This window comes from Panthera pardus, unplaced genomic scaffold (genome assembly GCF_024362965.1).
Source record: "Panthera pardus isolate Hobbes unplaced genomic scaffold, ASM2436296v1 HiC_scaffold_17, whole genome shotgun sequence".
Classification (NCBI taxonomy): domain Eukaryota; kingdom Metazoa; phylum Chordata; class Mammalia; order Carnivora; family Felidae; genus Panthera; species Panthera pardus.
The window spans coordinates 2,261,533-2,402,050 of record NW_026526732.1 but is presented as its reverse complement, the minus strand read 5'-3'; the positions used below and the strand labels follow the sequence as shown (position 1 = coordinate 2,402,050).

General features: G+C 54.7%; 2 protein-coding genes and 4 long non-coding RNA genes across 8 annotated transcripts in view; all 6 read right to left on the bottom strand.

The window, feature by feature from the left end:
* Window positions 1–27,209: 27,209 nt before the first annotated feature.
* Window positions 27,210–36,210, bottom strand: LOC109245426 (uncharacterized). The gene is made up of 3 exons (XR_002070877.2): window positions 35,732–36,210; window positions 28,867–29,130; window positions 27,210–27,695 (listed from the first exon to the last, which is right to left on the bottom strand). It is a non-coding gene; the product is annotated as an uncharacterized LOC109245426 (long non-coding RNA).
* LOC128777611 (uncharacterized) lies at window positions 30,381–32,428 on the bottom strand. The gene is made up of 3 exons (XR_008422815.1): window positions 31,906–32,428; window positions 31,481–31,518; window positions 30,381–31,423 (listed from the first exon to the last, which is right to left on the bottom strand). It is a non-coding gene; the product is annotated as an uncharacterized LOC128777611 (long non-coding RNA).
* Window positions 36,211–37,755: 1,545 nt separating the features above from the next.
* Window positions 37,756–40,436, bottom strand: TTLL2 (tubulin tyrosine ligase like 2). Its single transcript, XM_019412779.2, is given in 7 exon segments — window positions 37,756–38,735; window positions 38,738–38,814; window positions 38,816–39,002; window positions 39,005–39,084; window positions 39,086–39,731; window positions 39,734–39,788; window positions 39,790–40,436. Coding segments are annotated over 7 exon segments (1,575 nt in total). The 5' UTR covers window positions 40,069–40,436; the 3' UTR covers window positions 37,756–38,484.
* Window positions 40,437–46,889: 6,453 nt separating this feature from the next.
* On the bottom strand, window positions 46,890–52,575 carry LOC128777610 (uncharacterized). Its single transcript, XR_008422814.1, has 3 exons — window positions 50,281–52,575; window positions 48,373–49,162; window positions 46,890–47,122 (listed from the first exon to the last, which is right to left on the bottom strand). It is a non-coding gene; the product is annotated as an uncharacterized LOC128777610 (long non-coding RNA).
* A 7,172-nt stretch (window positions 52,576–59,747) lies between these two features.
* UNC93A (unc-93 homolog A) lies at window positions 59,748–96,726 on the bottom strand. Of its 2 annotated transcripts, none has more exons than XM_053904284.1 (9): window positions 96,592–96,726; window positions 85,271–85,408; window positions 79,093–79,274; window positions 77,859–78,088; window positions 76,238–76,363; window positions 71,903–72,114; window positions 69,968–70,103; window positions 68,839–68,970; window positions 59,748–60,525 (listed from the first exon to the last, which is right to left on the bottom strand). In XM_053904284.1, the coding sequence occupies exons 2-9, from the start codon at window positions 85,358–85,360 to the stop codon at window positions 60,260–60,262; spliced, it is 1,374 nt and encodes a 457-aa protein (XP_053760259.1). In that variant the 5' UTR covers window positions 85,361–85,408; window positions 96,592–96,726; the 3' UTR covers window positions 59,748–60,259. The 2 variants fall into 2 exon arrangements, with proteins under 2 accessions (XP_053760259.1, XP_019268325.2); XM_019412780.2 differs by lacking the exon at window positions 96,592–96,726 and adding an exon at window positions 92,380–92,607.
* A 41,243-nt stretch (window positions 96,727–137,969) lies between these two features.
* The window catches only part of LOC109245429 (uncharacterized), a 7,932-nt gene continuing 5,383 nt past the window's right edge, over window positions 137,970–140,518 (bottom strand). For both annotated transcript variants that reach the window (XR_008422813.1, XR_002070879.2), the window contains exon 3: window positions 137,970–138,678. This is a non-coding gene — a long non-coding RNA (uncharacterized LOC109245429). The remainder of the gene's footprint in view (window positions 138,679–140,518) is intronic.

Here is a 140,518-nt window from a genome sequence, read left to right as displayed (position 1 = left end):
GGCGCTCGTTTTCCTGCCTCTCAGGCTCGTGGTCATGAAGCCTGACAGGTCCCCCAGCCACGCTGCCAGACCGGCCGTCCTCCTGTGATGAGTGCTCGTGCCCACAGGGCTTGGGGCGAGGGAGTCCGTAAGGGATCACGTTTCATCAGCCAAGTGCTCTTCTGCATTTAGCTACGGTCAACCAGAAACTGAAACCGTATTCCCATTTGAGTTCTTGCAGTTTGGGGGAACCTAGGGAGAAACGGGGCCTTTTGACCTGACCCTCAGCAGGCAGCGAGGGGACTTCCAGCGGAGGCAGGATCAACCCACAAAAAGGAGAGAAGAGCGGCTCATGTTCACAGAGGACCCCATTCAAGACGGGCTGGCCTCCTCTACCGGAGGCGTTTGTGGAACGGGGGAGGCAAGGGAGCATTTAAAATTATGCCCAAAACCAAGACATCTTGGTCACAGTTCAGCAGACATCACCCCCGCAGTGTCTGAGGACCGTTGTTCTCTCCCAGGGGTGACCTTAGCACAGTCACGGGTCTATTTTCAAACTGTTTTCTCAGTGGGCATCACCAGCTACATATCATCTTTCTACTCAATCAAAGAATCACAGAACTTTTTGGAGCAAGTGAGATCTTCACGATTAACCCAGCTTTTCATTTTGCAGACGGGGAAACTGAACCCCTGGAGGCCTGCTGCCTCAACGTGGGCCGAGTTCCCCCAATTAATGTCTTTTTCCTGCGTGCGCCAGAAATCCCAGCCACAGCCGACACCGCTGATGACACACGTCCCACAGGGCTTGGGCCTGGGAGTCTGTGCCCCTCTGGTTCTCTTGTCCCCGCGCTGTCTTCTCGGCCCGCCCGTCTCTCTCCTCTTGTCCCTGGTCTGCGGTCCGGGGAGCAGGGCCCTGCCCCCGCCCTGCCTCTTCTCTCCTCGAGCCTCCAACAACCTGATCTGGTGTCTCCCCGGGGACCCTCCGTTTTGCACAGTCGCTCGTGGTCTGCGAGTGCGGCGACCCTCCGAGTCTCAGCTGGGGACCCACAGTCCTCAAGGCCTCCTGCCTCCGGGCATCTGGTCGACCACATTGCAGCCACACGTGAGACGTGACTCTTGCCTTCCGGCGGCACCTGCCCCGTTCCCTTCCCCGCGTCTGCAGGAAGACACTCTCGCTCCTTCCTCCGGCTGGGACGCAGAGCATGGCCTCCCTCCTCCCTTCTCAGAGCCTCATGATCTCCGTGACCCGTGCTCTACCCCGCGCGGGGCCATAGACTTGATCGTCTTCGTTTCGATCGCTTTCTAACAGCCACGTTTGCCCTAAGTGCCGGTCTTGGAACACGCTCGCGGTAGGTCGGGGCACCCGTCAGAGGCTCAAATGTCCAGGAAGAACCAAATCAGAGCTTCCGTGGGCAGGGCCGAGGCATGCACATTTTACACCGTGTCCTCTGGATTTTTCCATTTGTTTCCTGTGGCTGCTGGGACAGGTCACACGGACTTGGCGGCTTAAACCAACGCCCGTGAGTCTCACGGAGTCGGAGGCCAGAAGTCCACCCTGCGTCTCTCAGGACTGAGACCAGGGTGCTGGCAGGCCCGCACTTCTCCGGGGGCTCCGGGAGAACCCGCTGTCTTGTCTTGTCCGCCTTCCATATGTCCCCATGTCCCTTGGCAGCCACGAGTTTTGTCGGGCAAACTTGGACGGTTCCTCCTGCTCATCACGTCAGGTCCAACCAAGGCTGAGTGAATGTCGCCGGGGCTGGGGCTGAGTCCACCCCGTACATTCAGCCTCGTCCCGCACGCTCCGGGAGGCACGGCCCATCCCGTGGGGGCGGTCTGCACAGCTCCCCTGCTTGGCCGTCCCGCAGGACACGTCCCCTGTCCCTCATCCTGCGGGAGCGCCCTTCGGCGGTCTCCCCGCAGAGGAACACTCTGTCGGCCCCGTGCGGTCCACTCATTGTCCCTTTGTGGCTGAGACTCTCGCGGCCCAGCTGTGCCCGAGGGTCCCAGGGACCAGGGACATGTCTCGGTCTGCCCTCGGCCCTCAGTGACCTGCTCAGCACCGGGCCCGTGACATTGCTGATCCGTTCATGTGCAAGGAGTTAGAACATAAAGGACATAAGAGAAACATACTGTGTTTTTCTTTCATTGATCACTCAGAGGAACCATGGTTTTCAGTATCTTAAGACCAACGTTAGGTCTTTTTTTGTGTTTTTTTGCAACTAGTTAGAAAGTTCTGGTTAACAGAGCTCAGATTAGGTCATCACCAGGTGATGGAATGTTTGCTGTGACTTCACACAATGCAACAAGCCTCTGTGTCTTACATGAAGATTTTTAGCTAACGCAACGATCAGATTTTGCTGGAAAGTATCGTAAAATGCACTTTTAGCTACTTGTCCTTAATGGGATATTTGGTATTGGATTCTGCCTGGGGGGTCCCCTGGCGCTGGTCAGCGGGTGAGTCCTGGGACCACGGCCGGCTGATGCGTCGAAGTATAACGGGTGTTGGACTATGTCTCGCCACGGACCCCACCATTGTGTCACAGATTGGTGCCACGTCTGAGGATTTCGTCCTTAAAAGGGGCGATAAAAACGGAGTTCAAATCCTACATCATGTGACTCGCTCCAGGTCAAATAATTCTTTGGTGGAGGAGGACATCTCTGCTAGGGATTTCTTTGTCTGGGCCACACTGTCTCCGCTGTGGCTGAATCCAGGCCACGTATCAAGGAGACAGGAACCAGAGAACACGAGTGCAGACACAAGGTCACCATCGATGACACGCCCCTGTTTTGCTATCGGGACAAGTATGACCCTTCTGTTCGTTGTAGGAATATTTTTGAAGGCATGTATTGCTTTTGCATGCACATGGTAGCAATGGTGAAGTAATTACACTTTATTTAAAAATGTTATGGTTCAAAACCTCGTAGGAAAAAACTGACATAATAGGCTATTTCGTAATAGGCTCCGTGCGGTCCAAGTGAACGTACAGATACCCTTCGTGCTGACGTTCTTCTAGTTCTTTCTTTCGGAGGTACACTGTCAAAACCGATTTTAAAAATAATTATTTTTTAACCATAATAAAGGAATCTGAAGTCTGATCTGCTGTAGTTTTTTAAAAGTTTTCTTTTTATCAAATTATAACTGCACGCAACCGTGGGATTCGTAATACAAATCAGCGGTGCTTTCCCCGTTGCCCTGTCCCGCCCACACGGAACCCTTTCCCTTTTTTAAAAGATCTTAGTTGTTGCTCTTTGGGTGTTTACAAAGCTGGTGTCGATGCTTTTTTCCCCTCCAACCTTTTATTTTGAAAAATTTCAAACCCACAGAGTAGATCAGGGATAAGAAAGCAGCCAGTGCCCACGGACCCTTGCCCGGATTCCAGCCCCGTTCGCGCCTGGGCTGCTTGCTGTCCGCACGCGTGTGCGCGCACAGGTCCGTGTGGCACGTGTGAGTCGCCATATGGAGGATTCCGGACGCCGTGGCGCCTCAGCCCCGGTGCCCGCTAAGGACCAGAACCTTCTCCCACGTGACCCACACGAGTCTTGCAGTCGCGAAGCTGAACAGACACACTTCAGTGGTTGAAGACGCAGAAGGTGTTCCTTGCCCAGGGTCCAGCAATGTCCTTTGCTGGTTTTCTTTCTCTCCCTCTTCCTTCACGTGTAATCGGGGACGGGGATCCATCAACTCCTGGCGCTTCTCTGCTGTCTCTCTTCCTTTCACTTTAGGAGTGCCCCTAAAGACGCCGGCTCCTCCCCTGTCCTGCCTCTCCTACACCCACCTGTCTGCGGGACTCAGGGCGTCGTTTTGCAGAAAGGTCCTCTCTTTCGGTTCGTCTTATCGTTTCCTCACGACAAACACAAAATTTTGGATCCTGTTTTCTACTAAGTTGGGAAATCCTGTCCCTGTCCCTAACCCCTGTGCCCGTCCCCATCCCCATCCCTGTCCCCTGTCCCTGTCCCCACCCCCTGTCCCTGTCCCTGTCCCCTGTCCCTGTCCCCATCCTCATCTCTGTCCCCTGTCCCTGTCCCCTGTCCCCACCCCCTGTCCCTGTCCCTGTCCCCTGTCCCTGTCCCCATCCCCATCCCTGTCCCCTGTCCCTGTCCCCTGTCCCCATCCCCTGTCCCCATCCCCATCCCCGTCCCCTGTCCCCCATCCCCATCCCTGTCCCCTGTTCCTGTCCCCTGTCCCTGTCCCCATCCTCATCTCTGTCCCCTGTCCCCCATCCCCATCCCTGTCCCCTGTCCCTGTCCCCATCTCCATCTCTGTCCCCTGTCCCTGTCCCCTGTCCCCGTCCCCATCCCCATCTCTGTCCCCTGTCCCTGTCCCTGTTCCCTGTCCACATCCCCATTCCCATCCCTGTCCCTTGTCCCTGTCCCTGTCCCCTGTCCCCATCCCCATCCCTGTCCCCTGTCCCCTGTCCCCATCCCCTATCCCTGTTCCTATCCTCATCTCTGTCCCCTGTCACCATCTCTGTCCCCTGTCCCCATCCCGTGTCCCCATCCCCATCTCTGTCCCCTGTCCCTGTCCCGTGTCCCCGTCCCCATCTCTGTCCCCTGTCCCTGTCCCCTGTCCCTGTCCCCTGTCCCCGTCCCCATCCCCATCCCTGTCCCCTGTCCTTGTCCCCATCCCCGTCCCCTGTCCTTGTCCCCATCCCCATTCCTGTCCCCTGTCCCTGTCCCCGTCCCCATCCCCTGTCCCTGTCCCCATCCTCATCTCTGTCCCCTGTCCCCATCCCCATCCCTGTCCCCATCCCCTGTCCCCATCTCCATCTCTGTCCCCTGTCCCTGTCCCTGTCCCCGTCCCCATCCCCATCTCTGTCCCCTGTCCCTGTCCCCTGTCCCCACCCCCTGTCCCTGTCCCTGTCCCCTGTCCCTGTCCCCATCCCCATCTCTGTCCCCTGTCCCCATCCCCTATCCCTGTCCCCATCCCCATCTCTGTCCCCTGTCCCCATCCCCAACCCTGTCCCCATCCCCTGTCCCCATCTCCATCTCTGTCCCCTGTCCCTGTCCCCTGTCCCCACCCCCTGTCCCTGTCCCCATCCCCATCCCTGTCCCCTGTCCCCATCCCCTATCCCTGTCCCCATCCCCATCTCTGTCCCCTGTCCCCATCCCCTGTCCCCATCTCCATCTCTGTCCCCTGTCCCTGTCCCCTGTCCCTGTCCCCATCCCCATCCCTGTCCCCTGTCCCTGTCCCCTGTCCCCATCCCCTGTCCCTGTCCCCATCCTCATCTCTGTCCCCTGTCCCTGTCCCCTGTCCCTGTCCCCATTCCCTGTCCCCATCTCCATCTCTGTCCCCTGTCCCTGTCCCCTGTCCCTGTCCCCATCCCCATCCCTGTCCCCTGTCCCCGTCCCCTGTCCCCATCCCCTGTCCTTGTCCCCATCCCCATCTCTGTCCCCTGTCCCTGTCCTCTGTCCCCATCCCCATCCCTGTCCCCTGTCCTCATCCCCTGTCCCCATCCTCATCTCTGTCCCCTGTCCCCATCCCTGTCCCCGTCCCCATTCCCTGTCCCCATCTCTGTCCCCTGTCCCTGTCCCCTGTCCCCACCCCCTGTCCCTGTCCCCTGTCCCTGTCCCCATTCCCATCCTTGTCCCCTGTCCCTGTCCCCTGTCCCCGTCCCCTGTCCCCATCCCCTGTCCCTGTCCCTATCCCCATCTCTGTCCCCTGTCCCCATCCCCTGTCCCTGTCCTCTGTTTCTGTCCCCGTCCCCTGTCCCCTGCCCTCTGCCCCTTGTCCCTCCCCGTGATGCCTCTGCTCCTCTACAGCATGTCTGCTCCACATCGGAACCCTCACTTCCCCACGGGCTGTGGGACTTGGAACCAGGAGGAACACTCCTGCTGACCATGGGCCATTTTGGACGTGAAAGACTGAGTTGTGCATTAAAAGGCTATGCGATTTCACAAACCAATAACAGTCCAACAAAAATAGGAATCCGTCACTGTGGTTTAGAGGTGGCAGAAACCCACAGGCGGCTGCATCTACAGGATGCGGGACTGAAAAGAAACAAGATTCCGCCTCAGAGTGGGGTGGCCTGCTCCCGAGCCCCCGCTCAGTCCTGGCCTCACGCTGTCCCCAGGGAGCTCGTGTTTCTCTCCATTCAGCAAGCTTCAGGTCTGAGGAGCCCCCTCTGGGCCCCTGTGGGAAGTCGCGGGGCTGCCGCTCACCTAAGCGGGGCATCTGGCCAAGTGCGGCCAGCCCCCACCCCCGCCCGGCCGCGCGCTCGGGACACGGAAGCACGCAGGCTTCCTCCGCATCCCACGGATCTTCTGCAAAAGCAGAGCCTCACAAACTAGGACAGAGCATTGCGGTGGCTAACGGTCATTGGACGCTTCTCTCTGGAAAAAACCAAAGCTGCCGAGAAAGGCGTATTTGTTCCCCCGGCTCCTCTCCGGCAACCGAATCTCTGCGGCACGGCGGACGCGCTCCCGACCGTGGGTCTGACCCGTGTTTCTGCGTCGTTGCCTCACCGCTGAGCCCGGAGGCCGTGCCTTCCCGAGCTCACCCTTCACAAAGCCCCGCGCAGAGGGCCTCTCAGGGCCTTGGTCTCTGCTCCTAAAACCAAAGGGCACCTGCGGTGTCGAGCGCACAAAAATGAGCCGTGTCAGTTCGACGCCACGGCCCGGTTGAGCGAACACCGGGAAAACTGGCGGAAGTGAGTGTTGGCCTTTTTGTGTTGTCGTGGCACGGCACAGGGATGGGAACCCTATTAAGAAATGGTTTAAAATCTGTCTGGGGCTCCATCCTGGGACTCGTATTCCCTAATCTGCACAAATCGCAACGTTTACACGACGGTTCTGGGGTGTTTCCGGAACTCAGGTGGTCGTAAGTATCTCACTGGAATCTCCCGGCATCTGTGGAAACGGAGGAGGAAAGCGGCCGACGGCCCAGCACAGGGGCCCGTGCCCTTCCTGGTGACGCTCTGACGGTCAAACGGTCGGCCCCTCGTTCTGGCTTAGCGACCTCGGGCAAGGTGTGTACGTAAACTGCGGTGGAGGGGAGCACAGTCTGGATTTCCCTTTGGTAATTCACACACCACGTTTCCCATCTGCGAGAGAAGGACCGGGGTCCTGACTCCCAGGAGGGCCGGCCTCGACCAGTGGCCTCAGCGGCGTTTGCCCCAGGACGCGAATCCAGGGCAGTTTCAGGGAAGACAGCGGCCTGGCCGGCCCGGAGAGAGCAGTAGAGACCCGCCCCCCCCGCCCCCCCCCCCCCCCCAGGAAGACACCTCTGCAGCTGAGCAGAGAATCGGCGGAGCTGGGGTACCACCACGAGGAGGGGTCCCAGGTCACCTTCCTGGGCGGATGGGTGGGTCCGAGCGCACACAGCCTCAGGATGTGAATAGAACCCGGGGCAGAGGAGAGCGTGACGCGGGGTCCTCTCCCACCCCAGCAGGTGCAGACAATGGGGGAAGAACCCCAAAGACCCTTAAAGTACAGGAAAACCTCAAGGTGGCTCACACGGCACCGGCTGAGGTCAGGCCCTCGTGGACGCGCAGAGGGTGGTCCTGTCTCCGGTGGGGTCAGGTGGACGGAAACAGCTCTCCTCGTGCAGAGAGTGGAGAGCTCAGCCCAGGCTCATCTCCCAAACAAATCACCACACCCCACCAAGAACCCTTCGGGGGGTACTCATCATCTCACTCAGCACCTCAGTGTATCTCGGGGAGACCTGGGGCATGGGGTCCAGTAGGAGAAACTTCACGAAACACTGACAACTGCCCGTTGTCTGACCCGTGCACCGAGGGGGGTCAGTGCTTACTGAGGGGGGTCAGTTGCAACACTTACAACAACCTGAGTTCCGGAACCACCCCTGAGGGGGTAAGTACATCCTGACCATCAGAAAAAGCCACAGAAGAGGAACAAGGCAGCTGCTGGGTGGGGCACGTGGTCTCCTGGCCCCAGGTCTGGGGGTTCCTGGCCAAGGAGGCTGGAGTTAACTTAACTCTGTAGTTAAGAGTCTGATTCCCCGGAAGTGAGCCAGGCTGACCCCGGCAGTGCGGACGAGAGGTGGGGAGGGGGCCCGGGTGCCCACTGGGGTGGTGGAGGCCGGCAGAGCCGCTGGTCAGCAGAGTCACCCCACAGAGGCAGCAGTGGGGCAAGGGTGACAGAGTGCCCCATCCCGTCAGCCGGGAACCCCGATCCCCATAAACGACACTGAGCAGGCCTGGAAGGGACAGGGACCCTCACGGAAAGCCCCTTAGTATCAGCCTGCCACCAACCCGGGGCTTCGCGACTGGGTCAGGTCCTGATTGGGCCCCCAGGAAACCCTTCTGAGCAGGAAAAGGAAACCTCTAGAATGTTCCATGAAGCCTCAGAAGGTGAAGTTTGACCTAAGAGATGCCCTTTGGATGGGGTCAGAGCAGGAGGTCAGAGGGTACTTAGAATGGAACAGTTTTATAAATGTCCCTTTAAGAAAAAGAGCATTGTCCTTTCTTTAAAAAAAAAAATCTATATTTTAAAAAATTATTTTATTTTAGTTTAATTTATTTCATCACAACTAGTCCCCTCCTTAGTCCCCACCCCCTATTTCCCTCTAGTAACCAGCACTGTGTTCTCTGTAGTTAAGAGTCTGATTCTTGGTTTCTCTCTCTCTCTCTCCCTTTTTCCCCCTTTGCTCATCTGTTTTGTCTCTTAAATTCCACACATGAGTAAAATCATACGATATCTGTCTTTCTCTGACTGACTTATTTCACTCAGCATAATACCCTCTGGCTCCATCCATGTTGCTGCAAATGGTGAGATCTCATCTTTTTTTTTTTTAACGTTCATGTATTATTTTTGAGACAGAGGGAAGCAGAGCGCGAGTGGGGAAGGGGCAGAGAGAGAGGGAGACACAGAATCGAAGCAGGCTCCAGGCTCCGAGCCGTCAGCACAGAGCCAGACGTGGGGCTCCAACCCACGAACCGTGAGATCATGACCTGAGCCGAAGTCAGACACTTAACCGACTGAGCCCCCCGGGCGCCCCAACGATTCTAATTTCAAAGCCACATATCCTTAAACTGAGATCAGAAAATAAAGACAGGCTGTCAGGGACTCTGCCTGTGACCTGGGGGAAATGTGAGGCGACCGCAGCCTCGAGGGCATCACGAAGTCGGGTTTCCGGCGGGAAGGGGCCTCCCACCGCCTCGTGTTCGCATAACGTGGAACCACCGGCAAGATTCGCTCCATTCCTTCAAGCTATCGGTGTTTCCCGCCTCTCACGTGCACGTCGTGGGCTGAGCTAGTCACCTGACCGGTGTCGCAGCAGATTCAGGCACTTCGGCACCAAATCGGACACCTCAAGGTACCGCAAAGGCCTCTGTGGGCGAGAAGGATGTGGATTCAGTTTGGACAGCGCACCGTCGGGTTCTGGGCTCTTCCAGTTTGGACAGAGCGCCCGCACGTACTGGGCCGTGGCCGCATCCAGAACACGGCGAGGAGCTCCTCTGCACGTGCAGCTTCACGTGGCCAGAGCTGTTCTGCAGGGGACACCTGGCCGGGCCGGGGTCCCAGCGACCACGGGGCTGCTCCACGGGCAGCGTGAATACTGAGCAGAGCCCCGGGCGCCCGGCCACCCCGGCCGACAAGGGCCGGGGCCAGGAGAACAGGGCTGGGCAGCAGGGGGCCCCGGGACACGTCTGTGGGGCACCTGCACGCTCTGGAAATGTGCGATCGCTCCGGACGCCGGGCCGTCGGTGAGAGAGGATGGTGAACATTTAACACCAAGCGTTGATTCTCCGGCTTCCTGGCCATCTGCACTGCCACTGAGTCACGCGGACAATTTAGATGCAGGGGCATTTTGTGAAGCGATGGCATTTTGAGTCCTTTGTCCTCCAGCGTGCACATGTTTTCTCCTCACGAATATCTCTTCCAGCAGATGCTCTGTTCTGACACCAGATGGCAGCTGATATGTCTTCCTGCATATGTGCTGAGAGAAGTGAGGTCTTACTGTATATTGTCTATAGAGAACTCGATATTAAATACGCTTTTCTGGGGGCTCCGGGGGCGCTCAGTCGACTGAGCGTCTGACTCTTGATTTCGGCTCAGGTCGTGATCTCACAGTTCATGGGATCAAGCCCCTCGTTGGGCTCTGTGCTGACAGCGTGGAGACTGCTTGGGATTCTCTCTCTCTCTCTCTCTCTCTCTCTCTCTCAAAATAAGTAAATAAACATCTGAAAAATAAATAAATACACTTTTTCTGGTCAGTTGGGAGGTCGACCTTTACCATTTCCAATTCCCACCAACCAAGAGCCTCCTATATTCAGATCACATATTTGTAAATATGGAATTACAACCTAGGCTTATGACGTGGGTTGGGGGCTGTGTGGGGCCCCTTTAAGACAGTGAGTCCGTTTAGAACCAGTCCATGGTTTCCTGGCTGCTCTGATGGGGCAGGGGGCCCAGGGGCAGCCGTGGGGGCCGCCCTGGAGGGACAGGATCATATCCTGGAACGCCATGCACTGGCGAGGTGACAAAGTTTAGTTGGGGCACTGAGGGGGTCTTCCTTAGACTGAGGGGCTGAAGGGTTTGGGGTCAAGGACCGTGCGAGTTTCCTCTTTCAAAGAGACGGGAAACCAGTGCCCCCTTCAGGGTCGCAGGAGATGGAAGGAATCAGGCCAGCTCCCTGGTGAGACCTCGGTCCAATCCACCTGGGGACAGAATGGCAGAGACATCTGTTGGTCCTTGGTCTGTGTGATTGTGTTTCATCCAGAGACGGGGGCTTTCAACCCGCGAGTCTTCTGTCGCCGTGGTTACGCCGTCCATCCTTGAGTTCATGCCGTTTGAAGACTGTGACCCAGTACATTTCTGCGCACGCACAGATGTGTCCCATTATAATCTGAGGTGTCTTTCTAAGAACCCCCCCCCACCCGACCCCCTGCCCAAGTTGTCTGTGTGCCAGAAAGGCTTTGACCTTCTCAAGTTATTCTGGGGGGCCTCCTCGTCTGCCACAGCGTGGCTGGCCCATGTTCTAGAATTAAAGTGGTTTCTATCAGCCAAGGAGAGGCCACCTGTGGCCCACTGGGCCCCTTTGTCTGTGGCCCTGACACTGAGCGGGTCCTTCCCGGAGGTAGTTTTGTAACTGTGGGGACAGAGGCCCGTGACCAACAGGTGTCTCCCAGCTCACCTCACAGTGGAGGGCGGGGCCCCGGGCCGGCTCCCGAAGCCTCCTTCTTCCCCAGCGGGATGCTGACGTCCCAGGAGCCCACGGAGCAGCTGGAGACCGGCCACCCCGAGGATGGCAGGGCCGGGCTCTCCGGGGAGGACGGCGGGGCCGAGGACGTGCTGGGCATGAATGGGGCTCTTCCTCGGTCTCACCTGCCTGTGTCCCCATCCTGCCCCTGACACCGGCACTCGGATTTCCCTGCCTCCTCTTGCAAGACCTTTCTGGTGATGCTTTAACCTGGAGGTTGACACGCGTCTTCCCTCTAGGAGGGGCGTATGGCTCTCCTTCCGCAGCCTGGTGTGTCCGTAGACGAGAGGTAGAATGGGGAGTTTAAGGAACTTCGGCGTCTCAGCTAAGTTCCTGAATCCCAGGGAAGGCACGAGGCTGTAAGAACTTGGTCAAACGGGCATGAGGAAGTTCCCGAGACTTAAATCTTCCCCCCAGAGTCGCAGACCTTCCGCTTGTCTATCCCCTGCTTCCTTCGAGCCCCTCCGGGTCCCCTCCCGTGCCCACCTGTCCAGCGGCTGTGACCACAGAGTGCAAGGCCGTGTCGTCCTCGGCAACCTCACTTATCTCCGAAACAGCCATCAAAGCAGGACTCCAAGGAGAAGCTGGTAGGCTGGCTTTAAAACGCCGTGGCTTCTGCGAATTTCTGCAGAGGTGACAGGATATCTGTTTGAATACGACACAGGGTTTTGCTGTGCTCCCCGGAATTCAGAGGTATTGGCCGCGGGAGCTGGGGTGACTGTATTTTGTGCGTGCCAGGCCGGTCCTGGGCACGTGAGACGCCCCACCGCCCTGGATCCTCATGGATTGGCGAGAGGTGTTAGCATCCCAAGTGAATAATAGAGACAAGGGGTGTCTTTGTTACGGCCCCCAAGCAGCACCGGGCGGGCACAGCCCCAAGTCTCGGGCTATCTGACTCCCCAGGTGTCAGATGGTGATGAACTGAGAGGCCCGTGGGGACACAGACACGTGGGGACGCAGTTACGGGAGCTAACACTCAACACAGTCTCAGCCGGGCCCCAGGAGGGGTGCCCCAGGCCACCACGTGGTGGGGGACAGAGGACGTCCTCGATTTAGCTGGAAACACTGGCTAAGAGGGTTAGGTGGTATTTCCAAGGTTCTCGTCAAGAAGGATCCAGATCGGGCCGTGCACCAGGGTAAAGCTCTTTCCAAGTCCCAGCCCCCGGCTGCCCACAAACGGAGGGGTTGGCAGGGGTCCCGTGACCACGGTGAGCAAAGCCGTCTCAGCCGGGGCTGGATGTGGTTCCCCGTGTGGTTCCCCACGGGCAATGATTGCAGTCTCTACCAGACCCCAGTGCCGGGCCCGAGGCGGAGCGAGATGTGCCGCTTTGCCCCCGAGCCGGCTCGCTTCTGTGCCCCTGGTGGGCTTCCAGCACCTTCTGTGAGGTCCCTTCTCTGGTTCCTCCCACCCCTCGCCCAAGGCCAGCCGTCCGTCTTCCCAGGTGCACTAACGCTGGGAGAACTGGCGGATACTCACTGACCCTTGCCGGGTGCCGGACGCTGTTGTAGGTTCCTGGGGGTCCCTCCCTGTTCTCGGGCACTTGTCCTGTCAAGGGCAGGCAGGGTGTGGGTGAACACAGTAAACAAGTAATTCACAGACCACATTAGAAAGTGATGCGTGCCTTGAAGGAAACGGGGAGGAATGCCCTCTCTGGACTCGACCTCTCCCTCTGAGTTCAGAGTCCCCGCTGTCAGTCTGTGACCTCGGGCTGGTGACTGGCCTGCGGGGCCTCGTCTGCGATTGCTGGGGTGGAGATGACCGCTTCCCTCCAAGGCTAATTTCGGGATTACACAAGACCACTTTGGGAGGCGGGTGATCATCAGGGAGCAGGTGCTAAGTAGGTGGGCAGTGTTTCCGAGGCAGAGGCGATGTGCCCGAGTAGGAGTTGGCAAGACGCCCCCGCTTCTCCCCTGGACAGCATCCGGGCGGAGCTCCTGGCCCCGAAGCCCCACCCCCAGGATGTCCCAGAGCAGGGGGTTGGCTCCCCATGACGCAGGGGGCGTGGGGGGGGGGCTTGTACACATGGTCTGGTCACCACACTTTCTTTCCTCCTCTTTGTGCTGGAGACCGCTCACCGCCCTCCCCCCCGCTGGCCTCTCCCCTGCGAAATTCTGAGTGCAGATTCCCTATGGGAAAGCCACTGGGCCTCCGACGACCCACACGAATCCCAGGTCCCTGGCTCCCTGCCAGCCCCACCCCTCTGCCCGGAGCCCTGCCGTGACAGTCTTCACAAACGTGGCATTATTAGGATAATTCCAGGGGGAGGGGGAATAATTTAATTTAAAATGGAAATGCAATTACTTTCCTACTGTTTCTAGAACAAACTGAGAGAACAATGCAATCACTAATTTCTTCCCAAATGGTGTTATTTTCTCTTTTAATCATTAATTTGCAGTGTGATTCTGATTACTTTTCAGGGATAATCTCTAGGAGAGGAAAATGCCTTTTTTTTTTTTTTAAATTACCTCATTTTCTTTATTCTAAGGTTCTCTGCTCAGTTGTGTCTAACTTGGGCAGATCGACACCTTCCTTCCTGAGCACACTTGGATCCTCACACACGAAGATTTCCTTGTTATGCCCAACAGACAGCATCTTTTCTGTCTGAAGTCTGTTTTGTAAGCCACAAAAACCTGTGTGATGTTACAGCGGACAGACTGAACCAAGTAGCTACAGAAGTATCAGCTGGCATTTGTTCTGTTTCCCATTCTCTGTTCCGGGGCCTCCAGTCCAGCACAGGCCTCACTTCTCAGAATAGCCATCTGAGGCCATTCTGTCATCATTTTGGAGAAGAGGAAACTGAGGCCCAGAGAGGTGAGGTGACTTGTCTGAGGTCACACAGCAAGGAAGCGGTGAAGCCAGGATTATAACCTTTTCTGAATCTTTTCAAAACACATGCTTTTTTAAAAAAATTTTTTTTAATTATGTTTATTTATTTTGAGAGAGAGACAGAGTGCGAGCTGGGAAGGGGCAGAGAGAGGGAGACACGCAGAATCGGAAGCAGGTTCCAGGCTCTGAGCTGTCAGCACAGAGCCCCACCCGGGGCTCGAATCCACGAACGTGAGATCGAGACCTGAACCGAGGTCGGATGCTCAACCGACTGAGCCACCCAGGAGCCCCCAGAGCACCAGCTCCTAACTCTTGCCTGCTGCCCCCTCAGGTGAGATTAAGAAAGAAACGAAAGCTTTATCCACCTCCTTCGGCAAACAAAGAACAGCAATTCGCTAACCACCTGTATCTGGTTATATTTTGTGGAATAAGTCACAACGGACACTGCTTAATCAGAAGGAAAAATTCATCTCCTAGCTGTCGGAGGCCCTGACCTCTTTTCTAGAAGGTCCAGGCTAACGCCCGAAAGGGCTGGAGGGTTTTGTAGGAGAGGCCCCCCCCCCCCCCCTGCACAAACACCACAGCGAAGCCTGAGCCCCGTTCCCTCCCCGGTCTCTCCCCCCGACGGCACAGCGGCTCCAGCAGTAGGTGGCCTGGCTTCACGAGGAGTTCAGGAGCCAGGAGTCGCGGTCACCGCCAGCCCAGAGCCAGATGGACGCCCTCAGGCGACAGAACCTGGAGCTTCGGGACGGCCTGAGGGTGTCGGGGCTGCGGGGACCGCCAGCCGGGGGGCCGTTCGCAGCCGCCGTCTGCACAAGAAGGAAGTCGGCCACTCTGGTACCAGAAGGTTTTTTGTTTTACTTAGAAGTGATGTCACGGGAAAGGTGGCCGCGTCGTCGTTGGCGCTGGCGGTAACGCTCACCCTCCGGGAGGCGAGGGGCTGGCTGGCTGTTAACTCACGTCCGTAAATGAATGACGGACACGGGAACCCGGCCCCTGTCTGGTCTCCAGAGGCATCTCATGGCACCTGGTAGGGCAGCAGCCCGCACTCCTGGGGACCGTGACCGGACAGTGAGCCTGTGAGATGCATCCCGGTGCTGATGCCCCCCGCGTCGCGTGGCTGCTGAGCCCCAGGGCCTGGGCGTACTTGCTTGTGAATGTTTAAGTCTACAGTTCACGGAGTCAGGATGTTTTAGCTCTGACACAGTAACACGCACTCTCTCTCCCTCTCTTATTTGGAGCTCACGTGCTGGGGGAATTTCCACCGTGCTCAGTGCCGCCCCCAGCATGGTGCTCTGCAAAGCACGCCTGCAAAGCGTGCTTTGCACGCCTGACTGAAAGAAAGCGGGACGGATGTGGGACCCTCACTCTGGGTCCGTGCAGGCACCTGCTCGGGCAGGCACGGTTGTGGGGCCAGCGCATCGAGCCGTCAGTGACACTCGTGAGCCCAGGACCGATCAGCTGCCCTGGAAACGGGACGGAAGGCTGTCCAGCCCCCTCCCGTCGGCGTCCTCCCGCCAGAGGGCCGAGCGGTGAATAAATGAAGTCCCGCGTCCCGCCGGAAGGGCCGCGCTTTTCCAGAGTTTGCTTCAGAGCAGGGAAGCTTGAGAGTCTGCGTTTCAAGTCCTCGATCAATTGTCAGCGGCGACGCTAACAACAGGGCCACGTTTTCTTCTTTGCTGAATACTTTCCCAGTGGAAGACGCACCATCCAAGGAGACAGACGTGGGTGGTGGTTATTTTGTTGCCTTTGGGCACCTGGGATACTTTGAAAGAGTGAACAACCGTGAGAGGCGACCCCAGTTTGTGATACGGCTGTGTTCTGCGAGAATCTGCAACACGCTGTGGGGAGAAACCAGCTTGAGGCCCCCACCTGCAGCCTTACTGTTCCCTAGCCCACCGCAATTGTTGTTGAACGGTCGGTTCCACGTGGAATTTACCTTCGAGTTGCTGTGCCTTCCAAGAGGTGAACACTTCCCCTGAATCTTCTTTGTGATGAATTGCCTTTTAGGTGTCGCGATCTGCTCTGGGGAAAATGTTGCCTCCGTCAGCTGATGAAGAAATAATAGTGAAGCGCGCAGGCCGCAGAAGTCACAGTGCTACTGTCATAGGACAAGGACAGTCCCCTAAACGTGGCCCTTCTTCCCAGGTGACCCTCAATGTTTATGACCTTTAGAAATAAGCAGAAAGAAAAAAGAAAGAAGCAGAGGCCCAGCACCCAAACCCATGTATCCCACCAGCATCTCACTGGGAAAACCTGCCTCCCTGAATGAGCAGTCCTTACTAACGTGGGGATCCTCTCCTTGCGAATGCAGGGATCCAGTCCTTGCAAACTCAGAGATCCAGTCCCTACACACTCGGATCCAGTCCTTGTAAACTCAGGGATCCAGTCTTTGGAAACTCAGGGATCCAGTCCTTGCAAACTCAGGGATCCAGTCTTTATGAACTCAGGGATTCAGTCCTTACGAACTCAAGGATCCAGTCCTTGCAAACTCAGAGATCCAGTCCCTACAAACTCAGGGATCCAGTCCTTGCAAACTCAGGATCCAGTCCTTGCAAACTCAGGATCCAGTCTTTACAAACTCAGGGAAGGGATCCAGTCCCTACAAACTCAAGGATCCAGTCCTTGCAAACTCGGGATTCAGTCCTTGCAAACTCAGGGATCCAGTCCCTGCAAACTCAGGGATCCAATCTCTGCAAACTGAGGGATCCGGTCCAGCAGGTGGTCTCCTCAGCACGGTCACCACAGACAGCCTGGCTGGGAGCTGAGCACAGGCATCCAGGGCCATGTGCTTTCTTTCCTTTCGTGCAGCCTGAGGCAGGGGTTTTAAGTAGCCGCACTTGTCGTGTCCTTTGGCTTTAAAGCCGTGGTGTTTCCTGGGGTCACTGCTATGGCTTGTCATGCTGCTTTCCACATGGGCTTTGTTTTGGGGCCTCAGTACAGGACGTTATTGGATCTCCGTTGCATTTTCTTTGTTCAGGTGAGCTCCTCCTTAGAATATTCTGGCGCCCAGAGTCTTGGCGACCACCCCAGCTTTGTGTCTTCCTCATGCTTGGGAAGCTCCTCTGCGTCCTCAGCCGGCATTGGGTAACAGGGCTCATTTGGACCTAGAAAAGCCCCAACTCAAGACGACCTAACGTCCCAACACTTTTTCCCAATGCGAGTGCTGAGCAGACAGTATCTCACTCCCGGAGGGAAGGTCTGGAGTCCCCGCTAACCCAGGCGCTCCCTGTAGGTAGGGAGAACCTCTTTTTGGGTCATGTGAGCAGACAGGATCTGAAGTCCCAGGTGACTCTCTGGTGTCCTTTGAGATGCAGCCTTGTCCTCTGTTCCCATGTTAGTGACATTCGTGTAATATAATTGCTTCCTAAAGGATTGTGTGAGCGAATGCGTTCTTGGCTGAGCCAATGTTTGAATAATGCAAAGGGTAGAAAAAATTATTATCCATTGTTCAATTCAGTTGTGAGCTATTTATTTTGCTGTGATGGCCAAGCTTTTCTGTAGGCTCAATCATAACTTTCTGGAATCCCACAAGACCGTGGGCTATGGAACAAGAAATGAGGCGCACGTATAGTTCTCCTTCGTAGGATGTAAGGACAGAGTTACAGCGAACCAGCTCCTGTGACAGTCGACGTGATGTATTGGTGGATGCTTCTGGGTGAAACGATTGTGATTAATGAGAAAGTACCCCCGCATTTATTTTCAGCCAGTAGGTATGAAGATGGAAGGAACCGAGTCAAGGAAAACAATGTCGTGTGAGACAAAACTCTTTCCAGAAGGTCTTCGAGATGGAAGTGCCTCGCCTCCTGCGACGGGGGTGCCCTCTGAGGAAAACCCAACCTCATTCGTGGGTGAAAAGGGGACACTTAGCAAACAGTGCGAATTTATACCGGTTAAATTTAAAATTTAGATTTCAGTAACATTCCACTTAGATCTAACGAGAATACTCCATTTATGTTCAAAATGGTTACATTTATTACTTTTTTAATTTTTTAACGTTTTATTTATTATTTAAAAAATTTTTTTTACATTTTATTTATTTTTGATACACAGAGAGAGACAGAGCACAAGTGGGGGATGGGCAGAGAGAGATGGAGACACAGACTCTGAAGCAGGCTCCAGGCTCTGAGCTGTCAGCACAGAGCCTGACGTGGGGCTCGAACTCACAAACTGTGAGATCATGACCTGAGCCGAAGTCGGAAGCTTAACTGACTGAGCCACCCAGTTGCCCCAACATTTTATGTATTTTTGAGAGAGAGAGAAAGAGAGAGCACGAGTGGGAGAGGGGCAGAGAGAGAGGGAGACACAGAATCCGAAGCAGGCTCCGGGATCTGAGCCATCAGCACAGAGCCCAAGGCGGGGCTTGAACCCATGAACTGTGAGACCACGACCTGAGACAAAGTCGGACACTCACCTGACTGAGCCACCCAGGTGCCCCTAAACAGTTACATTTATTTACAATCATTCTATTGCCATAGACTGGAAAATGGGATCTCTTCAGGTTGGTCTTAGTGCTAGAGAAGTAGCTGGTTGGATGGATGGTCACTGGCTCTGCCGTGCTAGGGATGTTTCTGCATTTTAAAAAATGACTTATCTCGCGGCGCTGAGGGCGGTGCTTATGGTCGAGTCTTGCGACGCTGCTGGGAAACACTGGGGGTTGAAAATGGCTTTCTGCAGCACGCAGCCTTTGATCTGAAGCGACAGGGTCGGGTTTTGTGACTGCCGTTGCACCCAGGCCACGCGGCGGTCCTCCCGAAGTCTGCAGAAACCGAGCGGACCGAGACCCCCCGTGGCAGCTGCGGATGTCGTCAGGCTCCAGGACCGCCCGGCCGCTGATGGAAACGGTGAGCGCGTCACGAGCGGTGGTCCGCCCTATTTTGCCGCTTGCCCTAAGATGAGGGCTTGTAGCAGGTGCGCCTGCGCGAACTCTCACACGGACGCGCGCATCCACGCACGGCCTCGCTCCTGAGCGCCTTTCCCGGTTCCCTCGCTGGGCCCTCCGCGTGTCTTGCCAACGCTCCCCAACCCCGACCACGACGCACACCTGGTCCCCTGGGGGCCGGCGTCAGCCTTTGCCTTTTCCCTCCGGGGGGCTCTCCTGCCGGCCGCTTCCCCGCCCACTTGGGTAGGCGCCCCCTGATCTCGCCTCCACCCCTCCTCCTGGACTTCAGGGCTGTCCACGCAGCCGGGCCCGCCAGCAGGAGCCCAGAGCGCCGTCGGGCCAGCTGGGAAGAAGCCCCCTTCCGCGAGTTGCCGTCGGAAGATTATCACGGCACCCTCCCCCTCCGTGGCACCTGCCGGAACCCGCTGTGGGAAGCGCCCCGTGCCCGTGAGGTGGGCGCGTCCACAAGGTGCCTTGTGCAGAGCACAGCCCTCGAGGCCACGGGCACCCCCACCCTCCACAGGCTGAGGCCTGACTTCTTACCTTCCTCAGGCCTGCACTCCTTACTGAGCTCCGTCCCCAGCACAGTCCTGTATCCCCCTGGGCCTGCGGCTCAGGGCCCATTCCAGGTCCGTGGGCCCCGCTCCCTCTGTCTGACTCAGGCGCTCCCCTCTCAGGCCCCCAGTTGGCCACGCACATCACGTCTTCACCACCTCGAGGGTCCCTCCGTGGGTGTGAGGCTGGTGCCTGTCACCCCGCGGCTCCAGACCCTCGGGAAATTCGCGTTCTCCGTGTGGCAGGCCAGACCGGTCCCCTGCAGCCACACCTGCCCGCCCGCGTGCTCTGCTCTCCCCCCCCCACCCTCCTCACTGAGTTTCCAGCCCCCTCCCTTTCTGCCTCCACCCTTTCTGCCGCCTTCGCGCAGAATAGAATCCCTCCTCCCGCCTCGGCCTCCACCTCCAAGGATTGTCTCAGCTGATGGCCGGTACCTTCTTGGGGACCCCGTCCCCGACTCCCGGACACGGCTGGGGCTCCCCCACAGCCTCCGCTGCCCAGCAAACCCCTTATCGCCAGATAACCGTCTCTTCTTGTGTTTGCTTCCCGTTCGTCGTCTCTGGGCCAGAGCGGCTTGAACGCAGAGACAGAGTCCTCTGGCCTTCACCTCCCGAACTGAACGCTTGAAGAAGACTGACGTCCTGCCAACATTTATGGGCTACATCCATGAAACAGTGCATGTTTCTTACAAGATCAAGCGTCACTTGTTGACTGACCCTCGATTTATAAAGTAATCTCATGAAAAAAAGAGAACATACTCCCCGTTGGCTTAAATGGGACCCAGAAACCGTGTTAGGATGATATTTTTAAGATGTGTATGCACTGTCCTTCAAAACCCAATTTCTTTGCTTTTTGAGCCTCACGCTGCTCACTGCCTTGCGAGGGTCCCGAGGACGGGTTTCTCACCCCAGAGCAGACTGGTGCACCCGCCTGTCCCCAGCCGAGCACTGCCGAGCCACAGGTGGGTGGGGGTGAGGCCAGCGCCTGGGCCCCCCGCCCCCCCCCCCCCCCCCCAGGGCTGAGGCTGTCACGCCTGCCCATCTCCTTGGGGAGAACAGAAAACTAACCTGGTTCCAAACGCCCCTACTTGCTAGGGACCATCAGCCTTTCCAATACAGAGAACATTCTTTTTCCCCCTAGATTTTGAAGGTGGTTGCGTTTAGCACATGGTCAGAACGAGGCTGGTATTTTTACATCACCTACGAACTCCCAAATCCAACTTTTGTACCATTTTTATTTATACTTTTTAATCAAAATTAGTAGACTCAAAGGAAAATAAATCAAAAATATTTTCAAGCCCTGGTTAGCGGCCTGCTTATTATTCAACAACACATGTCAATGAAATGGAACAATTTTCTCCACGGGAGGAAATTTGGGATGTGAACTTGTGATGTAACAGCAGGCGACCGGTGGGAAAATATGAAAACCCGGGTCCCCCTGACCTCCCGTCCTCCCCAGAAAAGTCCACATTCTGCTTCGCCCTTTCCAACATCATACGTGAGGTTCCTCTGGGTTTTGTTTTATTTTGAGTTGGGCTATTCTGGCTGCAAAGCACATCCTCTCACCTCCACACCTCAGGTCACACGTGCACAAGCTGAGGGCACCTTCCCTATCAGTGTGTTATTTCCTTACGTGCACTGCCGTCCCCTGAGCATCCGGGCCCAGATCACACAGACGAGGGGGCTGGAGATATAAACCTTCACAGAAGCACCCAACGCGGCCCAAGGTCCGTCCATCGCCCGGGTGCACGGAGCCCTCGTGTTCTCTTTCCACAGAATCTTCCCGTAGAACCAGGAGCTTCCCATGTGGACACCTGCCACCAAGCAGGAGGAAGAGGAGGAAGAAAGGCTGTACCCAGATGTTGAGGTAGGCCACTGCAGATGTCCCCTGTTCCCGAAGGTCCTGTGTGACCTGTACCCGTGCTTGCAGACCGCCCCAGGGGCTTGGACCTGGAGGCCAGGCAAGCCTCTCTCCGAGGGGACAATTCGAGCCTCCTTGGCTGCCAGTTTATTTCTAGGAAATAAAGCAACACACTTTCCAACAGGGAAAACATTTTTAATGTTTGTTTAAGCTTATTTACTTATTTTGAGGGAGAGCGAGAACAGGGGAGGGTCTGAGAGAGAGGGAGACAGTGTGTTAACTCTGGTCTATATGAAGGTGGAGTCGTGCTCTTATAGGCAGATAGAACGTTCCAGTAAATGAACAACAGGTAATGCAACTTGCAGGGACAACTTGAATTCACGTCAGTGTGTTTTTCTTACTGGAGTTGTTACCTGGGGCTTTCAGGGAGGAAAAAAACCCATGTCATTTAAATCCCTTATCTCCCCATCTCAGCAGGTAGGTGTATGAGAAGAATATTTTCTCGAGTAGGTATGTATGGATGCATCAGTCACTCAATCTTAGGACACCTCAAAGGCTGTGGGCACAAGACGAGGCAGCTGGCTTTCTCCTCCTCGAAGCCTCGTGCACCTGTTCGTCCCCAGGTGCCCCCAGGCACCCCGTTCTCCCAAGTAGCCACCACCCCCTTGTCCCTCTTGCCTTGGGTCTATCCCTTGGGTCTATCCCTTCATCAGTGGATGTGCTGAAGTCCTTTCCTTGCTTATTTGCTCTGGAGTGAAATTTTGAGAGAGTGGAGAGTAGGTCGGATTCCCAGCGTCCTCCCTGTCCGCTGTGGTCACCACCGCTGTTTCCGTCTTCCGGAGCTCCTGCCCTCTTGGTTGAAACAAACAGAGCCCTGATCCTGGGCTTCGGTGTCTTCCGGAAGACCGTGCACTTGGGACAGCCTACCGCAGTGAGCAGGCTGCCTCCTGATGACGGGGCTGGTGTCACCCCAAGCTGCTGTGGGCCGAGCCCAGGTGGACTCAACAAAGGCTGGGGGTTAGATCGGAAAATTGGACCTTTTCACGGGTGTCTCCCTGAGACGTGGCTGTGGGATGCCTCCAAACGTTACATTACATTACATTACACGGCCGCTCTTCTGTGGGTGTGATTAGTACCAAGAATGCTCGCCCTGCAGAAGCACATAAGTTTTTAAATTTTTTAAACATGCTGTGTTCAGCAAATGGAGTCATTTAGCTTAACTACACAGTGGTTATAGTCTCTATACAAGTCTTATTTCTAAAGTAGCCTGAATGTTCTAGAAAATGAGTATTTTTCCTCTGGATTCCATTCCTTGGTTTTCTTTTTCTATTTTTTAAAAATGTTTATTTATGTTGAGAGAGAGAGACGGAGAGAGAGAGAGCGAGCACATGAGTGGGAGACGGGAAGAGAGAGAGAATCCCAAACAGGCTCTGCCAGTGCAGAGCCTGACTCGGGGCTCTATCTCACCAACCGTGAGACCAGGACCTGAGCCGACATCAGGAGTTGGACGCTCAACTGACTGAGCCACCCGGGTGCCCCTTCTTCTGTTTTAAGGAGTCTAAGCAAAATTGTGAAATAAAACAAAATGGCAGAACATACACATGAGGGTGTTGCTGTTCTCTTTGTGGGAGTGACGTCGGTGGGGGGGGGGGGGGGCGTATAGTTAACCCAACAGGGGCACCGTTGGGTGGCGGGTCATTTCAGAGAGATGCCGACCAGGGGACCACGGTCAGCCCACCTTTGACTCCTCACTGAGTGGCCCTGGGCAGGCTGGCCTCCCTGTTGATGAGATAACATCGGTATCACGTGGGAGAGCGCCGACCCACGGACTGGTCAGGGAGCCGCGGGCCAGCGGGCGGCAAGTGCCAAGAATGGTGGCCGAACCACACTGGCTCGGGGTGCCCAGGGCGCCCTGGGCTTCGCCGCGGCTTGTGACGACCAGCCCTGTTGGAGCTCACAGTGCGGGGGGCGCTGCGTGTCTGGTTTCCTTCCCCCGCCCCCCAGATCTCGACCCTAGCCGCTGGGGGGGCTGGTGATCCGGCTCTGGAAACCACGAGATTTCCCAAACTGTTCTCGGAACGCTTGGCAACAACAGCGGAGTTCTGTGGGTCTGCAAGCAGATCTGGAACACGCCGGATTGTCTTTCGTATTCTGTCGCCCAGTGGGGCTCCTTGGAGGGGACTGGAGGCAAGCATGTTCACCGTGTCACCAATGTAGGTCACCACAGAATGCTTTTGTCGTGGAGTAAGCTTTGCCATGTTCCCTCTTTTTGGGAAAATACCTAGGATCTGAATAACCAGGCGGTTTTGTTGCTGGCTTTTTACTTGAGTCTTTAAAGACAAAGGGCTTCCATGGACGTCCATCGAGTCCCCGCGGTGGAATGTGATTTATACACACGTCACACTGTACTTGTATGAGTGCTGACTATGGGATTTGTGTGTGATACCAATTTCTGGGTCCTCCTCGGTGAGGGGTGGGTGACAACGCTTGGTGCTACTCGTGGCGAAGACTGGAAGTCTTTGGGTCACTCTGGTCCCCGAGTTAATCCCGAGCCACTTCCGGTGCCCCCCCCCCCCCCCCCCCCCCCCGCCTCCTGTCCTATGCTCGCTCCACAGAGCCCCTCCCTGACTAGGCCTTCACTCCAAATGCACCTTTTCTTCCAGTCTCTGCAGTGGCTGACGGTTTACATTTTAAATGAGTTATTTCTATATATGTGAATATTCATGTTTGTTTATTTTTGAGAGAGAGAGAGTGCAGGGGAGGGTCAGAGAGGGAGACACAGAATCCGAAGCAGGCTCCAAGCTCTGAGCTGTCGGCACAGACCCTGTCGCGGGGCTTGAACCCACGATCCGCAAGATCGTGACCTGAGCCAAAGTCAGATGCTCAACCCACTGAGCCGCCCAGGCGCCCCTAAATGAGTTGTTATATTAATTCTAACGCCAAGGAGATCTGCTAACTCCAACATGTGAGAATCCCTTGCAGCTAGTTTCCTGTGAACTTGGGGGCGGCCTTCTGCCTTTATGTCTCTGCAGCTTTGTCTCTAGTCTCAGCCTCTGACATTCTCTGCCTGGCCGTCTGCATTTGTGAACAACGTTCTGCCCTTTGGGTTTTGTACTTTTGTGTTGTTTCCTGCCTGGCCTCTAGCAGCAGGAATGGTTAAATCTGGCTTCTTAGCACAGGAAAAATACCACTTCCTGATGTGGGGCCAACTTGGAAATGGATCCCATGCTGGGCTGAACACTTGGCGACATTGCTAAATATCCTCCCTGACCCCTGCAAATAGTTTTGAAACTGCCTTCAGCCCGATTGGCAAGTCCGGAGAGGGGGTGAAATGCTAGAAAGGCCCTCAGCAGAGGCTGCGACAAGGGTCGAGTTTGTGAATAGCCACCAGCCGTCTCTGTTGAAAGATCAGGCTCCTTGTCCGATGTGCGAGACGTGGGTTATTTAATTCCAGAGGCTCAATACTTTGCTTTCGTGACTTTAAACCACACACGTGTTTCATCGGTTCCGATGCTTCAGTTTTATTGTTCTGTGAGAGCGGTTCTAGATGGGTTAGCTCTGTCCTCTGCTTTTCAAACCAACCACACTGAAATTTTACAAAAACCAAGACTTCCCCACGTGCTGTGTGGGGTGGTTCCATTTCTCGGAGTCTGTAATTCCCAGAATCAAAACCACCTGCAGGGTCAGCCCTCCTGTTAACCAAGTAGCACACGAATGACCTGAGTTCACACCCGAGTCTACTTTTCTCACATCCAGGCAGTTGCCCTTTCTCTCTGCAGGAAATGTGATGAATGCACCCAGGTTGGGCATGTCAGGTACAGTCTGTTGCTCGTGAGTCCCCAGCTGGGGCAGGGAAAGCTCCCGGGGCCAAAGGAGCACCGCGTTTCGTGGGGGAGATATGAGAAGGGGCCCCCAGGCACGCCAGAAACAACACATAGTTATGTCCTGCTTGAGTGACAGCAGAAATCAATCCCAGGGCGATCCTTTCCCCTTCTGCTTAAGTGGTGTTGACTTAATTTCCCCACATCACTGACAGGCGTCTGCATCACATTCGGAACAGGACACTCAACCGACACTCAACTTCTGTCACTACTTAATAACTTGAGCTGATTTGAAAACCAGGAAGAGAACAAAATATTTGAAATATTTGAAAACACTAGAAACCTTCATCTGAAGGCGTTTGTACATTTATGCACCATAAGCGGTGTTCTCAAGCACATATGGAACGTTGTAGGGGAGAAGGACTCCATCGCGGGCCATCAAGCAAGACAACAGATTTCAAAGAAAAGGTGGGGATACGAGCTATGGTTCGATAACAACTTCGCTAAATTAAAACGAATGGCGGTAAGAAAACGAAAACACACCATACATCTGGAAATTACTTCAAGGCACTTATTTTTCGCTTTAGTTTTAAAGATTATATTTTTCACTTCATTTAGGTATTTTTCAAGTTAGCCTAGTCTTTTTTGGCTAATATCACTTCTCTCCTGTTTTCAGCTTCTTCTTGTAATTCTTCAGCCACTGCGCACACGTCCACTTTATGGTCCGATTCTGGTAACGTCACGCTGGTGGCCTCGGAGCCCCCGTGATGCCGCTGTGCTGGCTCTAGCTCCCCACCGCGGCTCCCTGGCCGGTTCCATGGTCGTGGTTCCGCTTGCCTTGGGCGGCCATCCCCAGGCGGGGCCCGGCTTGGGGCTGCCGATCCAGAAAGCTCCGTGCCTGCTCCTGCCAGAGGTTCCAGGGGCTCCTCCAGGCTGGTGTCTGGTCTGGGGGCGATCTGGACTCAGATTCTTCGGGAAGCTCAGAAGAGGGCAGTTTTCCTGGTGTGCTCCCCTTGCCCGGGGTGGGTGTTTCCTAGTTCATCCTTGTGTCCGGGGAGCGACCTCCGTGTGTGTCGTCTGTAAGTAGGGATGAGCTCCGATCACCAGCAGAGCCACCAGGAGCCGAGCCCGGGATGCAGAGACCACGTGCTCAGGCTCCCCTTCCGTCTGCTTCTCGGCGGCCGCTGCTGTGCGTGCGTGGCCTTTGCCTGGAGTGTGGGAGCTCGTTTACGTGGGTTTCCGTGTTATTTTATTTAGCATTACTGGATACGTGGCAGTGGCCGTTTCCAGAGCGTCTGACCTGCCGGGTGCTGAGAGAGTCAAGGTTATCGTTAAACAGATCCTCACGGACGGTCCAGGGGCATTCATGTTCTCCTCGACGTGCTTTCCAGCGACGCTCTTTACTGTCACGACCTGTCCTTTAGGCTCTGACTCGACAAGTGAGCGGAGAGGCGGACCCCAGAGCAACTGCTGTCCTCAGGGACCTTCAGCAAGGTTTTGAGAAGGGAACATTACACCTGCTAGTTCACACGTGCCGCCTCAGGTGACTGATGGTTAATTCAGGTCTCCCAAAAGAGAAAGGTATTTTGACGATCCGTATTTCATTCTCTCTCCGTGGGAATTCTAGGCCCTATTATTGTCCTCGGAGGCACGTCTCGTACCTTCAAAACTGCTACCCATGATCGGCATTTCGGGAGCAGAGCCGAAGGCCTCGTTTTCCTGACATTTTATAGATGAGCTTGTGCGTTACGCACAGCGTTCTTGTAAATCCGTACAAATCAGCAGACTTGTCCATTGAGTAGTACCGGGAAGTCCGTGAATTCAGTGTTCAAAAGTCTTGTTCCAAAGAGCCCCCCAATTTCTTCTGGGCGGTCCATCAATTACCACACGGAAACAAGCTTTTATAGTTTTTTGCTAAAAACTATTTTAATGGTAGAATTTTTCTTCGGTTGTCAGATTTGTCACCACATTTATTTTTCTCACGTATATTTGGGCTGCCTCTTGTCTGCCAGCAACTGCCAACATTTAACAAAACAAAAAGAAGCAAATGAATATTTTAAGAACGCAAATAGAAATGGGTCAATTAAATTGGATTCAACATCTTTTCTTTTTTTTTTAAATGTTTATTTATTTTTGAGAGAGAGATAGAGCGTGAGTGGGGGAGGGGCAGAGCAAGAGGGAGACACAGAATCCGAAGCAGGCTCCAGGCTCCGAGCTGTCAGCATGGAGCCCGATGCGGGGCTCAAACTCATGAACCGTGAGATCGTGACCTGAGCCGAAGTCGGAAGCTTAACCGACTGAGCCACCCAGGCGCCCCTCTTTTTTGGCTTCACGCCCAAAGTGGGGCTTGAACTCATGACCCTGAGATCGAGAGTTGTGTGCTCTACGGACTGAGCCCACCAGATATCCCTAAGCGTTCTACCTCTTGCATCAGGTTGTAAGTCAGTGTTGTCCATGGAGGCCACTATGGAGGGAGTCAGGATCTTTACCACATTTCCCGGTCTGACACCCTGAGTCACTGTGGAAAACCAGAAGTGAAGGCTGACAACAGTTAAGGGTCAAAGGCGTTCAGAAGCCCAAGCTGCTCTGGGATCGATGACGACTTTCTACCTTGAAGGAGCCAGAGAACACATGGAAGGAAAGGAAAAATGTCGCTGGGGGGATAATCTGAGCAAAGCTGGGAGAGTACAGATTTCGTGTTCTAATGAGACCAAAGATGGTCAATCTGCCTGGAACAAGATATTCAAATAAAAATGATAGAGCAGGATACAAAATTGAGTCTTGAATACTAATCCTTTATGGGATGGGTCGCCGTAAAACATGTTCGAGCAGCTGAGAGACACAGCAGGGAGACTAGGGAGAGCCATTTTTAAAACATGTTTTCCACAGAAAAATACCACCCTGATGGCTCAAAGGAAGCCGTGTTTCCGGATGGGACAGTGAAACGTCTGAGTGACGGACGCGAAGAGACTGTGTTTCCTGACGGGACAGCTGTCAGTGTGGAAAGGCCAGTTTCACGACAGGTGTGTACGGTCAAGCATTTCTTCAGAGTAATTCAACTTTTTGTAGAAGTCTAAGTATTTGTGTAAGGGTAATAATCGAAAATAACATCACTGGCCCTGAGGTTTTGTCTATGACCTTGATCTGGTTCCCTCTATGGAGAACATGAATGAAAACACTGGTTTTTGTTCTCTTCCCTGACCTTGGTCATCTTGAGTTGCAACCAAAAAAATACTTCGAGTCTTCAGTGAATGCCCCCGTCTAGAAACCCGAGTCGATAGCAGGACAACTTCTCTGAGACACACTGAGAAAGTGCTCCGAGGGCACGCTCCTCCCTGACGCCCGATGTGCAGAGGGTAAAACCCGAGGCCATCAGTACCTGGCCGGCTCCCCGTGGCCCGATGTCATGATAGACTTTTCCCGGCTTCCTCACAGGGCAGTCTACATGGGCTCTGGGTCACTCTTCTTGAACGATTATCCATCATGGTCCCTTAGTCCCCTGCGACCCCGCCTCTCTCCTTCAAGGTAAAACTTCCAGCCCAGGACCTCAGACTGCGTGAGCAGGCCCACCACCCTGTCATTCCCCAGTGCACCTGCTCTCAGCCCGACCCAGTTTCTGTCAATACCCTGAACCCGCTGTGCGCCTCCCCTGCTCTGGCCGTTCACGCTCTCTGCCCTCGCTCACTAAGGTCTGGAATGAGGATTCCGGACCTCGCTCATGCCCACGCAGCCCCGGCGTGCTGCACAGGGGCAGCTCCGGCCGCCGAGTGGGCTGGCTTACCAGGCTACTCTTCCCCGTCAGGAGCGGTGACAGAACCATTGTGTTCAGCAACGGGCAGAGGGAGATTCAAACGTCCTGCTTCAAGAGGAGGGAATACCCCGATGGTACCATCAAGATTGTGTACTCCACGGGCTACCAGGAAACCCAGTGTGCGTCTGGGCGGCTGAAGCTCAGATATGAGGCTGGAAACATGGTCCTGGACAGAAGCGGGTCGTCCTTCAACACCCAATGCTCTGTGTGACTTCCCAATTATAGTTTTCTTTGCTAAAACAGACATAAAAAACTGATAGTATATTCACTGCCCGAGATGATGGGGAACAGATAAAACTTTAGGACAACCCAAGTCATCCAGAAATTGTCAAGGAAGAGACCCCCTTGTCCCCAGGCTTCCTGGTCGGGACAGGTGGTTAGATCAACACTGGTTGGAGAACAGGGGGCTCGTGAAAGCATGAGTTCCAGGACCCAAGCAAGACCACCCCTCTTCGCTCATCTCAAGAGCCAGCTCTACCCTATGACAGGCCCGGGAGGACAGAGATAAAGCCGGGTGCTCAGCAGGCAGCCCCCTCGGGCCCACTGATGAAGAGGTACCGGCTTCTTTTCGTCCGCAGGTGGTTTCAACTTGCGCCTACGCCAGGGTTCCCCTTCCTCCGGGATTACAGCGGCTCAGCCTGACCCTCCGTGACCTCTAACACCCATGACCTTGCCAGGTCAGATAGGAAGACGGTTCTAGTCACTACAAAGTGAACCCATGGGGAGCCCGACCCAAGGACAGCGAGCCACCTCCTGAGACTTACGATCGTTTAATCTCAAAGTCAAAACGATGACCCATTTCTTGTTTATTTTGCTGTCTCGTAGGCTGCCTTGAACATGAGCAGGACATTGGCAGTTAGCTGGTTTTTATACTAATGTGGAGAGTCTCCCTGTCACAGGGGAGAAATACCTTCTTGAAAAATCTGATCGCAAGATGTGGGTTTATGTACACGGTTTCAATATGTACTTGTGTTTTCATTTGATCGACATGAAAAATCATGTTTTGGTACCCGTAATTATTTCAGTCCTAAAGTCTATCGTGCACGCATTACTGAAGCCCTCAATATTTTGGTAATGCTGTTTAAAGTGACCTGGGGACAGTGCCTGAGTGGCTCAGTCGGTTAAGCATCTGACTTCAGCTTGGCTCATGATCTCATGGTTTGTAGGTTCAAGCCCCACGTTGGGCTCTGTGCTGACAGCTCAGAGCCTGGTTGGGATTTTCTCTCCCTCTCTCTCTGCCCCTCCTCTGCTCGTGTTCTCTCTCTCAAAATAAATAGATAAACATTAAAAAAAATAATAAAGTGACCCAGGGACAATGTGCTGTCTCAGCTCTGAAGGAAAATAAAAGCACTCTAGTTCAGCTATGTGGGACAGAGGACTTTTCCTTTCTGATCATGGTCACTTTCAGATTAACAGATAAAAGTAATCCGTTATGGAAAAGCTGCTTTAGGTTTGGCTAAAAAAAAAAAAAAAACGAACTTGCTGATTGTTTTATTTTGAATCAGCTTATCCTGAGAATTTTCACTAAAGCAGACAAAATGAAACACCGCTGTACCAAATAGAAAGAATGAAACTTCTGTTCCTGGTGAGCGAGGAGAAACGAATGAAATTTTTGTGGGTAAACTGTGTTCAGGAGCCAGAAGACTGGCCTGACTGGCGGTTTTCAGGACATGTACCTGCCAAACTCCTGGGTAGTCTCGTGTGTGAGGTCTGGAATCAGAACAGGATGGGGTGTGGGGCTGGTGTGTGTGCATCCGGGCACACTGGTCATCAGGACTCAGTGCAATGCATTTCATACTTTCTTCCAAAAAGGTGGAATTTACTCCAGTTGGGCTCGTAGGACCTCCTCAAGGTTCCTTAGCACCTCCTCAAGGCTCCTTAGCACCTCCCCAAGACTCCTTAGCACCTCCTCAAGGCTCCTTAGCGCCTCCTCAAGGCTCTTAGCACTCCCCCAAGACTTCTTAGCACCTCCTCAAGGCTCTTAGCACCTCTTCAAGACTCTTAGCACATCCTCAAGGCTCCTTAGCGCCTCCTCAAGGTTCCTTAGTGCCTCCTCAAGGCTCCTTAGTGCCTCCTCAAGGCTTTTAGCACCTCCTCAAAGCTCCTTTGCACCTCCTCAAGGCTCCTTAGCACCTCCTCAAGGCTCTTAGCACCTCCTCAAGGCTCCTTAGCGCCTCCTCAAGGCTCCTTAGTGCCTCCCCAAGGCTCCTTAGCACCTCCTCAAGGCTCTTAGCACCTCCTCAAGGCTCCTTAGCACCTCCTCAAGGCTCCTTAGCACCTCCTCACGGCTCCTTAGTACTTCCTCAAAGCTCCTTACCACTTCCTCAAGGCTCCTTAGCACCTCAAGGCTCCTTAGCACCTCCTCAAGGCTCCTTAGCGCCACCTCAAGGCTCTTAGCACTCTCCCAAGAGTTTCTTAGCACCTGCTCAAGGCTTTTAGCACCTGCTCAAGGCTCTTAGCACCTCCTCAAGGCTCTTAGCACCTCCTCAAGGCTCCTTAGCACTTCCTCAAAGCTCCTTACCACTTCCTCAAGGCTCCTTAGCACAAGGCTCCTTAGCACCTCCTCAAGGCTCCTTAGCGCCACCTCAAGGCTCTTAGCACTCCCCCAAGAGTTCTTAGCATCTGCTCAAGGCTTTTAGCACCCTGCTCAAGGCTCTTAGCACCTCCTCAAGGCTCTTAGCACCTCCTCAAGGCTCTTAGCACTTCCTCAAGGCTCCTTAGTACCTCCTCAAGGCTCCTTAGCACCTCCTCAAGGCTCTTAGCACTCCCCAAAGACTTCTTAGCACCTGCTCAAGGCTCTTAGCACCTCCCCAAGGCTCTTAGCACTTCCTCAAGGCTCCTTAGTACCTCCTCAAGGCTCCTTAGTGCCTCCTCAAGGCTCTTAGCACTCCCCCAAAGACTTCTTAGCACCTGCTCAAGGCTCTTAGCACCTCCTCAAGGCTCTTAACCCTCCTCAAGGCTCCTTAGCGCCACCTCAAGGCTACTTAGCACCTCAAGTCTCCCTAGCACCTCCTCAAGGCTACTTAGCACCTCCCCAAGACTCCTTAGCACCTCCTCAAGGCTTCTTAGCTCCTCCTCAAGTCTCTTAGCACTCCCCCAAGACTCCTTAGCACCTCCTCAAGGCTGTTAGTACTTCCTCAAAGCTCCTTAGCACTTCCTCAAGGCTCTTAGCACCTCTTCAAGGCTCCTTAGCACCTCCTCAAGGCTTCCTAGCACCTTCTCAAGTCTCTTATTGGTTGTGGAGTCTGGTGATTATGCAGTAACATTATTTTGTGAATATACACGCATTTGCAAGCAGCATATAAAAGGATGCAGTTGGTCACAAAGGCAGCATGAAAAACGCCTAGAAAAAGCACAGTGAGCGTTCAGGCTCGAGAAGGGGGCCAGCTTGGCTCGGGTTCTGAATGAGGACCCCAAGACCTCCAGGCAGATTGGAGGCTCCCTACTTCAGCCTGTCTGTGCGTTGTGACACATAGATTTCCGGGAATGCTGTGGGGGTGGGTGGGAGAAGATCCATGACGGAGTCATCCCCTTTTTCACCGGAGTCTTGCCTTGGAAGTGCTCTGTGTGTTCCCGAAGAAAAATATCTGTGTTTAGAGCATGGCATCCCAGCTCATCCCGCTCTGGCCCCACCTGCCCTGCCTGCCTCTCCCTCCCACTCTCCAGAGCCTTCTCCAAGCCCCCCTCCCTGGGACGAGCCCCCGCCCCATCTTATACGAGCCGCCACCGTTGTCCTCCCGAGGCTGGTGAGGCCACTATGCTTCTGGAAAGCCTTCCATGATCCACCCTCCTGGCAGGGGCAGGCCCTCCAGTCCGCTGGTCCCCTCCCCCCCTCAGCCTGTCCCAAACTGCGTTCCCACCACCTACTTACCTGTGTTCCCCAACCCCCCCCCCCCCCCACCCCCCCCCCCCCCCCCCCCGCCAGGGGCCCGGAGCAAATCGGGGCGGACCCCAGGCCTCCTGCATCTTTGCCCCGCCTCCCAACTGTGACAATAGTGCCCCGGACGTTTTGGGAATTAGTTCTGGCACAAGTGAGCAAGTCCATCACGTGACGGGGTCACCATAACCCTGATTATTGCTGGTTCTGCAAAATCAGAGGCTCTGTGAACACAGAAGGCTGTGGTCACAAACATGAGGACTTTGTTCAGTAACGCTCAGCCGAGTCAGTGTGACTTTGAAACCACTTTTTCTTGAGCATTTAAAGGTAGGTTGTAGGGGCGCCTGGGTGGCTCAGTTGGTTAAGCGTTACGATTTCAGCTTGGGGTCATGATCTCGCAGTTTGCAGGTTCGAGCCCCACGTCGGGCTCTGTGCTGACAGCTCGGAGCCTGGAGCCTGCTTCCGATTCTGTGTCTCCCTCTCTCTCTGCCTCTCCCCTACTGTTCTCTGTCTCTATCAAAAATAAATAAGTCTAAAAAAAAATTTTAAAACAATGAAGGTGGGTTCTAATTAGGTTAGATCTTCTCAAAGAAGTAAAAATTGATTCACAGATTCAGTATGTGATGCTCACTGGGAACAGCGTGTGGCGGACAGCCTGTCCCCGCTCCCTGTGGCTGCCGTAACAAACGTGACAAACCACAGCAGCCTGCTGCAGGAACACCGTGGCAGTCTGTCCCCCACGGTCCCCGAAGGCCAGGAGTCCCGACTGAGGTCGCAGCAGGGCCACACCCCCTCTGGAGGCCCCCGGGGAGGCTGTCCCTGGCCTCACCGCTTCTGGGGCTGCGGTGATTCCTGGCGCTCTCTGCCTGTGACAGCCCAGGGGCTGGGGCTCTGCGTCGTGTCCTCGTGGCCGTTCCGCTGTTTGTGTCTGTGCCCCGATTTCCCTCCTCTTCCAGGGACACCGGCCATCAGATTTAGGGCCTGTGCGACTCCACAATGACTTCATCCTAAGCCTCTGCAAAGACCACATGTGACCCTAAACAAGGTCACATTTGCGGGCCCCAGGTGGACGTGAACTCTGGGGGGACACTATTCGACCCAGTACACAGACCCCTCCTGACTTCTCCTGCCTCAAGGGATGGCATCAGCTACTGTCCAGGAACCTTGGTTCCTTTTAGGGCAGAAGGGTTTTGAGGAAAAAATCCTGAAGGTCAGCGGTGCACGGAGCGTTGAATCTGGGGGGGGAGGGCCCGTGCTGCTGGTTTTGCAGCTGTGTTCATCTTCACAGGTCCCGGGATGAGGATGCGACGTCCTGGGGCCCTTGCTGCCTCCTGGGGGGCTCCCGAAGGGATGCACTCAACAGGGCTCTCCCCGCAGCCCGCGTTCCCGCACAAGTTTCCGATGACGGGGTGGTGGACGTATGAGACCAGGAGGGTCCTTGGCTCCATCCCCACCTCCAGTCGCCTGCCTCTAGTGAGCAGCTCTGTGGCTTCTCTGTCCTCTAGTGGCCAGGTTTCTGCCTGATGGCGCCGTGCGCTCAGGGACAGGACTTACTGCCCTGGCCCCTGGACTTCCTGCCCAGATCCCCGAGTCTCTTCTCGAGAGACCCCCAGGCCAGCTGCAGCAGCCCTCAGCCCACCGTGGGATGTGTGCTCTTTCCCACGGCAGGAGCTAACCCTCCTCACCCCCGTCTGCCCTCGGAAAGCACCGGTGTCCCTCGTGGGTCCAGCATTGGTGCCCGTCTGGTGGTCCAGGCTTGTTTAGGTGGTTTCTGCGTTTCCGCGAGGAGGCAGTGCCGCAGAGCCAGAGGCCGGAAGATTCCCCCGCGGGGGTGCCCAGAGGCAGGTGCCCTGGGACCCTCACCGCCAGACTTCATCCCAGTTTTCCAGCTCAGAAGAGACAAGTGACGTGACTATGAGGGTCTCAGGGGATGCTCATCCGCCCCAGTTTAAGGCACTGATGTGGTCTGCACGGCCCCGCTGGATCGATGGGCACCCCCACCCCCTTCACAATATGCCAACGGCCAGGGAGGCCCAGCCCCGAGCTGAGCTCCTGAGTCTGCTGGGCTCCTCCTCCTCTGAGGGGCCCGTCCTCTGGGAGCAGCTGTGGGTGAAACATGGTGGGGGGGGGGGGCACATGAGGCGGAGGGTCCAGAAAGTTCCAGGAGGCCAGTGACCACTTTGGCAGCCCTCACTTGGTGCCGAGAGCCGCTGCTCGGCTGTGTTCTTTGTTCAGTCCTGGTCCTGACCGCGGAGGGATCCGAGTCCCCGTGGGTGTCTGGGACCCTTCCGTAACTTTCTCCTGAAGCAGATTCCACCCAACATCTGCTGTCCACCTGACTCAGGAGGCGTCGAGGGCTCAGGGGCCACTCCCGGCCTCAGTCTCCCTGCATCTCCCCATCTGACCGCCCTTCCGTTTTCACAGGCGATCTGCTCTGCAGGCAACCCCCGTGTCTGCCAGGTCCCCTTCTGAGCACCGCACCCCACGCTTGCCTCCAGCAAAGTCTCCCCCTGCTCCCCGGGGGCGCCCCTAACCCCCCTCACCCCCCGGGATGATGACATCCACGCCACCTAGGCCTGTCCTGTCATCGACGGTCAGGGTAGGCCAGGGTCTTCCTTGGGTTTTCCACACAGAGGGCGGAGAGAGAGAGAGAAGGAATTTCTTTCTGATGAAAGGAAGTGAGAGATTGAACCCGGGAGAGCCACACAGGGAGGCGAGGGCGGTTGGGGGAGGAGTGAGCCCAGCCGGGCGCGGGCCGAGTCCGGCAGGAACAACCCGGCAGCCCGTCCCCCCGGCCTGAGGCCATCTCCCCGCGGTGCAAGCCGGGAACCCTCCCTCACCCCTCGGCTACCCCGCCTGGTGTTCTACTGCAAGGCCGTGACCGCTCACGGGGAGGTCACGGGGTACCCCGCCTGGGGACGTGGGCATCTCACCGGGGGTCGTGGGGACACAGCTTACCTCGCACTGTCCCTTCCTCGTGGGGTCCGCCTGCAGGGCAGCCAAGAGGCCCCACACAAGCTCCTCCAGTCTGCACAGTGCTCACGGGCAAACAAGGGGAGTCTACACAGCAGACAAGAAGAGTCTGGAAGGTCACGTTTTGAAGAGACCGCCGCGGGGCTCTGCCCTCTGTCTGCCCGTGTCCGCAAGGCTCCCCGCATGCCCACGAGGGCAGCCGGCCCGAGCTGAGTCTGCACGGCCTGCCCCCGGGGTCTGCCTCGCCCTGCCGGCCACCATGCCTCTGCGACCCGTTCGCACGTTACCCAGCAGCTTCCGGCTCAGGGGCCACTCCGCACCGGGAGGGCTGAGCAGGTGGGGGCCGCACTCCAGCCCAGTGTGACCGCTGTGTCCCGGGAGCACACTTCTCTCCTACTTCCCCCTTCCTTCCGGGAGATTCTCATGACTTCCTGCGTCCCCTGCTGCTGGCTTCTTCTAACCTCGAGTCAAAGGGAGATGGGATCCAGTTTTGAAATGGAGTAAGAACCTTCACCTCCAACTGCAGGGCGTTTCTAGCTCCCTAGAGATTTCCTGGAGTCAAAGAGCCCAGCGTCCCGCAGGCTCCTTTAGTTAAATTCCCCTTCAGCTGCTCGTCTCCTGGTCCTTCGCTCGCAGTGACTCTTGGGTCTTTGTGTCCATTGGCATTGTCAGCTCCTATAGTGCCCAGTTTGGAGTATGAGGCACCCCCCCCCCCCAAGCCCCAAACTCAACACCCTGTTTGGCTTGGGGTCCCTAGTGGGACTGCCCTTCTTTCCCCTCCATGACTCCTGTGTTTGCCCCGGTGCCCTGGTGCGGTCCCAGCTCCTTCGATCGTACTTTGCGAAGGAATAAGGAAAGGTACACATATCCCATTTCCCCGGAGGTGGAAACCCAAGGATTCTTTTAAGGGACTACCTCCTATCTCCTGGAGACGTCTCTGGACTTTTGGGGCTTTGGCTCTTGTCCCCCAGAATACCGCGTCTCTGTTTTCCCTCCGTGTCCCTTACACAAGCGTGCACCTGATACAAACTCTGCACACATAGGCTTCCCGTCGCCTTTGCAAGTCTAACGTTAGCCCACTATTATTTCAGTTTAATTGGCCCGCATTTTGCCTTGACGAGCATACTGCCCGGATCGTGCGTGTTTTCCGGACAGCGGACCCGGGGCTGCAGAGGTTCACATGCTCAAATGAAATCATCGTTCCTTAACGTTATGTGCTGCGCACGTCTCTGGGACGTTCATCCTCACGTCTGAGTTGTTGCTCAAGATGAAAGGGGGTATGAGATCTAATCTCTGGCTTTCGGGTGATGGTAGCCACATGGCTTGGTCTCGTTAGAGTGCGTCTCCATATGTGCGGAAGAGGCCCTTTCCTTGGTTTGCCAAATGCTATAAAGTAGAAAGCTGAGATAGAAGACCAGGGCAATCTGGATGTGCTTACAGTCTTACGTGACTCCTTCAAATCTCTTCTGGAATAAGGCTGGGAGTAAATAAATGTGCTTATGCCTGAAACCAAGCAATGAGCAACATACACAGTCCAGCCTCCGGGCTAACTGCTGGAACTTTCTTCTCCCCCTTTTTTCTGAACCATTCAGTTGGAACAGTAGGATTCTGTTAGGTGTTCAGAGGCCGCTGCGAGTGCCAACACCATAAGGAATCGTATGTGGGCACTGAGAGCAGCCACTTCCTTCCTTTGTCCCTCGGTGGCTGTATCACCCACTCTGTGTCCCCAGCCCCAATAGTTAATCCTTGCATATCTTAAGTATGGTTTGCTGTAACTTCTCTTTTTTATTGCGGTGAAATAAACATAACATAAAATTGACCATCAGTGACATCTAGCACATGATGTTGTGCAACCACCACCAGAACATTCCAGGAGGAGCCCCGCTCCCACTCGCGGTCAGCGCCCCCGCGCCCCCACCCCGGCCCTGCAACCACCAATCACGTTGTGTGTCTGGACTTGCCAACTCGGGATGCTTCCTGTAAATCGTATCTTACTACGTGTGGCTCTTTGTGTCTGGCTTTTTTCTCACTCAGCATGATGTTTTCAAGTAAATGCTGCGGCTTTTGTGTCTTAGGACTCTTCAGTGCTTTCTGATGTGGCAGGAGTGACAAGGCTAGATCTGGAAGGTTCCGAGGTCGCATGCTGGGATGGTAATCTATCAGTGACGGGGCCAACCACGAGGGGACACTCTTCCGAATATGGCTGATGGATGACCCCAGTGGGGAGCAATGTGGTGCAGTGTCTGATTTAGGACCCAGGACCTATACATAACAGTCACGTGGGTACCCTGGGGGAAGGTTTCCTGTTAATTCGCCTCATACCGATGACTGATCAAGTTGACAAAAATAATTTTGAACATAAAATGGTGTATTCAGAAACAAAAAGTTAACCCTTAGCCTTTTTTGTACCGTTTTCACCTCAGAGTCCTTAAGAGATACGCTAATTATCTTTGGTTTTCGTGTTTCGGTAAATGCACAGTGTAATTGTGATAAAGCATTTCCAAGGACAGGGAAGAGGCTGTGTGGTATTTCCCCAAGAAATCGGAGCAAATACACCAGTTAGGTCATGTAATTCAATCATCATTTGCACATGTTCTACTTTGTCAGGGTTGCTATATTTCTATTTACGCCCACATCGGTGGCCCCGGCGACGTGGTCAACGTGCTGAATGCAGAGGGGCAGGGGCCGAGCCATTGCTGTCCCCAGGCAAGGGAATCCTTGGTTTTCCAAAAGCCGTGTCACCTTCTCTTTGTTTCTTTTTCTGCCACGTGGGAGTGTTGTTTGTTCGTTCATTTCTGGAACTCTTGGATTATTCTCCTGACATTTAATCTATTCCTGGAAGCTCCAAAAGTTGCTTCGTTGAAAGGAAAAATGAGAACAAAGTTCCCCTCTTGGAGACCTGGCACTTTGCTCTAGTTGGAGGCGACGCACGGGGCGATGCTTGTCCGGTGGGCGCACGCTTGGATGAGGGACACGATCGGAATGAGGCTTTGTGGGGCGTGTGTCTGCCCTTTAACTTTGGCTTGGTTTGGGGGGGTTCTCCTGTTGAAAGGAGAAGGTCTTTCTTCCTTTTCCCTAGGCTGGCAGGCACGTTTACTCTTGGGACATATCTTTACGGCTTTCTTCACTGCAGATTCCTCCTTAAACGGTGTGCCCGTGACCGGAAAGAGGGACTCACGAGGAAGGGTTCTGCCCACGCGGTTGAGCCCACCGGCATCCAGCTCCGCGAGGGGGACCCCGCCGCTCCCCCGGGACCGCCACTACCCTCTGCCCTCCCGTGCCTCAGACCCTGCAAGTAAATCGGCTCAGCAGTGTCGTGGATGAGTTTTCTCTTCAGACACGTCCGCCGAACAACCCACGGACAGGGCAGGGCTGAAGTTGACCTCTAGCGGCCACGGTTTCAAGTTGTCACCAATCAAAATATCAAACCCAAAGAGCTCGAAGCAGTTGGCCGTGAAGGGGACCGAGGGAGCGATGGCGAGCCCCGTGAGAATAGCCACGTGGTGGATTTTCTGCCACAGAAGCAGGCCGTCCACGTCCCAGCTGTGAAGGTAAGAGAAGGAGCGGCTGAGGGTCTACTTGTTGCCACGACCGATCACTTCTTTGATTTTCTCATACGAGGCCCCGGACTTGTTGATGCTGAGGTTGGTCAAGGGGGCATAACTGTTCTGCAGATTACTCAGGTCGAACTTCTCCGTGGCAAAGCGCGTTAACCCTTCCTGATACATGTAAATGGTCAAAGGCTTAAAGCCCGTGATACAGACGCAGATGCGGAGGTCAGGTTTACCTCTGCCCACGAGGAAAGGGTGGCAGGTATATTTCCGTACTATGTATGTATCATCAAAGTCTAAGTCTTTAATGTCACTGGAAATGATGATCCCCGTCCCGCGAGACGGCTCCACAGGCTTGCAGATCCGGGAGCTGTGCTTTGCGCCCGTCACGTGCTTCTCCCGCGAGTATTCAGCCATGAACTTGTTGTAGTCATGGGCATGACGAACGTCAGCGGGATGAACTCGTGCAGGGGGCCGCCGGACGTCCTCTTCCATGCGCTTCAGGTGCCTGGCCAGGCGGTCCTTCCGGTCCGCCTGGTGGTGCCCGGGTGGTGGTTCAGCCCTTGCCCCCGGCTTCACGCTGACGCGCTCAGTCATCCGGCAGGAGGAAGTCCCGCAATACAGGTTCCAGTCTTCGCTGTTCTGCCCTCCTTCGTCAAATTTGTCCCACCCTCGCTCCGGCAGGACGCTCTGCACCGCTTCCGGCATGGGGTCGTCCACAGGGAACCCCGGTGGCTTCGGGATGGCCCCCGAAGGTCTGCCTCCTGCCATCAAATAAGGTTTTCTTTTCTAAAAACCGGTGATCAGAAAAGCGTTAGAGGGTGGACAGGGAGGTCGTGTCCTAGAGGAGCTTTTACGTAAAGGAGCCCGCATCCCACGGTCAGCTGTCCTGTCTGCCTTCCCTGACATCATTCACCAGATAACCTGCCCCCTGCACAGGTCCGCCCATCTCTGCTGCCCCTGCAGAAGCTGACGGGCCCCTCCCTGTGCGTTCTGTCGCTCCAGAGTTACCTGCCTACTGCCTCCTCTTAGCGACACGTTAAAACGTTGGCAGTCACAACGGTGACCTGAGGGTTACTCTGCCGTAGGCCTGTACCTTCAGTGAATCCTGTTGACCTGAAACATGGGCATTCTTTAGAAAAAGCAAATGTCAGGTTCTCTCCAGTTAGATGAATCTGAACATGCCAAAGAAAGGTGATGCGTGGGTGTTACGGGATTAGCAAGGGTCTTATCAGCCCGAGAAGCTTCGGGAACTTAGGCCAGACCCCTGTGGTGGCCACCAGCACCTGCCTCATATGCCCAGGGGTCAGAGGCCGTGTTCCTTCAAGTTCATGGTAACTTGCAAGGAAAATAGATAGGAAAAAATTTGAGTTTTTAGAAATTCATTCTGCAAAAACAATGATTATGTGAAGATTGCGCCTCCCATTTTGCAAGACGCCCAGAAAGTGCATATTCGACATTTTCCTGAAATTTCAAAGACAGAAAATCAGATTGTTTTGGAGAAAATCAAAGCTGATGATGAGGCATGATGTTGTATTATGATCTAGGGTGGGTGGGGGGGGGGAGTAAAAAAGCCAAAGCCTCTTGGGGGAGATGTCGCTATTCCAAAATCCTAAAACAAGGATTTAGTGCTCATCAAAACTGCCACATTCAGGCAATTCTGACTTATTTCTTTGATGATGTTAGCATTGTTCGTGCATAACTTACCCTATAGCGTGACATAACTTATTTGGTGGAAATCCTGTGGCGTTTGAGAGGCTCTGATTGATGCCCAAGGAGTAACTCTGACAGGTGAAGCCAGTCTGGCCGGAGGGAAAGTGGGCGGGGAGGAGGGAGGAGGTCGAACTTGTCACCCACCTGCTTCTCCAGATTTGAAATTGGGAAGAGTCGGGGAGCGGCGAAGGAGTCTCCTTGTTTTCTGAGACCAGCAGCTGAGTATGGTAGGCTCTGATCGGAGGCTGCTGAGGGCTGGGACAGTGGCTCCGAAAGAGGGTCCAGAAGCGCTGTGAACACAAGCCGTGTCAACACATGACCTCGCGTTTGTCGGTGTTGTTACTGCTTTGGCGAGGAGGGGCCCCTGGGAGCTACAGCCCCAGCGTGGCTGTTAAGAAATTCAATCTTTGCAATTTACAGCACTGTTTTCAAGCTATGGTCAATGATATTAACATGTTATAGTAGTGTGTGTGTGTGTGTGTGTGTGTGTGTGTGTAAGGGGGAAGATCAAAAATAGTTATGGAAGCTGGATCAAACACAGTTAAAAACGTTCCTTCTCTTGGGGCACCTGGGTGGCTCAGTTAGTTGAGTGTCTGACTCTTGAATCAGCTCAGGTCATGATCCCAGGTCGGGGGATCGAGCCCCGTGCTGGTCTCTGTGCGGAGCGTGGAGCCTGCTTAAGATTCTGTCTTGGGGCCCCTGGGGGGCTCAGTCAGTTAAGCGTCCGACTTCGGCTCAGGTCGAGATCTCAGAGTTCATGAGATCGTGCCTTATGCCGTCAGCATGGAGCCCACTTGGACTCCCTCTCTCCCCCCCTACCCTGCCTGTGCCTGTGCTCTCCCCCTCTCCCTCTCTCTCAAAATAAATTTTAAAAAAAGTTTAGTCTCTTCCCAGCTCCAGGACACATGCCATCTTTCCCAAACTTAGTTGATCATGGAACCCTCCTAAAATTTGTGTCACATTAGTTACCATTTCACAAAAGCAGCGTGGGAAATATTGAGTCAGGCAAACGTGATGGGATGCGGTCCCATTCCTGGCAACCTCCACCTTCCCAGCCTGGGAAATAAACCTCTTGGGAAAGGACAGCGTGGCCTTCTGGGGGGCGCCTGGCTCCGTCGGGAACCAGCATGCGGTGGCTCGGGCCCGGCCTTCTCCGGCTCCACAGGTCAGCGGACGACAGACAACAGACCCAGGAAATGCCATCTTGAGGCCGGCCGGCAAACCTGGGCTTCCTGGAACCAAGAAAGCCGATCAATCATCCTCTGGAGACGTGAAGCGTATGGTCCGATGAGACTCTGGCTGTTCGCTGGGACGCTTGTGCGACACCCACTGGGCCCGTGTCAGCTGAGTGTCCACTTGCCTGTGAAAATTCGTTGAGAAACCAAATGCGTAATTAAGAGTTTTTGCTGCTCAATACAAGGTCTGGAGCCACCGAAGTGTCTTTCGTCCAGCCTCTTTCAGACGGACGGACAGGCGCTGCGGACAGCACACGGTTCCGTCTGACGAAGAAACGCACGTGGGAGGGGGCAGGCGTCGTGATTAAAAACTGGTTGGGGACAAATTCGGAAGCCCTCCGTAGGACGGGGGAGGCGACGCGGGCGGTGAGGACCGGGTGGGGGGAGCCTGCAGAGGTACGCCGTCCGGCCCGGGGGGCGTCATGGGGCACGTCCCCAGTCGCTCGGCTCTCGCCTCCCACGCCTGTAGAGGACGAAGTGCTCATCTTAAGGCGAGCGCGGCCGTTCCCGTGAGTGTAGGTGTGGGCCGCAGGCCACCTGCTGGAGGGGACCAGGACACAGCCTCTTTGCGTGCTCACGGGCGCTGGAGCCACATGCCCCCCCCCCCCCTTCTGGAGCAGGGTGGCCCAGCCATCGGTCACACCATCCTCTCATCTCAGAGGTGGTTTCCTTGCGGCTGAGAGTGAAGCTGTCCACGGAGATTTTCATAATAGCCTAGTTTCTCCCTTGGTCTGAGCCTCATCTCTAGGAGGGAGGACGGTGAGGAGGTCACACCGCTCATGGCCACGGCAGGATGAGCTACGGGTGGGCTCCAGCTCCAGGTGTGGCCATGTGGTCCGTGGACATAGGAAGAGAACCCGTGAAATGTACATGTGGTTCCCCTCTGTATGGTGTCCAAAGGTTGACCTCCTGCTGATGAAGGAGGAGGTGAGGGGGGAACAGAGAGGGGAGGTGGAGGGAGAGGTGAGGGAGGAGGGGAGGGAGGAGGGGAGGGAGGAAGGGAGGGAGGAGGGGAGGGAGGAGGGGGAGGGAGGAGTGGAGGGAGGAGGGGAGGGAGGAGGGGGAGGGAGGAGGGGAAGGGGGAGGGGAGGAGGAGGGGAAAGGAGGAGGGGAGGGAGGAGGGGAGGGAGGAGGGGAAGGGAGGAGGGGAGGGAAGAGGGGAGGGAGGAGGAGAGGGAGGAGGGGAAGGGAGGAGGGGACGGAGGAAGGGAGGGAGGAGGGGAGGGAAGAGAGAAGTGAGGAGACATGAGGGAAGAGGTGAAGGAGGACGTGAGGGAGGAGGGGAGGGAGGAAGGAGGGAGGAGGGGAAGGGAGAGGTGAGGGAGGAGGGGAGGGAGGAGGGGAAGAGAGGAGGGGAAGGGAGGAAGGGAAGGGAGGAGGGGAGGGAGGAAAAGAAGGGAGGAGGCGAAGGGAGGAGACATGAGGGAAGAGGTGAGGGAGGAGGTGAGGGAGGAGAGGAAGGGGGGAGGGAGGGAGGAGGGGAAGGGAGAGGTGAGGAAGGAGGGGAGGGAGGAGAGGAAGGGGGGAGGGGAGGGAGGAGGGGAAGGGAGGAGAGGAAAGGAGAGGGGAGGGAAGAGGTAAGGGAGGAAGGAGGAAGGAGGGGAAGGGAGAGGTGAGGGAGGAGGGGAAGGGAGGAAGGGAAGGGAGGAGGGGAGGGAGGAGGGGAGGAGACATGAGGGAAGAGGTGAAGGAGGAGGTGAGGGAGAAGGGGAGGGGAAGGGAGAGGGGAGGGGGGAGGGGAGGAAGGACGGGAAGGGAGGAGAGGAAAGGAGAGGGGAGGGAAGAGGTAAGGGAGGAAGGAGGGAGGAGGGGAAGGGAGAGGTGAGAGAGGAGGGGAAGGGAGGAAGGGAAGGGAGGAGGGGAGGGAGGAGGGGAGGAGACATGAGGGAAGAGGTGAAGGAGGAGGTGAGGGAGAAGGGGAGGGGAAGGGAGAGGGGAGGAAGGAGGGGAAGGGAGGAGAGAAAGGGAGGGGAGGGAGAGGTGAGGGAGGAGGGGAGGGAGGAGGGGAAAGGAGAGGTGAAGGAGGACAGGAGGGAGGAGGGGAAAGGAGGAGGGAAAGAGAGGAGGGGAGAGAGGAGGGGAAGGGAGGAGACATGAGGGAGGAGACATGAGGTGAAGGAGGAGGTGAGGGAGGAGGGGAGGGGAAGGGAGAGGGGAGGGAGGAGGGGAGGGAGCATCAAAGTCCTGCAGAGGGTTAGCGGTGCCCCCTCCTCGCCGTGATCTGTGTAAACTGGGTGGTGGGTCCCAGGTGTCGCTGTTCCTTCAGAGGTTTTTGAAAGATCACATATTCTGTGACCTTGTTAAGAGGAGGCTCGGATGGTCCGAGAGGGGTCAGGGCCCGGGAGGTTCTGGATGGAGGCGGAGAGGTCCTGCAGAGGAGAGGGGGAGCGAGGGCCCCTGGAGGGGGGCTGCGCGTCACGCGGGGGTCAGACTGTTTACCGCCGAGGCAGCCTCGCCTGCGTCCGCGTGGTGAGGAGACGATGCGGGTTATTTGACCACAGTCTGCGCGCTCCCGCTGCTGTCCTGGCCGTGAACACAGGGCGGGCTCACACCGCGAGCCGAGCCGGGACGACGCCCACTGTGCGCGGGGTCCCCCACCTGCGTTCTGCACCGGGAGCGGATCTGCTGGGGCTGCAGGCGACCCCGTCGGCTCCACTGCGTGTCGGCGCTCCGCGTCTGCGTCTGCCGCGGTGGCTGTCCCTGTCCCCGCCCCCGGGGTCCCTGCTGCCTGCACTTCCCGGGTGCTGCGGGCCAGCACGACTGTGGAAATGGCCATTCGCCCGCCTCACCCAGCGAAATAGGAGTTTTTGAGGTCAGGGCTGTCTTTTTAATCCCTGTTCCTGCATTGAGTGCCCTGTATGTTTGTGGAACAAATGAATGAACCAGCAGCCCAGTGTGGGGTCGGGACAGGGGAGAGCGGGGGGGGGGGGGGGGGGGGGGTATAGTTTTTCCTGTAATGAGGGGAATACACATTTCATACATTTTCGATCCATGTCAGCCATGATTCCTACTCCGTTGCTCATTTCCGCCCCAAATTTCCTCTCTCTTTTTATAAACTCCCATTTATCTGGGTCAGGATCCAAGAGATTTATGGCTAACTTCAGCTTCTCAGTCTTGAGCCCAAACTTTAGTGGCAAATTCTATTCACAATTCAAATAGACATCACCATACCTGACCTTTTACCAGATACACACTAGGCCTTTCTACCTTTACTACGAGTGCTCAAAGCAGCGACTGATTGGTTTAAATCATATAAAACATGTAATAAACTATATGTTTATTTGGACGTTTGCACTCGGAACGGTGACACGTAAGGGGTCCTCGTGGGAACTGGAACGATCGCAATTATAAGGAAATTAATGAAAGACACGAATAACTTCTGTGATCCGAGCAGCCCGCACAGGCAGCGAGCCCTGGCTATTTCCCGAAGGCATCACTTTATGTTCGCTGATGCTCATAATACATAATTGCGATATTAAGATGGGCTCACTGTACTAAGACTTAGGAGGCAAGCAAAGTATCGTGTAATGTGATAAAAACATCACACGCAAATACACATATACATTATAACGTGAAGCTATGACATGAAATTGTTAATTATTTAAGGGCTGTTAATTATTTAAGGGCATTTGCCATTCAGCCAGGGCAGGACCCGAGACACCGGTCAACTTAACCCTGGCAGTTCCGAACTGAGCAATAGCCTGGGCGAAGAGCTTTCAGGGCCCACGGGCTTTATTCTGAAAAGAAGGCGGTAAACATTCTCGCTGAACTTGAAAACACTTTATTGGGAACCACGGTTCTCAGCGTCCCTGGGCAGTCACGCTGATTGGCCCAGGAACGTATCAAGGTAGCAGTAATTACTAATGACGTGCGAACTCCACAAGGTCACTGCGGGGAAATGTTGACGTATATGTGTGTATTGACAGTCGCCATCTCCCGCTTGCATTTCCGCGTGCCCTGTCGCGTGGGAGGCTACGCTTTTCAGGTGCGGCCCGTGGGAGGGGCTCTGTGAGGCGGGCACGTCCCTGACAGGGGGACGGCCACAGACCTACAGACCCTGCAGGCGAGTGAGGCTTGGTGGATAGAGCCCTCTCTGGCCCTCCAAGAGGAAGGTCGGCCTCCACATAAAAACTTCCAGAAGGAAACTGGAGCACGCAGACCTACTCCCCAAGCCGCCCGGGAGAGGGGCACCCGGGAGAGGGGCACCCGCCCACAAGGTGAAGGCCACGTGCTTGTATCTCTGCTAGGAGAGCGCGAGTCCGTTACCGTGAACGTGGCTGGAACGCTCGTAGGGGCAGAGCGAGCCCGCGTGTGCACGGAAGACACCAACACGCATCAAAACATCATCACCGTTGAACCACCGCGTGTGGAGCGGGAACGAGCCAAGGCGGGGCCGACCTGGTCACGTGCAACCAGGGACACACATCGCAGAGCGGGCCCAGGTCTCGCGTCCTCCTCGGCAGAAACCCGGCCGATGTAATCAGGGCAGAGGCCGCGTCTGAGAAGCAGCAGCAACCTGAACTTCAGAAGCCGACTTCAAGCGTGTGATTAGGTCACTGTTATAATTACGGGGTTTTATGATCTCTTGGAGCCTGGTTCAGCCCTGGCCACACTCTCTCCTGGCTTGTGGAGGGAAAGGGCTTCTTTTCCCACACCTTGATGACATTCCTGGGCACACGGGGCCCGCTGGGAGGGAAGCGGGCCAAACACAACTGTTGCCCCCACTGTGGGAACAATGAACCCTCAGAATGGCCCCTGGGATCCCTGCTTCTCCCAGAAGACTCATTCCGGAGCCGGAATTTGTGGGAGGGGACGGCCCCCAGCCTCCGCAGCCCCTCAGACTGCTGAGTCCCACGTTGGTCCTTCCAAAACGGGACCTTGAAGAAGAATCAGGAGGGAGCCCATTGTGTCTATGCACACTGTGTTTGGAGCTCATTCACCGTGTGAGGGACAAACCACCCCCAGCTACCTTCCGTTTGAACCGGACCCGGCTGTAGTATGAAACCATGTGACTGAATGCCATGAATTTCTGTCGTCTTTGAACTGAGAGAGGAAATATTTGGGGGTCGAGGAGAGGGACCCTTCTTGGGTGACCCTGAAATCAGACGCTGCAAAAGCAAACACAGACCCCACCGAGGCAGAGAACCGGTTTCTGTCCACGTCCTTCGGTCTCGGCTTTCGGAACCTCAACGATTAATTTCGAAAGCCTCTGCCCCGCCTTCGTTTGGAATTACTGGAGATTTACCACGCGCAGCCTGTGTGCTCATGTGTCCTGGGTGAAAACAGGGTGTCATCAACTTTTTTTACTATCCACACGGCCTTGCCTCCGGCCATACTCGGAACAGTAAAAACACACCGCCCTGTCATGGATCAAAGAGTCGCGCACACGACAGAAACTTCACACTGCTTCGTGCAGCGATTTTCAGATTTAGAGGCGAGTTGTTCAGACATGCAAGGCACTCCGTTTTTATCAACTAGGAGCGAACGGCTACTGTAGACTCCTGTGTCATTCTACGTGGGCGAAGCCACTTGGTGGCTGACCGTCCCCCTCAACCACCCCCCCCCTTTTTTTTTTAAATAAGTTGTTATTAACTTAAAATCAGAACAGTTTTTAATTATTCTAAATCAGTGCCCGGGCACAACTTTTTATACTGGTGATAGGTTTTGTTTTATCATTAAAGCCTTCAGTTCCCCGGGGGTGAGGCCACACCCGACTCCGCCCGAGGCTTGCATCCAGTGGACAGGAACTGACTTGACGTGAAAATGTCCAGTGTCCCGGGACCGGGGAGCTACATTTGCCGCTTTGCAAACTGCGTATGGAAAGGCAGTAGGTTTTTTTTTTTCCCCCCACTGGAAAGCCTTTGAGATATCACATCTACGTCTGAAGGCCACACTTCTTAGCATGGCATTCAAGGCCTTCGTATGAGTCTTCAGCCGCTGTTCAGCCCGACGCCACTCCCCGCCCGGACTTCCCAACCCCGCCTGGCAGGGTCAGGAGCCGGGTATCCGACCCAAGCCCTAGCTGTGGCCTCAGGGCATCCCGACTTGGTGGCCCTGAGCCCCGCCTTCTCTCCTCACCTGCCCTCCCTTGCTCCCCTCCTCTGGGGCCCACACCCTCCACACCTACCTTGGGGAAAACTGCTCCCTCTGCATCCAGCCGTCTGTGTGCCAGGAGATCCGTGCTCTGCCCCGAGGCCTTGGCGTCCGTCCATCGGGTCTAGGAGAGCACGGGCTGCTCGGTGTGTTCCGGGGGAGCGCCCCCACTCACTATGGGGTGCCGTCGAGCTCTCTCTCTGCCCACGTGTCACAGGATGTTCTCCGGCCTCGAGCACAAAAGCGTGTCGTCAAGCGATACAACCCAGGTGGGCGGGATGCTCGTCCTCCTAAGTCCACCAGGTCTGAGCTGGTGGCCCCGCTGGTCCGAGAGCACACGGCCCCCTGAGCCGTCGGGGAGGGGTGCGTCCCGGGACAGAGGCTCGCGCTGTGGCCCCCTCGGGCTCCCGGGGTGACTTCCGTACGCTCGTCCCCGAGCCCGGCCCTGCTTGCAAGTGGGTGTGCGGTCAGCCTTCGGCAGCCACAGAGCCCAGTCGACGGGGCAGAACTGGAAGCTTCCTTGCTGGTCCCTCCGTGATGCGAGCCTGCTCGCCTCACAAAGAGGGGCACACATCGCCGCAGGGCCTGAGGGACCAGGCCCCATCCGGGTATGGACCTGGGGCTCCTCTGCACGTCCCCCCCCTCCTCCGGAGGACTGTCTTCTTTCTGTGGGGACCACACTCAGCTCAGAGCCCAGTGGCCCCATCAGCCACACACCTGAGGACACAGAGAGGCTCAGGGCAGCTGACAGACGGACGAGAAGAGGCAGGCAGGCTCCTCTGGGGGCCGTCCTGGGACCTTCTTGTACTTCACCCAGGTGGGACCTCAAAATAGACCATTTCCACATAAGAACAGTTGAGTTTCCAAAATGAATCGTTATTGTTTCTTTATATATATATATATATGGAGGTTTATTCATTGTGAGAGAGAAACAGAGACAGAGCATGAGCAGGGGAGGGGGAGAGAGAGAGGGAAACACAGAATTGGAAGCAGGCTCCGGGCTCCGAGCTGTCAGCCCAGAACCCGACGCGGGGCTTGAACTCACGAACCGTGAGATCATGACCTGAGCTGAAGTCGACGCCCAACGGACTGAGCCCCCCAGGCGCCCCTGAATCTTTATCGTTTCTATAAGTCAAGTTTACACCTGAGACCTCAGTTGGCCCCGTCCTTCCCTGGCTGTGTGCTGCCTCCACACCCTCGTTCTGTCCCCCAGGCCCCGAGCACCACACCTGTGGACTTTGGGACACACCCCGGGCAGAATCCGCCCTGCATTTGTATATGAGGTGCCTCCCCACAGGATCTTTGAACTCAGCTCACTCAGGCTTCAGCATCTTATTACTCTGTTGATGAATGTTTAATGTTTCGATGCCAGCTATTTAATTACAGACACTGTTATACCCTTTCAGGACCAATAAATTGCTTCACATGATATATAAAACTGCACAGCACAACAGAGCCCTGGCTAAGCTGTCCCAGGGGAAGGGAAACACTGCTGATTTCCTAATTAGCAAACCAAGAACAAAAGCAATTCATCGTACGTGGCCCAGAAGGCATTTTTCTTTCTGGGTTTGATGTGTTCATTCGTTGTTAATTATTTATCGTTACCCTGCAGCCGTACGTGCTGGGAAGTGGTGTAGAAACCAAGAGTCATTGAGTCTTTCCCCCGACCGTCTTCCCCAGCACCAGATTAAGGTGGGTTTGGTGACGATTTTGAGTCAGGGGCAGAGACAGGGCTGGCCATCCAGACACAAGGAAGGATATCTGGGCCGAAATCGTCTACGCATCCTGAATTTGTTGAATAGTGTACAATTTTCCCCTTCGATTAGAGACATTTGGGTGAGTTTCCCAGCTGTCTGTTCTCTGGGGAAGGTGGCATACAGTCACCTCTCACAAAAGAGACTCTAAGGGCACATGAGCAGAAGAAGGTGGGGTGCACACTTACCAGGTGAAACGTGTTGGCTTCGTCCAAAGTGAGCGCCGAGAGCGAGCGCATTTCCCCGAACTGCTTCTTCGCAGGTTCTTCTCCAGATTTCTCGGTGGGCTCAGTTCTCCCTTGACTTGTGCCATGGGATCCTGTCCTCCTCAGACACGGAAAGGCTTAAGGAAGCCTGGGGGCCTCCCAGGAGCTGACCACACGGACTTTGGATCTTGTGGCTAGAGAACTGGCCGGGAGGCAAACGGGCCACCGCTGCGTTGCTCAGGGACCACTAACACCGCTGCCCCAGGCTGACGCCAATGCCCTCGGGGGCTCGCTGGTCACAGCCCCGGGGCCTCCCTGGTCACAGCTCCGGGGCCTCCCCATGCGGGAGCCAACACCCTTGGGGCTCGCTGATCACAGCCCCGGGGCCTCCCTGGTCACAGCTCCGGGGCCTCCCCATGCGGGAGCCAACACCCTTGGGGCTCGCTGATCACAGCTCCGGGGCCTCCCCGGTGTGTGCTGTTCATGACAGTCTCGCCTCACCTTCAAGGGTGAGCGGTCTTCACACTGGGACACACTTACCTGCTCTGACAGGATCCAGAGGAAGTTAGGTTCATTATGATGCTTAAATCTAGAACTTTGGTGGAGTCCAAGGAAACAGGGAACCGATAAGTAGAATTTTCACTTTTTTTTTTATACCTCAATCCCACCTCCCTCAAGTGAGCATCAAACTCAAACCCCAGGTGGTTGATGGAAAGAGACTCTTCTCTACCACCTACCAGGCCCAAGGGAGAGACGTGTGAGAAACCGCATGGTCTCTGGGAGCCTAGAAATCTTTCCTGCCTTCGAAACATCTTCCCAACCAACAACCAAGCCCTTGACATTTGCCAGCTAACATTCACTGAAAACTCTACCTAGCACAGCACCCGGTTCATTGGAAGGATGGAGAATGGGCTTTTTCTGGTTACCATGACCTCCTCAGTACTTCTTGAAGGACGTTTACAAACATGAAACTTCTGCAACAAAAACTTAATCAAGAGAGAAATACATGTAATTAAGTACAAGAAAAGAATCCATGGTGTGACAATTGTTGCCCTGGAAGGAAGTGATAGAATGTTGCAGGTGTCTGTTTCCTGGTCTGGGTGTTGGCCGTATGGATGTTTTCAGGTCGTAGAATTTTATCAAGCTGTACTTGTGTAATTGTACATTTCCTGTATTTTACATTGTCTTTGTTTTACAAGTCAGTAAAACGTTCCAAAAAAAATTAAGGGCATATATCTCTGTTGACGAGTAGCATTTGGAGTTACCCTCCTCACTTACCCTTTTAGTGGAAAAACAGCCAAGAGTCAAGAAATCAAGTTCTATCCCATTTCTTCAATTAACCAACTCTTTGACCCAGGACAAGTCATTAGAGGCATTAACCTTGCTGATTATTCTTGCTTTTTTTCATCATTACCACACAAGGGATGCGAACTAGAATAATCTTAATGCCCTGTCCTTCCCAACCCCCCAATATTACAGTCCTGCAATGATCCTTCACCCCCTCCCATATCGGGCTCTAGCCACTGCCTCATTTCCCAAGAAACCTCCTGGGAAGGGCTGGGAATCCTTCCTGTCTCCACTTCTCTACTCTTTCTAAGCCACTTGGTTCAAGTCTTCATCCCCAAGACTCCCACTGAGTGGCTCTGCCTTCGCACAGGTGATGCCATTTTGCCAAATCAATGATCTGTCCTCTACTGTATCTGCCCAACACACCCCAGCAGTTGACAAGAGAGCTGAGCGTCTTTGGGACCTGTCACTAACTGGGCTCTGCCATGTCAGTCTCTTGGGGGCACTCATTTGTCCCCACGGTCACTTCCCTTCTGGTCCCTCCTCCGCACCCTGGCCTCTGAAGACGGAAGGTGCAGGGAGTGAGACCGTAGGGCTCTGCTCTGCTCCAGGACCGCTCACTCGGCTAGTCTCCTTCTGCACCATGGCTTTAACATCCTCTCTCTAGGCTGATGTCCCGGTCTCTCTGTCCCTAGGACACCCCCACATTCCAGCCCCAGACGTCTCACCGTTGCCCACCAGAGCCACGTGGATGTCTGAGAGCCTCACGTGTCACGTGCTCAACACCAGGCTCTTGATTTTCTCCTCTGCGAGGCTCCCCAAGTAAGCGGCCATTTGCTTCTCCCACTTATTGGATAAGCCAGGCTCCCGAGTTTTCCTTGGCTCTTTCTCTGCCTCAATACGTCTTGTAGCCTCTGCCCTTAAAGCACGTCCCCGGTCCCACCGGTTCACCTTCTTTCCATTCCCTGCCACCGTGACCGCCTGAGTCCCTCTTGCCAAGGCAATGGCCTGTGACTCTTTGTCTCACCTCTGCACTTACTGTGCCCTCCTACCAGCAGCCAGAGTGAGCCTTTTACAATTAAGTCATATGGCGTCGCTTCTATCTTGTGGGTTCTGTACGGGGGGGAAGAGTGTCCCCCCCACGTTCATGAGCTTCTCTGGAACCAGGGTCATTGAGCCGTGATTAGTTAGGATGAGGTCATGCTGGGGTAGGGTGGGCCCCGGTGTCCTTATCAGAAGAGGAGGAAAGACACAAAGACAGTCACAGGGAGGAGAATGTCCCGAGAGGACAGACTCATGGAAGTTGGCCACGTGAGGTCGGAGGCAGAGACCCGTGTGATGCATCTACGAGCCCGGGAATAACCTGAGACGACAGGAACACCAGGAGCTGGAAGAGGCAGGACGGATGTTCCACTACGGCCTTCGGAGGAACGTGGCCCTGCCCACACCTTGATTTTGGGCTTCCAGCCTGCAGACCGTGACAGGATGAATTCCCACTGTGTTCGCCACTCAAATGTATTTTCATGGACTTCATTACAGAAGCCACAGGAAACTCTTCAGGTTCCCATGTGGCTCACAGTAGAATCCAGTCGAACCTGGTCTGGGGGCCCTACGTGATCTGCTCTGCTATCCGGCCTCGTGCACATCCGGCCTTCCCTCCCTGTGCACCTGTCCCAGCCCCAGGCTGCAGTGGGAGGCTGGCTCCCCTTTACCTAACCGGGCTCCACTCTGCTGAGCGCCTCCCGATGTCCCTCATCACATCACCTCCCCCGGAAGCGGGCACTTCCACCCGAGAAAGAGCGACTTTGCCCCTCAGTTACACCAGCATCGGTCCTGACCCCGTCCTCGAGTGAGTGCATAGACACGTCTAATTTGCTGACCTGAGAATTTCCTGGTGTGACGAGAATTGTTCAGGGCCATTTTCCTGCTTGGGACCTGTTGGGGTCACCGATGGAAGCCTCATGGATCCGGTTCAGGGGCAGGAAATACTTGCTGGGACAGCAGAAATCGAGGTTGTCTTCTCTAAAACTGCCGTGGGACAGAGGTCATGGAGGGAGGTCGGCGAGGGACAGGTGGCGGGAAAGACCTTCAAATGCTGGCACCTGGGGCTCCTCACGTATTTGGAGCATTGAATCAGATCCGTGGCCCCTAGCGTGTTGGAAATGTTCCCAAATCTGCTTTTCTTCAAGGGCATCACCGCCCAGGATTTTGTGGATGGCCCCCAGGGCTCGCCGAGTGGGTGAGCAGATCCCAGCATGCGTGCTTGGCTGTCCAGAGATCCCCCATGGGCCTCACGGTCATAGCTTAATTCTCCACTTGGGTCTCTGAGCACCCGCGGGGGGATAGCTGGACAGAGAGTGGAAGGAGAGAATCCCTCTGTAATGAGGAATGGTTCGTACTATAGGAGACCATCCCGAGGGGAAACACAGATGCAGGTCTGTTCCACGCTTTGCCTTTGAACTCCCCGATAAAGCCTGGCCCTTCCAAAGCGGCTGGTAGGGAGGCCTTCCGTTGTTTTGTTCTGTTTCTGTGAGGAAGTTGGGGGAAAGGGCAAAGGAGCACCTCGCTGGGAGGCAGGGTTTTGTTCTACACCGAACGAGGCACGGGGCGTCGGGAAGGTGCCTGGCCACACTTACAGAGAGGGCCGGGGGGAGCCGCAGGGTGGCCTGGTGAGCACGTGTCAGCACCTTCCAGGGACAGGATGCTCCTCTGCCAGCGTGTGAGGGCGACGGTGGCCACCCTGCCCGCCAGGGGGCGCTGTGTAAGCGCTGTGGCCTGGGCTCCTGCCAGGGCTCCGCCAGCGGCAAAGCGGGGAGCACGCGGGGTCCCACCCACTTGGCTTTCTCGCTCACCGGGCAGTCTGTCCTCATCCGCGCCCTGCAGGCTGATAAGCCCCGTGGGAGGGAGGGACGGGATGGGAGGGATGGGAAATGGCCCGACCGCCAGATTACCTTCCAGCTGTGTGATCTGCCCACATTCTCACCCCCACATGGGAGGGGACAGATCGTTGCAGGTGCCAGCCGGCGTGAAGGAGAGGACAGAAGGCTCCGGGACGCATTGAAAGGGCACCTGACGCAGGCAGGTCGCTGCCTGCGGAGAGCAGGCCGGTTTTACAAGGAAGAAGTGACATCTAAGCTGAACTTTGAGCGCTGAGATAGTCAGCCAGGCAGAGGAGGAGGACGGGTATTTTCATAAAGCCAGCAATGACCACAAAGTCACAGAGATGTAAGAGACAGGGATGTTGATATGTTGATACTTGGGGTGGGGGGGGTGGTCAGGTGAGGTGGGACAAGTTATGGGGAGCCCCGCACCCCAGGTGGGGGCATTGGGGTTTTATCCTGAAGAGAACGGCCATTACTGGTGAAGGGACAGGGACAGTACCGTGTCAACCTTGCACTTCGAGGGACTGTTGATGGGGTCATCCGCCAACAGAGACCACAGGGAGAGAAGGGGTTTGGAAGAGTTCCAGAAAGCAAAATGGACAGGGCTGGTGACTGATGGGGGGTGACAGGTGGGGGTGACGGCAGTGTCGGGGAGGAGCCTGTGGCCGGTGACTCTGCGTGGGAGGGGGACCAGAGCACCAGGGTGGTCCCTGGCAGGGGCCGGACCTCGGGATGCCCGCCTGCCTGCGGGTGGCCGAGGAGGAGGGGGAGCCTCCGAGGGGCTCCAGGCCACCTGGGCGGGGGTTCAGGGCCACTGGAGGCTGGCGGGGGGGAGAGCAAGGGGTGCCGTTCACAGTGAGGGAGTGGCCGAGGCTGGAGGTACCAGTGGCCAAGGTGTGTGTGCTCCTGGGGCCTCAGTGCGCCACGGTGTGGAGTTTCCCTAGGCTGGTTGGCTAAATGTGGGTGGAACTATTATTATCTTTGTGTTGTTTTACGGCATCCCAGGGGCAACGGAATCCTGTGACATCAGATGACTCGAACCACGGTAATAACAGTATCTAATGAATATTTGCAATGAACGAATAAATAATGAGTGAATATTTAGTCCCAGAAATTCTTTAGAAGTCGTCTCCAACTTTAAAAAACGCACTTCACATGCCATGAACTAATTAAGTGAGCACGAAGCGTCAAGGACCCAGAAATAATCTGCTTTAGAAGCAATGCTTGGTTACGGGGCGCCTGGGGGCTCGGCCGGTTGAGCGTCTGGCTTTTGATTTCAGCTCAGGTCATGATCTTGGGGTCCTGGGATGGAACCCCCATCGGGCTCTGCACTGGGTGTGGAGCCTGCTTGGGATTCTCTCTCTCTCGCTGCCCCTTCCCCGCACACTCTCTCTCTCTCTAAAATAATATTAAATAAATAAATAAACAAAAATAAAAGCAATGCTCAGTTAGACTCATATATCAACCACAGAGTCAAACCACAAGGGAGATTTTATTTATTTAATTTTGTCTGTTTGTTTATTTTTGGGAGAGAGAGAGAGAGACAGAGCACGAGCAGGGGAGGGGCAGAGAGAGGGGGAGACACAGAATCGGAAGCAGGCTCCGGGCTCTGAGCTGTCAGCACAGAGACGGACGCGGGGCTCGAACCCAGGTACTGCGAGATCATGACCTGAGCCGAGGTCGGTGGCTTAGCCTACCGAGCCCCCCAAGCGCCCCGTTACAGGGGGAGCCTTTAAAACTGCTCGTACCCGGGCTCCACCCCGGACTGCCCGAAGTCAGGCCCCTGCGCTGGGCCCTGGGCACCTGAGAAGGACTTAGTGCCTTTGGGTCAGAGGTCAGGAAAGACCAAGCCGGATGCCCACGAGTCAGGAGGTCGCGAAATGAGGTCACGCACGTGGAAGGCTTGCGGGGGGTCAAGCGCTCGGTAGTGCTGATCCTGAGGCTGGGGGCCTGCCCTGCCACTCACGGGACACCCGTGCTGCATGGTGCTCTCCCACTGCGTTGGGTTCCGGGGGTCCCTGGTGGGGGTCTGGAGGCCAGCAGACTCGGGAGAGTGAGGCGCCTGCCTGGTCACCTCACCAGAGCACGCGTGCACGGAGACTCCTGGTTTAGCTGGGGTGAGGCGACTGGGACACACTCCGTGACGAGGCCCACATCGCATATATTTTATGCCGACGTTGGAAAGAGAAGGCCAGGCCTCGTGGGTCTGTGAGCTGGAGAGGAAGTGATTCAGCAAGGCAGCGGTGAGCGCCCAGGGACGCAGGGCTTGGGGACATTAGCACACTGTGGGCCAGGGTCGGGGGGGGGGGGGGGGGACAAACGGTCACGTGGTCGGGAAGGGGGCGCAGGGGCTTCTGGGAGGACTCGAGTTGGGGCCAGTGGCCAGAAGTGGGCCTGGAAAGAGGCCCCGGAGGAAGGAGGCTCTCTGGGTTTGATTTCGACGTGAGGCCAGAAGTGGTGAAGTCCGTCGGTATTTCTTCTCTGGCTCGGTCACTTGCTGACCAGCGAAATGGCTTGTGTGCTGTGAACTCCCTGAATAACCCAGGTTGGAGTGGACCCCGATCCAGCCCCCTTCGGGCGTAGGGTAGGATCTCCGAAGGCCCCGGGCCCTGGCTCTGGAGGAGAAGGCTCTAGGCTCCCGCAGCAGAAAGTGACCCAGCCGTCCCCGAAGCCCGCGCCCTGGGCGTGCTGGCTCCCCGAGCCACCTGTGCACAGGACCCCATTCGGACTGCAGGCCCTCTGCTCCGTCAAGGGTCGCGGCGATCAAACCGCCATAAAACACACGCGGAGGTCCGTCAGACCGGGTCTGCCGTGCCTGCCCCCGGTCTCCACTGGGGGACCCGCATGAACACCCACCCCTTTACATTTTAGGACCTGGAAAATGATTCTCTGTGAAAACACTGACAAGGCCCCTTTTATCAAGTAGTGATGATTATATAATGTCTTTTTTTTTTTTTTTTTTAATTGCCTTGGCTGCCAGGACGCTTGGGCTCATTTTTGTAAATCGCAGGAACTCCCTACCGGCTGCAAGCCTAGATTTTTTAAGACATTTACTTTCTCTTTATTAGGTGCTTTTAACTTTCCTATTTCTACCTTTGCCATTTTATTTTAGATTTATCTCCGGTTTCAGGAAGGTTTTTAATCATACATTGTGACATATATACATTCATACGTTCTATAGTTGTTGAACCTCACCCCCTTCAGTTACTCTGAGCGAGCAGTAAAATTAGGTATTTGTTGCTGAGCCCTGGGAGTCGGGCCAAGCGATTTATGGTTGTTGGATCAGATCAGTCGAGGTTTGTAATAACGCCACGGAGTCTAGGGTCGCACGGGCAGGGCTGTCTTTTAACCTCAGTCCGGGGAGGAGGCGGGGACACCCCGTTGTACACGGAGTTTCACAACAACACCTTGTCCGGATTCCGGGAAGCGGGGAGATCTTCACCGTACAAATGGAAGACTGAGAGCGAGACTCAATCACTTCCCTTCTGCTACAATCCAGGCTTCCCGCTGGCACGGGCGAGGCAGGAAGTGCTCGTCTGACCGAGGCCACTGGCCACCCATCCTTCACCCGCCGGCCAGGCCCCACAGCTGGGCGCAGGGTCAAGCTCACCAACTCTTCTCATCAGACTGTTCGGAGCGGGGAGAGAGAAGAGAAGGCGGTGATGGTGTAGGAGGCGATGTTCGGGGAGACCCGATGTCCAGCCAGGCGGCTCGTTTGGCGGATGGGAGAGAGCCGCTTGCCCAGAGCCTCCGGGAGCACCGGCCGGCCGCCCCGGACCACAGCCCGTGTCCGCGGCAGCGCTGACCTGTGGGCCTCTGTCACTGCATCAACAATGGCAAACGAGGTCAGGGCCCGTGGGACCCCTCAGCCTCTTTCAAGGCCAGCGAGAACCCTGCTGTGGGGGTGCCGGGGGACACCGTGCCCTCAGCCCTTACTGAGAGAGCCTTTGCTCCCCGCGTTGGGACCAGGCTGGCCTTGGGGCCCCAAGTTCCAGACCAGGCCCCTCAGCCCACGCTCCCCTCATCTTCGAGTGCCCAATGGATCAGGAAGGGGCTGGCACCCCGAGCGACAGAGCAGAGCATCCAGCCTTTGCTGTTTAAGCCAGACACTCGACAGCAAGCTGCCCAATGTCACCAATCACCAAGGGCACCTCCCCGGCCTTCGAAAATAATAATTAAAAAATAAGTAAAATAAAACGAGACAAAATAAGATAAAGTAACATAAAATATCAGGCTTGCCTGCATCCCCCCTGTGTCTGGGCTTTGCTGTGGGGTGCCAGTTTGGACAGGTGCCTCTCCAGGTCTCTCCAGGGCTTTGCACAAACTTCCGGCTCTGCTCTCAGCCTGGGGTGGGGGTGGGGGGTGCTTTCCTGTTGACCGTTGGCCCAGGGCACGCTTCTCAGTGTCATCTATGTCTCAGCAGACGCCCGGTGGGGTCAGGACGATGTGGCCCGTTTTTTTCCAGGATAATCTTCCAGGGCGCCTCTGGAAGGTAGGAGGGATTCCTAAGAGAGTTGGGGTGTCTCCCTCTCAGAGGCCCTGAGCCGAGAGAGAAACCGAAGATCAGTTCCACACCGGCCTGTCTTACCTGATTTGCATCCAGGAACGCCACAGGGTTTATTTACGGAAGCCCCAGCCTCCAAGGTGGAGGGGACCGTGCCTGTCATGAGCTGGGTGCGTTGGTGTGGAGGGGCCGGAAGATTCTCAAGGTCGCAGAGGCGTGTGAGCAAAGGTCTGGAACAAGATGTCCGGGAGAGGAGCCTGGCGGTCTCCTTGGGACAGGACTCAACTCGCCTCATTGAGATGGGGAGCCATGGAAGGGTTTTCAACAGAGGTTAGACCTGATGGGGCTCCGCTGAAGGTCTGGAAGAGTGCCAGGCTGCAACGGAGGCTGGGGCCTGGGTGGGGGGTGCCAGTTTGTGGGGAAGTGGGAGGGGCTTCACGGGAAGTGGAGGGAGAAGCCTGGGCAAAGAGCAGGTGCCTTGGGGTGAAGGGGGCAAGGGTGACAAACCCCAGGACACCGTCAGAGGGGCCAGAGGGCTCTGAGAGCCTGGAAAAGGGAGAGGCTCAGCTGGGGGCAGAGGCCAGCGTTAGCAGCTTGTTAAAGACGACGAGGGTGGGAATAGAGGGAATAGACCGTTGGTGGATGCGGGTTCTGATCGGAAGGTGCGTGTGTAACAGCTGTCTTACGCGTTCTAGTCTACGGCGGGCTCACTCACTTGGTGACTGGTGTGTGTGTGCTCTACTGAGTATTTAGAGTAAAAGTGTTTGCACAGAAGATAAGTCCATGATGTAGTTGCGTTTATTTAGAAACTCATCGTCTATAAGCTTCAAGAGACGTAAACTCTTGCCTGGCTTTGTCGCTCACTGACTCCGGGAGGGAGTCGGCGGGCTTGCCTGGACATCCCATTTGTAAAACGACGGTGTTGGACTCCCTACGTCCACATCCTTCCAATTCTCACGAACGACCACAACAGCGAGTACGACAGAAGCAAGTACAGTGGTTTGTTGTATCTAAGCAAGTTCCCGTTGGCTGATGATACACCGGACTTTCTTCCTTTGTGAGATGAATGGATCCCTTTACATTCCCTCTCGATCTCTGTGAGCGACAGGGTGGATGGAACACTTATTAGAATCGAAAAAAAATCACACAAAACCATGTGACGGTGTGATGTCTTCAGGACGGCTCGGTGTCGCTGTCGTAGTTGAGAAGAATCGATTATAAAGTCTGAGGCACTTCAGATGGAGCTCTCCTGGGGACGCGGGGCTCCCGGGCCTGGTGCGCGTCTCTTTCACATGGCTGTCTCCGTTTCCTCCCCCTCTGCTGGCTTTGCCTGCTCCGCAGCGGCTGGCCTGGCCACCTTCTTGGCCTCCAGATACTCCACGGTCCCGTAGGCCAGCATGGCCAGACTCAGGACCCCCAGCAGGATGTAGAGTTTGACGTTGACACACAAAAATGTGCTGTATCCAAAGGCGATGACGAAGCCTAGCGATTCCCATAGGCGGTAGTTCGCAAAGGCAGCCTCCTTGTTCTTCTCAAACAGAACGCCATAAAGAGCTGTGGGGGAGACACGGGCATGAACACGTTGCTTCAAAACCTCAAACGATTGCTTTCAGCTATTGCTGAAAACGGTGGCTTTCCTGCTGCCCAATTTTCTCAACAAAATCAGGAATTTTCTCTTCGTACCAAAACCGGAATTATTTCACGATGGGGACTTTGCCAAGTCAGGCGACACATCGTTGGCAGTGAGGAAGCATCGTATGTAAAGGAAACACAGAATTCATGCGACGTTAGCACTGGTGGGAACTCGGGTCAAGCCGTCACTCGGTGGGTGACTACGTGGGAAAGGAAAAGGTGAGCTTGGAGGCCTGACCTGTGTGCCACACGAGGCACGACCACTCCCTGGGGTCCCAAGCAAAGACGAACGCCGTGAGGCTCCTCTCCAGGATATCCAGAACCGTCTCGACGGTTCCCTGCCTTATCTCTCGTCAGCTCCAGACCTGTTTCCTCCTCTCTTGTCTTACCTGCTCCGTGTTACCCCACACTGCCGCTACGGCCATCTTTCTACAGTGTAAACGTGTCATATCCCTCCCACACCGGTGCCTTCAGTGGCCCCGCCTGGCTTTGGGGTAGAACAAATATCTCATCAGGGGGGCAGATGCTGCTGTCACCTGGCCTTGTCCCAGCCCAGCACCACCTGTCGCTGTGGAGCGTGCCCCTCACTCCGGCCCCACTGCCAGGCTTCTATGCCTCGTGCCCTTGCACGTGGCCGGCCAGCAGCGGCACGCCTCTGATTTTTCGGTCAAGTTCCCCACGAGGCCATCCTGCCCAGCGTCTCATCCTCATCACAGTAATTCCAGCGCTCTCAAAGTGTCAGTAAAAGTACTCGTGGAATGGCCAAGTGGACCCGTGGATGGACGGCGACTTCATGAAGCGAGTAGGGAACCAACAGGTAAAACACCGAGCCCACGTCCCGCGGGGTTGCTGCGCCATGTCAGAGACCCGATGCGCTCGCTGGGAGGATAAATAGTAACACAAGGAAACGGGGGCGGGGGCGGGGGCGATTCCAGGACAAGAGCTGCCTCTTCCTCTTCGTTCCTTCTGGTTATTGCCCAGAAGTCCCCCACCCCGGGTGGGAGTGGAGGTAACACAGGACGTGTAACCAGAGTAGAAAGCGTGAGACAATAAGTAGACCAACGTGTCAAGTGTAGTCCTGTAGCTCGGGTAGGATGAACGGACTGCCCTCTGCCCCCAGCCTCAGTGGGGCCAGACGTGATCTGCGCCTGTTATTCCTGGGGACAGCGGGAGTCTGGGAAGTCGTGGGGACTTTCCTGGGACCGTCCTTTCCTTCTTGCACGGCGGGCAGCTGTGCACGGTGGGAGAGAGAGCACACACGGAACTCTCACACAGCTCCCTTCCCCGGCTCCCCTCCTTCCCTTGCCCTTTGCCCTACATTCTGCAGGGGAGGGATGGAGGGAAGAGAGGCCCTCCAGCACCGCGGGGAAGGTCGGGGGCCAGCAGCAAGGTTTCCTGTGGCCCTGCCTGTGAACATCAACACCCAGAAGGTTTTTCTTGGCATCTGGTTACTCTGCTGTCCACCTATCACGGGAGGGACTCAGGAGGGCAAGGCCACCGGCACGATACAACGTGAGAGGCACATTATGAACAACATACGTGTGTTTGGGACAACAGGAGGCTGTTTGGAAGGCTCAGAGGAGGTGCCCTTGTGGTCCGGGTCTGCGAGGCGTCCATCTTAGTACAAGTTCACCCACAAAGAGAGTCTGATAACAAGACCTGGGAGTTAGCAGATCCTCAGAGTATTTTGAAGATTTCTCATCTTCCTATGGATGGTCAACAGATTCAGGAAATGTGCCCGTCACTCATCCTTAGGCAAATGCAAATCAAAACCGGGATGAGATATCATCTCACGCCTGTCGGAATGACTAAAACCAACAACACAAGAAAGCACAGGTGTTGGCGAGGATGTGGAGAGAAAGGGACCTTTGTGCGCTGTTGGTGGGAAAGCAAACTGGTGGGGCCACTATGGACAACAGTGTGAGGTTCCTCAGAAGTTAAAAATAGAACTACCTCAGGGCGCCTGAGTGGCTCAGCGGGTTAAATGTCCGACTCTTGGTTTCGGCTCAGGTTATGATCTCACGGTTCATGATATCAAGCCCCAACATCGGGCACAGAGCCTGCTGGATTCTCTCTCTCCCTCTCTCTCTGCCCCTTCCCCGCTCGCTCTCTCTCACTCCCTCTCTCAAAAGTAAGTAAACATTAAAAAAAGATAGAACTACCCTATGATTTAGCAATTGCACTGCTTGGTATTTACTCGAAGGGTATAAAAATACCGATTCAAAGGGATACAAGCACCCCGACGTTTATGGCAGGATCATGCACAAGAGCCAGATGACGGAAGCAGCCCAAATGTCCACTGACTGACAAATGGATAAGGAAGATGTGGCATGTATACAATGGAATATCAATCAGTCATAAAAGGACGAAGTCTTGCCATTTACCACGACACGGATGGAACTAGGGTGTATTACGCTAAGTGAAATAAGTCAGTCACAGGAAGACAAATACCATAGGACTTCGCTCGTAGGTGGAATTTGAGAGACAAAACACACAATCATAAGGAAAAAAGAGAGAGGAAAACCGAGAAACAGACTCTTACCTACAGAGAACACACTGATGGTCACCAGACGGGAGGTGGGGGGTGGGGGGAGTAGGAAGGAAATCCAAGTCTGAGACACCAGGGCTGTGAGTGGCAGGTGTTTCCATGTTCCATGGCCAACAGGTATGGTGGCCCCCTTACTAGGTACAGCGCCAGAGCAAACACACCCCAATTTCATGAATATTCTAGTGACACGGCCACTCTGACTTTAAGCTAATGTGTTTGTCTGGAGGTTGGCATCTTTAGATTTCAAGATTAAATTTGAGTCTGGCGGGTCCAGGCTGACCGCCTATCAAGGTTCTTCTCATCCTCAGTGACTGATGTGATGAGAAAAGCACTTTATTCTGGAGGCTTCCTCCCCCAGAGCCATAACTCCAGCCTAATCATGGGAAACATCTGATAACCCCAAATAAGAGATAGGCTACCAAATGCCTGACCGGTATTCTTCCGAATTGTCAAGGTCATGAACAACAAGGAACAATGAGAAACTTTCACAGATCAGACAAAGGAGATGTGGCAACTCAACGCGATAGGTGCCCTGGATGGGACCCTGGGTGGGGGCCTGGGTGGGGGCCCCGGGTGGGGGCCTGGGTCAGGCCACGGGAGGACCGTGGATGACTCTGGATGGGACCCTGGTTGGGGGCCCTGGGTGTGGCCTCTGGGTGGGACCCTGGAGCACACAAACTAGAGAAAACCAAATAAAGTCTAGAGTTTAGTTGACTCATGTACCAACATTACTTTCTTAGTTTTGACAAGTGTTACCACGATTTTGTAAGATTAGCGTTAGGGGAAACTAAGTCAACGGTATACGGGAACTCTCCAGACTGTCTTTGCAACTTCTCTGTGAGCTCAAATGATTCCAAAATAAAAAGGTTACTTAAAAAGAAAAGGAGCCTTTCTGCCAGCCCCATCCCGCCCCAGGAAGGCGCCGGTGGGTGGGCGCGGGCAGAGGCTGACTCCTGTCCTCGCATGAGGCGTGAACGGGTCCTCGGGCCGTCTTGTTTGCTTGGAAAAGACAGGTTAAGTGAACTGGGCACATAAGAGCTCACGTTTTCTGTGTTCATCAACCCAGAACAGCCCTTTGGGCGGCTAGCAGGGCGAGGGAGTATTTTTAGCCCAGACGTTCTGAATCTCAAATGCAGCGCACTGGTGTGTGAGGGTTGTTATAGCAACGGCACCTGTCTTTCCTGAACCGTCAGGGCGAATGAACAGACGGGAACAAGTGGCCCAGATCGAAGGTTCTGCGGGAGCCTCTGGAGCCCCGGGGGATGTCCAGCGTCGGGCTGCACAGCCCCGCTCCCGGAGGGAGGCCGGGTGGGCCAGGCATCTGGTTTATTCTGCGTCAGTGTTTGAATTGGGAAGCGACGGCGAGAACACAGAACCGCATGCTGCCTCACGGATCGGGAAAGGACGGGCTCGCCTCACGTATCGTCTCAAACGACAGACACACGTCCAGGGACAAGATGAGAAGTCCAACTCGCTCTTTCAAAACACAAGAGAGAGCTGCTCTTGGCGGGGGCCGTGGCGGCAAAAGCTGACCAAACTTCCAGCCTTCATACACACAAAGACCGCGGGGACGCTCCGTGCTGCCCGGCCATGAGTTCTAGGCCAGCCTGGTGGAGTCAGCCTGCAGGGGACTCGGGGAGTGAACCATCGCTCCCCGCTGAGGCCCCTGCGAGCTCAGACTCCAAAAGAAAGTCTTAAATCATGAAAAGAACAATTTTCCCCCGCAACCAGTCTCTCCTTGAAAAAAAAAATAAGTTTGTGCCTGTGCAAGAAGACGGAAATAGCTCATTTTAACTCAAGGCAGTCCTTCCTCCGGCCATCCACCCGGCCAGAACGTCCCGCTCACCCGCGAGACCTCGCCTGACGTGGTCTGAACAATCGGGACGAGGCTCGGCCTCAGTCTCCCGCGTCCGAGGCCGGGAAAGGAGGGCGAGAGCCGCGATTCCCGTGTCTCGGGGGGGAAAGAAAGCCAAGCATTTTTGCCCCAGTCGCCTGAAGCAGCTGGAGGCTTACCGTAAGGAGTGTCACGCGGCATGCGGCCCCTCCCCCGGTCCCTCGCCTGACCTTTAACGTGCAGACACGAAGAAAGTCCCGAGGGGTCAGAGACGCCCGCAAGCTGGCAGTAACACGCCCGCAGTCGCCCACCCCTGCGTGCGGGTTCGCTGGGTGACGTGACCTGTCCCTGGTTTACAACTCGGGACCGCCAAGAACGCTAACGCCAGTGTCTGTGCGTCCTTCCTTCACCGGCGCTATGGGGACAGTAGACAGGCCGTGAAGCCCGAAGCCCTTAAACGCAGCAGGGTCCGCTCTGTCCGAAGACGTTTTTCCGCTGCCCTGTGAGCTGACAAGCACACAGGTCGTAAGGAAGGGGCCACCGCGGGGTCCGGAGGCCGTGAGGGCCGAGGTCGTGGCCGCAGGGGCAGCAGCCGGCCTCCTGCCCTCGAGGAGTCAGAGGATGGGCCCGACTGAATTTCTAGCCCCCTGCTGTTTCCTAGGTCAAGGCTGGGTGGTCGCATCTCTAGGGGAAGCGGCTCTCTTCCTGGCCAGTCCTGGGCCCCTGACACCCCTCCCCATCCCAGGCTGTAGATGGGTCTGTGGGAAACTCGGCTGTCATTTTCACCCACTCCCCAAATCTAAGACCGCGGTCATGTGGCTTCCACCCCTGCCGCCCACGCCCCTGCTTCCCTCTCCCGTCCCGGCGGTGCCTCCCAGGCCCCTCGGCTCTGGCTCATCCCATCACCGCCGACAGCTGACACGGGAGCCCCCCTGACGCCCCAATCGCTCGGCTCCGGCTGACTCCCACATCAGGCCTCCCTGGGGGCTGGTCGAGCCCCCTGCTCAGATCTCCACGGGGCCTCCTTGGCCACCTGCTGGGCTCCAGCCACTCACTGTGCAGCCGGACCCGCCCCCGCTGCCCCTGTCACCTGCAAGGTGACCTTCGCTTCCCTCCCACGGGGGGTCCTCCTGCTCAGCGGGAGTGAGACCCTCCGTGCACAGCCTCCCGCCCGGAAGCCTTACGACCAACGGCCCAGCACGGCGCGCCCCTGAAGTCAGGGCCAGGCCCTTGGACCCCTGTGCCACGATGGTCCCCTCCTCTGCTGTGTGTCTCTCGCCACCCATCCCTGTGGGGCCTCGCATCCTACAGACACCCATCACCCTCAGCCCGACCTCTGGTGGCCTCTGTCTCAGGCTGCACCCTGTGTGACCTGGCAAGTGCCGTGTCACTGCCTCCTGGCTTGTGTGTGTGGGTGGCCAAGCCTCGGGGACACCAGCTGGCTCTGCACTCGCTCCCGGCCGACTCCAGAGATGGTCTAAAGGAACGGCCGGGGCTCTGGGTGGCAGCTCCAGGCCTGGGCCCCAGTCCTAACTCTGCCCTCGGGGCCCGGCCCTTGCATGTGACCTTGCCTTTCCGCTTTGCCCCCCCCCCCCCCGGCTCCCCGAGTGTGGGTGACAGTGAGCCTGCCCGTGGGCTCTGTCCCTGAGTGCCTTCCCAGCATCTAGCATGCAGTATAGCTCACTAAAGTGGCCTGTCCTGGCTGTCCCCGCTGTCCCTGCTGTCCCCTGCTGTCCCCGTTGTCCCTCACTGTCTCCCGTGGTCCCCGCTGTCCCCTGTTGTCTCTGCTGTCCCCTGCTGTCCCCCACTGTCCCCGCTGTCCCCGTTGTCCCCACTGTCCCCTGCTGTCCTCGCTGTCCCCCACTGTCCCTGTTGTCCCCCACTGTCCCCTGTTGTCTCTGCTGTCCCCTGCTGTCCTCGCTGCCCCCCACCGTCCCCTCTGTCCCCATTGTCCCTGCTGTTCCCGCTGTCCCTTGCTGTCCCCTGCTGTGCCCGCTGTCCCCCACTATCCCTGCTGTCCCCCACTATCCCCTGCTGTCCCCGCTGTCCCCCGCTGTCCCCGCTGTCCCCGTTGTCCCTGTTGTCCCCTGCTGTCCCCACTGTCCCTGGCCAGCTCTCTGTGAGAACTCTGCTAACTCCTCTCCTCGGGGTGACAAGTCCTCCTGTGGATCTTTATTCTGACTTCCTTCCTGTGGTTCCCAAAGGGCGGCTGTCCTCGGAGACAGGGGGACACCTCTGTGCTCCTGTCCCCCTGTTCCTCGTCCTCATGCCCTCATTCAGCCGCCTTCCCCTCTGCTGGCCCTTCCCTCACTCTTCCCCTGAGTCGGATCTAGACGCATCCTCGTGAGTGTGGACCTTACACAGAAGCACCTGTCAGTGCTGAGAGCCCCCACCCGCGTCCTCTCTGTGTCTGTGCCCCCCGCCGTGTGTCTGCCCTTCCCCCCCATCCTGGGACGCTGCTCCCGAGGCCACAGGCCCTGCCCACCCGCTGGCCCGGCGGCTCCCGCACGCTGTGCATTCTGTCCGGAAGCTTGGCCTCCTCACCTTCCCTCCCCTCCTGCTCTGCGCAGCCACGGCCGCCTCCTCCGTGCAGCTCTGTGCTGTCTTTCCCGAGTTAACGCCGCAGACGTCCGTCCCTCCGTAACCTGACGGGGCCGGCCTCGTCCTTCCCGGGGTGAGCGCTTTCTGCTGAGCGAAGCTGGACCCTCCCCGGGCAGCCTGGTCCCCGTCGGCCCCCAGCCTCTCCACTCCACCACCCGGCATCCTGGCCCAGCTGTCCCCTCAGCGTGTCCCATCCTCTGTGGCCACCACACCTGTGTCCCCCAAATTCATAGGTTGACCCCTAACCCCGAGGTGACGGTGTCAGGAGGTGGGGCCTCTGGGGGGCGATTCGGTCACGAGGCGACTCCTCGTGAGCTGGACCTGTGTCCTTATGAGGGGTCTCCAGAGAGCCCCCCTGTCTCTTCTGCCACGTGAGGACACAGCTCTCTGAACCAGGAAGCGGCCTCCGCTGTCTTGGTCTCAGACTGGCAGGCACAAGACTGCGAGGGGTGGACGTCTGCTGCTCACGAGCCCCCACTCTGCTCTGTGGCATCCCTCCCGAGCTGCTCTGGCCTCCCCCTGCCTCCCGAGCTCCCCTGGCCTCCCCCGGCCTCCCCCTGCCTCCCGAGCTCCCCTGGCCTCCCCCGGCCTCCCCCTGCCTCCCGAGCTCCCCTGTCCTCCCCCACCTCCGTGGTCTCCCCGGCCTCCCCCTGCCTCCTGAGCTCCCCTGGCCTCCCCCACTCCCCTCACCCCCCCGGCCTCCCCCTGCCTCCCAAGCTCCCCACCCCGCTGACACCGCAGCTCTATCTGGGGACAATCAGCCGGGGCCTGGCTCAGGCGTGACCTCCAGATGCAGCCCCCACTGACCGCCTCCCCACCCCCGACTCCGTTCTCCCAGAAAGCAGAACCCGCAGTCCCAGTGCCCTTGCTTGGAGGCTGTCACGGTAACCTGCCAGCTCGTCCACCGCGGGTATCACACAGCCATCTCCCCATCTGGACCGAGGCCGCCTTGAAGGCCTCTCCAGCCTCCTGGGCCCGGCACCGGGCACGCTCCTCAAGCAGAAAGCCGGGGAGGGACCACCACTCTTAGAAGGGAAGGGAGCTGTACCCTTGGGTGATTCTCGTCTTTTGCACCTCGGGTCTGAACCGACGCTCAGAGGAAGTCCCTCAAGTCCACGGAAAGAACCTGGAGCGGGCCTCCCACTACCCCCCCGCCGGGCACGTCATCTCCCCAGGTGGCCCCGGCCGCGGGGTCCTCTGCCACCGCCTGCCCCCCACGGCCGGGCCAGGCGGGAGACGCGGGGGCGCTCACCGTTGTTCTGCGTCTGCCAGACGGCGTCGGACACGCCCCAGAGGCCAGAAAACACGAAGAACACGGCCAGCTGGCGGGGGTGAGGCTCCCACAGCAGGAGGGCAATTATGCAGCACAGGTGGGTCACCGCCCCTGTGGATGCAGAGGGGAAACCGCCGGGAGTGAGGGCTCCGAGTGGTTCCGGAGTCTCCCTTTGCCGCACTGTGTAAACGTTTCCTGGGAATGCCCCAGACCCACGTCCTCGCGTGGATTCTGACACCGGCCGGGCCGGCTGGCCTGCGTGTGTGCCCTCCAGAGTCCAACTGCCACGTGCCCAGCAGGGTGACCCCTCTGCTCACCGCAGGCCTCCCCTGCGTCAGGCACCGTGCGGGGCGTGTGCCCTGCGCCTGGCAGGGGGGGCCTCTGTGCCCCGGCCGGGGAGACCCCGAAGTGAGGAAGGAGCCGCCCCCCGAGTGGTGGCGGCCTGGGGACGGCACCGCCCTCCCGAGCGGGCAGGGGTGAGAACGGAGGGGCGGCCGGAGCTCCCAGGCTCACTCCTCCTGGCTTTACCCCAGCGGGCCCTGAGTTCTGGGCCACGGTTTGTGCACACGCCCTGCGGCGTCTGTCTCGACGAGGCGGTGAGACATGCCTCGTGACAGTCCAGAACCTGCTGTCGCATTGGAGACGGGTGCATCCGCGCTGGCTGTGCGGCCCGGGGGGAGCCACCACACTTCTCTGTTCCTGCGTTTCCTCATCTGCAGAGCGGGCAGTGCCCCCCCACCCCCCACGGGGCGCTTGCCAGGATGACCTGGGAACCTATGCGGGTTACTCCCACCAGGGGCTGGCAAACATTTACCGTTTCCCCTTCTGGCTGTGTCCCCGCTGCCCCAGACGCCTCAGACCCTAAGTGGGTGGCCAGGTGACCGTTGACGCCCGTAGTTCTCGTTATTCGCGCCGGCCGCCGTGGGTTTCCTCTCTCCTCCCTTCCCAAGAGGGACAGAGGCGGACGCGTCTTTGTGCACCGCGTGAGGACAGGTCGCCTCCTTCAGGGAGCCTCCCCGTGGTGCCCCTGCACCATCGCTGAGCGGAACACGCCCTTCACCCCGCCGGCCACCATTCCCGCCCGCGTCTGGGAAGCGTGTCCACATACCTAGCGCGTAGAGGGCGGCTCTGCCCGTCTTCTGGGAGAGCCTTCCGTACAGCACAGAGCACAGCGAGTTGGTGGCCGAGAAGCAGATCATCACGTAACCAACAAACCGGATCCCCAGGGCGCAGGTGACGTAGGACTGCAGGACGAAGCACAGGGGACGAGAGCGGGCGGCTCGCGGGGGTTACAGCGTGACGGCCGCCAGGCGGGACCGGCCTGGAGCCTCGTGCTCGAGCCGGGTAGGAAGTAACAGGGACACACATCTGGACGGGGCTCCCCCCACGCAGCCTTTGCCTCACGTTGTGTGTTCTCACGGACCACGGAGGCGCCGCTTTGGGCCGATCCTCGCGGATTCGGTCGTTTCTGCACGACAGCTGGAGGAAGGCGTGGGGAGCCGTGAACGGGCAGAGCCCCCGGCATTCTTGGGGCGGCGAAGCCGCTCTGTGTGCTACCCTAGTGTCTTACCCCCGTGTCCTTGCGTGTCTGCCCCAACCCACGGCATCCAGCGCCGGGACGGCCCCCGACGGGGCGGTGACAGGATGTCATTGTTGGCTCTGGCGCAGGAGGTGGATGATGGGGAGGCTGCGTGGGGAGGGGGCAGGGGGACTCGGGAGCCTACACCGCCTGTGGTTTTGTGCGAACCTACGACAGCCCTGGAAGCAAACACCTGATGGAGAAGAAGTGAAGAGAACGCAGCGCATCTCAGCCGAGGCGAGAACAGGAGTGCTCCCGCACGAGGCCGTGAGGTCCCAGCGGCCGCGCCCCCGGCCCCGGTGCTGCCACCCCCGACGCCCTCACGCCCGCACCCACCACTCCGGTCCCCGCGCACAGCCGGGACAGACACACAGACACGGGCTGCTGCTTCGGACGGCACAGGCGGGGGAAGAAGGCCGGAGGTCAGTGGCAAGGCCCGTGGGAGGGGCCCTGACCAAAGGCCAAGGGACGGTTCCGTCATCTGTGTGGACTCTCTCGACCCCACCGTCCTCCGTCAGGGCCGTCCCGGGAGCAGGGTGCCAGAGGGGACCCGGGACGCACAAACCCCGCCCGGAACATACGCAGCCTAAAAGATACTGCGGTTTACCTGGAATTCGGATTTAACCTGGGAGGGGGCTTGTGGCGGGCACGAATTCGGAGAAAATTCCGGATTCCGGACAAGGAAGGGCAATCCTCGGGGAGCACCCTTGGGACTGGCTCCCCAGCCCCTCGGAGCCCCAGCTCCCACCCAACCCTTTCTGGAAGAGGGGGTCTCCAATGCCCACCGTCCCTGTTTGAGGCAGCCTTTCCGTGGCCCCGGGAGGCTCCTCAGGACCCGACACCACGTGGCAGGGAGCTAGAGAGACAGCAGCTTGGTGAGCGTGCCACGAGGGAGCGAGCTGGATGGGGGCCGAGCCTTCCCGCTGGGCCCGCCCCAGGGCACGGGCCTCCCTCTGCTGGCCTGCCCCACGGAGGCCTGCCCTGCGCACAGAAGGGGGCGGGCAGTGCGTGGGTCAGGCATCTAGGGCAGGACAGGGTGACAGGCCCGAGAGCCACATCCATCTCCGGATTGAGACGCATCATTTGAAAACTGGCCCGAGGGGGACTTCCAGGTGTTATTCGTGGATTTTGTTTTTCCCTACTTTTGACTCTAAACTACGGGCAGTGTCGGGTGCAAGCGAGCATCCCGCAGGTGTTCTGTGCGATGGCTCGTGCATGACCGGGGCCCCCTTCCCCCCCGAAGACACATCTCGAGGGACGCATGGTCCCCGGAGGTAAGGCCCAGTCCCGGGGAGGCGGGAGCGACCTAGACCACGAACACAGCTCTCCTCAGGCTGCGAAGGACCTGGCGTCCCCCCACCCTCGGGAGCCCCGGCCCCCGCCCGGCCCCGGGGCAGGCGGCCCTGAGACCCACGAGCGCAGGTGAGGCCGCACAGGGGCCCCGCGCGCCGCGCTGTCTCGTACCCGGGTGTAGTCGCCCGCGAGGAAGGCCTGCTCGAACCCGCTGTACATGGGCAGCAGCACCAGGAGACGCAGGCGCTTGTCTCCAAGGAGCCTGAAGGTCGACAGCAGGGTGGACCAGAAAGGCGGCCCCTCGTCTCCTTCGCGTTTCCTCTGTGCATCTTTGATGGGTTCCAGAAACACGGCCACGAGCAGGACGGCCAGGACGCCGCTCCCTGGAGGGAAGACAGAGGGCGCGAGGCCGAGGTCCGGGACCTGCCTGCTACTCACCCCCCATCTGCCCCCTCCTCTCCTTTGGGGCATCCATTCGGGGCCAGCAACACAAACTCCTCGGCGCCCTTCCCGAGCGACCACTCCCCTGTCCTGACCCTCAAGGAACTCCCACTGACGGCCAGTCTCCCTTCCCGGGATGGCGAGTCGCGGCGGTTCTGGTTTGCTGAGTTTCGTGTCTATTCCGGCATCTTTACCCGGAAGCCCTGGGGGGCGAGCTAGGTGCGTGAGTGTGGCGCCTCCTGAATGCGATGGGATAGCGCGTGTTTGTAGAGTCAGGTGGCAGTAAGGTGCCCTAAGGAGGCAGATCCCCCAAGGGGACCGGCCGAGGGGAAGGATGGAGCAGAGCTGCGCACCTGCGGGCTTTGGGTGAGGGAGGGCGCCGAGGGGCGCCGTTGCAGGAGGGGTGCTGTGCCCCGGGGCCGCGGAAGCCCGGGACCCGGGCGGAGGGACTGCGTGGGGGGCGCCCCCTTCGCGGTGGGTGCGAGTGCGCTAACTGTGCAAACAGGTTTTGTTCAAGACAACTCTTCATCCCCACCCCCCGCCGTGGGGGACACCATGCGCCTTCGTGATGCCCCAGTGGTGACCGGACCTCCGTCTGCACCACGAACCCACCTCGATACCCGGATCGAGGGCTACAGCTCTCTGACTCTTGTTCACACGGACACCTCTTTCCTTCCTGGTGGTGTGGGGTCCGCGCATACCCGGTTTTCTCCTCCCTGGCTCAGTGCTAAACTCGGTGCTCTGCGAGCCACAGAGGGACTCGGGAGCCGGGAGGCTTTTTCCGTTTCTCTGAGGGGCCGCCGGGGATTTGTAGCCCGATGGCTGAGGCCCGGCAGCCTTGAAGGGGACTCGAGTTATTTCTTTCTCTGTACTTGGTCTCAGCGTCCGCCTGCACGGTGCGCCGGCCCGGTGCTGGGGGAGCGCCCGGCTCACGACCCGCCCCCTTCCACGTTGTCGGCAGAGATGCCGAACCCGTCCCCACACGCCCCGCACACCCCGGAGGTGCCGATCTACTTCTAAGCCTGATTTCTGTCATTCAGCCGCTTTCCCCTGGGCCGAACACAATCCTCTCTCCCCAGGTCGGGGCAACTCCGCATTCTGACGACACTTTCCGACACACGGCGCACGGAAGTCTGCTGAACTGCCGTCCGAGGTCGTGGGCGGTCACTACCTGTCCCCTGGAGACCCGGTGAGTGCCACCAGTCAGAGCCACGTGCAGGGGGCCTCTGGGCATCTCAGCTGTGAAGCGGTTTCCAGAGCGGTCCACGCACAGGTAAGGCGGGTGTGCAGCCACGTGGAGGAGGCGTGCCATCAGCTCCCCACTGACTGGGGCCACGGCCTCCGCCGTGGGCAGGCGCGTGAAGCCATCGGGACACATGACTCCCAGGATGAGAGCCGCGGGGCAGCCCTGCGGCTGGGTCGTGGTATGGAAGCCACGTGTTTACTAGGAAAAATCACACACGGTCCAGGGCCGCCCGTGACCCAGAACCTTCTCAAGGGGCGTGAACGTGCGTGTGTCGCACGTCTAGTATACTGGAGGGAATGGCTCCGAAAGGAATTTCCTCGTGAGGACAGAGCTCAGGGATGGCGGGAAAACACTCTGGGGAGGCGGAGTTCTTTCCTTTGGTCCGTTCTTCTCCATCTCGGTTTGCTTTGTGTGTGCGCGTGTGTCTTTCTACGGTAACACGGCCTTGCTCACAGGAAGGAGACCCATGAAACCCTGCGTGAGGCCAGGGTACGAATAATCAGAGACGATTTCTTCATGGGACACGTGCACAGTGCCCGTTTGACACGACCGTCTGGACTGCCACTCCCTCGGGCCCCTGGATGCCGCGGGCACGAGTTCTGGGTAACGTCGGGCCTGGGGCAGCAGCCAGAGACCTGCGGGAGGGGACTGAGGGCCATGTGCTGAGCAGGGGAACCTCACGCGGGGGCTGAGGATGCAAAAAACGCATTTTCCACGGCCTGTGCTGTTCCTTGGGACCAGGGCAATGCAGGCCGCAGGCCAGTTCCTGCTCCTGGCTGCTTTTGTATGTAAAGTCTTATTAGAAAACAGCCTCGGGGCGCCTGGGTGGCTCAGTCGGTTAAGCGTCCGACTTCGGCTCAGGTCATGATCTCCTTCTTCATGGGTTCGAGCCCCATGTCGGGCTCTGTGCTGACGGCTCGGAGCCTGGAGCCTGCTTCGGATTCTGTGTCTCCCTCTCTCTCTGCCCCTTTCCTGCTCACACTCTGTCTCTCTCTCTCAAGAAATGAATAAACATTAAAAAAAAAAAAAGAAAAGAAAACAGCCTCGCTCTTCATTTACATGTTACCTGTGGCCTCTCTTCCCGCCAAAAACATCACTGAATAGTTGCAGTGGAAACCACTCGGTCCTCAAGCCTAGAATATTTAGTGTCCGGCCGGTGGGGGAAAAGCTGGAGCACTGCTGTTTTGCAGACGGGAGGACAAACACGCAGTTCGGGGTCCGCAGAAGCTTTAGTTTTTGTGGTTAAACGCTCGCTGCCCTTTACTCTTCATTCTTCCTGCGGATTGGGGCGGGGGTGGGGGGGTCTCACAAGGGCCGGCTTCTCTGCCCACGAGTTTTCTGTATTTCCAAAGGACGCTAATGCTGGAGTCTGTCCAGGAAAGGAGTCTACACCTGTCCAGACCGTCTAGCACAGCATCAAGGTTTTTCACGGTGGGTCACGGCTCGTCCCACAACTGTCTCCGGCTCCTCTGTCCCCTCCAGGGCCTCGTCCGCTGGCCACACCAGCGCCTCTGTGCTTCTCTGCCTGTAGTGCCCTCTCCCCTCTCCCTCTCTGCCTGGTAAGCCTCTCCTTGTCCTTCGACACCCACTCGGTACCACCGCCTCGTCAAAGTTGCCCTGGACCCCAATCCCCCAAGAAGACGTGACCACGTGTCAGCTGGAAACCTCGTTCAAAACACGTGCATCGAATTTCTGTTAGCTAAATACACATCTTCTCCTGCATTGGGCTCTGAGCTTATCGAAGGTCCTGAGTTACCAGTTTCAGGACCGGAGAAAGTCCACGTTATGGCGTGGCACTCGCTGGTGCTCGCTCCGCTTTGCCAACACAAAGTGGCTGTTTTACAAGTTCTCACTCAGTGACCTCTGATCTGGAGGTGACTTTGCTGGCAGCTGATGGTCTCAGCATAGGGACGGATTCTGACGGCACACGCAGCCTTGGTAACCTTTGATCCCATTAGGATCCTGGACTCAGTCCCACCAAATTCAACATATTTCAGACCCGTGATCTTTAAGAAGGACAAAGAATAGATTTAAATTCTCTTCAAATGGTAAAAACAAACAAACCGACCCAGCCAACACAAAAAACACTACTCTAAAAATACCCCCTTTAATTATAAATCTAGTGACTCTAACAGGGAAGTCATTTAGAAAATGATTCACATAAATATTTTGCGTTAACATGAGCTTCTAAGGATAAGAACCAGTAGAAGAATGAACTCCCTTTGGGCAGCCATCTTTCCATGAACTTCCAATGTGTGTGTCCTTCAGCTGCATTGTGACCAGTAGCTGAGAACCCTGGGGTCTTCCTGATTGGAGAATGGTCGCTGCAGGAAGGACCCCGGCCCCACACCAGCAGGAGCCATTCAAATATATTCCTCAGAAAAAGATGACAACTTATAAGGTTTTGGATTTCCAGGGTCACTTGGACATAGTTGACACACAAGTAACCAATCCATCAATACCGTGGTATACCCTGGTCCTATCCAATATGATAGCCATCGGCCCCACGTGGCCATCAAGCATTTGCAATGTGGCTGTTGTGACTTAGGAACAGTATTTTTAATTTAGGTAGTAAAAATATAAATAAACACATGGGGCTGACGGCTACAGAACTTTGCAGAAGAAAAATGACTCTGTCATCACAGGAAACTCTATTAGACAGCCCTGGTCTGTTGCAGTTGATTTCCTACGAAGAACACATCGGTGCAAAGCTGAGCACACTTTACAGGAATATTGGTACGTTGGGAAGATGCTCTTTCTCGACCCAGGGAAGAGTTAGGTTTGCTTCCCCTGGGACTCGGCCCGCCGTGAGCACATACCCGTGTAGATGCCCAGCAGGGTGTAGATCAGCGTCTGCGAGGGTCGCTGGGTGCTGTTGGTGGGCGCTGTGGCCATTAGACAGTCACTGGCCCCACAAGACAGGAGCTGCTCCTCTGGGATGGCCTCTGTGCAGGTGGAAGCAAAAAGATGACAGGAGAACGTGGAAAACTGATAGGACAAGGGGCATGAGGATTCGAGTGTGAGGCCAACGGGGGCCTGGACACCCCAGGGCCAAGAGTCACGATGGGTCAGAGGCACGAGACACGGGTCTGTTTGCCCAAGTGCCTCCAAATACACTTCCCCCGGGCACGTGTCCGTATACATGATTTTAAGACACACTGCACAACAGCTAGTCGTATTACTTTCCGGACATAATGAAAACATCCAACATTTCCGGACTAATCAAGAAGAAATAAGGTGCTTTAGGCTAGGTGTCAGGACCACTGCGTTCTCTTTCACACTCATCTGTAGTGGTTCCATGACCTTGGGCAGGTCGCTTTGGCCCTCTCCTGAATGCTGGTTTCCCAATCTGCTAAAAGAATAAAATGGGCACCACCAGGGGCTCCCAGACCGTGTCAGAGTCTCTGGAGGAGGCGGACGTCATGGAAGAAAGGACATTTGTCGTGATACAGATGTCATCACATGGAGTGCCGCGAGTGCCCCTTGGCTGGTGCGCTCGCCAGGCCCTTGGAATGCCTCGCTCCTCGGGGTCTGGGTCCCGGGGTCGCCTGGAGAATTAAGCTCTCTTGCCCGAATGGCTTTAAACCTGTCCACTCCATTTCCCACCGGTCATGCTGTAGAGACCGAACCTTAGTCCCAGTTTCTGTTGGATTATTGTTGACCTCGACAGCAATAATGAGTAAAAACGGGTGTCTATGACCTGCTGGTTTCCCTTCTCCATGCACTTAGCAAGTGATGGCATCACATGAGGAATAGGGGAAGGGGGATTTGGGAGTCCCCCAAAGGCAGGACTTCATAGGGGATGGCAGGATGCAGGTCCAGGACAAAGAGACAGAAATAATCCAGATAGCAGTCAGGAGTCAGGACCTCTGCCCACCCCCATCAATAAAGGTTTCCTGTAAGAATTGAAGAGATTTATTTCCCTCTGTCCTTGGTTTAAATCTTCAGACGTCAGAGGGCGCAGGCATAAAACAGACCCACACTTTACGTCCAGATGAAAACGTGGGTTAAGACATCAGCCGTCAAATGTTCAAATCGGTTACGGGACAACAGGTCGTTTGTGGAGCATTTAAGACATTGGATAGTGGATCAATTCAGTGGGACAATAAATCAGTCGAGGCTGTTCTTAGTCTAGAAGGATAGTGATGACTTCAGGAACCCAAGGTCCACTGGCAGTGGCCCTCTGTTCTCCCAGGACACTGCTCTGGGGGGCTCCCCCTGCCCACGGAGGGCAGGGTCAGAATGGCCAGGGCACTTGTGGACAAGACGGACACGCCCAGACTCCCCCAGGGAACAGATGGGGACCAGGGAAGGCTGGGCACAGGCAGTTGAGAACCACGTCTTTAGGTGATTCACCTGCTCTAGTTGTGGAATAAAGACACATGTAAATGGGATGGGGGGCCCTCTCGAGGGTCATCACGGAGCCCTGTTTCCTTTTACCTTGACTGGGTGTCTGGCCAAACACCAGAGATGAGATCAGGTTGCCCCACACCCCGGACGACTGGAAGATGAGAAAGAAGGTGCCGAAATACTGGTTCACCATGTCTCTGCCAACTTTCCCTGCCTTCTCTGCTTGTGTGTTTCCCATGATGGTGAGGTACGTGCCCTGAGCGGACCACAGCGGAGCTGCTCCCAGACCCAGCAGTATGGAGGTCGGAACTAAGGTGAACCTGTAAAATAAAACACAGACAGACAGTACCTTCCCCCTCCAATCTTCCCTACCTTTGCGGAGAAGGAAACTCCACGCCTAGCCTGTCGTAAGCCTTGTCATGTTTATGGATTGGCTAGACTGACGGCTTCACCACAAAACCCAGATAAAGGACCCAACTCGGTGCCTTTTCTGGCTCTGGTTAGTTTGCAAGAGACAAATTCATTGCCAGTGAGTTTTCTTTGTGTTTGCAAGCAACCACCAATGAGCTGGGATTACAAATAAGGCTGGGTGGTTTTTGAGTATTTCTAACAGCTTTACGTTTAAAACGATTTATTTATTTTTTGAAACGTTGATTGATCGATTGAGTGATTGGTTTACCTTCTTCATTGAGGACTCTGTGTGAAAACTCCATGGCAATAAGAAAAAGAAGAACGTGAAATCGCCATAATCATTATGTCCTAGATGACAACAGGTGTCCCTCCAAGGGATGTTTGATAGGTGTGTTCCCGGGAATAATATTGTGGGGCCGGTGTCCTTGGAGCTTGGTCCCAGAGGACACCTCTCCATCAGGGAGGAGGTAGGTCTCAGGCTGGGCCCCTGCACACTGACATGTCCACTCTCTGCGATGGGGTGAGGCCACGGTGTTGGGTCCTCGGGTCACCTTCTGCTAAGTCTCCTGAAATTCACCCTCGACGTGTTCGTCAAGGTCTAGCTCTCATCATTGGGGCCACAAAAGTGCCCCTGGTGCAGACAGGGAAACTCAAGGCCCGTGAAAGACGTGAGGGAAGGTCAGAGCTGGGAAGCAGGGGCGGAGATGGGCCCAGCAAAAGGGACAGAGACATCTTGGCGGGAAAAAAGGGGAAGAAAGCCTGTCCTGTCCCAGAAGCAGATAGGAATTTCTGGAAACGGCGCTCATTTTAAAGTGAAAGCAGCAGGGAGACCTCAAGCGGGCTCCAGCTCAGTGCTCCTGAGCAGGAACCTGCGTCCTGAGCCAGACCCGGGCGCGAGACGTGTGGGCTGTACCAGCTGGCGTAGAAGTTGCCCAGGGAGAAGGCCACGTAGCAGCACATGGAGATGACGATGGTCCACTTGCAGCCGAACCTCTTAATCAGGAGCGGTGGGAGGAACATGGAGGACAGGAGCATCCCGCCGTACAGCGTGCTGAGCGCCGTCACCCCCAGCCCTTCCTCGCCATACAGGCTGCTCTGTGGGGACAAACCCAGCCCTGGTCAGAGGGGCCAGTAGCCAAGGGGACAGAGCTCTGGGTCACCACTTGGTCCCTGAGGCCACGAGCAACAGGCTACTCTGAGGAGTGCCCTCTCCCAGAGGATAGGTGCTCCCCTCCTGCTGACAGGTGCTCCCCTCCCAGAGGATAGGTGCTCCCCTCCAGCTGACAGGTGCTCCCCTCCAGCTGACAGGTGCTCCCCTCGCAGGATAGGTGCTCCTCTCCCAGAGGATAGGTGCTCCTCTCCTGCTGACAGATGCTCCCTTCCCAGCTGACAGGTGATCCCCTCCAGCTGACAGTTTCTCCCCTCCCAGAGGATAGGTGCTCCCCTCCCAGCTGACGGGTGCTCCTTTCCCAGCTGACAGGTGCTCAGATGCTCCCCTCCTGCTGATAATGCTCCCCTCCCAGATGACAGGTGCTCCTCTCCAGCTGACAGATGCTCAGGTGCTCCCCTCCTGCTGGCAAGTGCTCCCCTCCCAGATGATAGGTGCTCCCCTCCTCCTGGCAAGTTCTCCCCTCCTGGTTGATAGGTGCTCCCCTCAAGCTGACAGGTGCTCCCCTTCCAGTTGACAGGAGCTCCCCTCCAACTGACAGGTTATCCCCTCCCAGATGATAGGTGCTCCCCTCCCAGCTGACAGATGCTCCCCTCTTGCTGATAATGCTCCCCTCCCAGATGACAGGTGCTCCCCTCCAGCTGACAGATGCTCAGATGCTCCACTCCTGCTGACGGTGCTCCCTTCCCAGATGATAGGTGCTCCTCTCCTGCTGGCAAGTGCTCCCCTCCCAGCTGACGGGTGCTCCTTTCCCAGCTGACAGGTGCTCCGGTGCTCCCCTCCTGCTGATGGTGCTCCCCTCCCAGATGACAGGTGCTCCCCTCCAGCTGACAGATGCTCAGGTGCTCCACTCCTGCTGGCGGTGCTCCCCTCCCAGATGATAGATGCTCCCCTCCTGCTGGCAAGTGCTCCCCTCCCAGTTGATAGGTGCTCCCCCCCAGCTGACAGGTGAGGCCTGGGAGGAAGCACAGTCCGAACCATGAGTCAGCTGCTGCTAGATCCTGGGGAGAGGGAAAGCCTGAGGCCCGGTGCTGGGGTCGCTCTGGGGCAGATGGCCACACGCCTTCTGTGAATCCGTTTTTATCTCTAGGAGAGCTTTGTATTTGTCCCCTTTAAGCTGAGGAAACAGAGTTACTGTCCTCATGGAAGAGATAAAGAAGGGGACACAGCTCGCAGACTGACACGCACAGTGGGGTGCCCAGGTGATCTGGAAGCTGGTACTCGAATGCCTGGTTTCTAAACATCCCTTCCTGCCTGGTCGCCCCTGCCAGACGTGTTGCGGCGAGGGACCCTGTACCACGCGGCCAGGTACTGCTCTCTGACATTCCCTCACTGCCGGTCTGCCCACCGGAATCCCAAACCCTCGGGCTGACTTCTTACTCTGCCTTGTGTCCACCGGTCCAGGATTCCCGCTTCCTTTGCTGCCCGGCCCCCCGACGTGCTCCCACCTTCCTTGTCCTCGCTTTCCAGAGGGTGCCCGTTGTTCCAGCACAGATCAGGGGTGTCTGAGGGCTCCTGGATAACGTCATCCACGGAGACCGGTGCTCTGAACTGCTGTTGGAATTTTGCCTGACCTCTGGCACACACCACATGCTGACCCACGATGTCACCCCAGCTGACAATGATACCTTCGAACGCAGGGAAATGTTCTGCGTTTTCCAAATCTCTCCCGATGCCTAGCCCAAAGCAGGTACTTAAACGGGTATTTGCGGATGAATTAAAACGGATGATAAACACGGCTAGTCCCAAGAGAATTCTGAAATCTGGTTGGAAGATGGAAATTGAGCACTCTGTTCTGCCGTGGGGGCTAGCTGGAAATTTCCATTTATGACTCTGGCTGCTAGGAGTGCCGAGCGAGAGAGCTGGATGAGCCTGAGGCTTTGTTTCCTTCATCCGTGCGCGTTAACCCCTCCTGTACGACTGGGCTCGCCTCCTTGGGTGTGAGTGAGAGGCGCGAGGCGTCTCTCTGCGTTGGGACTTCTTCCGCCCACAGCACTGCCGCGAGCCAGCGAAGTGCATAAGGCACTTGTAATCGGATTTGACTGCAAACCACCGAAAAGGAAGACGGATGCCAGAAGCCAAAGTGGGATTTTAAAAGCAAATTTCTTTTCTACGTGAATGGCCACGTTCAAACACCTGTGTTTGCATGTGTTAGGAGAGCCAGGCGGCAAATACACGTGTGAAGATAAGTACGTGTGCATGTGAGCTCGAATTGTGCAAGATCTGCCTGCATAAACAATTGGGACATTCACTCAGCTCATGCAACAAATAGAGTCTTAAACGCTTACCCGCAGAGGCTGTATGCACCTGCTCTAGTGGAAAAAAAGGAAATTTCAGCAGCCGCTGCCCTCCAGGAGTGCACAGTGGACAGGAGCCAAGAGGAATCATTAACAGCAGCAAACAGTCTATTGCAGTGGGGAGTGAGTCCTGCAAGGGAAACTCGGGCCAGCCCCGTGGGGTCAGGAAGACTTTCTAGAAGGAGTGAAGACCAAATGAGATCTGGAGGATGAGGGGGAACCTGGGGAAGCGTGGGAGGTGCCGAGGGCAGGAGATGTGGGGATGCGTTTCCACGGGCCTCACCCTGGGCGGAGAGGCAGCACGGAACATTGCACGATGGCCAGAGCCGTCAAGCTCTTCTGGGAGATGATGCTGGGCAGCCTGCCAAGATAGGTCCCAGCTCAGTACTGGGGAGTAGGGTTGGATCTTTAACCCCTTAGAGAGCCCGAGAAGAGAGTTCAGCTGGAGATTAGCACGCACCGATGACTCTCATTCACAGAACTATCCATAGTTTGCCCCCTGCGTGTCTGGCCCGTCTTGGTCAGGGGGACTCGGTCATGGAGCGGTGGCTGTGGTCCTGGCATCACGCGATCACAGGCGTCTGCCTCAGCACCTGTGAGCACCCCACCCAGACTTTAGCTCCAGGGAGCAAGGAAGGGAAAGAGGTGACATCCGAGTGGAGATGTGAAGGACTAGCCGATCAGTAGCCACAGGGGTGTGAAGGCTGCAGCTGCTGCAGGGGGAAGGCTGTGTAGACGCGTGCCTGGGTCCCGGGGTGAGTCCAGATCAAGGCTGGGACCCTGGGGATTGGGAATGAAGCCCGCCAGTTGAAAGCCAAAGGAAATGACAGGGACAGACACGTGCTTCCAGCATCGCGGAGATGCAGTCATGCCTCAGGTCACTTCTGTCCATGTCATTGAATTCTTTTGCTTAAGCCAGTCCTGACCAATGGAGACAGTTATCCCAGTTAAACCATGTTTACATGTTCTGGACCAGCAAAGGAGGAGATAAGGTGGTTCGGGCTGGGACAGAGGGTGGGGGAAGTGGGTGGCGGGATGGTGCACAGAGCTGGAGGTCTGGTCCTCCGACGTCTTCCAAGGAAGAGGGCACCTCAGCAACGATCGTGGGTGCTTCTACTCCCAAGACCCCAGGCAGACTGGGGTGGGCCTGGGTGTGCGGGGGGTGGGGGCCACCTGCTCTCTCTGGGTTGTGGCCCCTGTGTTAAGTACACTTCCAAACACAAGCAACTGGGCCTCTGGGTGGCTCAGCCAGTCGAGTGTCCAACTCTTGATCTCGGCTCAGGTCATGATCTCATGATTCATGGGACTGAGTCCACATCTAGCTCTGTGCTGATAGTACAGAGCCTGCTTGGGATTCTCTCTCTCTCCCTCTCGCTCCGCCCCTTCCCTGCTCCCTCTCTCTCTCTCTCTCTCTCTCTGTCCTTCTCTCTCTTAAAATAAAATAAAGAGAAGATATTTGCAAATGACGTATCGGATAAAGGGTTAATATGCAAAAATCTATAAAGAACGAGTCAAACTCAACATCCAGAAAACAAATAATCCAGTGAAGAAATGGGCAGAGAAGTGAAAAGACACTTCTCCAACGAAGACATCCAGTTGGCCGAGCGACACATGAAAAGATGCTCAACATCACTCATCGTCACGGAAATACAAATCAAAACCACGATGAGATACCACCTCACACCCGTCAGAGTGGCTAAAATTAACAACTCAGGAAACAACAGATGCTGGTGAGGATGCGGAGAAACGGGAACCCTCTTGCACTGCTGGTGGGAATGCACACTGGTGTGGCCGCTCTGGAAATCAGTGTGGAGGTTCCTCAAAACATTAAAAATAGAACTACCCTACGACCCAGCAACTGCACTACTAGGTATTTATCCAAAAGATACAGGAGTGCTGACTCGAAGGGACACATGCACCCCAGTGTTTATAGCAGCACTATCGACAATAGCCAAAGTATGGAAAGAACCCAAATGTCCATCAAGTGGTGAATGGATAAAGACAACATATACACAATGGAATATTACTCGGTAATCAAAAAGGATGAAATCTTGCCGTTTGCAACAACATGGATGGAACTAGAGTGTGTTATGCTAAGTAAAGTAAGTCAGTCAGAGAAAGACAAATACCATATGATTTCACTCATATGTAGGAATTTAAGAAACAAAACAAATGAACACAGGGGAAGGGAAGGAAAGACAAGATAAGAAAGAGAGGGAGGCAACCCATGAGAGACTCTTAAATACGGAGAACAAACTGAGGGTTGCTGGAGGGGAGGTGGGAGGGGCTGGGGGATGGGCATCGAGGAGGACACCTGCTGGGATGACACCTGCTGGGATGAGCACTGGGTGTTGTATGCAAGGCATGAATCGCTGGGTTCTACTCCCAAAACCAACCCTACACTGTGTATGTATGTTAACTAACTCGGATTTAAAACAAAAACGAAAACAGGTCTCCTACGTCAGAGCCAAAAAGTCATTATGGAGCAGAAGCTGGAAAAACAAGAGAAAGGAGCTAGTTACTGAGAGAAACAGACAACAGGAAATGAGGAAGAGAAGAGAGGAAAACCATCTGACAGGTTTCTACCTCTCATGAAACCTACACGTTCCTTCCAATAAACTTTAAAAAGGAAACAACAACAACAACAACAACAAAAAGTAACTACCGGGGGAAGATACAGCCCATCTACCTTTAGGCAAATGTGATTCTTGTTACAGCCTTTTAGAGGCTTGAGGAGGAGAGAGTGCCATGGGGGTTGGGGTCAAAGTTATGGAGACAACTTTGTCGAGTTCACTGTTTTGCTTAAAGAAGCTTGGAATCCAGGGCGCCTGGGTGGCTCAGTAGGTTAAGTGTCCGACTTCGGCTCAGGTCATGATCTTGCGGTTTGTGGGCTCACTCCCCGTGTCAGGCTGACAGGGGCTGGAGTCTGCTTTGGATTCTGTGTCTCCCTCTCTCTCTGCCCTTCCACTGCTCATGCTCATGCTCTGTCTCTCTCAAAAATAAATAAACATTAAAAAAATTTAAAAAAAGAAGCTTGGAATCTCTATGGTCTAGCAAAATATGATAAATTCATGTTACTACCCCAACCACAAAGCCAAAGGCATGAAGGCACAGAATCCGCAATGAGTCATCCTGTGACTCTCCCTCTTTTTTTTTTTTTTTTTTTGAGTGTTTTACTTATGTTTGAGAGAACGAGAACGAGCGGGGGAGGGGTAGAGAGAGAGGACAGAGGATCTGAAGCGGGGTCTGAGCTGTCAGCACGGAGCCCGATGCGGGGCTCGAACTCACGAACCGTGAGATCATGACCTGAACTGACGTTGGTTGCTCAACCGACTAAGCCACCCCGCTGCTCCCGTGTGCCTCTCTCTTTTTAACTGTGTCAAAGGCAAATCACATCACGAGCCCAAGACCCACAGTCCTTGTCCAAGGGTCAAACACACACTCACTGTTGTGCAATCCTGTTGGAGAGGGTGGGGCTGCACATTTGTAAGCACATAAAAACCACTGTTGGAGAGGATTTGGGAGTGAATCGGTTAACAAGAAATCCTACATTCCTTGTCTTCTGTGACCCTGCGAATTCTTAGAGGCCAAGAGATGGACGTTTGTTCAGAAGTGTCCTCACTTACCTGCAGACTCTGCAGACCTCCGTAGGCCGTAAAGAGAAGCAGAAATCCAAATGAAACCACAAGAACATTCTTCAGGCTGCTTTCCGTCATGCTGATTAAAGACGTCAACCATCAGTGGACACGTAGGTTCGTAGTTCCCTAAAAGAAACCATGGGAAAAGCGGTCTGGACCAAGAAGTCACATTCTCTCTCTCGTCGGAGTTAGAGGCACCTAGGCCATTAAGGCTGCTGGGAGTTCATGAGCTTGGTTATCACCGACACCGTGAAACACTAGGGGTGCTGCTATGTATTCACCTTTTCTGCAATCCACAGTAACGGGGCAAAAGATCGGACTTCTATCAGCTTGTACTTGAACTTTCCCCCTATGAACTTCTAGCAGATATAGTCCTTAAAGTAATGATTTTCACGTTATATATATTATATAACGTAATATATGTATAATATGATTACATTATATATAGATATATGTATATAATGGTACCTTTCACATTGAAAGAAATTGTCAATGGTGCAGAATATGGATGTACTTGTCTTTTTAAAAAATTTTTTTAATATTTGTTTATTTTTGAGACAGACAGAGCATGAACAGGGGAGGGTCAGAGAGAGAGAGACACAATCCGAAGCAGGTTCCAGGCTCTGAGCTGTCAGCACAGAGCCCGATGCGGGGCTCGAACTCACAGACCGTGAGATCATGACCTGAGCCGAAGTCGGACGCCCAACCGATTGAGCCACTGAGGCGCCCCTGGATGTACTTGTCTTAAAGAACAGAGTATAAATGTGAGTTTCAAGATACATAGCTCAACTTCTGAAAAATAGTTAACATGATTGTAAGATCCAAGGGCCAAAGTATTAAAAAAATTTTTTTTAGTGTTTATTTATTTTTGAAAGAGAGAGAGAGAGTGAGCAGGGGGAGGGGCAGAGAGAGGGAGACACAGAATCCAAAGCAGGCTCCAGACTCTGAGCTGTCAGCACAGAGCCTGACATGGGTCTTGAACACACAGACTGTGAGATCATGACCTGAGTCAAAGTCAGACGCTTAACCAACTGAGCCACCCAGGTGCCCCAATTCTATTTTTAATTTTTGAGGAACCTCCATACTGTTTTTCAGAGCAGCTACACCAGTCTGCATTCCCACCAACGCATGAGGGTTCCCCTTTCTCTGAATCCTCGCCAACCCTTGTTTCCAGTGTTGTTAATTTTAACTATCCTAACGGGTGTCAGGTGATATCTCATTGCGGTTTTGATTCACATTTTCTAATGATTCAAGACGTATTTATTCACGTACCTGTTGTCTTTTTGTATATCTTATTTGGAGAAGTGGCTATCAGGTCCTTTGCCCATTTTTTAATTGGGTCGTTTATTTGTCTTTTGTCCTTTCTTGCTATTGAGTTTTGTGCATTCTTTATATATTTTGGATGTTAGCCCCTTATCAGATACATGGGTTGCAAATACTTTTCCCATTCCATAGGTCGTCTTTTCACTTTGTTGGTGGTTTCTTCAGCTGAGCGGAAGCTTTTTGTTTGATGAAGTCCCACTTGTTTATTTTTCGTTTTGTTGCCTGTGCTGTAGGTGTCCCATCCAGACATTACCACCTAGAGTCATGTCGAGGAGATTTATTGCTAAGTTGTCTTCTAGGTGTTTCATGACAGCAGGTCTTATATTTAAGTCTTTAACCATGTTGAGTTAATTCTGGGTGGAGTAAGATATGGGCCCAGTTTCATTCTTTTCCATGTGAATATCCAATTATTCCAGCACCATTTATTGAGAAGACTGTCTTCTTTCCTCTGTTGAGTATTCTTGGCTCCCTTGTCAAACATTGGTTAACTGTACAATGCTTGGGTTTATTTCTGGGCTTCCGTTTCTGTTCCATTGGTGTATTCACCTGTTTTTATGCCAGTACCTTACTCTTTTGATGACTAGTGCTTTATAGTACAGCTTCCAGTCAGGGAGTGATGTTTTCTGCATTGTTCTTAGGATTTATTTGGCTATTTGGGGTCTTTTGTGGTTCCATATAAATTTTAGGAGGTTTTTTCCACCTCTGTAAAAAATGCCATTGGAATCTTCATAGGGATTGCCTTAAATCTATAGAAGGCTTATGGTAGTATTAGCATTTTAACAATATTAATTCTTCTAATCCATGAACATGGGATACTTTTCCATTTATTTGTGTCTTCTTTAATGTCTTTCATCAATGTCTTATAGTTTTCAGAGTACAGATCTTTCACCTCCTTAAATTTATTCTTAAGTATTTTGTTTTTTATGCTATCCCACTTACAAGTGGGATAAATTTCAATTATTTCCTTTTGTGAACATTTGTTCTTGGTGTATAGAAACACTACTGATTTTCATATGCTGATTTTGTATCCTGCAACTTTACTGAATTCATTGATTAGATCTAACCGTTTTTTGGTTGAATCTTTAGGATTTTCTCTATATAAAATAATATCATTTGCAAATAGAGACAATTTTACTTCTTCCCTTTTAATTATGATCCCCTTTATTTCTTTTTCTTGCCTGATTGCTCTAGCTAGGACTTCTATATTATGTTGAATAGAAGTGGTGAGAGCGGGCACTGTTGTCTTCTTGATCTTAGAGGAAAAGTTTTCAAACTTTCACCATTGAGCATGATGTTAGCTATGGGCTTGTTATATATGGTCTTTATGATGTTAAGATATGTTCTTTCTATACCTAGTTTGTTAAGAGTTTTTACTGAGAAAAAAATGTTGAATTTTGCCAAATGCTTTTTCTGCCTCTATTAAAATGATTATATGATTTTTTAAAAAATTTTTTTAATGTTTTTTTAAAATTTATTTTTGAAGGAGAGAGAGAGACAGAGCACGAGTGGGGGGAGGGGCAGAGAGACGGAGACACAGAATCTGAAACAGGCTCCGGGCCCCGAGCTGTCAGCACAGAGCCCGACGCGGGGCTTGAACTCACAAACTGCGAAATCATGACCTGAGCCGAAGTCGGACGCTCAACCTACCGAGCCACCAAGGTGCCCCAAAATGATATGATTCTTTTCTTTCATTCTATTAATGTGATGTATCACAATGATTGATTTTTGTATGTCGAATTATCCTCACATTTCAAGAGGTAAACCCCTTTTGATCATGGTGGACAGTCCTTTTAGTGTGCTGCTGAATTTGGCTTGCTAGTATTTTATTGAGAATTTTGCATCAATATTCATCAGGGATATTGACCTGTAGGCCTTTTGTTTGTTTCTTTGTTTTCTGGTAGCATCCTTTTTGGATTTGGTATCAGGATAATGCTGACGTCATAAAATGAGTTTAGGAACATCCTCCCCTCTTCAATTTTTTGGAAGAGCTTGAGAAGAATTAGTGTTAATTCTTCTTTAAATGTTTGGTAAAATTCACTGATAAAGCCAGTGGTCCTGGGCTTTTCTTCATTGGGAGATTTTTTATTACTTTGTCAATCTCCTTCCTAGAAATTTGTCTATTCATATTTTTAATTTCTTCCTTATTTAGTCTTGGTAGTTACATGTTTCTAAAAATTTTTCCATTTTTTTCTAGGTTGTCCAGTTTGTTGGCATATAGTTTCTCCTCATAGCCTCTTATGGTCCTTTGAATCTATGTGGTATCCACTCTAAAGTTTCCTTTTTCATTTATAATTTAGTGGATTTGGGTCCTTTCTCTTTTGTTTTTGGTTAGGTAAGGATTTGTAAATTTTATCATCTCAAAGAACCAAGTCTTACTTTAGCCAATCTTTTCTATTGTTTTTCTTTCTTTATTTCATTTATTTCTGCTTTAATCTTTATTATTTCCTTTCTTCTTCTAACTTTGTGTTCACTTTTTCCTTAAGGCACAAAGTTCAGTTGTTTATTTGGGATATTTTTTCCTTCTTAATATAGGAATTTATTGCGATAAACTTCCCTCTTAGAACTGTTTTTCCTGCACCCCACAAGTTCTGATACATTATGTTTCCATTTTTGTTTTTCTCAAAAACTTTTTTTATTTCTCCTTTAATTTCTTTTTTGATCCATTAGTTGTTCAGGGGAGTGTTGTTTAATTTTCATGTGTTTATAAATTTTCCAGTTTTCCTTCTGTTATTGATTTCTGGGTTCATGACATTGTGGTCAGAGAAGATACTTGATATAATTTCAATCATTTAGAATTTGCTAAGACTTGTTTCATGGTCTAACATATAGTTTATTCTAAAAATGGCCCACGTGTACCTGAAATGAATGTGTATTACAATGCTCTGTACATGTCTATTAGGGCCATTTGGTCTACAGTGTTGTTCAAATCTGTTGTTTCCATATTGATTCTCTGCATGATCTCTCCACTGTTGAGAATGGGGTAGTAAAGTCCTTAACTATTATTGTATTCTTACTGATTTATTCTTTTACCTCTGCCAGCTTTTCCTGTATATATTTAGGGATCCAATGTTGAGTACAGAAATATTTACAATTGTTATATCTTTTTGATGTATTGGCCCTTTTATCATCATTTAATAATCTTCTTTGTCTCTTTGTTACCGTTTTTAGTTTAAAGTCTGTTTCGTACAGCGTAGATATATCTACCCCTGCTTTGTTGTTGTTACCATTTGCTTGAAATGTCTTTTCCATTCCTTCACCCTCAGTCTGTGAGTGTCTTTAAGGCTAACATGAGCCCCTTCTAGACAGCATATTGTTTGATCTTGGTTGTTTATCCATTCAGCTGTTCTATGTCTTTTAATTGGAGAATTCAATCCCTTTATGTTTAAAATAATTATTGATAGGTAAGGACTTACTATTGCCATTTTGTTGTTTCCTGTTTTTCCGTTTTTATTTTTATTTTTATTTATTTATTTTTTTGTCTTTGACTGTGACAATTTAATTACAATTTGTCTCAGTGTAGCCCTAATTGGGCTCAACCTATTTGGACCTCATGGATCTGGATGTCCATTTCTCTCCCCAGGTTTGGGGAGTTCTCGGTCATTGTTACTTTCAATATACTTTCTGTTCCTTTCTCCTTCTCTTCTCCTTCTGGAATTTCCATAATGTGAGTATTGTTTCTTTTTATCGTGTCGTATAATTCCCATAGGCTTTCTTCACTCTTTTTCATTCTTTTGTCTCTTTGCTCCTCTGACTGAATAATTTCCATTGTCCTGTCCTCCAGGTCACTGATTCTTTATTCTGCGTGGCTGAGTCTACTCTTAAAAACTTCTCTTCTGTTGAATTCTTCAGCTCAGTTATTGAATTTTTCAACTCCAGGATTTCATTTGTTTGCTTCGATGGTCACTATCCCTTGTTGAACTTCTTATTTTGTTCGTGCATTGTTTTCCTAATTTTGTTTAGTTGTCTGTCTGTGTTCTTGCACTTCACTAAACTTCCTTAACAGCATTATTCTGAATTGTCTGTCTGATGGTTCATAGATCTCCATTTCTTTAGAGTCAGTGATTGGAGCTTTATTGGTTTCCTTTGGTTGTGTCGTACTTACCTGATTTTTCATGATCCTTGATTCACTGCAGTGGTATCTGTGCATTTGAGTAACTGAGCTCTTCTAGATGTTCCAGATTTGCTTTGGCAGGGAGAGTTCTTCACCAGTCAGTTCAGTTTGAGTTTCTGGGTGTGTCTGCTGGTAACATCCTTGGGCAGATGGGCCCTACTATTACGGTCTATTTTTGGCAAGACAGCTTTTCCAGCTCTGTGGTTGGGAATTGGGGTTGTGCTACTGGCTGAGAACTGTTGAATAGGATTGCTGGTTTGTTTCCCTACCCAAGTGAGGCTGTAGGATGGGCTCCATGTCTGGCTGGACTCTCTGGTCAGATTTACCAGCTGGCCAGGGCTGGGTAATATTCAGTACTAGCCAGGGCTGTGAATTAGCCTCCCTGCCTTGGCAGGGCTGCAGGACCAGGACCTGTACAGCTCATGGTCTGGGGACCTGAATCAGGCCAGAATTCTCTGGTCAGGTGAGGCCACCGGTTAGCTCTGCAGATGGGGGAGGTCACAGGCTGGACTCACGGTTCAAGTGCCGCTGTACGTAGGACTATTGAGTGGGCTACTCAGCTTCTCACGTGCTTTGGTTAGGTTCCCTGGCCTGACAGGCTGAAAGCTGTCTTCAGTGATGAGCGGGGCTGTGAAATAGATGGGCAGGGATGCCCAGGAACAACAGGGGAAACAGTTCTAAAGCTGGTAGAGTTCTTTGTTTCTTAACTCAAGCCAACCCGTACCCCAAGCTCCCTGGAAGAACAGGGCCCCTAGCTTTGCTCTGCGAACTATCGCCTCTGTCTGCCCCTCTCTCTGCTCTAGCACTGCTGGGTCACATGGCTTCCAGGCGTTGTCACCAACCCTTCTGTCTATACGGGGCTGGAAGACACTCTGCGCCGCGGATGGGGCTGTGTCTCAGCCCCTGCGCCCGGACGGGAAGAGGAAAAGACATTCCAGGTTTCTCTCGGTTTCCCAAACAAGCTGTCTGGTTTGGAGGGGCTGGGACTCGGCTGTGCACTAATTTCCCTGCCGTGTGCCACACGGGAAGCCCCCACATTCAGCGCTGGCTTTTTCTGGGGGCCGTCAGCTCTGCCCGCCCGCCTCTGGGCTCCAGCAGCACTGGGTGCACGGCTTCCAGGACTGGTTGCCAGCCCTTCTGCTCAGACGGGGCTAGAAGGCAGCCTCCACAGTGAGCAGGGCTGTGACTCAGCACCTTGCCTGGGCACGGGCGAACTGGGCTCCAGGGCTGGCAGGATCCTCGTCTGAGGGTCCGAATCAGGCAGGTCTGCACCCCATCCCGTTCCCCGGGCAGACCGTGCCCCTGGCTTCTGCAGTTTTGCTGTGGAACAAAACCTCTCGCTGGTTTCCCTGCGTGGGCACCGCAAGCATGAACTTGGTCTGCCAAGATCCAAGTGCCGTTGCAAGCCCCGCCCCCCTCCTCCCTGACAGTCACATTCCCAGTGGTCGAGCCCTGCACATTCCCCTGCATTCCCCATGGTATGAAATCAGATTAGGGGCTCCCACAAAATGACTCACGTGCCGGGCAGCCTAGCTGTGAGCCCAGGTTCCCTCTTCCCACTGGAGGAACCAGAGGCTCGGGAGAGACCTGTCCGCGTGGCGCTGTGCTGGCCTGGGGGAGGGGCAGAGTGGCCAGCGTGTGGCCGTGTGGTCGTTTCTCTTACCCTGCTGCTGTGGGATGGCCTGGTCTCTGAGGTGCAGGCGGTGCCTCGGCCCCACTCCCCTGTTCCGGGATTCTCTCACTGGTGTTGTTCTTCAATAGTCGTGAGTGGCTCTCGGGAGAGGGAGCGAAGTCAGGGACAAGCTATGTTGCCATCCTAGTGACGACATCCAGAATATCTCCTAAGGGAGGTCCACTAGGACCGTGCCCAGGCCGTGCCTGTGATGAGGACAAGTTTAGAGGAGGCCCCAGCCTCAGAAGTGTGCACTCCCTAATTTACACACTCCTGCAGGGACGAGCGTGGGAAATTCCAGAAACCCGAAAGCTGTCTTGACTTGTCAGCCAGTTTCAACATTATTAGCAAAACGCATAACTGGAACTGTGAACCCGGGCCCCGGGGTGAGCCTCAAATGGCTGACGTCTTCGGGTGTCAAAAATACCCATAACCACCTTTTTCTTTAAAATTAACAGGGGCACCCGGGGGGCTCAGTCGGATGAGTGTCTGACTTCGGCTCAGGTCATGATCTTGCCGTTCATGAGTTCGAGCCCCGCGTCGGGCTCTGTGCCGACAGCTCGGAGCCTGGAGCCTGCCGCGGATTCTGTGTCTCCCTCTCTCTCAAAAATAAATAAACATTAAAAAAAAAAAAAATTAACATCAGCACCTTATCACTTGGAGGAGAAAAAGATGGTTTTGTAGATCTGCTTGAAACCTCAGGATCGCTCACTGGATATTAAGGTGAAAGACTCAGTGCCTGGCACACCGCTGAGACAAAGAATGTTCTAGAGACTCATGGGGTCTGACAGGCAGGAGATTTTCCCAGCCACTAGGTGCCACTGTTGGGCTAACGCTGAGCTCCCCTAACGCTCCCAGGGGGCGTCCTAGAAGGTCACACTTGAAATAGCAAACTTCCAGCTAAGAAGCTAAAGACAGCCTTAATTCTCGGAAGTCTAATCAGGGATCGGCTCTTTTAAAGAAATTACTTCTGGAAGCAAATTAATATCAATTTTCTTGGCATTTAAACCTGATACCTTTGTTGATAAAAGCAGCACCATACAAATTCAAATTTGTCGTCATCATTACTTACACTTTCATCTAATAAAGATGAAAAATGTGTATGTAAGGACAGGAGCAAATTATTGCTTGAAGTTCGGAATTCTTCTACTTCGGAAACAAATGTATTTGGTGGCTCCCTTTTTTTTTTTCCTGGAAGAGCAATTTATACTCTCTGATCTCTGGCTCCAGAAAGCATTCTCTTCATCTCCTAGCCAGGGTTTCAAAGCATCTGAAGCCTCGAAGGGGCAGGCTGGCCGGTGGGTGAGGCGGGTGCCTGTGAGGAGCACGCTGGTCGGCGGTCCTCTGGAGCGGGCTGGGGTCCTCCTGGGTCCTGTCCTCCCTCAGCCAAGGCCCCTCCTGCTCCTCATCGCTTATCAGAGAGCGGAGACCCTGCTCAGGACAAAGTCAGCAGAAGCAGGGCCCGGAGAAGGACCTGAAATATCCCTGTGTTCATGCTCACGGTGTTCCCTCGGAGCCGTGCTGCGATTCTGGGTCCTCCCCGCCCCCGGGGTCCCTCGCGCTCATTCCTCCTGAGCCTCAGAGGCCTGACCACGCAGCCCGCATCCTCCACAGGAATCCGCAGAGCCCCCGAGCCGCGGCTTCTGGAAAGGCTAAGCAGCGTCATCTTGTCCCAGAGAGAAAGGCTGGCGGGCCACGCTTAGCGCTCGTGTGTGCGCCCGCCAGCGTCGCGACGCGGAACGAACCTGAGAGGGGAAACACCCCACGCCATCCTCTTGTATCTGGACATATATTTTTAAAGATTGTGTTTAATGTTTCGTTTTAACTGAAGGAGAGAGAGACACAGAGACAGAGTGCGAGCGGGGGAGGGACAGAGAGAGAGGGAGACACAGAATCCGAAGCAGGCTCCGGGCTCCGAGCTGTCAGCACAGAGCCCGATGCGGGGCTCGAACCCATGAACCGTGAGATCGTGACCCGAGCTGAAGTCGGACGCCAAACCGACTGAGACCCCAGGCGCCCCACACTCTGGTATTTGGGAGGGGAAGGGAGGCGCCAGGTTTAGCCCACACGCGTGCCAGCACATGCACCCACGCCCCTTTTGCTTTTCACGTGCACGCTCCCTTTCCCTCCGATGGGCCTTCTGCTGCCCGAGCTCCAGCACCAACTTCTGCAGTCGTTCAAGCTACTTGCCGGGCCTGCCCTGGGTCGGATACGCCCGTAGCACCCAGAATCGTATCTGGACACTGACGGAACACAAGGGCTTTGTTTGCAACGAAGCAAACAGAGAAATCAAACAAGTTCAGGTGGGGGTACAGACCGTCCCCCAGTAGAGCAGGTCATATGAAGGATCGTATGCAGAGGGCGATCACGCTCAGCCCCCACCCCCATCTCCATGAGGGTGACAGAGCGGCTGCCCGGCTCCACCGATGCCCACCCAGAGGGGTCTTCCCCCACAGAGAGTTCCAGCCCCACGTCTTGTGAGCCCAGCAGAGCCCGAGACCTTCTGCTTGAACAGGGTCCTGGGGAGCCCTGTGAGTAGCTAAGAAAGCTGGGACAGTCAAGGGCCAAATACACCTTCACCCGTGATCCCCGGGCGAGCGGCAGAGTGGTGGTCGTGTTGGAATGTTCTGGGTAGTTTTCAATCCATTATTTTGTCTGCACAGGCAAAGCTTCGGGGATGTAAAACTACTTTGGTAAATCTCCAAGGATAATTTTGTGCCTTTGATCCCACAACACGCAAACGTCCATAAAGTTTGAATTATGTCCCCAAAGTCAGCAACATCACCCGTGTGGATTTTACCTAGTTCTGTGCCTCCTTCGCTCCCGTCACTACCGTGGCACACGGCGTCCTGAATCGTGGAGAACGCTGGATGTTTTCCTGGTTTGCCTTTGGTCGCAAGGAGCTCAAACGACTCTATTCAGTAGTACCTCGGGAAACCCTTGCGTAAGACCTGTTTTCGCTTCGGCAAGTCGCAGGACCTGTTTGCAGATCATCCAGCGGCTGCTTCTCTGGGAACTGCTCGGCTCTCTGGGAAAGATTTGCCGGCGAGGTGTGGAAAGGCAGACCGGATGAGAGCGTGGTGTGGCCGAGAACATTTTATAAACCCTTCTACTGAACATTTTTGTTTGGTTTTTGAACAAAAGTAGCACGGGCCCGTTTTAATGGAAAAAGTCATCTCCATGGGGCCCAGAAGCAAAACAAATGAGCGGATAAAGAAGAAAGAGACGAATCAAAACACAGACTCTTGAGCACAGAGGACACCCTGGTCACCGGAGGGGAGGGGTGGGGGAAGGGAGCAGTGGTTTGGCGTGCGATGTGGCGATGAGGACTGTGTGGGGTGTGGATGTCGAATCACTCTCTTGTACACCTGGATCTAATATAACACGGTGTGTTGACTATATTTTGATGAAAAATGAAGACATTTCATAAGAAAAAAGAAAACTCTCGGACACGTGCATATGCGGACGTGAGTACCAATATACACACAGGTGCACGCGTTGCACACCCGCATACGATGAGCCTACAAGCAGACTCAGGCCAAACCCTTCTCTGCACAGCACAAGTGTGGGCATAGGGGGCGAACGTGCCCTCTGTCCCATGCACCTGTATACCGTTCCCCCATTTTTAGGAAAACCATTTAATTTGAAAAAGCATAAAGATTTTTACTTCGTTATTACTTTTTTTAGAGAAAGGGAACGAGGGTGTGCGAGCGGAGCGAGGTGGGGGGGGGGGGCAGAGAGTGACTCTCAAGCAGGCTCCGCGCCCAGCACAGAGCCTGACGCGGGGCTCGACCCCACGAACCGTGGATCATAACCTGAGCTGAAATCGAGAGTCAGGCGTTGGGCTGACTGAGCCACCCAGGCCCCCCGAGAGTAAACATTTTTAAAGGAAACTATATTTATAGAAAGGGTTTTGGGACAAAGAACTCTGAACATTAAACTGAAACTCAGAATTATTTCTAGGCCTCTGACTTCATCAGTACCCTCTCTGAGGCGTTCTCCCGCCTCCCCGGCCCCCGAAGCCAATGCAAACAGGCGTCCAAGTAGCTGCCGCCAGAAACCCCTAGCCCTGCTCACAGCTTCCTGTGCTTCCAGACGGAGCCTCACCGCCACCCCCCCGCCCCTGCACGAGGCGCGGGCGTCCCTCGGAAGCGTGGCGGAACCCCACTGCCACCCTGCTGCCCGTGACCGCTTCGTCCCCACCTGCTTCCACACGGGGTCAGCAGCTCCTCGAGGCCCGGCCTGTCTGGGACGAGCCGGAGAGAAGCAGGATGTGCGCTTGAGCCCCTGGAGGCGGCCTGGCCGACAGCTGTGCACACGGCTCCCTGCGGACATTCCCTCCAGGGCCGCGGGGACACGTGCGGTGCTGCGGCCTGAGACCCCTGGCTAGGCCCGCTCGCCGTGGTGGCCACACGCTGGACGCTGCCCTCTGCCCCCGAGGATCAGCTGTCCCCCCCCCCTCCCCTGCCTGTCTGGGAGGCAGCCACGCACCTGCTGCTGCCACTCAGTCAGGAAGCTCTCCCCGCGCCTCCACGACTGTGGCGGGGCCGTGGGACCAGAGGCCGTGACACGGTGGGGAGGCACAGAGAAATCAGGCTGATGACGTGTCCGGGAACCGGGGGATCGTGACTCACAGGTGAGCAAGGGCTCTGCGCTCACAGCGCACGGCCTGAGGGGCAACTCGGCCCTTGGGGGCCAGGGTCCCGCCACCCCCGTGTGCCGTGTTCCCAAGGCAGGGCGCCCAGCTGGTATGAACCTGGAGCCTTCCACACAGATGTCTCCCTGAGGGTCCTTCAGCAGCCAGGAGTCAGCAGCGCACCTGCTGTGTCGGCCGACCTCCCGAACCCCACGCGGGCCTGCCCCTCACCTCGCGACCGGATTTCCTCGGGAAAACGGGCTGTGCGTGGGTTCTGCGAGCCAAGTCGCGTCTTTCCAAGTCATCGCTGATAGTCTGTGTTTTCACACGGCCCCTGCTGTAGGAGTTTTCCCAGCTGAAGGCAGCTGAGAAAAGGCGGACACAGAGAAACCCGCTGCCCTCCCCCGACCAGGAAGGGCAAGGTGATTCTTAATCACGAGAGGAGCCTAGACTCAGCGCAGAGTTGGCACCGGAGGACCCGGATCGCAGACCCCGTGTAGACAGCCCCATCTTCCCTCCTCTCCCCGTGTATTCGCCAGCGTGGAACCCCCAGGCCCCTTCCCTCTCTTGTTCCTTGTCTACAAACGCACTGTTCCTCGGCAGAGATGTCGCTGAAGCCAGGTTCCAACCACCCTCCTGCGTTACTGGTCCCGAGCCCCCCCACGTGCTTGCTGGGCTTCTGTGGTTTCTCTCCTGCTCATCTGTCTTCCTCAGCAACGACCGTACGACGGCAGAGAGCCTGTGATGCCGGGGGGCAGGCAGTGGCCACCAGGTGTCAGGAAAGTCCACGTCTGGGGCACCACTTGCCAGATACGGCTCTGCGTTTTGGGGGCAGCGTTGAGAATCATCTGGAAAATGGAAGATCAGACTGTCATAAACAGATGGACAGACAGAAAGTCCACGGAGCCCCACGTCCCTGAAGCAGCCAGCCGCCTCCGCAGTGACCGATCCTTCCAGATTCTTCCAGGGCCTGCGGCTGTCCCAGGGTCCGGGGAGGAGGCAGCATGATGGGCTGACCCGGCCTAACGGCGACCCCCCAAGACTGGGGGTTTAGCAGGACAACCACGTGACTGGGCACAACACAGATTCACAAGACCCAATGTTTACGGACGGTATTAGCCCTGGAGAAGCTTCTCACGGGTCATGAGGGCTGCATTTCATGTATTTATTTTTTCATTTACATCTAAATTAGTTAGCATCTAGTGCAACAATGATTTCAGGAGTAGATTCCTTAGGGCCCCTTCCCCATTTAGCCCATCTCCCCTCCCACACCCCCTCCAGCAACCCTCTGTTCTCTGTATTTAAGAGTCTTTTGTGTTTTGTCCCCCTCCCTGTTTTTATATTATTTTTGTTTCCCTCCCCTTATGTTCATCTGTTTTGTCTCTTAAAGCCCTCAAATGAGTGAAGTCATCTGATTTTTGTTTTCTCTGACTAATTTCACTTAGCATAATACGCTCCAGTTCCATCCACGTAGTTGCCAAAGGCAAAATTTCATTGTTTTTGATTGCTGAGTAGTAACTCCATTGTATGTATAGACCACACCTTCTTTATCCATTCACCCATCGAGGGACATTTGGGCTCTTTCCATCCTTTGGCTACTGTTGACAGCGCTGCTAAAAACACGGGGGTGCGTGTGGAGGGCTGCATTTTCTTACGTCCCTAGTGTGTGCACGCAGCCGTTCCACCACCGGTTTTGCTGGAGGAGAGGAAACAAAACAGAGCAAGGCTGAGAAGGTGCCGGAAGGTGCCCCCCCAGCTGCCGCTGAAGTCTGGGTTTCAACCTTCCCCTAGTGGATGCAGATCCGTGAGAGAGCGGTGTTTGGGGACAAGAGGAACTGTCCCACCGAGGCCGTGCTACGGGAGGCGACAGGAAACGGCGCTCCCATGCCGACCTGTGCTCCATGTGTGAATGAGAGACAAGGGCCCCGGGGAAGGGGTGGATAGGAGGAGCAGAAGGGCGTGAACTGGTCCTGTGGCCAGGCTGGGGATGGACACGAGGTCACTGCACACGAGGACAGGACCCTGGACCAGTGTGAACAAGGACACGAGGTCACTGCACCTGAAATCTTTCTCTGATGCCCAAAGGGTCAGCAGTGACGGGAATCCAGTCCTGGACCCCGGAACGCACAAACCACGGGGGGGTAAAGGAGACGACACACAGACACAGGTGCACACACAGACATGCACACATAGACACATAGACGCACACACCGCATGCACACACACAGACACACGTAGATGCACACACAGACGCACACACCATATGCACGCGCATGCACACACATAGGCACACAGATAGACGCACACACAGACACGCACAGACAAGCCATGTGATGACGGAGGCCGTGACCAGGGAGACGGTGTGCGGACCAAGCACCGCCAAGGAGGGCAGCCCCACCAGAGGCCGAGAGAAAGGCCCGGAACAGACGGCTCCTCCAGGGCCTTTGCAGGAGCGCCGCCCAGCTGACCCTTGCTCAGATGTCAGCCTCCAGAGCTGGGAGACGATAGGCCACCCCGCTTGTTGGACTTGGCCGCTGGCCCCGGGAGGGTTTCCGAGCCACGCCTGGGCCGCCACGTGAGCGGAGGCTTGCCCCGCAGGAACGGAGGATGGCGGCCCCCGAGATGTGTCCCCACGCCGGCAGCATCGTGTCCCCTGGGAACCAAAGCTCGGGTGGGGCGCCCCGGGTGACTCGGGTGCGGGCCGAGTGTGGGAATGCGGGCGGGAAGGACGCCCGCACAGCGGAGCCGTGGGCAGGGTCCGCTTGTGGCGCCACGCGGACGCTTAAGCGTGAGGGCTGCGGATTCTCCCCCAGCGTGTTAGCACCTCCTGCGACGGACCGACGGTCTGCAGGCTGGCTGCAGGCTCAAGTGACAGTGCGCGCTGTGCGGGGACGGCCGCTCCCCCCGTCTTCACCGCTGGCTCCGTCTCTCAAGCCCACCACCTCTCAGCTTCTTGATATCCTTGCCGACTCTTGAAGGGGTTCAGAACACGCCTTAACTATGCCCCTAACTATGCCGACTGTTCCGCTCGAGGGAAGCAGCAGGTGCAGGGGGGGCTCCCTGCCCTCCCTCGTCCTAGCTAAACACAAGAGGTGAGATTTCCTGGACCCTCCCCCACCAGGAAGAGAACATCCTGGTCCAGGAGGCGGCAATTGCCGACGGTAATCCCGACACGAAACGCACCTGGACGAACGGACCTGCTCCAACGACCCATCCGCTGTCGCTGTCGCCCGCCTCCCCGGCGCCCTGCCCCCCCCCCCCCCCCCCCCCCCCCCCGGCCTGAGCGGGCCCCGTGTGAGCCCGCGGCTCCGCGTTCCTGCGCAGAACGGCGCGCGTGCCCTGGTGTGCACAAGCCGGTGCCCGTGCGCTCCTTCACGGCTTCGTGTCCCTTTCTGCAGGTTCCCGTGCACGCAGACTGACTACACGCGCCCACTTTTCCGCTGCTGGCTGCTCGCGTCTGCTCTCAGGCGGGAGTCTGGCCGCCGCGCCGGAGGGGACGGGAGCCGGTCTCCCCAGCTCAGCCAGCGCACCCTCCGGACACCAGGGGGGGTCCCCTTCGCAAGACCCAGCTTACGGAGGGAGATCCTCGCCTCAGCCCGTGCACGCCGTCTCATCGCATCCGGGGCGTTCGGAGTTCATGTCTATGCGAGAGAAGGGGCGGATCCCAGCTGGCAGCGGGTGTGGACCCCACACCCAGGAGAGGAGGCGTTCGGGGCGAGGGTGACCACAACGATGTGACATACGGCACACAGCCAGTGCATAGTGAGGGAGTCGTGGGAGACGCACACGTGTGTGCATGATGCACACGCGGCGTGTGTGTGTGCGATGGAGACGTGCTATGCGTCTGTGACGTACGTGTGATGCCCGTACGTGTGATGTATACGTGGTAATAAGCGTACGTGTGTGTGACGTGTACGTGGTATAAATGTGTGTGTGTGACGCCTACGTAGCGAAGAAGCGCGTGTGTGACGTTGTGCGTAAGCGCGCGTGTGACGTACATCCCACAGAAGCGTGCGTGTGACGTCCACGCAGCGTGTGCGATGTTCAGACGGTGTGGGCGCGAACCCGTGTGCATCTTCAGGGGTGCGCTCTGCATCTGAGCCCGGGCACTTGGCTGTGCCTGGTGGTTCTCCTTGGAAGGGCTTCCTCCGCTGGCCTGTCCCCGAGTCCCCCTCACGTGCAGCGGGGCACCTGCCGGCACCCACCTCAAAGGGGGCTCCGGGCTTCCAGACGCTCTGACCCTGAGCGAGTGTCCGTACTTCCTCAGTCAGGCGGGGACCTGGTCTGGGGGGGGGGGGGGGGTTACCGTGCGGCCACCCCACGAGAAGGGAGGAAGTCGTGCCGCCGTCGCAGGGACGAGCCTGGGGGCGTCGTGGCAGGTGGGAAAGCTCCGCACAGACGGACGGACACGCACGCTCCCCGCCTGTGGGATGGAAATGGGCTGACGGCCCCAGGCAGTGCAACGGTGCCTGCCCGCCCTGGGGCCGGGGTCCCGACTCCCAGGTGAAGGACGAGTAAGTTCTGGGGGCCGGTGGTGCGGCACGCCGAGTGCCGTTCACAGTATTGTGAACTTGAACATGCCCGGAGACCACATCCTCAGTAAGTGTGTCAGATGGATGTGTTCATCGCCTCGGTCGCGGGAGCCGTGGCCCAGGCACCCCTGGGTCAGAACGTCACAGGTTTCGCTTGTCCATTGTTCCTGCATAAAGCCGGGCCGAAGTAAGTTAGTTTTTAAAACGCGGGGCCCCCGGGGCCGCGCTCTCTTCCCCCGGGGGCCCGCGCTCAGCGTGTCCTGCCTGAATGCGAGCTCGGCGGGGATGCGTCGTTACGAGCTGTTGCGGTGGGATTTCAGTCTGGCTCCCACTGGGGCAGCTCGTCCCCCCGGTAACGGTGGGACCCAGGCTCTTCCATCAGTTGGTGGAGGTTTGTCGGACAGACCCGCGTGTCCCGGGTGCGAGGTGAGATATTACCGCAAAGGACAGAGGGCAGGGCACGGCCACGGGCAGGTGCGACGATTTGCCTCTCACACACGTGACCCAACGCAGGGGTGGACGAGGCTCCGAGAAAGGCCGCTGAGGTCATGGGACAGGTGGAGAGGCCGCCCGAAGAGGAGGGAAGCAAACATTTATCAGGCGCCCAGGAGGCCAGACGTTGGCCAAGGAGCACCCGGAGGTTCATGTCCTGTGACCTTGGCTGGGACGCAGCAGGGAGTCGCTGCCCCTCCCCGTCGTGCGGAGGGGAAACGGAAGCCTTGGAGAGGGCGCGACAGCCCGTGTTTGGAGCCGGACTCCCTCCCCCGACGCGTAGACTCTCCATTCTCAGTGCTTGTCCAAGAAAGTTCGGCTTTGCTTAGAAAAACCCAGTGTTTCCCATCAGTAAGTGACCTTCTGTCAGTCATGCTGGGGTCCCGTGGTGTCCCCTCCCTTGTGGTCATGCGGGAGTCCTCCCGTGCCTCTACCCTTCCACTCCCGCAGGCCATCCCCCCCCCCCCCCCCCCCATTCAGTCAGAGAACGAGGCAGGAGAAGGGTTCCCCCCTCCCTTTCGGAAGGTTCCAGATAGACCCAGCCAGCAGGAGCACAGGCTCATCTGCCCACTTTCCGTCAGCCAGACGCAGTACCGTGGGCTGGCCTGCCAGGTGGGGAGTGGAGAATGAGGCCGCCCACACGCGGCGATCGGGGTCACACGCCCAACCCCCTCAGCCTGACACCCCACCCATGCTTTCTCTCAGGCTTAAGTTCCGAAGCCCAGGGTCCTCCCCTGTGGAGCAGCGAAAATTCGAGAAGGAGCATGAGAATGCCCATGGCCGAGGTCTACGAACCACTAACTCGGGGCAGGTGCCTGGGAGGACGGCTGGCGGCTTACCTCTCCTAGGGGTCAGGGACCGGGAGCCTCCCCCAGCAGGCCTGCCCCCCACCTCCCAGGCGGCGCGTGGAGCCCGGCAGAGGGGACAGCAATGGGGTCTCTCTCCCTCCCGGTCCTCCCTCCACATCTGATCTCCCGCAAATCAGGCAATTTCAAGAAGCGCAGTGGAAAAACCGCCAGGGCGGCAGGTGAGAGCCCGTTTTTCACTAACTCGGCCGGAAACCCCAAGTAGGAAAGCACAGAAACCGCGTGCTGTCCCTGAACAACGGACAGCTACTTGAAGGTGGCTTTCCAAACCAAACGAGGCCGTGTCCCGAGTGGCCCCCTTGGGTCTTGGAGCACAAACGGCCGGGGTTCCCGTTAGGCCTCGTGCACGATGGCTGGGGAGCCGTCAGCTCTGCAGGGACGGCCTTCGAAGCAGCCAGGTGCATATTGAAGATTCCAGTTCGTGTGTGGTTTCCTGGCTCATTGGGACAAAAAACAGGGATCTCTCTCCCCGGAGCCCCCACTAACTGTCCACCGATGTGGTGCACTGATGGGGAGTGAGGCGCCGTCCGCCCCTCCTTGCTGTGTCCCCAGTCACCTGTGCAGAGGCAGGGAGGGCCTGGGCGGCTTCCAGACCGCGGGTCAGTGTGTGCACGAGGCTCCGATCCAACACGAGTCTCCCTAGAGCCGATTGGAGCTGCGTGAGGCATCAGAGGAGACAAGTAAACAAAAAATCCTCGAGGCCATAGGCCGAGCGCTGCCGTCGGAGCCTGCCCACCTCGGCAGCGTGGACCGGGAGAGGGCCGACCTTGAAGGTGCACATCGGCCCCTCCCTCCGCCCAAACGCCCACGGACAGGACAGGAGCCCTTTCCTCCTGCCTGAGAACCGCGCATTTGATCCCGCGCTTGGCTCAAAAGGAACCATTATTTCAGACTCAACAAGTCTGGGCCCAGCTTATTAACATGCCGTTTGTGTTGTGAATTCGGAATCCGGTGCCGTCCGTGAGGGATGGTTCGAGGGGGCCCCAGAAAATCGCCCACCTATCCCTGAATTTGCTGTCCTGTTTTCCGAAATCTCGCCATTAGAAATAGGCTCTTGTTAGAGCTGTAAGGGGGCCTGACGGACGTGGCCTCGCCCTTGAGGGTAGGGGACCACGGCTTCACCTCCATGGGAACCACACGCTCCACCCCGACAGATATTTTGTGACCCTCCTTTACGGTCTTGAGATGGAGTCACAGATCGCGTGCCGCTGCGAAAAGCGATCTGATGCCTTCCTTTCGTAGGAAGGAGGAGCGGAAGGAAAGTCAATGGTGGCTCATGTTTTGTGTCAACCTGGCCGTCCGTGGTGCCCCGAGTAGACACCATCCCGGCTGTGTCTGGGACGGGGCGTTCTGGTGAGATCCACATTTGAGTCTGTGACTCTGTAACGCAGACGGCCTCCCCAGCGTGAGGGGCCTCGTGCGGCCTCGTGGGGGCCCGGAGAGAAAAGGCAGAGGAGAATTTGCGCCCCTTTTCTGGTTCGCCGTTGAGCTGGGACGTTCTCCTCTCAGCTTCTGCTGCCCTCAGACTGGCCTGCCCGGATTTCCAGCTTGCGGATGGCAGGTGGTGGGACTTCTCAGCCCCCATGACCCTGTGAGCCAACACCTTATAAATCTCCTCTCATGTATATCTTCACATTTATCCCATCGGTCCAGCTGCTCTGGGGAACCTTATACAATAATTTAATAAAATAATGTGTATTTTTATATGTGGATGCTTGGGGACAATAATCTGGAAGGTTCCATGGAGTAGTCTGCTGCTGGTTGGCCACTCGCTACACGTGAGGTCACCAGCTACAATAATTAGTGTTGTGGGCCGACAGCCAGACGTCACGGTGGCTCGAATAACGCAAGTCGGTGGAAGTTTCAGACAAAGTGCACGGCAATGTGCCTTCACGTCGGGTGCTTGTGGATTCGAGGGGACATTCGAAGCACGTTAAGACTGTTCATGAAGAGGGGCGCCTCGGTGGCTCAGTCGGTGAAGCATCTGACTTCAGCTCAGGTCATGATCTCATGGTCCGTGGGTTCGAGCCCCGTGTCAGGCTCTGAGGTGACAGTTCAGAGCCTGGAGCCTGCTGCGGATTCTGTCTCCCTCTCTGCCCCTCCCTGCCTTGCACTCTGTCTCCCTCTCCCTCTCTCAAAAGTAAATACACGTTAAAAGAAATTAAAACAAAAAAAAGACTGTGCATGAAGAGGGGTGCCTGGGTGGCTCGGTCAGTGGAGTGTCTGACTCCTGATTTCTGCTCAGGTCATGATCGCGGAGTTTGTAGGTTCGAGCCCAGGATCAGGCCCTCTCAGAGAGGAGCGTGCTTGGGATTCTCTCTCTCTGTCTCTGTCCCTCCCCACTTTGTGCGTGCACACGCTCTCTCTCTCTCTCAGAATAAATAAATAAACTTAAAAAAAAAGACTGTGCATGAAAACTGGTGTTTGTGGGTAAAACAGGCTTCGATTCTGTGCACACAGTTAGAAGCAGGTTTTCTACCTGTGGGACTATCCCCTTCGCGACAGGAGGTTTAGCATTCTTGCCACAGACGACTGGGAACGTGACACCGTGCTGAAAATGTCCCCTAGGGGGCAATGTCACACTGGCCTAGGAACACCGGGATGGGCCACAGAGAGTGGAGTGGCGGCCCCAGGAGACAGAGGACGAGGGAAAGGCCGTCACTGGGATGCTAGCGAGGGAGGGATACCAGGCAGAGGAAGGTGGGCAGAGCCCTTAGGAGGATGCAGGGTCCAAGTCATCTGTGACTCTGATACTGCCCCCTTGCAACCCGTGTGCCCGTGACCCAGCACGATTCTCATCCTGCCATCAGTCCACACAACTCTGCGTCCACACTGTGCCCCGCGGGCCCCTGGAAAACCCCTGATAGGAATGAGGGGACTCATTTTGTGTTGACACAGTATGTATAAGCTTAGGGAGAAGTGGCAGGAGAAGGTGTGTCCCCTCCCTTCCTGGGCGACGTAAGGGGGACCCGGAATAAAGTCCATGCAGGCCCTTTGGGATGCCTTTGGGGAGCCTGGTCCCATTCCTTCGCCTCAGGCTGAGGCTCCTTCTAGAACATCTGCAAGACCCAAGATGTGAATTAGCTTCCTCTCTCCAAAAGACCTACATAGAATTTCACAGCAGGCATTAGATCTCCCCCACTTACAAATTCTTATTTAGAAAGATGGAAATGGGCATAAAAAACAAAGATAGGGAACTAAATATCAGGTGCTTTCTATACACAGTCCCATTTATTCGTCAAAACATCCCTTCTGCGGGGCACCTGCGGGGCTCAGTTCCTTAAGCGTCCGACTGAGGCTCAGGTCGCGATCTCACAGTCCGTGAGTTCGAGCCCCATGTCGGGCTCTGTGCTGACGGCTCGGGGCCAGGAGCCTGCTTCGGATTCTGTGTCTCCCTCGCTCTCTGCCCCTCCCCCACTCTCTCTCTCCCTCTCTCAGAAATAAATAAACAATAAAAAAAATCTGCCAGGATCAGAGGATTTCAGCCAGGGAGCTGCCACCCATACCTGCGACCCTCTTGCAGAAGAACTAGCTGGAGACCACGGCTTCTCACGGCTTTTCGCTTGGCTTCCTGTCTCCTGGGGCTGAAAGAGACACCTAGCAGAAAATAAGAATGAATTTTTAGGCAGAGAATCTTACGCACCTCAGCTCTTGATATTTTGCTATGGAGTCCGGAGTAGGATTTGTCTTCCATTGGTCACCTAAAACAAGTAAACCGTCTGGGGTGGTCCTCATTTTGTTTTGCAACAGGCACAGGGCAAACTGGCCAGAACCAAGGCTTTGCTTTGGGCTCCTGTGTTCTTCTGACCCGTGTGGGGGGCACCGAGCTGGCCCCAACCCTGGGACCGATAACTGTCCCTACAAACCTATGCTGATCTCTCCAAGCGAGGTTTCAAACTGGTCCTGATCTTTCCAAGTGGGGTCTCAAACCGCACAGAAAAGCCAGATTAGACCTGAAAAGAGGCTAATTCAGACACAGGTTGTTTTTTTGTTGTTGTTAACGTTTATTTATTTTTGAGACAGAGAGAGACAGAGCATGAACGGGGGAGGGCCAGAGAGAGGGAGACACAGAATCCGAAACAGGCTCCAGGCTCTGAGCTGTCAGCACAGAGCCCGACGCGGGGCTCGAACTCACGGACCGCGAGATCGTGACCTGAGCCGAAGTCGGAGGCTTAACCGACTGAGCCACCCGGGCGCCCCAAGACACGGGTCCTTTTACATCAGCTGGGAGTCTGCTGAGGTCATTGCTAAAAAGAACAAGCAGAAAAGTATTTTGATGATAAATGTCATTGTTTTAAGTATTTAAAATGTAAAGGATTTAGATTTTAATTTTTTAACTTAAAAAATTGTAAAAAATAACGGTATAATGATATCAACATTATATATAATACCACAAATACTGTTGTTTTGGTACTTGACAATAGCACCATGTATCAGAATCTCAGAATATACAGTACGTATTGCTATCATTATTACGATAAAGGGTTTTAGGATAAACAGAAGTATTTGACAGTTACTTGAAACTCATCCATCACCAAGGCCCCTTTGGATGACTGAAGTGTATTACAACCTTAAACTTGAAACTTAGTAAGTGATGCGGGAAACAAAGGCCGAAGGAAATGGCAGACAAAATTAAATTTCCTTATAACCTGCAGCCCATTGAGGAATTCTTGAGGCTGGCAGAGTAAAATGTGTCTGTCTCCAGGAACTCCTTTGCTAGAGGGAAAAACAACCTTGGCTTGACAATAGCCAGGCCTCCAGGAAGCCTTGAGCTTGTGAAAGTCTCTTTGGAAACTCCCTCTTGGCTTTATCTCCCGACTCCATGAAACAGTCACCCTCCCCCCACCCCCACCCCCACACACACTTACAGGGCAGCTCTTTCTGCCCACGGATCCTATCCCCAGGCTTTAATAAAATCACCTTTTTGCACCAAAGACTCTTCAGGAATTCCTTCTTGGCCATCAGCTCCAGACCCCACGAACCCCACCATCGAACCCCCAGAGCCTCATCTTGGATAACCCCAAAACCTTGGCCAAGAGTGGAAGGAAGACGGGGCGAGGAAAATGGGGCGGGGAGTGTTTGAGGGTCAGTCCTTGTCGTGCCTGTGCATTCTGACTCTGCTTCTCACTGTCAACCTTGGGGATTTCTCAGATGAGTAGAAAAGGGAAAAGGTTCATGGACATGTGAGTAATATGTGCACACCCAAGGGAAAGAAAACTCTGAAGTAACTGAAACGTCAAGAACCCAGACCTGCCCGTATCACTCAACACACACTTTGTGCACGCTCCGTCCTTGTTTTCCTGTGAACTCAGGGATGGCGGGAGGAGGGATATTTTTCTCCCTTTCTGTATTAGTTATCTGCTGCTTCTTGACAGCTTACCCCAAACTTTGCAGCTTAAAACGATAAATGTTTGTTATCTCAGTGCCTGCAGGTCAGGGTTAGCGTGGCTTCGTGTGTGTGTGTGTGTGTGTGTGTGTGTGTGTGTCTGACTCAGAGTCCCTGCCGAGGGTGCTGTGAGGGCCATCTGAAGGCTGGAGGATCCCTTGCTAAGGTGGAATTTGCATGGCCTTTGGGAAGAGTTCCTGGTTCTTCATTGGCAGCGGGCAGGAGGCATCCACTCCTCACCGCACCGACCTCTCCCCGGGGCGGCTTGAGTGTCCTCACAACATGGCGGCCGGCGGCCCCAGGGTGAGTGTTCCCAGGAAGGGAGCAGGGAGGGAGCCCAAGGCCTTCTGTGATTAGTCGAGGACGTGATGTAAGGTTAGCTCCACGGAATACTACTGGCCAAGTGCAAATCACTCAGTCCCGCTCCCGCTCACGTCGGGGTTATCAAAGAATTAGTCAACGTGCCTTAAACTCAACACCCCTTCCACAAGGACTCTGCCGCGGGACTGGTGGGCTTTTCATTCTCAGTGTAACTACCTCTTGAAAACGCTGAACGAGCACTGACTGTACCACGAAAATGCGCGCGTTAGGCTTTTTCTTCATTTTGTGCGAAAACCAGGTTAGGGGATTAGGAACCAGAACGTGAGACCTCGCCCTCTTTGGTTTAAACTAGAGAGTAAGTGTTTCCACCTTTGGAATGCTGAGTACTGCTTTCAGCAAATGAATAACCCTACAGTCCTTACTGTTCAATTTGGGGAATTTGGGGGTCTTTGCCTCAAAACAGTCTCCATTCTAAAGGCAGGATTCATTTGGTTTAGAATGGAGGCCAATTCCTTTTCTAACTGTTTACGTTTCCTAATTGTGTCAGAATATCAAAGCCAATGCAGCCCACACCTATAAATTGTGGTTTACTTTAGGAAGTGGGCTTGAGCAGTAACGTCCGTGGCTTAATTCCCAGCTCCGGCCTTAAAACAACTCTCATAACCGTCAACGTGGCATGATTGATGATAGAAAGAGAAACATCTATATCTGAGGTGTATCCACTGGAACCTCTGTCATTTTGGGGGGGGGGCAACCTTGGATTCAAAACTGGTGTGAGTTTATAATCATACCCTGTAAATTAATGAAGCATTTGATAAAGCGTGCAATTGTGCAAATGTACTGAAAGGCTTTGGCAAAGACCGCGCAGTGGTAATATGCCCTTTTTACTCCACTCGCATTTTCCATGATCCCATTCACGTGGATAATTACGCGTCTTCCAGCGAAAATTGTAACTCAGCACATTTCCTAACCCACCAAGGACAACGTGGAACCCTAAAACGTGACTCTTCCCAATGATCGGACCAGGGCATAGTCACATAGGCAAATGTGAGAGGCAGCTGAGTCGAAATTTGAATAATTAAAGCCTTTCCAGTTTAAAAACACATAAAATACGAGACGCTAATTATTTCAAGTACTGACCGTGTCTTCTGAAATCGAGTGGAAGGGCAGTTCGTGTGGCGGCCAGAAGAAATTGCACAATAGAGGGGCTGGGGGATGCCGTCCTGCTCGGGTGGCCCCTCCCCCTGGGACGCGAGGCCCAAGTGTGGTCTCAGGCACCACACCTGCTCCCCGCACAGGCCCGGCTCCCTGCGTCCAAAAAACGCGCTCCCAACATGCCTTGGAGTCTGGTTTCAAGTTTTAAAGCCGTTATTTTGGGGACTCGATCTGAAGCTGAGAATTTACACGGAGAAAGGATGGGTTGGATCTTCCTCCTCGGCCAGAAAAGCATTTTTGAGGTTGCTTAATTAGCAATACAACAGAAAATGTCCTTGGCAGTGGGGAATTCAGCCCCAGAGGCACAAAAGGGAAAGGCAGGAGAGGGGGTGGGGGGGAAGGGAGGAGGGGAGTGAGGGGGGGAGGGGAGCGGGAAGGGAGGGGTTGGGTTCTGAAGCAGGGCTTGGCCGACCCTGGCTCAGTGATCCTGCTGCCTAATGAGACCAGCCTTCCTGTCTCTCAAGCACCAGCAAGGAGAGGCAGACAAAACGGAGTTTGGGGGCCACAGGCAGGAACAGCCCCTGACAGAGACTCCTCCCGTTGGGCCTGTACACCGCCCCCCCCCCCCCGGAACCAGTGCAGCCTTTGGGAGATAAGCATTTTCATAACTTCCTGGAGGCTGCTGTGTTTTAAAGCTGATGTCTCTTGACGGATGCCTCGCATCCTTCCGTAAAGGACTGCACCATGAACAAAAATGACTCGGGGAGCTGGGCTTCATGTAGCAACGCGAGCACCTCGCTGTTGACCTCCAGGGCGCGTCCTTTAATGGGCCAGTGTGTTGGAATGTTTGGGTCCCTGGGTTTTCCTCCCGCTTCTCCTGCACTGCTGTGGGGATGAGGACGGTCTGTGGTCTGTCCCGGATCTGTGTTCCACCCCCGGGTCCACACTCTCGTTATCTCTACCTCTGAGACATCTGGCAATTTAGTGACTCACAAGACACATCAGCCACGAGTTCCAAGTGGTCACAGATGGGAGAGAACAAACACTGCTGGCACGAGCTGTACCAGCCTGAGTCGGGGCTTCTAGAATCCGTAACATTGGGACGCGCTTTGCAGAAGAAGCTGGCCTATTTGGTGTCCATGAAAGACACCTAGCTTATGCAGCTGAAATCGTGCCATAACCAAAGAGCATCGAATTAGGACCCAGAAGGCCTGGCTTTTACACTAATGATTATGTGACCATGAACGGACGCTTTGTCTCTCTGAGCCTCAGTTTCCTCATCTGTGAAATAGGGATATTACTACTTCTCCTGGTGCGGTAGTCTGGATTAGTAATCCCAATTCTTCTATCACCTGTAAGGGATTATATACCTATCCTTTGCCACATGGGTTAGTAGTGCTTCCCCGAAGAAAATGAGAAAGAAAATGTCCCAGGCCATTGATACTGGGCAAGGCCAGGGGACCTGCCTGCCAACGGATCATGGACAGAAGGGTCAATGTGGCAGCCTTGGGAGGAGGCTTCAGTGGTTCTTGTATGTTCCTGCCCACTCTTTTGTGCTCACTAGGGGGCTCCACCAGAGAAGAACATGCCTGCTGAGCTGCCTTCCTTCAGCTGCAGCCCCAGAATAACATTGGGGCAGACCTAAATGCAGCCCGCAGCTTGGAGCCAGGCCACCCAGCCAACTCGGCCAAGCACAGTGCGGAGCAGTTGAGCCACTATTGATCCAGAGACCCATGCAAATGAAAATCAATACTTGTTCCTAGAAACTACTGAGTTTGGGATGGTTTGTTACCGGCATTACTATGATAATTGCTGACTAATATGCTAGACCCCTCTCAGATTTTTGCAAGATTCTCATAAAACAATGAAAATGCTTTATAAACTGCTTTATAAAAGTACTCAGCTGGAGTGAACTCTCTGTAAGGCAGAAGCTTTCATTATTGTACCTAGAAGAGTTCCTGGCACAAAACAGTAGCTCAATAAATATAGTATTAATTGAATTGAAGGATGAATAGATGGCTGGCTGGCTGGCTGGATGGCTTCTTGGATGGATGGATAGGTGGATGGATGAAGGGAGGAGTGGACAGACAGATGGTGGGTGGATGGATAGATGGATGGATGGGTAGATGGAGGGATGGGTGAGTGGATGGATGGTTGGATGGATAGATGGATGGATGGATGGATGGATAGCTTCTTGGATGGATGGATAGGTGGATGGATGGAGGGAGGAGTGGACAGAGGGATGGGTGAATGGATGGATGGATGGATGGATGGATGGATGAATGGATGGATGGATAGCTTCTTGGATGGATGGATAAGTGGATGGACGGATGGAAGGGTGGATAGAGGGATGGATGGATGGATGGATGGATGGATGGATGGAGGGGTGGATAGAGGGATGGGTGGATGGATGGGTAGATGGAGGGATGGGTGGGTGGATGGATGGATGCAATAAAATGTGTATTAACCTTGGAAATTCTACTATAGACAATTTTCTCCGGGATTTAAATCACTTATTTCTGTTAAATATAAATATCCCTGAGAAAGACAAATTTTTGTTTACCATAATACTTTCATTGGAGGATGTTCAAGTCTAGACATTGACTCTAGACTCAATGCTAGAGTGAGTATAGAAATCGTAGATAATCAGAGGTAAAGAGCAGGAATCTGAAACATGTATTTCCCACTTTGGCTCAGGGCTAGTTTATATAGAACCTTTGGCAAAGGCTTTGGGAGTTTTACTAAAACTAGTGTTCGGCCCCAGGGACATTGTATTTCATAAAGTACATGCAGTCAGATACACACTAATGTAGTTTACGTATATGCTAAATCTGTGTGTCTGTCTATTTATCTTCTATGTCTGTGCAGAGAGACATTTGTTGGAACAGCCAAGGAACTGATGTGGTTTCTCCCCCCGATGCTCTACTCTGGGAGACTAGAAACAGAACTTGGAGGGGACTATTTGACTTGTTCCGAGTCTACGCACAAAACGCGTGTGCTTCGGGAAGGCAGTGTGCAGAAATGTGGGCTGGAGCCTTTGTTTCTAACGGTGGTGGTGGGACCTCGAACGAAACAAAATAAGGCAGTTGGGTTAAATTCTCTGAAATTTAACTATCCTCTGTAGCTGAGAGCGGGGAAAAAAGTGTGTTTCCTTGAATCGTTTGGCGACTGAACCAGGCGAGTGCAGGCCAGTGTATAATCCCTTGGAGGACCCACCTGGAGATTTTCAGTTTCCCAATCGGTACAATGATGGCTTCTATGTTCACATCATCCCCCTATCCCACTACCCCAGTGCCTGGGAAAGGTGTTAAAATGGTTTATCCAAACATACTTGCTAAGAAACCTGCGGTTCTCAGAGGAAAGACTGACTGCACATGTTGCTTGGTTGATTAAGAAAGATTTGCATCGTGGCGTAAGGACCACAGGAAGCCACGTGCGGCCACAATATATTGCTTCTGGGTGTCTGTTTTGTTTTGTTTTCTCTGCTCTTTTTTGCATTGGTCGGAAGTTTCACTAAACTTGGGTGTTCCTCGGGGACAAATGCATCCATCTGGATGTGTTTTGCAAACTCTGTGACCTTCGTCACATGCCAGATGGCATCCAGGCCAACGGCACTCATGCTTCAGAGGCGGACGGGGGTGGCTCAGCTCCTCGTTGGGGGTTTACGATCCAGGACCCTTTGTTCCCTTGTTTGCAGGGGCAAGGACCGTTTGGAGACCTGTCCAGCTGTGGCAAGGTTCACACCGTACTGCGCCCCCACCCACGCACGCTGTGGTTTATTTATGCTTCGGTGCAGACACCCAAGCCTTTCATTCTAATGGCTCTGTGCTCACCCGGAATCACAAACGGGGCAGCATGAGCCCGGCCCGAGGCCCCCGGGTGCAGGGTGGGGACGGGGAGGGAGCACATCCCCGGGCCGTCTGTTGCCCTCGCCGGGACCAGCACTGGCCCTTGTTGCCTTCAGCTTGGAAGGCTCGCCCTCCCCCTCGGCCGCCGAGCCGGAACTGTGTGGGCACAGGGCTGCTGGATGTACCTGCCTGCCCAGACCGTTCTCAATTCTGGAACGCTATCTTCTAAGTCACGGGTCAGGGATGGGGATCCAAACCTAGACATTGCATTTGTAGGGCCCAGGTCCAAACGCTGCACTGGAACGCGGTCCTGAGAGAGACATATGCTGTTCAACCCATTCCCCGCGGAGACACTGGGCGGGCGACGAGGCCCGAGCCTGCCCGGACCCAGAGCCACGGGGTTCAGGTGTTTGGGAAGAAGGCCAGGGGTGTCCAGCCAGCATCACAGGGCTTCCCTCCTCCTTCTGAGATGTGGCCCACAGCTTGGAGTTCACCTTCCCTAATCCACTGGGCGGCGTGGCTCAGAGTGGCAGCTGGTGGGATGGGACCCCTGAGCCTTACTGCCGCCGGGGTGCTGGAGGCCTCCTCCAGCCCAGGGCTCCAGGGACTCGTGGGGAGAGGGGGGATGGGCAGGGAGGAGGGGGCCGTGGGAGATGGGCAGCGGGTGGCTATAGGCAGAGACCCCTCTCTCCTCCTCTAGTCCTTGTCCGGCCGCGCGCCCCCTCTCGGCTGCTCTCCCTGCAGCACTGCGGGTGGTGACGGGTGCCTGTGTCACCAGCAGCGAGAACAAGTCCACCCACTGCCTTCCAGGGACCGGGGCGCGGCCACCCGGGGCAGGGGCATGAAAGTGGAGATCAGGGCTTCCTACCAAGCTGGCCTGGAGGAACGATTATGGAGCCTGATGAAGACGGAGTGCACCGGGCCGCGGCCTCACCGTCCTTTCCCGTCTCCCCTCACCACACTTGCTGTGTCCTGTGGGGCCAGGCCCCTGCGCCCTCACAGCCACCGGCCGGGCTCTCTTTGGACAGTGGGGGTCAGGGGCTCTGGTCCCAGCTGACACCTGCGAGGCACGTGGCTTTCCCCTTGAAACTCACCGCCTGTGCCTCAGTTTCCCCCACTGTACATAGGACAATAGCAACAGCGTCTGCTCCCAGGGTGGCTCAGGGGACCGAATGGTTGAAAGACAAAGTGCTGGAAATAGGTGGGTCTCAGAGAACATTCCGGAGGCTTCCCTGCCGCTCTACCCTCAGCCCCTGTGTATCCCCGACAGATACGAATCCTCTCTACCTCCCTCAGTCCCTGGGCGTCCCCCTGATGGACCTACTAGCAAGAGCCACCACCGTGGTCCTATCAAGGGCATCCGAGCACAGGCCCTTTACGCAGCCTATGTCATTTACTGCACAAAACTATTATCACACCCACTAAGAGATGAGAACTAAGACCCAGAGGGGGTAATCATTAACTAAAGCCACACAGCATAGCCGGGACTTGAAGCCAGCCTCTCTGGACCCCAAAGCCTGCATTAGCCATTAGCTCCTGGGGGCCAGTGTTTGACCCCCTTCCACGGGGCAGGACCCACTCCCTTATCCTGACGGCTCCTCAGGATCTAAAACCTGTCCTTCCCCCAACCCCCATTCCCGGACACTGCTGACGTCTGCCGTGGAGTCTTAGGAGCAGAGCGTCCGCCCTCCGTGCATGACAGTCAGCATCCCGTGGACAGGTGGATAGGCACACGTATGTGCCCAAATATGCCAAGAAAGCAAATAAATCCTCCGTTGTCCTCTGCACAGCCTATCAAATTTTCTTTTGCTCTCAGATTTTCTCTTCTCAGGAGGAAACCCAAAATCTATACTCCGGGGGGGGACTTGTAGAAGGCATGACCCTCTCTGAGCCCAGTCTCAGCATCCCCAGGGAGCACCATCCATCAGACAGATGCGTGGTAACGAGTAGGTGGGGTGTTCTCTGCAACCCGGGGAACCGCAGGTCGTCTCCACACGGTGCCCGTGGCGAGGCCACTGCGGTTATTGTTCCTACCACGGAACGATTTTTACTGGTGTTTCCTCGTGTCTGGTGTCCGTGGCCAAACTGTGTGGAGAACCATACACGTCACTCAGAGTATCAGAAGTTTTGCATCGTTAGTCTATCGTTAGTCTGGATAGACCCCAGTCCGCACACAGCAGAAGGCTAACAATTTATATGGTAAACATGTTAACAGTAAGAAGGTTAATGTCATAGCTAGAAACCTGAGAATAGATTTAAACCAAGGATTTTAGAACTAAACCGCTTAGCTAATATTTCCCGGAGACTGAGTGCGAGGTCACTTCAGGCTGATGCTTGGGTTGATTAGCTTGTTTCCAGCAACATGGAGCCTTCTGACTTAATTAGCCGTGAGTGGTCGTCATCCCCACAAGACCGTCCCATATGTGGGACAGATTTTCACTGAAGAGTTCTTGTGGTGCGCTTACGAATTACTAGTCTCTCCTTCTGAACGGATGTTTTCTCCCTGAAATATCACAGATGAGCAGTATTTCCTTGTTGCTGGCATTTAACTCTTCTATGTGGACCTTAGGTAAGGAGTCTGCTCCACATCTCATGAACCCGTCTCAATCTTGGGAACAGGTCCATGCTGGGGAGCCATTGTCTCCTTTCAGGACAGGGGGGCTCTCAAAGTTCAGGTACAAGTTAATAAAAGGCATGTCTTATGGAAACAAAAAAATATATAGGTTAGGACCGAGCATCTGCGTCCTGAGTGCTACCAGTGAAAATCCCCAGGTGTGGGGCTGGGCGCGTCCTCGGATGGGGTGGGAGCAGCCATGGTGATCTGACAGGCTTTCCTGGTCTGCAGTTGGGAGGTCTCTGGTGACCCTTCTCTGCGCCCGTCTAACAGGGACACAAGGATTGTGTAAACTCGTGGGCTGTTGTGACAACTTCTCCCAAGTCTACCTCATGCTGTCTAGCTGTGGCTTGCAAGGGTTCAGGAGGAAGGGCAGTTTTTGTTCTCAGTGATTCCAAGTCAATAAAAAAAAAAAAAAGGAGAACATTGGAAACCCTAGTTTAGAGAATCGTAGCCCAGATATTCCAAATATTTGAAGAAACCGGAAGAATTCAGGACCCAGCCTGGTGTTGTAGGCAAAGAGCAAACACTCAGAGACAGTTAATCAGAACTAGAGTCTAACATCCACAAAGATGTGTTACTAAAACATAATTTTTTTCTCTCTAAAATCGCCCTGTTTCCTTCAAAGATAGTAGGGGCGGAGGGCTGGCCGCCCCAAGATGGGCCACTTTGACGTGAAGATCATTTTGAGTCGAAGGCAATCGAGACTCTACGGGCTCACGAGAAACTTTTCCCTTCCTTAACTAGAAGAATCTCAGTTGGGTGTCTTTCCCAGAGTAAGGGTTATTACTAATGATTAATTTTATCCGAGTGACCCGTGTGTGTGGCAGGGCAAGCATCTAATCACCAAACCTCTGCTCTTTTTATCACCCTGTCAGCTGCATTGCTTCCCTCTGACGTCCCAGACGCCCACACTCGCTTTACCTGGCTGTCTCTGGAATTTCTAGGTCTGTGTGGACTCCCCGCATGTGCACTACTAAATTAGATTTTCTCTTGTGAATCTGCCTCTTGTCAACTTGATTCTTAGTCTGGCCAGAAGGACCTTGGAGGGGACGGGAATTCTCGCTCCCCAACAACAATCAAATGAAGACTAATTTGTGCATAAAATAAGTCGTTTCAGCAGACTTGTCCTCATTATTTTCGTAAACACAGCAAGAATGGTGGGTAAGTATACAGGTGTGTGTGTGTGCGTGCGTGTGTGTGTGTGTGTGTTTTAATCACACTCTGCTGGAACTTTTCATAAGGAATTTCAGATCAAGCCTCTAACAGCCTCTGAAGGCAGAGAAGCTAACAAAATACTTGCCATGACACTCGTCTGCAACCTGGGCATTTGGTTACTTCTCTTCTCAAGATTCCCCCAAATATCCCAAGGTTCCTGAGCCTGTCAGGAAGGGACCCTCCCTACTCACTTGGTAAATCTTTGGGAACCCTGTAAGCAAGGTGCCAGGTCGCTATTTCCAAGAGGCTTAATTGTCTCCCTAAATTCAGCCTTAGTTCCTTCAAGCTGTCTGGTTACATCTGAGTCTATGTGTGTCTGTCTTGAATATGACATTCCAGTCAAAGCCTTGGGCTGGATTTTGGGCAAGGGGACTTCCATGGACATTCGTATTTTTAAATGATGTTTATTTATATATTTTCAGAGACACACAGAGAGAGAACACAGACAAGCAGGGGAGGGGCAGAGAGAGAGGGAGAGATAGGGAGTCCCAAGCAGGTTCCGCACTGTCAGCATAGAGCCCGACTCGGGGCTCAAACCCATGAACCGTGAGATCATGACGTGAACCCAAATCAAGAGTCGGATGGTTAACTGACTGAGCCGTCCCCCAGATATTTTAAAAATACAAATGTCTGTATTTTTAAAAAGGCCTCTTTTCCCTTTTTTTCCTTCAATCTTAGGAACAGGGAATAATGGAGATTACAGTTCCCAGAGAGCTTACACGACGCTGAGATAAATAAGGGAGACTCGGGGATTGAAGGAGGGGGAATCGTTTCTGGTTTTGCAAAGATTTGTAGAATCGGGACAGTTGCCTTGAAGGAGCTGCACTGCATCATAAGTGACAGGCCTCCAAGTTGCTTCTGCCCTGGGCACACCGTTCTCACTCTGACTTCGGGGAGACGACCTTACAACATCCCTCTCAGGCTTTGAGTACCAGCGTCGGTCTGGCCAGCTCTTGGGTCCCGTCACGGAGCCGCACTGCCCTGGTGTGGTAGGAGGAGGCTGGGTTTCCGTGCCTTGTCCCCTGACACCTTATCTGAAGGCCAAGAAAGTAGAGCAGATGGGAAGTACGTCTCAGGATTGGTGATGTTGAGCTCCATTTGGTCACGAGATTGCAGTAAGTGTCTTGTCGGTCTCTTACATAGGTGGTTATCTTGTCCGTGTTCTTTTGGAGGCTTCTAAACACCAATCAAAATATGCATCCCACTCGGTGGTTTAGTTTAACATCGGGGTCTCTGTCCTCGGGTGTGCAGACGCACCGATTAGGTATTTCAAAGGATCCTCATTCAGGCCATTTGAGTGCCAAAGTCATCCGCAGCGTAATTTTCCATTTATTCAGAAACTTGCAAGTGTGTGATCCGTGTGGATGAAACATGAACCTGCTGGCCTGTTGGGAGGTGTTCTCCATCCCGGGTCTCCGGTTGTGATGGTCCGTCTCCCATCCTAGCGGGTTTGATGGCCTGCACCCCCAAAAAGGGTTTCATGGTGGACCGGTGTGCTCATTTGAGCCGTCTCACCCCTCTAGGTATCACCTTGGAATCAGCTGAGGGCACTTTGGGTCTTGGTTTTCTCTCAGTTTAGCCTGCTAGATGGAAAGGGCTGGAAATGCTAAGTGGCCAGACTCTTATGCACCCCACACAGCAGCTAAATTATTTGCACGGGACTGCCGACTGGCCTTAACGTCTCCAACGAAAAGAACTGGCTATGTCCCCTGCCTTCGGATTCATTCCGAATCTCATCTGTATAACCAGGGCATCAAGCATCCAAACTGGCAATATTGTGAAGCATTTTTAAGTTCTGGGTTGAGGATTCTTCCCTCCAACCGGCCTGTAATCTGTGCTTTACACAGGATGGCTTCCCGAGAAGGTGGTGGCTCTTCTGGGGTCATTTCATAGTCGCCAAATTATCCACTAAAAAACAAGCCAGACTCGCAGAAGGGTAGTGAATGCTCTGTCCCTTGTCTCATTGAGGACGGGAGCCCAGGTGGCAGGATTTCAGGGGGGTCTGAGGAGTGGCTAGGGCTCGTCGGGTGCAGGTAGTCTGTGCAGAACGGGGCAGGGGTCTGCGTGTCTGCGAGCGGTTCTCTATGGGGGACACATGCGTCACAAGGTGCCATCTGTTCAGCTGTAAAAATTAAGGTTTGCCCATTTCCATGGAGGCATGAGAAAGACCATTCAATCGTCTTAGTACATTATGTTTCTATCGCATCTGATTGTTCAAGAATATTGTGTGCTCACCTCCGCTTAACCGGTTTTCTGGTTCTTCCTGTTTCTTGTTTCTCCCTGAGGTCGCTTGAGAGGGTCAGAGCGAGGCTGACCTGCCCGAGAAAAGCATGGAGGAAGGAGGACAGTCCCTTCTGGCTCTCCCGCTTACCACTTCAATTTCTCCCTGTTTCCAAGTTTAAAGACACTTCTTTGACGCTGTCTCATAAATACAGTATTTTTCTTGAAACAAAATCCACACAAAATTCAGCATTTTAAACGTTTTACAGTGTAAAATCCAGTGTTTTCAGTATATTCACAAATGAGTGCAACCGTCATCACCATCTAACTCCAGAACGTTTCCATCGGCCCAAAAGGAAACCCCACCCCTCGTGCTCCCCCGCCCCCAGCCCCTGCTGACCTCCCCTCTACTTTCTGTCTCTGTGAATTTGCCTGTTGTAGGCGCCTCGGACAGGTGGAACCCTTCAGTGCCTACTTTTTTGTATTTGGCTTATTTGGCGGAGCGAACGGTCCTCGAACCCCACCCACGTGGCGGTTTGCCATCTCATTCGAGTTTCTGCGGCAAAATACTGTAACGGGGCGGCCTAACCACCAGGCACTTGTTTCACAGTTCTGGAGGCTGGAAGTCAGAGAAGATGCGGCCACTTTGGTTCCCGGCGAGCCCACTTCCGGCTTGGTCGATGGCCGTCTTCTGCTGGGTCCTCACACGGTAGAGAAAGTCATGTCTCTGGGGTCTCTTCTAGGATGACCTTTTCAATCGATGGGGCCTGGCCAATTAGATCACAGATAGTTCCTGTGCAGACAGATCAGAGATCTAATTGTGGGAGATAAAACAGAGTATTTCGGGGAAGTTACAGGACTCACCTTGCTACTGGTGCCACCCAGCCCAAAGACACCGTCATCATCCCCCGAACCACTGCAGGGGCCACGCCGGCCTTCTCATTCCTTTTAACTCCAGTGAGTAGCCAGGCTGCTCTTCCAAAAACACGAATCGGATCACGTCTCACCAGGGCTCCGTGGCCTTTAGTAGCACACGGCAAATACAACCCAAACTGCTTAGCCCACGTCGGGTGACGTCTAAAATAGCCGCTCTGTCTCCAGCCACATTTCTTTCCACTCTCTGCTGCAAGTTGGCTGATCTGACCAGATGGCTTTTCCTAGAGCAGGCCATGTTGGCTCTTATGTTGGTTCCTAGAGTGCTCCCGTGTTGGCTCCTAGAGTGATCCCACACTGGTTCCTAGGTGCTCCCATGCTGGCTCCTAGAGTGTTCCCAAGCTGCCTACAAGGGTGCTCCCGCACCGGCTCCCTGAGTGCTCCCACGCTGGCTCCTAGGTGCTCCCACGTTCGCTCCTAGAGTGCTCCCATGCTGGCTACAAGAGTGCTCCCGCACCAGCTCCTAGAGCGCTCCCACACCGGCTCCTAGGGTGCTCCCACAGTGGCTCCTAGGATGCTCCCGCGCCAGCTCCCAGAGGGCTCCCACGCTGCCTGGCCGTTGTGTGGAGCATCTTTCTCCTCAGACATTCACGTGGCTCCTACTCCTCTCTGCTTCCGGTCTTTGCTCAAGCGTCAGCTTCCCAGAGAGAGACCTTCTCCCACTCCCTCAATCTGGCATCAGCACCCTCTGTCCACTCTCCACCCCATTCACGTGCCGCTCTGCTCTGTCTTCCTTTCCTGCCAGTATGTTATACGTCTATTTCTTTACTGTTTTTCTCCTCTGCTAGAATGTACACTCCTGAGGGCAGGGAGGTTTTGAATTCTTTAGTTTGATATGCCTGGCAAAAGAAAAGAAAGGAGATACAGCAGAATGCTTTCATTCATGACCTTGGGGGAGGCAAAGATTTCCTACATAAGATGCAAAAACCAAAAATGGTGAGCAGAAAGGACAAACAAAGATAAATTGGGCTGCGTTGAAACTCAGGACTTCTGTCCTTCAAAATACACCGTTTTGAGGCGTGTTAAACAAGAATAACAGCAAGTCGCACGGTGGGGGATGATATTTGCAAAACATGCCCCACAAAATAACCCATTTCCTGAATATAAAAAAAAATCTGCAAATCGTGAAGAAAAAGACAGACAACTTGATGAAAATATGGGTCAAAACCTTGAACGGGTTCTTCGCCAAGAGGATATCCAAACGGCCAGGAAGCACGTGAAGTGCCTCAATTCGCTCGTCATCAGGGACATGGGTGTTAAATCCGCAGTGAGGCACCATAATACATCCACTGGAACAGCTGCATGGGAAAGGCAGCATCAGGTGTCGCTGGGCCCATGGGACGCTGGACGTCTCACACACTCCCGGCGGCAGATAAATCAGTGCAGGGGCCTGGGGACGTGGTGAGCGGCGCCCATCAAGGAGGATGGATACGCGCAGGGGACTTGCGGTATTATTCTAGACATATCCCCAGCATAAATGGGTTCACATGTTCGCCAAAATGTGTACGAGAATATTGACGCAGTGCTATCCACAACAGGCAAGTGCCGGATAAGCAAGTGTGTCCCCGTCACACAATGGAACACCACGCAACAGAGCAAATGAACGATTATTGTCCACAAAAACGTGAATTCATCTTACAAACGTAAGATTGAGCAAAAGAAGCTACACGTTAATAAGTCCACTTAGATTTAGAAAAAGTTCAGAAGAGAAGAAAACTAATGGTGTTAGAAGGGAGGATGATGGTTACCCCTGTGGGGTGGGGTCCACAGTGAGGCAGGGGGCTTCCGACTTGGCTGCTTACATGAGCTGACACTTTGTGTATTTTCTGTATGCATGTCATACTTTAATAACTTATACTTTTGAAAACCCTCCCACAGGGGTGCCTGGGTGGCTCAGTTGCTCAAGCGTCCGACTTCGGCTCAGGTCATGATCTCACTGCTGGAGTTGAAGCCCCACATCGGGCTCTGTGCTGACAGCCTGGAGCCTGGAGTCTGCTGCGGATTCTGTCTCCGTCTCTCTGCCCCTGCCCTGCTTGCGCGCTCTCTCTCTCTGTCTCTCTCTCAAATATAAAATAAAACATTAAAAAAAATTAAAGAAAAACCCTCCCACAAAGAAAACACAAAGCCCGGATATTTTGTAGTTGAGTTCTACAAAACATCCCCAGAATACCTAACTTCGATATTACATGAAAACTTTTAACAAACAGAAAAGGAAGGAAAATATTCCAATTTACTTCATGATACATGGATAACCTTGATTCCAAAGCCAGATGAGGACAGTATAAGAAAAGAAAGGCACACATGTGCAAAAACGTAACACAAAGCATTAGCAAACCAAATCCATACATCTCTGTTCATAGCCGGGCTCTCACAAGTGAGAGCCGGGACAAGTGAGACACATTCAAGGTAAGAACGTGCAAGGACTGGAGTAGAAGAATCAAATTTATCATTTGGAGACATGATTATCCATATAGGAAACCCAGAAGAATCAACAAAGTGTCAACGACCAGATATACAACATTGATTGCATCGTTATGCAGTAAAAACATAGTTTGAAAATATAATTTGAAAGGCATATCATAGCAACAACAATGGAAATTAAGGCACCTGGGTATAAACTGGACAAAATGTATGCAAGAACTTTCTGTAGAGGATACAAAACTGAGCTGAAGACCTTCGTGAGGAAGGAAGTGCACGGAGTGACAAGCCTGCTCGCCTGCTCAGGGCTGGGAAGATGTGACCGGGCAGGGGAACCACCCGGACTCCATGCTGTCCAGACACAGTGTCAGAGGGCCTTTTGGGGGAAATTGCCTGGCTGACTTTTTAGAAGAGCAAAGACTCAGGAAAAGTCAAGCCCAACTCTGACAAAGAACAGCCAGAATGGGGAGATCTGCTCCCCAAATGTCAAGACTAGATGGGTCATCTTTTTATTGTTACTTGATAAATTCGACCACATTCAATAGTTACTGCTGAAGAAGTGAGAAACAGCCCACATAGTAGAAAAAAGATGTAGAAAAAAAGATGTGCACGATAAGGGATTAATATCTGAAATGCACGTAAAAAGCTCCTACAAATGAATAACAAAATGGGAACGCAGGAGAAAAATGGGCAAAAGGCATGAAGCGGCATTTCCTAGAAACAGAGACGCAATAAACACAAACAGTGTCCACCCTCACAGGGCACACAGGAAGCAGGAGGCTGGTTCATCCCTGGGCCCTCTCTGTGCCTGGGGACCCGGCAGGTCCGGAGAAAGAGCTGCCTCTTCTCAGGTCTGTTTTGGCCACCTTGGGTGTAGACTTACAGGTGGGGGCAGAGTGTGGCCTCCCTGGGCAGTGACGGGCTCCGGCCAGGCCCACTGACTGGACTTTGGACAAAGGCACGGTGTGGCTCTTCATTCCCAGGGTCCCCAGCAATCTCAAGGCCATCTCTGGAGTCATTATCTTTTCCCCCTTTTGTGGAAAGCTAGAGTGATAGTCCCATCCGGGGATGTCGATGTCAGAAATCATCAAGTGCTGTTATGGGCTGAACTGTGTCCCCCTAAATGTATATGTTGGAGTCCTGATCCCTAGGACCTGAGAATGTGACCGTATTTGGAGAGGTGGCCTTTACAAAGGTGATGAAGGTAACATGAGCTCACTGGGCTGGGCCAGCGCCCAATGTGACCCGTGTCCTTACAAGGAAAGGAGGTTGGGACACAGACAGGCATGGAGGGAGACCACTGTGGACACAGGGAGAAGATGGCTGTCTACACACCAAGGAGAGAAACCTCAGAAGGAGCCAGCCCTGCCACGGCTGGATCTTAGACTTGGAGCCTCCAGGAGCAGGAGACAATAAATGTCTGTCGTGTAAGCCGCCTGCTGTGGCGTGCTTTGTTATGACAGCCTCCCAAGATTAACATTCGTTGTGCGCCTGTGTATGTGAAGCTTTACAGCAGGCGTTTCCAGATTCCTTAGCTTGCTGCACCAAAGGGTGCAGCAGTACCTTGAGGGTGACTTTGCAGTAAGGTGACCGAGCAGAAACAGTGATGAAGAGTAGAAATTTTTCCCACTTTCCCGGCCCTCGGGCTGGTTTAAGTCCTACGTAAAAGGATTCAGAGATTCCCTTTCAATCACTGCATCTTTCAACAGCACAGCAAGCGTGGGTCTTGGGGTTGAGCGGCCAGGAGAGGGGACCGAGAACTTGGTTGTGGATGGTGGGAACATCTTGGCTACAGGAGGAAGGGCACGTGGGCAGGAACGTCCCCACCAAAAGAGTGGCAGGTGCATGTTAAAGCTGTGTTCTCCAGAGAGACCACGTTAGAGGGGAAGCCATCCAAGCGATGAGAGGTTCGTGTGATGCTAATTGGGCTCACAGCCCTTCCAGGGTCTCAGCGACCAGAGCAGATGCTGGGGACTATGCTGTAACTTAAGTGACGAAAGCCAGGCCCCCGTCTGCTATATTGGCCCACTGGCTGAGTGTGTTAACGACAGCCCAGGGGGCTGTGTGCGTCTTTTCAAAGCTCAGTGCAGGCAGCACGTAAGTGGTGTTCAAGGAGCCTGAGCGGAGAGCTGCAGCCGAGGCGGGCTGGGGGAGCAGGGGGGCTGCAGGGCAGAGGCGTGCAGGGGTCTCACAGGCTCTGGGTGCCCGCCCATCCTGTGTTGAGAACTTGATTTCCCAGGAACGCTGGTGCTGGCAGTGGAGCACCCTGGACGCGGGAAGCAGATATTTCCGTCACGGCAGTTATCTGGCATCCTGCAAATTCGACATCGCCGTTCTGATTTAGGCAACCGCCTCAAGTCTGCTTGGGGTGAGTCGCTTCTGCAGAGCCCGAACACCTGCAGGTCAAAATGCAGAATTCCTATACTGGTAACGGGGCGGCGGGGGCGGGGGGTGGTTCGCTCTGGTCCGCTGACGCCCCACAAGGACACCAGCCCCCTGACTGGTCCTGCAGGAGCAGCCAACCCCCTGCTCTGCCTTCAACAGCCCAGAAACCCCAACAGCAATGAGAAGCTTTAAGACCCAGAAACTGAGGGTTTTTTTTTTTTTTTCATAACAGGAAAATCATGAAGGTCACTCAGAGCCTTGTTTGCAAAGCAGGCTGGTCCATGATAAAGGCCTTCTTTTTTGTTTTTAACTTTTTTTTAACGTTTATTTAATTTTGAGACAGAGAGAGACAGAGCATGAATGGGGGAGGGGCAGAGAGAGAGGGAGACACAGAATCCAAAACAGGCTCCAGGCTCTGAGCTGTCAGCACAGAGCCTGACACGGGGCTCGAACTCACGGACTGCGAGATCATGACCTGAGCCGAAGTCGGATGTTTAACCGACTGAGTCACCCCGGCACCCCCAGGCCTTCTTTTTTTTTTTTTTTTAATTTTTTTTTTTAACGTTTATTTATTTTTGAGACAGAGAGAGACAGAGCATCAATGGGGGAGGGTCAGAGAGAGGGAGACACAGAATCTGAAACAGGCTCCGGGCTCCGAGCTGTCAGCACAGAGCCCGACGCGGGTATCGAACTCACAGACCTCGAGATCATGACCTGAGCCGAGGTCGGCGCCTCAACCGACTGAGCCACCCCGGTGCCCCAGGCCTTCTTTTTTAATCTCCTTCCTTGGCCTAGTTAAAAGAAAAACAAAACACAAAAGCCCATGAGCATGAACTACAGACCCTGCAGCGTCTGGGAGAACGCTCTAGAAGTGAGCAGATGGCAGCGGCTCCGGGAGAGGAGGGGCGGTGGTGCCCGCGTCCCAGCAGCTGGCCGCACCTCTGGACGGGGCGCCAGGGCAGGGCTGGGCCGGAGAGCCGCGTTTCAGGGCGCTGTGAGGGGACGCGTGCTTGCCCTGGCAGAGGCGCAGAGGTGCCAGTTTCCCAGCACCGCCCGGTAGGGACGCAACCCAGGCAGGTGACAGATTCCTGACGTGGGGCCGAGAGCGACGGGAGTGCGGGGCTCCGGAATGGGAGGTGTTTGGATTGCCGCCTGCAAAGACGACCGATCACAAGCCGACATCCTTTCTGGTGCCGATCTTTGCAGCCGTAAAAACCGTGAGTCGAAAACAGGCGCGGGGAGGTCTTCCTCCAGGGTTTATGCCTGGACGGCCGGTCGGGCTGAGTGCCGTGGTCCTTTTCGGCAAAGGCGAGCTCACTTGTTAGGAAGAAACGCTTCAAACCGTTCCCTCTTCCGACATTTGCAGGACCTTCCATCCGAGAGGGGTTGTGACTCCCAGATTTCCGCATCTTTTCCGAGCCTCTGCGCCTTCCACCCTTCTGTCTACGCAGCTCATCTTTTGTAAAAGCAGCCGCAAAAGTTGTTAGAGTTTTAGGATCGGGGCATGTCTGTTGTTTAACGCAGCCATTATTAAAAATTAGATGGTATAAACTTTCAATCACGTAAGTTAGGTTTTGAGTGAACGGCGACACAAAACGCGTCCTTTGCTGCGATTCTCCGACACGTCCGCGTCCGTGGTTCTGAGCGCACTCACACGCGGGTGTGTGTGGGGAGAAGGTCGAGGGACCGCTACGCATCCGTCCCAACCGCGTGCTCAGGGCGCGCTGGCCGCTTGACATCAGCCACGAGCCGGCTCCGAAGGGACTGGCCCGCGCTACGGCTTCGGGCCGGGTTTGTGATTCTGCCTCTTGTCCGGACTTAGGAACGTGCCGGAGAAGGGTGAGCAGCGCAGATTGCCGCGTGGGCCGTGTAAGCACCTACGGTGCCCGTGCGGGTCAGAGCAGACCACGGATCAGGTCAACGACAACGACTTTACGGGGAAAGGAGCGTGTGATGTCAGACCACGGTCCCACAGAATCCGACGCGAGCATCCCGTGGGAGTAAATGCGCCGTGAGGGATCTGTGACACACCGTCCTGCGTCCTTTGTCATCAGATGTAAACCGTGTGCGACACACTCTTCAGACCATTAGACTTCCAACCAGCATAGGTGTTTTGTATGCGCACGTTGTTGGGAAAGGTGTGATTCGGTATTTATCAGCACCTAGATACATACACATGCAGACTAAAAACGCGTATGTGACTCAAACTCCTCTGATTCCAGCTACCAACACCCACGAAACGTACCATGACGGAGGGCAGGAGCCCCACGAACCGGGCTATGCCCCTGGGCCCTCTGTGCAGAGGTCTCTGAGGTCTGTGACCCAGGCCACGCCCCGGGATTCTGACTCAGTACATCTGGGGGCCCTGCTGTCACCAGGGTCTCTGAGCGGAGCCACGTGCCCCGAAGGGCAGGCATCACCTCCTGATGGAGAGTGAGTGTGTTAGTGGGGCTTCTCCAGGGAAACAGAGCCCGTGGAAGATTATACATATTATGAAAGGAGATTTATAGGAATTGGCTCACAGGCCCGCGGGGGTGGAAAATTCCCACCATCTGCTGTCTGCAAGCTGGAGACCGGGAGGCTGGGGTGCATTCAGTGCGGGCGCGGGGGGCCTGAGGAGCGGGGAGCCCACGGTGTGAACCCCAGAAGATGGCAGGGGGCCCCCGGCTCAAGCCGGGGGGCAGGAAAAAGGGGGCAAGGCCCCTGCCTCTTCCGCCCTGTTCAGAGCCTCCAAGGAGGGTTTAATCTGGGCACCCCGGATCGTGGCCGGCCAAGCGGACGTGTGAAATTAACCGCCGTGCCGTGCGAACTCCACAGCCCCAAGAGAGTCACATCAAGCCCCTGTGATGTTCCAGAATGGAAAGTAAAATTTAGGAGATGTAAAAACTGAGTCTGCCCACGGTCAAGTTTCTGTCTAAATTACGTAAAGGAAGTGATCGGTCTCAAATTTGATTCTCTTTCCCATGCCCCAGGGGTTGATGTTTTTCTCTGACATTTCCCTGCTTCCCATCCCGGGACCCGAGCAAGAAGCGAGGACCCGGTTAGAGCTTGTCTGACGGCGAGCCTCCCGTAGGCTGAGCCCCACCTGCCCCCCGAGAGCAGCGCCCACCAGGCACGTGACTGCACAACAAAATGTCCGAGTCTTGAGAAAGCGTTTTACTAGAATTCTCTTCCAATATTTACATTGTCTCTAAAGAATGACAAACTAACATCAACGGTGGATTAAAACATTTTTTAATGTTTATTTAATTATTTTGAGATACAATGTGTGTGTAAGCAGGGCAGGGGCAGAGACAGAGGGAGAGAATCCCAAGCAGGCGCCTGAGCTGTCAGCACAGAGCCCGACGCGGGGCTTGAACTCACGAACCCTGAGATCATGACCTGAGCCAAAATCAAAAGTCAGATGCTTAACCAACTGAGCCACCCAGACGCCCCGGATTAAAATATTTTCAAAATAATGACCTGGGAGAGAAGCAGGGTGTGTGTGAATAAAAACTGAGCGCGATGCCTGTGCGGTCCCTGCGCCTGCAGCCCCCTCCCCCCAGAGTCTGGGCCGGCGCTCGGGGTCCCGCCAAGGCTACGAGGAACTGGGGGTGTGGGGGGCGCAGGCAGGCAGACCGTGGCGCTGGGGCCAGCGGGTGCCATGTGGGTGCCATATACCCACCCGGATCCCCTCTGTTTGTCTTCCCCTTCTGGGGGCTCATCCTTCCGGGGCCTGACGTGGGTGTGCCCAGGCCATGGGGACAGGACGGTGCTGCAGGTGTGTCCGGGAGAAGCGCCCTCTTCTTTCGTGTAGAAAACGAACAGCCTTGTCCCACTGGCACGAGAGGACAGCGTCCAGGAGGGAAGGAAGGACCCAGGACCAAACCCTACTCTCCGCCTCGGTCGGCGCCTCGCCTGGGGGCAGGCAGACGGGTAGGGCGATGGGGGGTGATGGGGGAGGAGGAGGGGCCCCCTCCTGCTGCTCTCTTCCTCCTGACAAACCGCTGCTCCGATGGACTGCCCCCTCTGCTGAGTCGCGATCCAGAAGGACAGGGAGGCGACCGCAGGTCTGGGTGCTCTGAATCCGGCCTGGACCTGGGACACCTCCGCACGAGGCACCGTCCCCCCACAGCTGCTGTCCTGGAGGCAGGATTTGGCTCCGGGTCCCAAATCTGTCTGGCGCTCGAGGCCGCTGTCCCCACCGCTGCCCTCGGGGTTGGATGGGGTCCTTTTGGTTCATTCATTCGAAGCAACCATTCAACTTTTTTTTTCTTTTTTGGGTTTCTGGTTTTTTAAATACCCTTTCCTACATGCTGGTCTGTAAGTCGCCCTTGGTTTAACCTCTCAGCGCCTCAGGTCACCCGCAGGCAGGGTCCAGGAATCCTCTTCTCTGACTTAGCGGCCTCCACCTTGCCGGCCACTCCCCTTTCCCAGGCATAGGGACGGCTTCCAATTGCTCATTATTGCTACTAATCCTGTCCACACGTCCCTGGCCACTCACGGGAGGGTTGCCCAGGTTGTCCACAGCACTGGAGACACATCGGAGCCCCGCGAGCACAGCATCCTGGGAGAGGACGAGGCAGGCGAGCCCTCAGGCAGCTGGATGTGGGACACTGAAGCGTAACCCGTCCTGTTACCTGAATGACAAAGGACCCCCCTCCCCCCCTTCTCCCTTCACACAGAGACTTCCTTACCATGAAATTTCAACCAGCTGTGTTTCTCTTTCAAAAGTGCTCTCCTCTTGTCAGCTGAGTGATTACTGACCTTGAATCTGCCTCAAGAGACAAAAAATGTTCATAGAAAGGAGCAGAGATGGGTATTCCCACAAGGCAAATTAAATATAGAAGTGTACTATTGAAAAGCACTTTGGGGGGTTAAAGCCTCTGTGTCTACACGTTCAAACATAGCATGTTCTTTGATATACTTGAGAGAATCCCTTTACAAACTGGGAATGTGGAAGGATTTTTAAAATATTTCTCCCAAATCCCAAATTCACAAAAGATGAGACTGATAAGTTTGACCACATAGAAATTTTTTAAATCTTCACGGCAAAAGGAAAAGGGCGTAGATCAAAGTAAAGACAAAGAAGCAACTGAGAAAAACATCTGTGGTTTACATCACAGTCAAAGGCTAACCTTCCTAATATATGAGATCATAACTGATCGGAAGGAAGGAAGGAAGGAAGGAGGGAGGAAGGAAGTCAACCATCCAGTAGTAAAGTAGCCCGTGGATACGAACAGATATTTCACAGCAAAGGAAATGCAAACGGCTCTTAAATTTATGAAGAGGGGCTCGAGCTTATGCACAATAATCAAAGTGTCGACGACACTACACTCCTGGATTGGCTCCGTCAGATCGGTGGGGGCGGACGGACGGCACGCCGCGGGGGATGCCGTGCGGGACCCTGTACGTGTGAACCGGCACAAACCTTTGGAGAGTAACTCACAGCATCTCTCAAAATTATGAATGCATATGCCTTTTGACCTGAAAGATTCCACTTTAGGGATTTTTTTTTGAGATACATTTGCTCACATGTCAAAGGGCACGAAAGTAGTAATTTCCCCTGGCACCTGAGCTACAGTACTGACCGACGGAACACGACCCACAGAGGCCCAGTCGGTACAGTACCGTGGCTCCCCAGAAGCCAATGTTTTCAGCTCTCCTACTGTTTCTTCTGCTGGGTTCCTCCGTATTTCTAAGTAGTCTTGTTTCCAGTGTTGCTCAGTCTCGTACTTCTCCATGAATGCGTTGGCTGTTGGTGTTTAGTAAACAGCTTTTATCAACAACAACAACAGCAAAGTTTCTTTCCACTTCTTGAGTTTGAATTCTAAGCTGCCATGCAATTTCATCAACCCATCTTGTGGTACCTCCTGAGATGCGCACAGGAATATTCTTCCAAAGTGCATTAATGTGATTTACAAATTGATGCCTTTTCTAATGTAGAAGCATCTTGGTCGTTGTCTCCCCGTTCAATCACGATGCGATCTTTCGGATTACTTTTAGTTTGGTTTGGAAATCCGTGGATTCACAGACCGATAGATGTTTGTTCGTACGTTAAATTGATCTATGTATTTTTTATATCATTCTGCATCTAGTTAGAAGCAAAGTTATATTAAGCTTATAAAAAAATGGTCAGCCTGATGGCTTTCTCCTTTTTGGAGAAGAAATTGTATAAAATAAGGAATATCGGGGCATGTGGTGGCTCAGTCGGTCAAGTGTCTGACTTCGGCTCAGGTCACGATCTCACAGTTTGAGGGTTTGAGCCCCGTCAGCTTCCTGCTGTCAGCACAGGGCCCGCTTCAGATCCTCTGTCTTCCTCTCTCTCTGCCCCTCCCCTGCTTGTGCGTGTGTGTGTGTGTGTGTGTGCTCTCTCTCTCTCTCTTTCTCTCCCTCTCAAAAATAAATAAAAATAAAATAAAACAAGGAATTATCTGTTTCTTAGTAAGTTGAGGAATCAATGAGAAAGATCTCCAAGATAAATATTTTAAATAAAAATGACAGAGCGATACACTACTTTTTTATTGCGGTAAAATACACATAACAAAATTCACCGTCATCGCGATGTTTAAGCGTGTCGTTCCGGGGCGCTGGCCTGCGTTCACGCTGCTGTGCGCCCGTCACCACCGCGCGTCTCCGGGACCCTCATCTTCCCTGAGACTCCGTCTCCATTAAACTGTGACTCCCCCGTCTGCCTTCCCCTCCCCTCCTGGCACGCACCCTTCTGTTTGCTGTCTCTAAGAATTTGACAACTTCGGGTCCCTCGTGTGATAGAATCACACAGTATTTGGTTTTTTGCAAGTGGCTTATTTCACTCAGCATAGTGATTCAGATTCACCTGTGATTGAGTCACGCTTTAGCCGCGACCCTGAGCATGATGGGAGCGACTGTCCCCTCCTCCCTGCTGGGCAGGCCGAGCAGGGGCTCCCCCCGGCGGCCCCCGCCCTCCACCAGCTGCTACGCCAACCCTTACCTCCCCCCTCACGCCCCCGACCCAGCTTACCCCGCTGCCCCACATCACCTGAGACGAGTTCCTGGCCCTGCCCCTCTGGGCCGCACCTCGAGGACGCCTCCGTCCTGCCCCCTGAGCTCCTGTCATCCACGGAGGCCCAAGCGCTCTTGCTGGTGACGCCTTCGCGGACGGGACGGTCACTGCGTCCTCCGCCAGCCGGGCAGACTGTTGTACCGCCTTGACACTCAGGACTGTACTGTCCTCACCCACGGGCCTGCGCCACGTCAGCCCCTCGCCCGCGTGGCCGTCCGGGGTGCCTCCCGGGAACCAAGCGGAGGACCCAGCGCAGCCCCCCGCGGGACGCAGGTGGGGAGGCTGGTCAGACACTTCCTGCCCCCCCTTCCCGCCGGGGGCTCCGGTCCTGCCGCTGTTAACACGCAGATCTGAACAGACCCGAGCTCAGTTTGAGCACAAACATTCCCCTTGGCCGGCTCCCAAAGGTTCTTAGGAAAGCCTGCAAGTTGCACTCATCTATAATCTCACCACTGATTTGCAATCTCTCCTCATTTTCTTCTTTCAGGCTGAGTTTCTCCCCACACGCCTGGTCGTTACTTTAGATCATGTTAGCCTCCTGATGTGAAGTCACGGGCGTTGCGTATTTTCACGAATTCTTTCCAGGAGGAATCGTGTAAACACGGGCTTTGTCTCAACCTTTTCACAAAGCAGCGTATGTGAGCCTGGACCAAGTAATTCTGAACTTCATTTTCTCACGTGTGAATGGGATTAATAGCACTGATCTGGGCGCTGCCCCGAGGGTTAAATGAAACGGCACACAGGCCCCGCTGCTCCGGCCTCGGTCCCAGACCCGGAGGCGCCGGGGAAGCCGAGGCAAAGCTGTGGACCCCAGAACCCGATGCCACAACCCCACAACCTCAATGCCGTGGACCCCAGAACCCGACACCGCGGCCCCCAGAACCTGATGCCACGGACCCCAGAACCCGACACCGCGGACCCCAGAACCTGACACACGTTAACAGATAGACGTATTTACGGCCGAGACAGCAGTGGAGAGGGAACGAGAGGAAGAATCCCTGCGTGGTGGATGGCGGTCTACAAGAGGGACACGGCCTGTCACCAAGACGGGACGTACGCGCCAGTCTCACCACACCGGGAACCGATGGCTCCCAGGCACGTGAGCTCCAGGGAAACGTGAGGAGAAATCTGGAAGGCGGAACGCTCTGTTTAACAAACACCGGACATAAAGGCAGCACGTCACGTGTGCCGAAGGTTCCTGAAAGTTCTAGAAAGCAGGAACCGGAACGTGGATGTGCCCTCCCACGTTCACAGCAGCATCACTCGCCGCGGCCGAAAGGTGGAAACGGCTCAAGAGCCCGTCGAGGCAGCAGTGGGTGAGCACAGGGCAGTGTGTTGAGCATGGAATGTTATTCGGCCTCAAAGAGGAGCCCGTCGGAGCCTACTTCAAGGGAGCGGGAGGGATTCCGGGTCCGGGGACGGGGCGGGGGGTAGGGTCTGGAGCGGCTAGAGCGTCCAGAGAGAGTGGACACACGACTCGCCCGTCCCGAGGGACGCTCCAGAGGAGGAAGAACCACAGACAGAAGAGATAAAATCCACTGACCCACCGCTGGGCCGTGAGATCACTGCACGTGCAAATGGGATTCTCCGTCCTGAGCGTCCCGTGTCTGCCCTGTCCACCCTGCATCTGTCCCCGCCCCCCCCCCGACATCAGCAGAGGCCCAGGCATGCACAGGTCTTCTGTCCTGGTCACCTGCTGCTTCCCCGGCCACAGACACCGGGCGGGCTGGCCGTGAGCCAGGAAGGAGCGCGGGCCACGAGAGCCGGTGGGGACCCTCCCCGCCGCCCGGCTGCCCCGAGCCCGGCGGGGCCCATATTTCCAGCAGCCCGGCCTCCGTCCGCTCCAGGGCCCGCCTCCCCGGGCCTCGTGTTGACTGTGCCTCCAGCACCTGCCGGAGAGGCGGGCCGTGTCCGCCTGTATGCCCTCCGTCCTCGGGCCCCTCAGCGCCCCCCGCTCCGTGTTCCACGTGATCTGGTGTTTTCACGGGCACCGGAGGACGGACGGGTTTTCAACGCGTGCGAAACAGAGATGGAAGCGACAGGAAGGTCACGTCAAGGTCACGCCGACGGGGTGTGTGAGCCGCTCAGTCCTTCCTGTGCCCTTTTCCCAAATCACCCACAAGGAACCAGGAGGAGCCTGACCGAAATGAGGGCTGATGACAGGACCTTCAGCCCCCGGGGTCAAAGGTTTTCAAAAGCCAAACAGAGGCTGTGAAAGCCATTGGGACCTCAGCCTCCCGCCCCCTCACATTCCAAGAGGGACTCTCCGTCCTGAAGAATGTGCTGCCCGGAGTCCATAGGGTCAGAAATGTGACCGTTTGCCTTTGGAAGCTGGAGTTCACATCACCCGCCGAGCACGCCTTGCAGCCGAACGGCCTCGTCCCCTCTGGCGCGTTGGGCTGGGACAGGACGGCCGGTGGCCTCCCCACGTGGGCTGAGCAGAGGAGGGGCAGGCGTGTTCCCAGGTGGGACTCCCCCTACCTCCTATCCTGGGCGCACACATCCAGCCCGTGGGGCCGGCGCCCACCGTGAGGACGTTAGCTGGGGCCGTGTGGGGTGCGGGCTGCCGCTGGCCGCGGAGTTACTGCCCAGCCGGGCGTGGTCACGAGCGTCCACCTAGACTGTTTCCCTGGGGACTGGAGAGGGCGGGACAATGGGCACTTGCCGATGTTTCCTGATGGAGGTGTCACCGAGGAGAAACACAGTCGCTCCTGCTGTACCTTGGAGGGAGCTGGGGGTGGGGGGAGGGCTCCTGGGGTTCCCCTTCCTGCTCAGGGCAGTGAGTCCCCTAGAAGACTGGGTTCCCGCAGGACAGTGCGGATTGGAGAAGGCCCCGGAGGGGCACTGGGTCCCGGGGGCTGTGCCTTCTCACTGGAGCACGAGGGTCGTCCTCGGAGGAAGGGAGAGCCGCTCCACACTCTACGTTCCCTGGCAAGTAGAGGACCTTTTTGGGGGGTAATTTTTTTCATTTATTTATTTACTTTGAGAGAGAGAGTGTGCGAGCAAGCAGGGGAGGGGCAGAGAGAGAGAGGGAGAGAATCCCAAGCAGGCTCCACACTGTCAGCACAGAGCTCAACACAGGGCTCGAACCGATGAACCATGAGATCATGACCTGAGCCGAAACTAAGAGTCAGACACTCAACTGACTGAGCCTCCCGGGCGCCCCTAGGGTAGGTTTTTAAAAGCATGCAGCTCACCCCCGCTTTTGTGGGCACAGATAATCCCTTCTTGCTCTGTAATTTCCTCTTTCGCATTCAAAATAAAGTGAACAGAAGATAAAAATAAATGCATCATTGTTGAAAGAGAGGAAGAATTGTAAGGTAAAATACAACAGCAGGTCAAGTAGAGTACAATAAAAGGTCAAGAAGACAAGCATAATACAGTTATTTTGTTTGCTAAGAACAAAACACACGCTCTAGGAGTGGCCTTGGCCAAGTCTGAAAGTCTTAAAGCAGGTGGGAAATCTTTCAAGGCAGCGACATCCAAGAGAAGTATAATGCAGGCCACTCATAATTTTATACCTTCTAGGAGTCGTGTTAAAAAAGTAGAAACAGCTGAAATTACTTTTTTATGTTTATTTATTTTTGAGAGAGAGAGAGAGAGAGAGAGAGAGAGACAGAACACAAGTGAGAGAGAGAGAGAGGGAGACACAGAATCCGAAGCAGGCTCCAGGCTCCGAGCTGTCAGCACAGAGCCCGATGTGGGGCTCGAACCCATGGACAGTGGACCGTGTGACCATGACCTGAAGTGAAGTCAGCCACTTAACCGACTGAGCCACCCAGGGGCCCCAGCTGAAATTAATTTTAAAATTAATTAAACTCAATATATTGTGCAACTCAGTGTCTCCAAATGCCCTCGTGTCAGTGTGTAACGAGTACGAAGTGCCTGATGAGGTATTGCATGCGCGTCTCAGCTCGGAGCAGCCACTCTCGAGGGCTCAGCAGTCAAGTGTGGGGACGAGTGGCACCAGATCTGATAGCTCGGTCTCAGCACGAAGAGTGGAGGCTCCGGTTCCGTGTGGCAAATGGAAGGTTCTCCGGCACCGACCAGAGGCTCTGGCGAACAGGCATCTGACGTGGGGGAGGGGAGCAGGCTAGAACCACCAGAGAAGGGGCGCCTCCACCCCTCCATGGGGGGCGTCCTTCCCGCGAGGGGCACTCCCTGGGTCCCAGACTCAGGGTCCAGCTGACAATGTGATTCTGCGGATTGTCATTCACGTTTCTTTGATTAGTAGTGAAATTAAACAATTCTCCCTGGTTTATGGCTTATTTTTATTCCTGATTTTATGCTCGGAACCAAATTAGAGAATTAGGAGACTACTACATACAATTCACTTGGAATTAAGATGGGAGGGAGAGAAGGAGGGACAGGGAGACGGGAGGGAGAGAGAGAGAGACCACAGGGGCAAGAGTCAGAGGCATGGGTGATGTTAACCAGGAACCCATATCCATATTCTGAACGAGCAGACGCTTTCCTGTCCCTGAGGCTCAGCCCTCCCTGCACCCACACCCTGAGCCGTGTGACTTGGGACTTTCCCCGCTACAGGAAGCACATATTTCTTGGTCCTGTTGGTGTTGATTTGAGCCACATGGCTTGCTTTGCTCTTGAACATCTCCCGTAGGCACCGGAGGACGTGGCCGCAGTAGCTGGTCGCAGAGGAGAGGCCTCCTCGCTGACCGCAGCCCTGCAGCTCGAGGCTGTGCTAGCCCGTGAGCAGGACAGCACACGCTCATGATCGTTCCCCATTGGGTGGGGCGGCTTGTTGCAAAGCATTGGCGACAGCTGACCAGCAGCGCTTGTGCAGGCGCTGGAGACACAGTGCGCGAATATACGATACGGCAAGACGGGCACGTTCCCCCGAAGCAAGCAAACACGCGAGGGTCAAGGCAGAGTCCGGGGGAAAGTCACCCACACGCATGCACGCTGGCGAATTCTCTTCATCCCCCCACGTGGAAGGCGACTCCACGACCCTCCCACGCGGGAGGGGAGACCATCAGACTGCCACCGAGGTCCTTGTTGAGACCCTCGATTTCAGAAGCAGTGGTTACAGAGATTTTGAGAGAAAGAGCGGAAATATCAGAATTTTACACTCAGCCAGACCATTGTTTGCTTTGAGAGCAAAAGAAAGATATTTACCACCCATGCACTCTTTGTGAAAACAAAAGCATTTCTCAATGAAATATACCACCCCCACCAAAAGTGAAAGAAAACTCCCCACAGATGTAGAGGCCAGCTCCAAAATCCATTCTTTCTCCACCGCCCACCTTTTCCAGAAATACGTTCCGAGAAGCATTAGACTCCCGAGATGGTCACAAGAGTAGGGTTTATTGGTCGGATCCGCGTGGGAGACAAGGCTCTGTCCTCACAGCATCCAGTCACCTAGTCTGGTGGCTGCTGGCCGCCGTGGCACGATTACGGCCACGATGCCACAGGTGAGGAAAGCTGGCGATTCTCACAGGTCCCACGGCTGGCGAGTAACGGGCGGGGTGGGGGGTGGTGCTCAAGGCACCCCCCCCCCCCCCCACCTGATGTCGGACACTGCTTTCCGATGTGAGGCCCCGCAGCATCCGAACCGCCCCGGGACACGTACTTCTCGGCCGTTCTGTCTGCATGAGGGACACTCAGGGAGCCACAAACCAAAACAAAATGTCCGTGTGTTGTCTCCACCTGCCCAGCGTCCCGCTTCTGTTGTGTCCTTCCCAGCTCCGTGTGTGTCCCAGGGATGAGGGTGTGATGTGCTCGAGGCTGGGCCCCGGAGGGGGCAGTGACAAAGCTGGGATCCCGAGTGACGTTTCCTGAGTGCTATTTTGGCCAACGGGGAAGATGTGTGCCTGTAGGGTTGTAAGATGTGACCCACGGGATGCCAGCGGCTGGCAGCCACCCCCTTGACGAGGGGACAAAGCCCTGCGCTAGGCTGTACGCGTACCTCCTGGACGTGTGGCTCTCCGGGGCCATTTCCTCTGTTGGATGCTCCTCGGAGGGGTGGCCCATCGCGGTAGAGAGAAGCATCCTGCAGTGTGGACAGGAGCTAGCGTTGTGGGAGACCACGGTGGGGGCGACCCCTCGGGGTGCGGTAACTACCGGAACAAACAGCTCCCTAATCCGTCCGTCCTGAGCTTTGCCAAATTATAATTGCGCTTGTGGGCTCTGGGGGCTGACGGCAGCCCGTGACAGCCGGCAAGAAGACCGGGACCTCTGGACACCTCGGTCCCAACCACGAGGAGCCACCTTGTGCCGGCCACCTGGGGGGGGGGGGGGCGGGGCAGGAAGAGGACCCATATCAGACAGGGAGGCCGCCCTGCGCTGAGCACCCAGCACAGGGGGTCCGACCCAGAGCCAGGGACAGGGTGAGATCACAAATGCATAGCGTGGAAGTGTCTGGCCCGTGACCACTTGCCATGCAGCACCCTGGGAGGGAAGGGCTCTCGGGCCTCCGCTGACGGGGGGCCGGCCGCTCCGGGATGGACCCACTTTCCACCCCCGCCCCCAGTAGCTGCCACTGAGTCCCCGGCCACCAACCCCTTCCCCCCCACATAAGGGTTCATTTTTAAAGAGAATCCAGAAATCCAAATATCTATCTGAAATCCCTTGATACTTAAACATTGGACAATTGGTGATTATTTTCCTCTTTTGTAATCGGCTTAAAAAATGCCAAACTTCCTTCAGGCAGCGTTTGCAGGCCGCTGATTTGCAAGTTTGTTCTAATCATAAAAGGCCCTCGGTGCCTCACGCAAAAACCGGGGGCAGCCTGTCTCCACTGGTGTAGTGACAAGGGAAAACACTTTCAAACACTTAAAAACAAACAAAAAAAAACAAACAAAAAAGAAAGTAAAAGAAAAGTATATGAGGGCGTATTCCAGAGAAGAGGCAGACTGTCACCGTAACAGGACTTTCTTCCTGTTTTCTTCCAGCTTTCTTCCACCGAGGCTCCTCTACACCTTGAGTCACGGTCCCCCCTCGAGCTAATTTTCAGGAATCGCCACTTCGGCACGCGTATGCCATGTCCCCATATCGATGGCCTGCCCGGGCCCCACTCCCGTGAGAGGCAATGAAATGTTCGCCAGGAAACCTGGGGAGCCATTTCTACAAAATACGTTCCATAGGGTGTGAGCCACACAAAGGGCTTTAAAAAGGTGTGTGGTCCGTCAAAGGAGTTGTTTTTTTCAAGACTCCCAATATACATAAGCATGTTACAGGCTCCCAGGGGCTCTGCATTGAAAGCAAACAAAAGCAGAAATATCTGTCCCCTTCGCTTGACCACAACGCCTCCCCAGGTCATTGAACAGAGAGCCCCCCGTTCTCAGCAGCCCTGTGGCCGACCTAACTACGGATGGGGGTGTGTTTTGCACAGTTTATAAGCCTCCCCGGCAGCCCGCAAGTCCCCGCAAGCCTCGTGTGGCTGAGTTCCCTTCGTGGGTGGGAGACACCTGCAGGCGGTCCCACTGAGGCAAGAGTCTGACGGGCTAAAGAAAATGCCTCTCGTTGGTACTTTTAACAGACCCAAGATGGGGGCACAGACAGAAAGGATGTGGGGTGGGTTGGTAACTGCATTAAGTTTGGTGGCCTAAACTCTCCTGCTAGAAGGCAGAAGCTGTCAGGATAAAGAGCTAAGGCCCCCGGACGCCGTGTGCAAGAACCACACTTGAAACACAAAGACGCAAGTAGGTTAGACGCAAGGAGATGGACACAGAGACGCTGTGTGGACAGGAATCCCAGGAAAGCTGGAGCAGCTATATTAATAGCCTCAAAGCAGATGTGCCTAATAATCGTTTCGAAGCAGATGACGCAAAGCCTGACAGCCGAGAGAAGAAGAAACGAAGGCACGGTTTGCGCTTCCGTGACCGCTCGACAGAGAAACGGCGAGCACTCGGAGGCCTGAGAAACACCGCACCCCGCCTCGCCCCGCTGACACAGGCATCACAGTCATTCACGGATTAGGGGAGACCGCCTTCTGGGCTGTAAAACAGGTCTCAGGAAATTTTAAAGGGCTGAAATCATACAGCATGTGTTTTCTGACACAACAGAAAAGATAGCTGGGGAATTGCCATATATCTGCAAATTAAGCAACACACTTCTAAATAA

Excerpts from the sequence above, each read along its gene's own strand:
- UNC93A (XM_053904284.1), bottom strand. The coding sequence starts at position 85,360 with ATGACGGAAAGCAGCCTGAAGAATGTTCTTGTGGTTTCATTTGGATTT. Across the intron at positions 78,089-79,092 it reads GGCAACTTCTACGCCAGCTG|GTTCACCTTAGTTCCGACCT; the intron begins GTACAGCCCACA and ends TTTATTTTACAG. Across the intron at positions 70,104-71,902 it reads TCGCGGGCGACTACACCCGG|TCCTACGTCACCTGCGCCCT; the intron begins GTACGAGACAGC and ends TTCGTCCTGCAG.